Source organism: Magnolia sinica, chromosome 5, assembly GCF_029962835.1.
Source record: "Magnolia sinica isolate HGM2019 chromosome 5, MsV1, whole genome shotgun sequence".
Lineage (NCBI taxonomy): Eukaryota > Viridiplantae > Streptophyta > Magnoliopsida > Magnoliales > Magnoliaceae > Magnolia > Magnolia sinica.
In genome coordinates this window covers 93,368,079-93,512,257 of record NC_080577.1, presented here as the reverse complement: position 1 = coordinate 93,512,257, position 144,179 = coordinate 93,368,079, and the positions used below count along the sequence as shown (strand labels likewise).

The following is a 144,179-nucleotide window of genomic DNA, read 5'->3' as shown; positions in this document are numbered from 1 at the left end:
CAAATGGGCAAGGAGAGTAGCATTCCAATTGTACGGCGCGGGAAAAGTGATATCGGCCACAAGCGATAATAGACGGGAACTCACCAACTCGTTCCCGTGAAAGAAAATCATCGCTCCCATAATGTACAACATCAGGGCATGGGCCTTCACAACAGTCGTGGCCTCGGTTTCAGGAACGTGTCGAGTAAAATTTGAGGACAGCCAAAGCAGCCTGAACTAATGGCCAAAAAAATTCGAAAAGTCCGGCATCATCACTAACAGACTCATCCAATCATCATCAAAAGGCACTGGAAGATCCTCCTCAAAAGGAATGGATCCCCCATCATACCTAAGACCCAACTGCATATAGATGTCATATGGAGTAATCCCCCACTCCTCGAAGGGTAAATGGAAAGTATTAGTCTCGGTGTGCCACCACTCTGTCAAAGCAGACAAAAGGGACGTGTTCGTCTTGCTTAGATGAACTCGGAACAGGCTAGCGAATGGAGTTTGCTCCAATACATCTAAGAATAGATGTTGAGGATCATGAAACTAGTCCGGCCAATGAGTCCTAACTCCACGTCCCCTTAAGATCGCAGGAGCACCACCTTCCCGAGCCACATCAGACAGGTGTTGGCCCTCTCGGGGTACGTAATAGGGATCAACGGATTGGCGAGAAGGGTCAGCCTCATTCCTACCACAGCGAGGCATGCTGCACAAGCAAGGTTCATTGATAAGCCCATCAAGGCCCAAATGTTCAAAGCCCAGAGCCAAAAGTCAAAGCCCAAGGCCCAACAAGTCAAAGACCACAGCCCAAGTCAAAGCCTAGAGCTAAAAGTCAAAAGGCCCAAATGTTAAGAGCCCATCAAGGCCCAAAGATCCATGGCCCAAAAGCCCAAGCTCGATGTCCAGAGGTCCATGATCCAAAGTCCAAGTTCCAAAGCCCATTTCCCAAGTCCAAGGTTAAGCCCATTTTTCATGAGCCCATGTTTTCAAAGGTCCATCTTCTAGGCTCACATATCCAAATCAAAGTCCATTCAACTTGACCAAAACAGGACCATGATTTGATGCCCACTTGAGAAACCTCATCCATACATGGAACCAAAAATCAAGCTAAGGTGTACGATCCACTCCAAAAGGGGTGGCCCACCATCAAGATCCATACCATCAAAGTGCTCAAGTGGGTCCCAAATCACCCATCCTACGGTCCAGATCATCCAAAAAAAATTAAAAAAAAGAAAAAGAAAAAGAAAGACAAAAACCAAATAAAAGAGTGGGGCCCCCTTTCTTATCACACCCCACTCTAACAAAAAAAAACAAATAACAAACAAATAAAAAAATCTAGCCAACTCTTTGGCCCAAAACGAAAAATCCAGCAAGATCCAACGGTTTAGATCGGACCAAAATGATCAATGGTCCCGTTTATGGCCTCCCTAAGCCCAAAAGGGAGATCCAAGGCTACAAATGGCTCCTCCAAACATTTCACAAAGAAGATCTGCCCAAACTCTAAGCAGACACAAATAAGGATTCTTGATTATCCACCTGAGATTGAAGAAGGAACAAGGGAGAAGGAAACTTACAGAAATCAATAGTCAAGGATCCTCTAAGGAACTACAATGGCATCCCTGGACGTCCCTGGAAGGAGATCAAATAAGAAATGGAGGTACATTGTTCAGACCAACGTCCACACCGAACCAGTGGACAAAACGGGTGACCGACGGTAATCGGACTGTCGCCCTTACACCGAATCACTTAGGACAGTGGGCCTGTCTCCCTTGAGTTGATGGGACAACCAGACAACCATTGAAACCATTAAGTAAAACCCAAGAAAAGTATTTTTTTTAAAAAGGTCCTTCTCATGAAAAATCTCAAAATCTCGCAAGAAATTGGGAATCTTGATAAAGTGATACTATAAATTGCAAAAAAAATACAAGGAAAGAAAAAAAATCCCTAAAATACAATAAATCATGATTAAATGGCACATTATTTCGTTAGTGGAGACTATCTGACTATTTGATCTGAACTGTACAAATAAAAACCGGACGACGACGCCCTCTTGCGGGATCAGACGGATGTTACAAAAATCCAAAAATATTTCAAATAAAAACCGTTAGCCCCACCAACTCATTAGTGGAGGCAACGCGACTGTTTACTTAACTTGTGCAAATAAAAACCAAACGACGAAGCCCACCCATGAGATTGAACGAATATTTTCCAAAATTCAAAAATATATTTCAAATAAAATCTCCAAGGAGTCTAGTTCCAAAGAGATTAGTTTTCAAAACAAAAATTTTCAAAAAACTGCACGCGGTGCACAATACATTAAGGAATCTTCTATATTCTCCAGTTGTGGCTAGTGCAAACAGTTAAATAAGATTTAATCCCTTCCAGTTTCTCTAGAGGATGATCGAATCCGCACATAATACATGTACGATTGGCCCGATCTCTATATCTGGACAGTCGTACGAATGCTAGTAGATATGAGTGGATCTACCTCTGGAAAGAATAATCAACCTTGAAGTGACAACAATCCATTGTAACCAAAGTATCAGAATCAGCAAACTGTATAGCAAAATATTACTTGCACATACCTAGTCTGGGATATTTGAAAATTTTGATCGAGTTCAAGTCGGCGTAGTGAGTTCCTCGTAAGGTCGCATGAACGCGCAGGACAGCTAACCACTTTGACGATCAAATAGAACGAATACTCGTAGGGTGATTACGTAGTAAAGGAAACGACAGATCAAACAGTATCAGAATCCTCATAAAGCCACAACAAATACGCAGAGGCCCTACTTTCAGACTTACCCTCTAATGCTATTAACAATCTAACGTGAAAGAGTTGTGATTGGTGACCTGTAATGCCGCAGGAACGCGTAGGGACAATCATAACGTTTTTCTCAACCCTCATGATATGTGCAAGTCATCTCTTTTCCAAACAATCAACTGACAATGATACAATGGCAGGCAATAGATTCGAATCATTACCCTTTCTGAACAGAAGGTGGGGTGTCCACTCGCTTTAGCGCTCGGTTGCTCGCAACCTCAGCCAAAGAGGGGCATCTGTAGACAGCCCACCCAGGCTAATATCTTGAGAAGGCTAAGACAGTCCGAGAACCATGATCCTATCTGAACCTCAAAACCCTAATCCGAACCTTAAAACCCTAATCCGAACCCGAAACCTTGATCCAAACCCCTAAACCCTAATCCGAACCTCTAAATCTCAGCTTAACCTCAGCCTAGACCCTAAACCTAGCCTAACCCGGATTCCAATCCGAACCTAAACCCTATCAGAATTAGAATATATACGCAATTCAGCATGAAAACCCACCTATTCGAACCCAAAAGTTTGAAAGAAGACTATCAGACGAGCTAGCGCACTAAACGAGGCCTACCGACTAAAGCCCGGCCTGGACCAGGCCCGAGTGGTAGTTTGACTACTGCCGGCGGTACTTCGATTACCTCTACTCACGGGGCACATGTGTCCTCTGAGCAACAGCTGTCTCTGCGCCCGAAAGTCAACTTTCTCCTGAAATTACCCTTACAACCGATACTATTTAACTTTTTACCAACCCCAAAAGCCAATGGGAGTATGCCACGTGGCGTTTCTCTCTCCTCAACCACTCCTAAGCTGCCACGTCAACTTTCACCCTTCACATCCCCAAAACTTACCACAATACCATTAGAGAAGGCTATAAATAGCCCTCTCCTCTTCTCATTTTGACAACAACACAACACACCAACAACCAAGAGAGGGGGAGAGAGAGAGAGAGAGAGAGGAAGAGAGTGAAGGAGGGAAGGAGCTCTCAAGCCTTCAAGTTCTAATATTTTAACTACCCCCTAGCCCTTCCTCTTAACCTTTCCAACCCCTAAACTTAGTCCAGTTTGGTCATGGTTCGGTCCATATTTTATCCTATTCAATTTCAAGCCAAAGATCCATTTATCTCATACACCAGCATTCATCATGACATTTATTCCCTTCTCAAACCCTCTGCTCCTCTAGATTTTAGTGAATGTATGCTCTGTGACTTACCGTACATCGAATCTTGTCACATCAGAAATTTCTAGTAGTCTAGTCTATTTTTCTTTCCTCTTTACATAAGCATCATCACATCCGCCTTCTAGATATGCCGTTGGACGTATGCTCTGTGGCTTGCCGAAATCTCGAATCTTGCTACATCAGAAATCCGCATGTATGCCTAGTCCTATCTCGACCACATCATCTATCCCTTGAGATTGTTTTACCATACCAAGTAGAGACCATACATTTGTACAGGCAGAGAGGGTGCCTAACACCTTCCCTCTTTGTAACTAAGGTCCCTTACCCAGAATCCTGGATCGCAGACCAGGAGTCAATCTAAGGTAGGAGAGTCTTCGTATTTCTCCAACCTTACATATTCCGCGGATTCTAGCCAACTGTGAGATTTTGAGATTAATTGGCTAGTGGTGACTCCAATATCCACAAATCAACCTAGTCACCCCCACCATCAAAACAAAAGATACAAATCAGCGAGGGCGCTGATTTCCATCCTCCACAGGTAGATACCCATAAAGAGCCACTTCCCAATCTCTCAACCTCCTCCCAACAAGAGTGCCAATTTATTACAACATTTCTCACAAACAGGAACCCATTTACATTCCAGCATGCTCCCCCTCATGGGAGTCATAAGGTCATAGAAATTGACTACTGTGCTAAAGAAGCGGACCAAGCCTTGTCGCGAGGGTCCAAGACCCCTCGCCGTGACAAACAAATTCACAAAGAATCAGATGAAAGCTCACCTCCACTATTGGAAAAAATTCGATGAAAGACTTACATTCACGTTGCCTAACCTTATCCAAGCCATGGTATAAATGGGCAAGAAGGGTTGTGTTCCACTTGTAAGGTTCGAGAAACTGTTAGTGCAAATGTGCACCTATTTGTCAATCATATGGTTCCTTCTGTTAGTGAGTCGGTTGAGCCCTTAGAAGTTAAAAACTGAAGACACATGTGTACATGAAACATCAAAGAGTAAAAAATAGGTAAATTGAGGTGTCTTGATGATCGATCTAAAACAACTTAACCTCTAAATGATTCGTTCTCAAATAGGTAGACCCTTGATTGATCATCATTTAGCCTTAAGAACTCATTTGAAGCATGACAAATTGGCTAAAAGATATTTAGAGTTGTTGTAAAATAAATTGCTCAAGAAAGCAGACTCTCGATCATAGTTTGATCAATCGACGGTCGAGCTCGATCAATCAAAGATGGCCAAAACTGTCCAATGAGTTCTCTGGCATATTTCGATGAAGTTTGATTAATTGAAGGCCCTCAATCGATCGATCGAACTTGTCATTTTCTGTCCATTATATAGCCATTGCAAACCAATTTCTATATAAAAGGCATCGGGCTTTAGGCATTTGCATGGATTTTTTGTAACATAGAAGCCTATGTGTTTTTTCTTTGAATATCCCTCTTCTAAACTTCATACCAAAGATATCTAAGTCATCTTCATTGTGTTTCATCACTCGAATGATCTACTCCATGTTCTAGAGATTAAACACTAAACCTATAGACAAATCTTTGTTTAAATTCTTTAGAACATCAATCTAAGTGAATCCCTACTAGGAACTAACCATTACTTTTAATTGTAGGACATTCCAGGATGCTTCCATCACCTTGGTCACTTCATTGGTATATTACATGCAAGGTGTTTGATCATGGAGTTGAACCGTCTACATCAACTATTGTGTGACCAAGTAAGAAGCTGATTCAAGCAGGGAAAGCATTGAAGAAGCATCTCAAAAAGGCATGACAATAGAGCTGAATCTAATAAGTAAGTTGTCAATTGTAGAGTCCATTTCATATTATTTTCTTGTATAGGATTGGGTGTAGAATTTGTTAACCAAACTTGATAGGTTCTTGTGTAGGACCTAGGTTCTTTTGTAAGACGTAGGTTCTTGTATAAGACCGAATTCATCGGACATGGGTGCGTACATGTTAGTCTCTATAGGGAGCCTTTGATGAGAGTGTACATAGGGTGAGCACCACATGATAGATGACCTATATTAAGGTAGGCTCCTAATGATGAATGGTCCATATCCAAGATGGGTCTTGTATGATGAACAACCCACTTTGAAGGTTTGGCTCACACAATGGATTATTCACATCAAAAGGTGGGCTTCATATGATGGTTGATCCACATTTAATGTAAGACGTAATGGATAGTCCAAATGTCTTAAAATACGAAGATTGTAGTCATCCATTCTTTCGTCATTTGGGGCATGGTTCAATTATGGTGAGATCCACTAAAATAACCATTTGGATTACTCTTATAATAGAGTCGTTATAATATTTAAAAATAACTTCAGCTATCTTTAAAAGAAAAAAAAATTAAAAATAAATAAATAAATAAATAAAATTGTACCTAATGTGCTAATTTTACTTTAAAAAGTGATTTTATCAAACGGACTTATTTTAGCTGGGGGAAAAAAAAAAAACTTATTGAAGCAGCTGTTATTGAATTAGACTATTAGAGCAGAGAAGCCTAACTAGCCCTAGGTTAACTTAGAATCCAAACAGCCTCCTTACTTAAGGACCGTCCGTCCGCGTGCTTACGCAAATGATGCTCCCGCGGGCCTTCCACAACATCTCATGCTCCCACGAGACTTGAGCTTAATCTCGTCATTTCCAGTCTTTGTACCTGCTTCGCAGTAGTCCGTAATTTTCATACGCATCAGGGGTACTTTGGTCACTTATTCTGGATAACGGGGCATAAATTCCCTACATTTGTGGGGGTGTCGACGCGGTGAAACCTAGCTCTTTGCTACAAAAAGCATCATAATCTTCACACCAACCCTCCCAACACTTCCCATTCCACCTTTCCCTTTTCTTCTCCTTCTCTCCCCACATGCACTCATCTCATCGCCCCATGGGTCCGTCGGGTCTGACCCGATACGTCTCCGCCCCTGGCTCCCTCTTAAAGAGCATCGTCGATTCGGTCATCGAAGATGAAGGAGAATTCTCGACCGTCGGATCTGATGGCATGATGAGCAGATTCTTTTCGGGCGAATCTTCATGTCCGACGACGTCGGAATCGAGCTGCAAGCCTAACAACGACGGCTCTTCCGGTGTGGTCGAGGAAGCTGCTTATAGGAGCGAAATTGGGAAAACGGGTCTGGAGAGATCTTCTTCTTATGGTTTGAATGAGATGGCCGCTGGAGATTTCACAGCAACAGCTACTAATTTAAAAACCGGTGGGCCATCCTTGATCAGGCATAGCAGCTCGCCCGCCGGCTTCTTCTCCAACATCACGGTCGAGAACGGTCAGATCTCTCTCTCTCTCTCTCTCTCTCTCTCTCTCTCACTTAGGTTTTTTTCCTTTTTTTTTTTTTGGAAATCTGGCCTGTTGCTGCTCTCGAATTGGACACGTGTCTCAATTATCCCTTATCCAGCCGTTCGTACGTGGTTCCCGCCGTGGATGTATTGTGATGAGTGGACGGTCTTATGCTTCTGGTTTGTGGACCTTTTGGGCGGTTAAGATCTTCCATCATTGAGGTCTTTCTACCATGGCTAGTCTAGTGACAACGTGGCTGGTGGATGATGGTGGCATGTGCCCAATTTTGTAGGAGCTCGTGGTGAGGGACACCATTGCACAGTGCACCCGAGAGATAACTTGTTCTTTGGGGGTTTATATCTAACCACCCAAAAAATGATATTTCCATCCAATCAGAGGTATTGCTAGCTGGTGATCGTCCCACTTCCGTGTGTGGTCCCTGCAGAAAGTCGTTGGGTTTCGTGTTTCTCCGTAGTAACCGCTAGACGTCATGTGACATTTGGTAAACGGTAGACCCACAATACTAATTTTGGACGGTGGAAAAGATTTTAGAACAACGGTCCAGAAAAATGTTGAGTTGAACGGATGAGAGAAACGGGTAATTCTGTTTTTAAGCGCTAGCTGGTCCATGAAGTGACCTATTAATCGGACGGTTCTGATTAGTTTATCTGTTATTAGAACGCTTCCGTTCTCCTTTGAGATTTTTCCCCGTGCGGAACCGTCCATCTAGCGGGCCGCACTGCAGATGGGCCACAACACCGATTGGACAAACGTAGCTGCCTGCACCATTGTCCAGCAGGCATTCAAATCCAGAAGTTCCAACAAGCGCGTTGAACGAACGGTCCAAGTCGGAGCATGCCCTTGGCGGAAGCTGTGGGGCCACTGCGATGCCTGTGCGACGTCTACTCCGTCCATCAGTTTTGCCAGCTCATGTTAGGTCATGAGCCTGAAAATAACACAAATCCTCGTCCTTAAGTGGGGATTGAACGGTCACCATTGAAACCTTAGTGGGGCCCAAGAGGTTTTGGTTAAGTTGATATTTGTGTTTTCAGTTCACCCCTTGTGTACCGTTTCAATGGCATATAAACACCATGGTAGGTCCCGGCAAGGTTTCAATGGTGTGCGATTCCATGCCCACAGTTTCCTGTTGTGTGGGCCAATGGAGTCTTGTATCTACCTAATTTTTGGCGCCCGTCTACTAGCATGATATGGAGAAATGATGGACGGAATAGATTCATCACGGACATCTCAATGGGCCCCACATAGCTTCCGCACGGAGGGGCACAGGAAAATGCCGTCCGTCCAGGACATGTATACCATTTGAGGTCGACGAAAATTGGGCGTCGGGCTACGTAAAATTCCCGGAAGCGGATTTCTTACTCACTTTGTACTGAGTAAACTTTGTGGGGCCCACCAAGGTTTATGTGGCTTATCCATGCCGTCCATCCGTTTTACCAGCTTATTTTTAGTGCATGACCCCAAAATTGGAGCATTTCCAACGCTCAAGAGGACCACACCACAGGAAACAGCGGGGATCATGTTTTCCACCGTTGAAACCTTCCTAGGGGCACGGAGATGTTTATTTTTCATCCAACCTGTTCATAAGATCACGGAGACATGTATGAAATTAAAACAAAAATATCAGCTTGATCTAAAACTTCCATGGCCCCTGAGAAGTTTTCAACGTTAGGCGTTCAATACACACTGTTTCCTGTGGTGTGGCCCACTTTAGCTTTGGATATATTTCGATTTTGAACTCATATGCTAAAATGAGATGGTAAAACGGATGGACGGCGTGGATAAGACACGTACGTCCCAGTGGGTACCACGGAGTTTACTCAGTACACGGTGCGTGCACGTAACGCAATCCGCGTGCGAAGTTACCACGCGCGCCCACTGCAATGCCCGTGAGAAATCCTCTTTGTCCATCAGTTTTGAAAGCCCAAAATAGGATTTCAAATTTTAGGTAGACCCAAAAGCGAGGTGGGCCATCCAAAAAAACCAGTCAGAATGGAAACGTCCACCATTGAAACCTTCCAAGAGCTCACTATATGTTTATACGCCATCCAAACCGTTCACAAGATTGTTCTCCGTGAGATGAAGCCTTATCCAAAACTTTTGTGGCCCACAGTTGTTTCAACGGTGGGCGTTCAATCCCCGCTTTTCCTGCCGTGTGGCTTACTTAACAGTTTTCAATCTATTTCATTTTTACGTTCCTGCACGTGTGAGCTTGCGAAGCTTACGGATATAGAGAGTATCTCACGTGACATCGAAGGATGCTCCATATGGCTTCCGCTTGCAGTAATTTCATGTTGGCGGGGACGCGCGATTCGCGTCCATTGGCGACGGATGGAAAGGACATGTGTTGTATTCATCTTTTGAGACATCTGGATCTCTGTAGCGTTTCGTTCTTGGAGCGTAACAGGAATGCGCATTACCGGGGAACAAACCATCCGTTGTTTCACAAAACCACGCTGTAGAGTTGAAAACCGCTGCTGCCACTGGTTTTTTTTTTTTTTGCATTTCCAGATCTACGTTAAATTTTGGTGGTCCCCGCTAACTATAGTCTGTAGATCGCGTGCTCTTAAGGGCAAAGATGGGCGTGGGACCCACTTCACGAACCACTGGGAGCCGCATATAAATAAGGGCGTACTCGTACCTTACGATGGGTGGACCATCTTTCTGGGCGTGGATTTCTTTACTGCGGTGGGATACTTAGGTGGGGCCCACCGAGATGTTTGTGAGAAATTCACACCGTCCGTCCGTTTTGAGACCTCATTTTAGTCATGCGAGATACAAAACTCAAGTGTTCCACGTGAGAGAAAACAGTGGTGATTCAGTGACCACCGTTTGAAACATTCGTACGGCCACGAATTTTCAGGAAGCGGATTGGCTGGTGTACCGCACACCAGGTCTACAGCGGGTGTAGGTAACGCTCCTCGAGCTCCAAGTTGTACGAACGGTTCAAAGGAGATCAAAGTTATATGGGCCCACAGTGATGTATTTATTATATCCACACCGTTCATCCATTTTTCGAGATCATTTTAGATTACTATCTAAAACGTGAATCATATCCAAAGATCAAATAGAACACACCACAAATAAAGGCGGTGATAATGATCTTTACCGTTAAAATTTTCGTAGGGCCCACAATAACGTTTATTTTCCATCCAATCTGTTAATGAGCTCACAGAGACCTGGATGAAGAGGCAAAACAAATTTCATATTATCTAAAACTCTTAAAAACAAATTTCATATTGATCCAAAACTCCTGTGAACCCCACGGGGGTTTCAAGGGTAGACGTTCAATACCCCACTGCTTTTTTCAGTGTGGTACACTTGATCGTTAAATCTGTCTTATTTTTCGTATCAAGACTAGCTCGCAAAATGGATGGACGGTTGGGATATAACACATACCTCATGATGGGATCCACAGAACTTGTTGACGTCAATACACCAGCTATGTAGCTGGTGTGTGGTACACCAGCCAATCAGCTTCCGAATTTTCGTATCATGTTAAGTTTCGGTGTTTTCACTTCCATCCCGTGGGAATGACCTTATAAACGGATTGGTTGGCATATAAACATCAAGGTAGATCCCGGGAAGATTTCAACGGTAGGAAACAGTTTCCACGGTTGTCCCTCTCGTATGATCTGAAATAACGGATGAACGGTGTTGATTTCTAACAAACATTAATAAAACAAGTGGTTTTACCTGTTTTCATTAAGGACGAAAACGGAAACGAATGGAAACGGATTGGCTACTCCCCCTGCCACCAGCCAATGGCTGGTGGTCGGTGCTCCGTGGGCCCCATCATGGTGTATGTGTTTCATCCATTCCGTCCATTTATTTTTCTAGATCATTTTATTGGATGAGAGAAAAAATGAGGTATATCCCAATCTTAGACCACATTACAGGAAAGCGTGTTGAATGAATTTCGACCCTTAAAAGCTTTTTGGGCATAAAAGTTTTGTATCAAGCTCTTTGTTTTTTACCCTTCATCTGAGTCTGTGTGACCTAATCAACATATTGGATGTCAAATAAACAGCACACTGGGCCTTAGGAGGATTTTATTAGTGGATATCCGATCACCATTGTTTTCGTATAGCGTGGTTCACCTGAGATTTTTATTCTCATCACCTTTTTTGTATCAAGCCCTAAAATGATCTATAAAAATGAATGAACGGAATGGATGAAGCACATACATCATAGTGGGGCCCACAGAGCACCGACTACCAGCGGATTGGCTACGCCCCTGCCACGAGCCCCGTGGCTGGTGGTCGGTGCTCTATGGGCCCCCAGTCATCATTTTTACAGATTATTTTAAAGTTTTATACAAAAAAAAATAAAATGCGAGGAATATAAATCTCAGTGGGATTACACCACTGGAAAATAATGGCGATTGGATATCCACCGTTAAAATCCTCCTAAGGCCAACTGTACTTTTTATTTGACATCCAATCTGTTGATTAGGTCATACAGGACCCGATCAAGGGAAAAAATCAAAGATCAGATTGATCCAAAACTTTTGTGGCTTCCAAAAGGTTTTTAATGGTCCACGCTCATTGGACACTGTTTCCTGTAATGTGGTCCATTTGAGATTGGGATATACCTCATTTTTGGTCTTATATCATAAAATTATCTGGAAAAATAGATGGACGGCATGGATGAAACACGTACATCATGGTGGGGCCCACAGAGCACCGACCGCCAGCCATTGGCTGGTGCCAGGGGGAGTAGCCGAAAACACCCCCCTTGGAAAGCGGAGTGCGTCCAGCGAGGGCTATGTGGAGGGTTTCATCCACGCCGTCTATCCATTTCTCCATGTCATTTGAATGAGAAACATCCAACGCTCGAGTGGACCACACATCGGGGAATCTCTACCATTAAAAACTTGCTGGGAGCAGTAGAAGTCTTGGATAAAGCTGATATTTGTGTTTTCCCTTCGTTCTCGTCTATATGACCTTATAAAAAGGTAGGATGGCAAATAAACATCACATGAATATTTCAACGGTGGATGTCATTGTCACCGCTCCTTAAATGACGTCTAAAAATGTATGGACGGCGTGGTTAAAACCTATACGTTAGGGTGGGCCCACAGGGCCATTGACTGGACGGATTAACGTGTACGCGGTGCAGTACGCAAATCGCTTCCCTACCTTTAATGATGGAGGCGGATTGCGTCCTACCCCGGCCCGGACGGTAATCCGTCCAGGTAGGGCTCTGTGGGGCTCACCTTGATGTAAGTTTTTTATCCACGCCGTTCATTGTTTTTATCAAATTATTTAAAACTCTGATCCTAACAATGAGGCAGGTCCACAGCTCCAGTGGACCACACCAAAGGAAGCTGCAGTGATAATGACACCCACCGTTGAAACCTTTCTGACGGCCACCGTGATGTTTTTTTACCACGAACCTGTTCATAAGGTCATGTAGACGTGGATGAAGTGAAAACACAAATATCAGGTTGATCATAAACTTCTCCACCTCCCAATAAGTTTTTAACGGTGGACGTTCAATCCTCACTTTGTGGTTCACTTGAGCATTGTAACTTCCTCATTTTTTAGATAATATCTTAAAATGATACGAGGGAAACGATGAACGGCGTGGATAAAACACTTACATCATGGTGGGCCCCACAGAACCCTGCCCACCCGGATGGGGTAGGCCGTAGGCACAATCCGCGTTTGCGTCCTGCCCCGTCCCTCTCTGGCCACGAATGGGCAATTATGTGGTCAGGCCCACCGTGGTGTATCTATTTATCCATGCTGTCCATCCCTTCTCTCGTATCAGTTCAAGGCGTGTGCACAAAAATGAGGCAGATCCAACGCTCAAGTGGACCACACCAAATAATAAGCTTAAGTTGCATTAAATGTAATAGTAAATCTGTGGTGTGGTGTGGTCCACCTGAGCTAACTGATATAAGAAAAGAGATGGACGGCATGGATAAACAGATGCATCACCGTAGGCCCTCGCCCACAGAACTGCCCCTTCGTGGTTAGACACGTGCGGGGTAGGACGCAATCCGCGTCTCCTTTGAATGGTCTTTGCGACGCCCGCCGGCGCCTCTTCCCATGCAATGTCACGAGCTGTCGCACATGTCAGCACGTATCGAGCGCATGAGTTGTTGATGAAGAGAGCCCACCATGTAATGAACCGTCCCAAAATCAGGACGGTCAGCTCAATAAGTGGGCCGCACTGTACGAAGAGAATGAGCCTCATTTAAAAAATTAGCAGTTGTCCAGATTCGTTTAACACGAATGTCGCTCTCCATAGGTGTGTGAAATGAGGGCCATCGATTGGGTGGTCCCCATCCAGTATTCCTTCGCCAAAAATCAGACTGGTCCGTTTTGTCAGGTGGGCGTATGAGGAAATTGAGAGTTGATAGGGGAAAAAATGATAAACAATGGTTCATTTTCAACACACATGCGTCGGCGACGTGACGAGTGGGCCACCTTGATTTTTCCAATACGATATCCGCACCAAGGGCACCGTCCAATGAAAACGACATGGACGCTTAGATATGCGTGACACGTCGGCAGACGAGGTTTGCTTTCGCCAGACGTGCGTTCCGCGCATTGTGGAAGATCGAATGGTGTAGAACGTGGACCCACCGTAAATCAGGCAGGTCCACTTTTGAGCGTGCCACGTGTAACCGCGTGTGGAGTGATGAACTGTTTTTTAATAATACCGTCCAAAACTTTTGGCATGGGTGGCTGCTTCTCTGAAGAGTGGACCAGCTCTATTTCGCACTAAGTCATGTCCACCGTGGGGCCCACACACTTCCAGGCTAGCATGCGTGCATGTGGTCGATAGCCGTACACGCAGCGGACGCGGATCGCGCGGTGTTGGGACTCCGCGGGGCCCACCATGATGCATGTTTTTTCCACTCCATCCATCCGTTTTGACAGCTATTTTATGGGCATGAGCCCAAAAATTGAAGCATATCAGAAGTTCAAGTGGACCACACCATAGGAAACATTGGGATTGAACAAAACTTCTTGAGGCCACGGAAGTTTTCCATCAATATAATATTTATGTTTTCCCTTTGTCCACGTCTATGTAAGTCACTAGAGCTGTACATGTGCCGAGCTGAGCCGAGCCGAGTATTGCCCAGCTCATGCTCGGCTCGCACTGCCCGAGTCCTACTCATACTCGGCTTTACTTGGTCATCAAGCATGGATTCTCTGCTCATGCTCTACTCGTCCGAGTACGAGCAGAAATCGAGCCGAGTCGAGTTCGAGTCCAAGTCCGAATTCGAGCCCAATTCAAGCAGGGTTTTCGAGCAACGAGTTTTAGCTTTGAGCCCAGTTCAAGTTATAAATTTAGATTCATTTGAATTTTAATTCGATTGTCAATTGAAATTCGAAGTTGAACAAAGCAATAAAATATATAAAATGCACATAATTTATGATTAAAAAACTTTGATAATTACATCTTTACATTACATTGTTCAAAATGATAATTTATAACTAATAACCTTCATAAGAGGAGTGCCTTCCTGTATTGTCATCTGATCCATCGGAACTGCTATCTATTTTTTCATATACATATTGGTTCACTTCCTCTGAGTCAGAAGGCGAAGAGATATTTCCTTCGTGCTCTTTTACACTTTGAACTAGATTTTTCAAACTTTCTTTATGTGAAGAATTGTATGTAATACCCAATGCCTTATAAAATTCACTGAGACGGGTCAGGAATTTGAATTTGTTACTTTTTTTTTTTCTTCTTGTTTATCGTACTCGATCCTTCTTCAACATCGTGTTGTCTTTGACTCGAATATCATTGAAGTCTAGAAACTTCTTTCATACTGCGTTTCAAGGCGAGTTGGAATTATTCTTCATCCAAAGCTTTTAATCTGGCTTCTCCTCTGCATCTTTTGTAAATGTTATTCGTGTACTAGATCCAGTAGCAGAAGGTTTGGATGGAGTGGAAGGTTTTCTATTCGAATCTAACAGGGCTTGAAAAAGAATTTGGACATCCTTAGGGGCATTGGGGCATGGTTTTGCATCACCACCTCGACATGACAAGTGTAACCGAAACCGATTAGTCTTGTTCACAAACTTTGCGCCATACAGACCACACTTAATCTTTATTTTTCCAGACCTTAATGGTGATTTAACTAGGGAAGCGTAGTCCTAAATGTTTGTCAATGGGTCAGATGACGACATATCTATACTCAATTTTTAATAATAAAAAAATTAGAATATTGATAAATAATTTGAACTAGATATAGGAACAAAATAAATCAATATAAATGTATCAAAAATAAAGCAAATGAACAGGCATATGTAAATAAATATCAAAGATTCAAAGTCTTCCAAACCACATTCCAACACTTTCATGTTTGCAATTACAGTGAAATAATATTACAGATCATTGAACTTTCAACCAAAAAGAATTGAAAATCCGAAAATAATTACTGATCTGCAGGTAGCGACTCATCACGAATCTCGATCTTCTCTTTTTCATCATCATCATTCATATCTCCTCCCCATATTGGGCGTAACGCCCAACCAATCTCTTGTACAAATCAACGCTTCAACTGTATTTGGGGAAAGTGAGCTTCGATACTTGCTCACAACCCTGCTCCCTGTGTTGAATGTGGATTCTGATGCTACTGTTGAAATTGGTATTGATAATATGTCCCGTGCCATCACAAATAATGTAGGGAATTTTGATTCACTAACCCTCATCTTCCACCATTCCAACACATCAAATTCGAATCACAGTACAATTGGCTCATTGAGGTACATTTCTAGCTCCGATTCCTTAGTATCAACTCCCATTCGTGCTTGTGTCAAGTATGATATGTATTCATTTAGCACATCTGGATTACCAGGTACAGAAATATCCGCATCCCTACTTTCTTCAACACCCGCTGCAGGTAAAGTACTAACATACGATTTGTACAAATCTTCAAGGGCTTAACGAACCTTGGACATCTCTGTTGCCACTCTTTCGGTATGTTAAAGTTTCATGAAAATAAAGCTAACCAACCCCATATTACAACGAGGATCAAGAACAACTGTCAAGGATATCAACAGATGACATTCGTCCCAGTATTTATCGAACTTCGTCTTCATAACAATTGTCATCTGGCGTATGAAATTTGGACCCGCATTGGCATTTTTCTGTAGAGCATCCTTAATCTTCCAAAGAGACGGAAGAAACAGATTCGCGGTTGAATACTGATTCCCAGAAAAAATCATCGTGCAATCGTAGAAAACTTAGAGAAATGTGTGAACTTGTTTTGCTTTCGCCCAATCATCTGTGCTGGACAACCAAGAATACGTTTTGTCACGCGCCGCGTATTTAAGAAATGTAAGCTGTAATTCCATTGTCGTATCTAACATTTATTAGTCGAGTTCCATCGTGTACACACATCCAACTTCAATGTTTTTTTAGATGGCATATTCAAACGTTGAATGATGTCATTCCATACACTCAGTCTCGATGGCGACCCCTTTATATATTTCACATTTTCTCTTATGTTCTCTATAGTGTTGTCAATTTCTTTCAGCCCTTCTTGTACAATCAAATTTACAATATGGGTACAACATCTGACCTGGAATATTTTTCCTTCAAAAAATAAATTTCCTGTAGCCCTGAATTGGTTACGTAAGGATGAAATGACATTGTCATTTGCTGAAACATTGTCTAAAGTTATTGCTGAAATTTTCTTCTCAATGCCCCAGCCTTCTAGACAACTGTAAATGCAATCTGAAGTAAATAAACCAGTATGTGGAGGAGGAAGGTTGCGGAAGTTCAAAATTCTCTTGCAGAGTTTCCAATCCTTATCGACATAGTGAGCGGTTAATGAAATATACTCTTTTCTTTGATTGGACGTCATCCATAAATCAGACGTCAAAGCTATTCTGGACACCGAAAACAAAACTTCTTTCAATTTCATCTTCTGCTTTGCGTACATCTTCATGTACTCTCTCTGCACTATGACGCGGGAGACATTCTCGGCCTGAGGGTTAAGGAATTGACAGAAAGCCCTAAACCCTTTACTTTCTATCATTCTGAAAGGTTTTTCTTTCAAAATCACTAATCTAGCATACCACTCATTCAGCTTCTCTTTGTCAAACTTATGAGTGGACACTACGTCTTGTGTGTCGTCCCCTTTTGACTTCGTAAATGATAGCAACTGTTGGCTGGGAGGAGAGAGTCTTGGTCTATTAGGACACGTCTTCAAATGTCTATTTAGATGTGTCGTAGATTCTCCTGAAATTTTGCTATATAACCCTTTGCAGTGATTATACTTTATCTTCTATACACCGTTAACTGTCACATCTTCGAAATCATCCCACCCTGCTAATCTCTTCTTCTTCCATTTGCATGCAGTTGACGTCTATGTGTCTCCCTTTACGATTAGAGGAGATGTGGCTAATGCACCCATTCCAGGGGTATTTGGGCTTTCGTCTTGACTAGTTATCTATAAAATAAAGTTCTCGATATATTATACGACTATACCTAGACGGCTAGACCGTAGACGGGCATACTTAACTGTCTAAATCAGTCACCCATTTAAGGTTGGATAGATTATAATGCCCTCATTTTCCAATTTAAATGCTACGCCGAAATTTCAGCAGCATCTCCCTTTATCTCTCCAGAATATATTAATCTTGTATTTGATTCCCATGTCAATCATCAACACAAAGTGTGGACATTTGATGATGAAAATAAATACATGAAATATATCCAGAGAGAAAAATGAGAGACGAAACCAGAACAAGCATATGCATTTAAATTGGAATAAATGAAGACATTACAATCTATCTAACCCTGAACTGTCCAAAAAGGGGCAATTTGAGAATTTCTATGCATTCAAGAACACATTGAATCTATGTCTGGTAACATAGAAATCCTCAAATGGGCAACTAATTATCCTATACTACAACTAGAACGATACAAATAATTCATATCTATGCAAACAAAGGAGCAGACTGAAATTGACATTAATCATCTAGCTAACTAATAACAAAATGTAAAATAAAAAACCAAAGGCATCTTAAAGTGATAGCATTCAACACTAACAAAATAACACGTAAACTGTCATTTATAAAGTAAATTAAGAAACATGGAAAAAATAACTATTAGGTCATGGGACTTAAATAGCAGAGGACAATAATTAACATATTAACAATTTCTATATTAACAATTTTCAGATTAAGATATATTAGCTATATTAACATATATTAACAATTTTAACATATATTAACAATTTCTGACATGATATCAATTTTTGACATATATTAACAATTTATACAAAAATAATAATAATAATAAATCAACGCTACACAATATTCCCAAAAAAAATAATAAATCAATTTCTGACATATATTAACAATTTATACAAAAAATAATAATAAAAAATCAACACCACACATTACCGGGCAAGCTGCGGCAGGAACGACCGACACCGTGCGTGCAGGGCAGGGAGATGAGCGGCAAGGACGAGTGGCAGGGACGAGCTACGGCACTGGATAGGGGCACTGGGCAGGCCGCATAGATGAGCACTACCGGACGGGGGGGGGGGGGGGGGGGATGGGTTATTTCGAACGGGCGCTGGGAAGGAAGGAAAGGGGTTTTTTCGAACGGGCGGGCTACTGAAAACGACTGAAAGGAACAAGGGCGTAGGTTTTTTTTTTTTTTTTGGGGTGGGTATATATACCCTCGAGTACGAGTCGAGTATGAGTCGAGTATGGAGTCGAGTACCGAGTCGAGTATTGCCCAGCTCGTACTCTACTCGAAATCAAAACGAGTATAAAAAATCAGCTCGTGCTCAGCTCAAACTCATGACGAGTCGAGTCGAGTCGAGTAATTCCGAGTCGAGTCGAGCGAGTAACCGAGCTTACTCTACTCATGTACAGCTCTATGTGTGACCTTATGAACAGCATGGAACGAATAAACATCACTGTGGGCATAGGAGGTTTCAACGGTGGATGTCGTTACCCCCTCTGTTTCTGTGGTGTGATCTATTGGAGCTTTGGATTTGCCTCATTTTTGTGCTCATGCCCTGAAATTAGCTTGCAAAATAGATGAGCGACATGGATGGCCCCATAGAGTCTGTTGAGCTGGTCCCCAGGCAATCCGTGCCCTTGTCACTAGCATATTGATCTCATAAGGAGGCTCTTCAGCCCATAGATAACATCCACCAGATCTCATCCATCTATTCATAAGTTGGACCACATGTGAACATCCGGTGTGGACCGTCCGCATGTTCTTTTACCTACTGTTTTTGTACAAGCATCAAGCGTGGCTCGCCTCAAGAGTGGAGTGGCTTGATTTTTGTATTATTTAATCTCCATGGTGAACACAAGTTATGCAACGGTCAGATTTGCCACACATGTGCTAGATTGGGATGTGTTATGTGTGTGTCAAGTGCTTATAGAGCTGGACGATGGTCCAGATCCCAAGCCTTTTATTGAGGGGTTCTCTTGATTTGGTGCATGTGTGGCCCATTGTTCAATTATCCAAACCATTTATCCGATGGTTTGGACGTGGGATTCTCTATTCAATGTTTAACCATCTATGAATAGGCCACTAATAGATGGATTAGGAGTTTCCAATCTTAGAGGTTTTGGAGGAATCCATATCCACCACGGAAGCTCTATGAATAATGATATGGATAATTGAACCATGGCCCCCACATGTAAGGGAATGGGAGCATCACCAATTGCACATTTGCTATGACTAAAGACCCTAGCCAACATACAGTTTCAAGGATGCGGATTGCAAGATAGTTCCGTCGTGAGCTCATGGAAAAATAAAAGAGCACCATGTGCGCTGGTTAGATATGGAGCCTACAATGAAAAGTAAAAATTCTACTAGACGAATGATGTTTTTATCCTTCTTAACTATGGAGCGACATCTGATAGTTACACATAACACTTTTTCATTGGACCACATCAGGTTGTAGGAGATTTCCTACAACCCGGGTTCTTCGTGTCCCAATTTTAGTTGACCACAACATTCCGCGCATGTAGTGCATGTTCGGTGATTCAAGACCATCGATTTGATGATCATGATTGCCAAGGTAGGAGATGGATTACAAATCACTTGACCAGATGATCCTAACCATTGGGCCTTTTACCTTTTCTCCATTCAATGCCGATCAGACTGGTGCTGGTTTTCTTTCTTATCTCACCAATGAAATGGTTAGGATCCCCCAGTGGGCATTAATAGTTTGCATTGCCGAAAAATGGGCCCACATGCATACATTGATAAGGGTGTATTTAATGTATTCTGGAAATTTGATGGTCATTTGTGTTCAATCCATGACAGGTTTTTCAGTTACAAAGGGAGTTGGAAACTTCAGCTCCCAAGCATGCTATGATGGTGGCCAGGGAATGGCAAATACAAGGATGAAGTCCCAGCTGAGCTTCTCGAGGCAAGACTCTCTTTCCCAGATCTCTGAAATCAGCATCCCCGACGTTGGCGAGAGTGTAACTGGCCGCACTGGATCCGATGACGCAGGGAATGTTGGACAGTCATATATGTCGAGCAATTTTCCTATGGGTTCGTGGGACGATACCAATGCAATAGTATTCTCTCCACCTCAGAGCAAACTGATGAAAGATATCAATGGAAATGTAGTCACTGGTTTCCGAAATATAGAGTCTCAGGTAACTATTATCACCACCATCTTCATTGTCATTATCATCATCATTGTTGTTGTCATAGCCTTGTCAGCTGTTGCAACTAGTTAGTTCCCCTTTGCTTTACAAATCCTGAATCCCCAATCATCCTAAGGCCTTTTCTTCACTGAGTGGGCCCATTCTAGATGGAGCCTGGTCCAGAGCCACACCAGTCTGGATGATGTTAGCCATTGAACCAGTTGCTTTCAAATGGAGGGTTAGGAGGAAAATGGAATGGGGCCAAATTCAATGGAGAAATTGGACAGTTAGGAGCATCTGATTAATGTCATTTTTGGGTGATGGATTGTTATGCAGCTTGGAGTTGCAAACTCAAAACAAGTTTGCTAGAATATATCCTGACATATTGCAATAGGATATATTGGGGCCTTGGCAGATGGATTGGGGTGCTCTTCAATGATCCAAACCGTTTATAGGATGGGACACACCGTGAATGGGAAATATCCCAAAACAAAATTTCTCTAACTTTAATATTTCAACAGTTTTTTATTGTTCAAAAGATAAGAAGACGGTCCATGTTCGAAGGAAAAGTGTCAAATGATTATAGGGTTCAAAAGTTCCAATCTAAGAATTTATATCTCTCTATCCCTCATCCAAGGTGAGGCCCATCACATGAACAGTTTGGACCATGGAAAGATAACCCCAAATCCAAAGGCTAAAGTCCCAACGTATCCGATAGCAACTCAAAAAATGTCTCTTATCTTCAATCTCTTCAAAATTGATACTGCTCTTTGAAATTTTCTAGATCCTGAAGGTTAGTAACCCTAGTAAAAATTGAAGTGAATTTTTAAAATTTTAGGTGAAATAAAGGGATATTGTATAAGAGGGATAAAATTTTAATACTTTGGCATTGTGATTGATAATGCACAGGCACTTACGAATTACTTAAAAATTGCATATGTGGCAGACAAGTGGTTCAAATTAGACCATCCACATTATGGGTCCCAGTTTTGATGCATGCACCAAAAATTATGCTTATTTTGTTATCTGATTGTCAGATTGGAGGACATTAATTTGACATTTAAAAATGAAAAGTATCCAATGGTCCTATTTTAACAAGAAAGTGTCCATTGATTCTTCAACCATTCTGATTTTGGGGCTGCAGTGGTTTCCACATGTTATCCTGTTTAATTTGAGTTAATATATGCCACGTGTACAATTTCAAAGTGACTACATATCAGGACTCATACACACCCAGAATAGCAAAAAACTCTCCACTCTATAAAGGGTGAAGGGCTGGCATCGTCGCCCCTCTGATGTGAAATCATAGTCCAGTGTCTGGGCAACGAGGAACAGTTGAAGACTCACTTATGGAGGCAGGTCCCACTTTGGATTGATCATGGATAGTCCTTTCCTGTAAAGATGATCTTAAACATTCAACTAACAGCTAGGATCTTTGGTGGCATACCTTGCCCATGGCCTATTTATGGCGGGACATGGTCCAGTTGGACAGTTGCAATTATCCATATGCATAACCCAACTAGCAGACTACCGATTCACACGTTGCTGGTAGGCAAAAAAATAGGTGAATCAGAGACGTTCCATTTGTTCGAAAATGTGGCCCACACCTAGCAAATGACCACAGTGCTCTCATCTTGGTTTAAATTGTTCTTATTTGGCAAGTTAGTCTAGGCCATTGTAGTCATTTACACATACTCTTGCTTGCATGCCTATTGAACAAAAGACAATACCCACTAATAAGAGGGTTATAATTGTTCAATCAGAGGTCTGGACAGTGAGCTATATACAGTGTCCTGCAATTTGGACGGTTCAATTTGAGTTAACGTATGCCTTAGTGCCTTGGTATCGACCACCACACTCTGAGTATAAAATAACTCCCAAAAAAAAGGCCACTGCAAGGCTTTGGCAACACATCTTTCAGCAATTTGGTATTTACATTCAGAAGAAAAGAATCAGATTTGTACAGATTTACTGTAAATGACACCTTCATAGTTATTTCAGTACTTTGAGTGCTTTGGAGGGTTTTTTTTTTTTTCCATTATAATGTTTGAGCTAAATCCCAAAAGATTATAAGAAAATCATTGTGTGGGCACGGTGTGCGCCCAAACTCAGTGCACAAATCTCTGTCTAAAGACCATGGGGCAGGGAGCCTTGACATATTTCAAAATGGGATTTTTAAAATCCTACTTTGAACTGTTTCTTATGCCCATCCATCATATATGCCTGCCCGAATGTACGATTCTTGATGCACACCGTGTGCACTAAAGTGGTGCCTGAAATTTAACTTCCATTCTCTTTTTTCATGGTTGAAATTCAGTTTAGCCTGCCCCAAACATCGCTGGAGATGGCCACTGTGGAGAAGCTACTCCAAATCCAGCCAGACTCCACTCCTTGTAAAATACGTGCCAAGCGTGGCTGTGCGACCCACCCCCGGAGCATCGCCGAGAGGGTAAGTAAAACTACTAAATTGTAGTAGCATGTCTCCTTTCCTGCATATGTATGCACTCATTTGGATCGAAACATGTACATTCTCATGTGCATGCACCTACATGCAATGGAAATGAATCTGATTATATTTCTTGCATGCATGCTCTCACATATGTGTCCATGCATTTACAAACACGTGCATCTGTACATCCATGTATGCGTATATAACCATGCACCACATGCATGCATCTGCTTAAGTTTGGTGACCCGTTTAAAGAGGTTATCAGGGTTCAGTGATTTTTGTAAGGCTCTTAGGCCTCTAACTTCAGGTGGGAATAGAAAGAATGGGACAGGACCATAGGTTTCTGAGCAAGAAGCTTTTTCCTGCATCTCAATTTGGTATCTGGGAATCCCATTTCTAAATATGTTTTGGATTTTGACCCATTATGTTTAGATGATGGAAGCTCAAGGTGCAGTTGGAAGTTATCACAATTTTTGCTTTGAGTGGAATGGCCATTGGCTCAAATGACATGTGAGCTAATTTCTTCAGTTAGGGTTGGTTTGACAATCTTGATTCGGCATTGGTCGAATAGGGGACATTGTCATCTATGTTCTTTTCCAAATGGTGCGTTAAAGGTTATAGATTAACGTGGATGATGGCTTGAGCCCATTGGATCATTGTGGAAGGCCCAATTTAAGATGTGACATGAACCCTAGAGGATGGTAAAGAAAGTTCCATGGAAGGAGTTCATATAAAGAGTCGCTTGGCAAGGAAAGTGTCATCTATATCTTATTGATTGTAGATTGTAGACAACATTTCGAATGACACTAGGTTCCTCTTGAAGGCCCAAACCAAGAAGCGAGTCGTTTGGATGTTCGAAACTTAATTCCATGGAACTTTGGCATGGTCACTTGAAAGGAGGTAGATTCTTGCATGTTAAACCAGAGGAGACTACATTGTGGAAACTATAGCTTGTTTATTTCACTGAGAATGATAAAAATATAAAAAAGAGGAGGGAAGTCTGCAGAAATCTTAATAGACACACATCTTAACAAAAAAGGAAATGTCATAATCTAGTAAGATTATTCTAATCTATTCTTTCATCCCCCCTCAAACTCAAGATGCTCTGAAAGGAGGAACTTGAGTTTAAAAGGTATGAACATTTATTTAGAGGTAAAAGAAACATTCAATGATAATGTGACGACGAAAAGATGAGTAAAATGAGGTGAGCAGACACTTTTGATGACTTTTTGGGTTGTTAATCATTAGCATTTTCAATGACTGACAAATAATCTAGTGATGCTTCCAATGGCCGAGATTTCACCCATTGCTCTTCCAGTGACTTGGAGTTCAACTGTTGCTCTTCCAATGGCTCTAGACGTTTGACAACAAAAGAAAAGGGAGTCCAATCTAAAACACTTGACACAAAAATATCTCCGACCCAAACGCCGGGCACAAAAACAAGTATGATCCAAAGCGCCTGGCACAAAAATGAAAAAGCATATCTTGTCAAAAGGCCTGATACATGTAAGGTACATCGTCAAAATAGATATGCGGAGAAGATGTATGGAGAAGACAATGGAGGTGGTGACGAAGAACAGAGTCAAATCAGGGACAAGGGCTGCTTTAGCAGTGGGCCAAGAACACGGTGTGGTGGATGACAGGTTTGGGTGAATGAATGGATCGCCGGAAGTCCAATCTGAAGCAGCCCAAAATCTGCTATAGTTAGCAATAGATCTACAATGAATGACAATGGTAGTAACCAATTTTGAGATAAAGAGGGTGCTGAAGGCAGCTCTTGATCCTACCAAAAGAGTAACACTAGAGAATGGCAAGATCTTAATAAGATTTTGGATGGTGGGTTCAAATGGAATCTGGTTAGAGCGATGGAAGCGCCTAGGGAGGGAGTTGTGACTCCAGCAGTGGAGATGGTGGGTAAGCAGGTCTGTCTAATCATCAAATTTTGGCAAGGGATCTACGGCTACAACTAACAACAAATATGGGGAGTTGGGTGGCTAGGGTTGGAGGTGTGTCAGATCGGGGCTTTGATTGTGGTGATTGACAACAAGTGAGCTCTCAGCAGCAACAAACAGTGGTGCTGGTTGGCACAAAGAGGGCCTGAAAGAAGATGGGCTGTCATTTTTGAGTTGTTGGCATTGACGAGCCCCCACCCTCGAGCACGAGGCAACAGCTAGAGAAGAAAGGGTGAAGAAAGAGAGAAAGATGGAGCTAGATTTTTACCCTAGCATTAATACTATGTTAAACCATAAGAGACTACATTATGGAAACTATAACTTTTGTTTATTTCACTGAGAATAATAAGAATATATAGAAGAGGAGGAAGATCTGCAGAAATCTTAACAGATATACATCTTAACAAAAAATGTGAACTCCTAATCTAATAAGATTACCCTAATCTACTTGAACACTACCATAGTTCACAATTGTTTCTGAAATAAAGGTGGCTCATCCGCCTCACATGCACACTCATGTGCAGCTATTCAAACAATCCAAATTATGGGGCACACTGCCATGGAACCTATCTCTAGAGCCACGCTATCATAGCTCACAATTGTTTTTGAAATAGTGGTGGCTCATCCACGTCACATGCAACACTCGTGTATGGCTGTTCAAACAATCCAAGTTTTGGGGCAAACTGCCGTGGAACCTCTCTCTAAAGCCACACTGATCAAGCCATTCTAATCATTCGATTATCAATTGGAGAGTTAAGGGTAAAATAGTGGGCAGTCCAAATTTCATGGGAAAAATCAAATGGTTTGACTTTTGGGCTATGCTCCATCCAAAATTGGATCAGCAATTTGGACAGTCTTAATTGCCATACAACTATGGGGTGAGTACAATTGAAGAGTCATAACCATTCTTAAAATGATACTCAACTATCATAGGAGTCGAGCCCTTGAAACATCCACGTCTCATGGAACTGAATTCCACGAGGAAATGCCTGAATGAATTCTTTCAAAAAAGCAAAAAATTCTCTTCCATGGTACTTTCTTCCACAGATCCAATCAGCCAGTGACAAGGAAACGTGCTGAGAAAGAAATGAGAGAAGATTAAAAACTTGTTCATGTTAGATTAGAGATTTTTGAGCACATATATGGCTCTTTCATTAGGGGCCTGTTTGTTTCACCAATTACCACGATGATGTAAAATAAATGTGCAATGATTACAAATTACTCTACCTGTCTCTTATCGACATCTGCATTTGACTGCCGATTCTAATGTTTGGTTTATCAGCAATAAAATTGTAATGGTGGCATTTTTACATTATATTAATGTCAAGTCATCACCAAAATACACTCATGTACTGTTTGGATTTCATATTGTTACAGTAATGCCATGAAAAAATGTGATGACTACAAATTCATTTACTTGTCTCTTGAATGAGTCTGCATTTGACTGACAATTCCCGAGTTTGTTTTAGCTGTTGTAAAATTATAATGATGACACTTTTGCTTAACATTACCAGGATATTTGGCGAAACGAATGGGTCTAAGGAGATTTGATATTTCATTATCAGTTCTCAAGATTTCATATCTATTAAAAAAAATTGCTAGATTAGAGAGGTTTGACCTTGCATTTATAGTTCACAATTCACTTCTTCTTCTTCTTTTTTTCTTGAGATTTTTTATACCAGGTTTGTTAAGCCCACAAGCATTTGTTAGGCATTCCATCAACATGCCAAATGAGTGCAATATCCAAACCATCAATCAGGTGGTCCAACTGTGTGAAATGACCTAGCCTAATCGGGCTTGTTTGCTCATCAAAATGGCTACAATGCTAGAAACAAGTGGACAACTTAGAAAAACTTGGCCAAGTTTTGTTCTTCTTCTTTGTTTTTTCTATCAGTTGTCCATCTGTTTCATAAATTGTGGCCCACCTGATAAGTCAACCAGCAGAATGGTGGACTGCAGAATGGAATAGTTGCATATCATGTGGGCTTGGCAAAGTTCTTACTATCCATTTTTGCTCTCATTCATGCATGTTGCATAAGTTCGTCATTTTGAATGGAAAAGACTGCTTTCCCACTGCCACATTCGTGAAACTGTGCACCAAAAATCTCCCAGTCTGTTTATTGTGGGCACGAAACCCCATGCATATTCCTCCTTTTTCTCTTTTTCTTTTTTCAATGGCAGGTGGGGATCAGAATCTTGAACATGCATAGGTTTCCTATCCACAACCAATTTGGATGCTTGGATTTGTTGATACACATGAGATTATGTATCAAAGAGAACATGTAAGTTGTATCAACATTCACGAAATTATTGAATTTATTTTCAGGATAGGAGAACCAGGATTAGTGAAAAGCTGAAGAAATTACAAGATCTTGTACCAAACATGGACAAGGTATGATCCACCCTCTCCAATGCATTGCAAACACCCCCCCCCCCCCCCTTGCAGCATGTGCAGACGAAGCATATACATGAGAGATCTGAGCTGTTCCGTGGGCGGGTCCCACCTTGTATGTTACACTATGGAAAATCAGGTGGGTCCCATAATCATAAAGGGGGCTGCACCTAAGTAAAATGGACGTATAATAGTGACTGACTGATGATCTAATTGGGCACACATGTATTGCCCATCTGATGATCAGACAAGCCCTGAATTTTCAACCATGGCACATGCATGGAGTGCCTGATGAACAGCCTGGATCTCACACATGCCACATTGACACATTTGAGGAGAGTAGGCACGTGTGTTCTTGGTGGGGCTCCAAACAGGTTGATGACATTGTTTTTGCTTAGCCACACGCATGTGTGAGGCAGTACATCTACACACTGATACATGCTACAGTGGCTCACTGTTGAGATTGAGACACCTGTTATGTCGGTCCGAAAGTCTAGATACCCTGGCCCAAAAATCAGGCTTGTCCGCTTGACAGGTGAGGCACAATATTTGAAGCAAGTGGATGGATTAGATTCATTTCAGCAATCCATTTGATTCATAAACTGGGCCAGGGCCTACATGGTGCCCCCACGTGATGGACAGCTTGGATCTCGCATCCAAATTTCTTGCTTGTGACATCTAGATGGGCTGAGTTTAGAATACATTTATTACATATCCTGTGTTTACATTGTTTTACAGCAAACAAACACGGCAGAGATGTTGGATTTAGCAGTTCAGCACATCAAAACCCTGCAGAACCAGATTCAGGTCCCTTCAAGAAAATATCATATATCTCTCATATTTTAGTTAAATGACTAAGATGCCCCTGATGGAAATGCCGATCATTCTTTCCAAGAATGACCTAAATACCTCAATTTTTCAAGAGAAAAACTTCAATACTCCGGCAGTGTGATAGATAATACACGGTCACTTGCATATTATTTAGATATTGCATGCATGACATGTGAGTGAGTCAAATTAAAATCTCTAAATTATGGCTAATGTTAAATAGGTACGCTATGTAGCATGTAGTTTAGCCTTAGCACCAGTATGTAGCTCAGGAAAAGAGCTTAAGTTGCGCGTAACTTGTGCTATATGATAATTTGCATATGCTACATGCTACATAGACTATGCTACACACCACGTAGCTCACATCACAAGTTATTTTCGTTGCAAAATGTTTTCAATGATTTGTGATATTTTTCTATTTTCAATATAAAAAAATCAGTTAATCTTTTCAATGCTTTCAGTAAAATAATATAAGTAACAGCATTAAATTAGTTTTGTTGCTCTTTCTTTACTTTTATACTTAATCATTACCCTTATAAGTCTGTTATTAAGTTGTGTTTAGTTGCACGAAATATCATGAAATTTCATTATTAATTGATCTCAATGGTGTAAAATATCATGAAATTGCTGCAACCAAATGCATCCTTGATTAAAAATCTAGAAGTAGAGTGTAGCTTACACAACACACTGTATTTTACGCCTCACACTTCAGAGGGGTGAACGTTATGCTGCATGCTATTCACTATTTAAAACACTGATTATGGTTCCCAGTTTAATGTATCATAAACCAAAAATACACTTATTTGGTTATTTGACTATCAAATTGGTGGACATTTATCAGATGGTTAAAAATGAAAAATATCCAATGGTACCATTTTAACAAACAAGTGCACTAATCAGAAGTTAGGATTGTTAAAATCATACGATTTTGGGATTGTGATTTAGCCAGAGTTGGCTCCGCAATTTAGTTGATTTCATTTGAGTTAATGCATGCCATATGTACAATTTCCGAGTACCTTCATATCGAGTGCCATACACATATTACTCCCCATTTCAAATATTGTAGTGTTTCCACCATAGGGTGTGTTTGGATGCACCATCTAACTAGGTTACTTTTGCATTAGTACCAACAAAGTGCACTCCATATTGCAATTAGGTTGCCTTTGAGATGAAAATGAAAGCAATGTATTTTATTAAACTAATCAGTCATTTGGCTGTGTATAAAGGGTGACTGGGCATGTTTGATCAGCTGTATTTACCTGTATTTTGATTGAATTGGGCATTTATTAATTACAATGGTAATGTTGACATCTATACCTTTTTTCAGTCTTGACTCAAAAAACGATGTGGACTGTCTGGGCCCCACTGTGATGTATGCATTGTATCCACGCCGTTCATTCATTTTTCATATCATTTTAAGGCATAAGCCTAAAAATGGGGCAGATCCAAAGATCAAGTGGGCCACATCATAGGAAACAATGGAAATAATGATGCCAGCATTGAACCCACTGTTATCTTTGGTGTGGTCCAATTGAGCTTTGGATTTGCCCCATTTTTAGGTTCATGTGCTAAAATGATCAGAAAAAAATGAATGGACGGAATGAATTTAATGCATACATCATTGTGGGGCCCACAAAGTTTCAATAATGAAATAACCTTGACTTTTGCTCATGTATATAATTATTACGCTTTTACAATAGAAATACGGGTACTTACATTGAAACAAATCAGGCCCAAGGAAATTGATTCTGTAAGTGGCATTGGCTGCTTTTTGTAAAAAGTTTGTTGTTGTTTCTTCAGCGAGCCCTTTTTTCATTAAGGGACAATTTCAATTTTTTTAGATCTGGACCATTGATCATCTTTCTTCGTCTTCATTACAGTTCCATGAAATCACAATCCCATCACCTAAATATGCGAGAGATTCTATTTCAAGAAGGCTTTATTTCCATTACAATTCCATGCATCGAAACTCGTCGCAATTCAATTCACTTGTGCAGCCAAACATAACCATAAGGCATACATCAGGGGCACCGGAGTTACTTGTTGCAGGTGATCCTAGTGTAACTTGGTCTGTCTCTGCAGAAGCTGAAGCAAGAATGTGCGAATTGCACATGTGCAGGAAAGCAAGTGGCGTAGTATCTACAGTAGAAAATGATTTCTTTTGTGTTACTCATGCTCATCGAGCATGCATCACTCCACTAGGTGTACCACAACTGTCCATCTTCGGGATCCGAAGGTAAGATATGGTTGGAAAGATATTTTCGATTGGTCACAGTCGACTCCATTAATAAATGATTAGGATCATCCTGACCATGCCTCTCATCATCCACAATAGTCCCAAGAAGATGGACGGCTCTGGTCATTTGGCCATCTGGTGATCTAGACCTGCGAAGAACCAAATTCGAGGCAATGTAGGTTGTTCCAATGCAAGGATTGTGGTGTGGAAGAAGATTGAGATATGAGAAAGTAAGACTCTGATGAAGGACTATTTTTTGTGTATATTTAAGGAAGAATCTCTGATTGGTTTTTCTTCATATGGAAGGATGGATTGTGGGAGTTTTGCTGAGAGCAATGTAAAAGAGATTTTGAATTATTTTTGTTTGTTCTTCAATTTACTCAAGAGCAATTGCTTTGATGCTTTGGCTTTGAGAAGAAAAGGAGACAGGTTACTGTTGCTTACTTTTGTGGTACTCGCCACTTACACCTGTAGAAATGGCACACATTTGTGAGAACTGAGCCATTCATATGGTGGGGTCCACCACACGGGTACATTGGACCAAAGATGGGGCTGTTGTGTTGGTCAGGTGGGCCACATGTAAACAGCAGAATAGTGTGATTTTCACCCAGGGGATGTCCATGTGCGAACTGGTTCCCGCATGAATGGCTTGGATTTGCACACGTGTGCCACATTGGCACAAGCGAGCAAAAAAATATTGATGGCGATTCTTCACGTTGTAGATAATATTGCTGGGTAAGGATCTCCAAACAAAATGAGGTGATAGAACAGGCGTTAATGATATGAGTAGGTATTGCTTTGATTTTCCGGACGGAGTTTCCACTCCGTCCTCCACTTTCCCGTAGAGCAAGCTTCCTCCCAAAATGACTTGGTATCTCCTATTTTCATGGATGTGGGGGAAAAACATACTTACATGATCAATGTAGGGGAAGCCAAAGCGATGTAGAAAAGGTCCAAACAGAAAATAAAAGGTAAGAAGCATGGGGATTTATGTGCTTTGGTAGTATGTATACTCTATAGGCAACTATATAGAACTTTCTTCTTCACTAAAACAATATATATATATATATATATATATATATATATATATATAGACACACACACATACACACAATACTCACTTCTCTCTCACCTATACAAGAAATCATACACCACAATATGCCTACTCCTCAGGGCAACAATCTAGAACTTTCTTCTTCACTAAAAAAAAAAAAGGGAAATACAATACTTGCTTCTCTCTCACCCATACAAGAAACCATACACCACAATATATGTAAGACCCAACCCGAGTTTCTGCACGTGCGCGTGTGTGTGAGTAGGCATTTCATTTCTCTTGGTCCTGCGGTCCTACTGGTTGAATTCCGGCGACCCGCGACCCTCGGATAATGTTTGCGGTTATCCTTGAGTCTGGTCACGTTGACTCAACTCGGATCGACCCGAGACCTATGCCATCTTGTTCGCATCGTCGCCGCGGTTCCAACGCCGCATCTCGTGCGTTCATCCGAGTTTTAGATCATGAGATATGGAGCATACACCATGATGGACCATTTAATGAGATTGTGGGGCCCACCTAGGGAGGTGTGCGCGTTCCCCAAGGTGGCCCACCCTATTGCACGTTTTTCCATAAAGGCTACCTAGCCTACCTACCCTATAGCCCTAGACCCTAGGGCCTAGCCTAGCAATTATGGGTTTTCTTCCCTAGCAAGCCATCATTTCATTCTCTATCCCAAAAACCCATCATGACCTTTTTCTTCCCTAGGCCTTACAACCCATCATTACTTCTCTACAACTCTCCTTTCTCTTCTTTCTCTTTTATTTCATTCCTTCATTTTCCATTGTAAGAGGTTAGGACGTCCCACCATTTCCACCATTTTTCAGCCCATTTTCTCCCTCTTTACCCCTCCATCTCACCCTTGAAGCACCATCTTGACGTGTAACGTCCTGTCCAACCAGAACAGTGTCCTGAGGCGTCCACGTAGGATTTGCCGCAGGATCATTCGCTTAATCTACTCGTGGTGGGGTACCACAAGTAAATTAACCTAAGTTTAAGCCCATTGGAGTAAGTCAGTCTAGTTGTGATTGAACTAAGAGCGGGCCGTCAAGCCAGATAGCCTATTTACACTTAAAAACAGCCCGTGCGGGCCATTCAACAACCAAGGAAGGTCATAAAAATTTAAAAATTTAGGGAGCCGTAGATCTCACTGGGCTTGTGGTCCATTGCGGACCACGGACTCAGTGGACACCCAGAAACATGTTATCTGAGCCGTTGCAGCGGCACTTGCCAAATGCAACCCAGCCAAGGCCAGAATTGAAATCTGGCACTTGTGAATGAAACTGAGATTTCAGGATTTTCAGCCATCAGATCTCTTATACATTTACGGTGAAGGTCTAATGTATTTTTCTATGCCCGTCCACAAACTCTGGGATCCGATCGTGGAACAGTGACCGTTGATTGTAAATTGAACCCGTACGATCAAACTCCATATTCGATCATTTTAAAATTTTGCATGGCCCTTCATCGGGCCATGGAGCACCTATCCTATAAGTTTCATGGCCAAAGGGCCACCAGAACCCCCCCAACTACCAGAATGGACCCCACAGGGCCACTTAAAGGTCGGAAGCGTATGATCAAACCCCATATCCGTTCATCTGTTTGTTTCTAAATTTTGCATGGCCCCTCATCGGGTCATGAGACACCTACACACCAAATTTGGTGGCCAATGGGGTATTAGGGCCGCCTCAAAGCCAATATAGAGTCCTAGAGGGCCATTGAGGGCATTTGAGGAAACTTAAGGCCAAAGGGCCCAAGTCTAGGAAATAAACCCTAGCTCTCTCATAACTTCCTCCTTTACCACAACCACCAAGGAGCAAAGTGAGAGCAAGAGAGTAAAGAGAGAAGAAAGAGAGAGAGAAGAAGAGCAAGGTGGACCTTAGATCGAGGTGAGGCCCAAGGAAATCAAATCTTGTGACTCCCTACCTCTCCTTCAAGAAGAAACCTCCACCACGACCGCCCATTCGTTCCGTTGATCATCTGGGTAAAAGCCCTCATCCCTTTTCTTGAAACCCTTGAGTTGAGAAAGGATTTGCATGGGATTCTAACATACAAATGGTTACTTTAGGGATTCCAGCCGTTTAACCCCAAAAATCCACATTCCTAGGTCGGCTTCCAAGCCTTCAACGATCCGAAGGTGCGGACTATTATCCTTAGGTGGCCTAACACTAATTATAATATGATTCTAATGATTTTATTTGTTTGGATGATGATTAGGAGAATCTAGAGAAAAAAAAAACTAGGAATTGCTGGGTTGTTTGGAATTGTATGAAATTGTATTGCGTGTTGATTTCCTCATATGATGTTGTTCTTGCCTCTCACATGATTTGGTATAAATTGATGATCTCATGCTTATGTCTTGTTTGATTTTCTTCACATGATGTTGCCCTATAAAATGTATGCCTTATTAATCCTTGTGCAAATTGGCTCTATGAAATGTAGGAAGTGCTTAACTTCATCACCAACCCACACAACGCACATGCACCTTTATTTATGATATTATTAGCCTCTCTTGCTAGGAGATTCTGAATTGTATGTTGAGAAGTATGAGAATATGATGTTGATTATGCTCGTTGATAACCCTGTTAGTTGGCATGTTATGAATCACCACCCAAACCCTTAGGTTGGTCAGGAATACGAGGAGAGCGTAGGCGGCCCCGTTGGTAAGACCGTCTTGAGGCTAAACCCATTGATTTGGGTGAGTGCGTGTAGGCGACAGTAGTTAGATTACATGGGTCGGTCGTACCCGATGTCGTTCCGCCATGTACTTGCCTGAACTCATGAGATCTAGTTTACTGGCTGACCAACCTTGTTTGTTAACCCTGTTTGCTCGTACATGTATGGAACCTGACACACCCTACAACCGTTGTAGCCCATCGATAACCACCTAAAGCCGATCCACCAACTTGTGAGTCGAACATGGTGGAATGGGACACTGTGGCCGAGCTGTCAGCCTACGCTGGGGTGACGCGCCTCCACGTAGTGACCGCGAGCGATCCCTTTCTTAGCACTCCCCATGTGCTTGATATCGAAGATGGGGAACCCGACGAGATCAAGGATCGCGATGCCCTGGCCTCCCACGTTGAGGGACCTTAGCATCGCAACCAGTTAAGGGCATTAATACGTAGGGTGTATCAAATTTTCCAACCTACTGGATGAATGGACTTAATTAAGAACTCGGCTAACACGATCACATTGCATTGCACTAGTTAGGGTGGTGACTCGGCAGTCGAGGTCGCTCTGAGGGAGTGTTGGTCATACGCGATCATTAGATGGAGTCGTTCGAGGGAGTGTTGTGGCGAGGGCATGCATCATATCACCTATCATACATATGCATTAATAAGATTAGTTAGGTATTTATGCATGATTGCTTTTCATTAAGTTCATAATGTAATTGATGTCTGTTACAACTTAAGATTAATAGCACCCACTGAGTTGATCGCTCACTCTCACTCTGGGACGGTGTTTTAAAACACCAACCAGACTCACCCGTAGATGCAGGGATGCAGAGTATGAGGAGCCCAGTGTCACGAGCCTCGAGAAGGAAGACGAGTTCTCCTACTTCAAGTTGATGAGCGGGTCTTCGTCGGTTCAGTAGATGAGACGTTGGATCACTGAGTAGTAGACTCAGCTTTATTCTTTTGGACATACTATTCTTTTGTGATTTTGTTGGGCAATGCCTGGTGCGACCCTTATGTATTTTTGGACCTGTATATATATACTTGATCTCTTCATTTCAGTAGACATGTATGGTTGTGCTTCATGTTCTAAGAAATTACAAGCTGCGCATTTAAACCTGATTAAACGCATATTAATGAAAATCGGTTATAAGTGATACTCGGGAACTCAGAGTCGAGTGTATGCATGACCTCCGATTTCCAAAGCGTTACATGACCATTGATCTTTGGCCCTTGAAGCTTGAGGAGCATAGTGCTTGTAGAAGTTTGATGATCCAAGAGGTGGGTGCTTCTATAGGATGTAAATCTGATTTCTATAGTGTAGATCTTTTCTTTTCTTCATGAGGGAGGTGTAGGACCCACCAATCAATGGTGGACATCCCATAAGTTCCCATAAGTATGGCCTTATGGTCCACCTTATGCATGCATGTCTTATGCATGGGGTCTTCCTCTATGAATCTCCATCATGGTGATTGTCTTTGATTTCATGGCATGATAGTTCATCTAGACCCTAGATTCATGGTGGAAATGGTATCTCAACCATCCATTTTGATTATAGGTCATGCATGTGCTAGATCCATGTTGTAATGGTAATCAATGTATGATGTGTAGTGTGATTGATCTTGGGATGGCTCAATAGTAGCGGAGCCCTTTTCCCTATGGCCAGATCGTCTTACTCTCTCTTCTTTCTTTTATTTTTCTGATGTTAGCATTCTGATCATGTATGTGTGGCCCACCTTATAGACCAACAAAAATCCAGACCATCCATGGAGGTTGGACGTCCATGGTATTTCATCCTTAGACATGTGGCCCCAAATCCACCTAAATAAGACACATGCAAGGGGTTTTTAGTGATGTGTAAGGTCTGGATATTTATGGAGCCCACTGGCGTGGTCCACAATATGATTTTTGGAGGTTAAATCCCTTCTTAAATGATGTCTATATTTAATTTCTTTCAAGTACATTTTGCTGTCCAAATCTGTCTGAACAGATTTTGGGCCAACTTGAGGCCAGAATTTGGGGCTTTTGGTCAGAAATTTTATACCAAATGAAATATAATTTTTGAAGATGTGTTTCCCACCTATAAGCATGCCAAATTTCAGCCTCAATTGACCTCATTTGGGTCTCCAAAAGGGTCGGCCAATAAAGGTACTTGCTGAGTTTTCTGCTGAAATTCCAGCAAGGTTGTAATTTGGAAATTTAAAATTTTAAAATAGTTCCTGATCAGGTGGGCCACTTTGGTGAACCCCACCTTATACTATATATATGATGAAAGGTTTAAATTCACTTTTCCCAATTTTTGGACATCCAGGGCCTACCCCATTGGGTGCTCAATCATGGTCTATCCAGAATTCTGCACTGAGCAGAATTTTTGGACAGATTGTATTCCTAAATTTAATTAAAATAATTTTACTTATCTAAAAATTATGAAATTTTGTGGAGTTGTGGCCCACCTATGGTAGGACCCACATACCAATTTTTGGGGCCAATAAACCCCTTTGCACACTGTGGCAAGGGCTGGACCAGCCCACTATGCTGGGACGCATAGGTCAAACAGATTTTCTTAATAGTCTGTTTTCTTTAAATTCATTAAAATACTTTTGCTATTTCAAAAATTCTGAAAATTTGGAGAGAGGTGGCTCACCCATGATAGTACCCACCTACCAATTTTTAGGGTCAACGGACCCCTGTGCAAGTCTTGGCGCTAGCTGGACTGACCCACCAGGCTGGGATGCCCAGGCTGGGACGTCCAGCCATGGTTGGCCGTCCATCCTCCCTGTGGGCCCACCTTGATGTGTTGTGTATCCTCACCTTGTGATTTTGTGCAAATTTCTTTTTGGGTAAGACCATTTGTATCATGTATGGGTCACCCTAGGATATTTATTTCATCCAGAAAGCCCATTTGCTGGACCCCAGAAGGCCTTGGAAGTTGGGTGGGCTGAAATTCTAGCAAGGCCCAATTTTTACTATACATTGTTAGGTGGTCTTGAATTGTAATTTTCCACTAGTTTGGGAGTACCATGTGTACACCCTATGTATGAATTTTCCTAAGATATTGGGCCCCCATTTATGCCTTTAGTCTCTTAAAAATTTGGGCTTAATAAATGCACTTTTGACGCCCACCACAGTTAGAATTTTATTGGGTTCATGAACATGGCTAATTGTTGGATTCTCTAGGCTCAGTTTGGGTGGAACTTTTAGATAGACCCATTAGACCTTTGGGCCCATATTTATCATGCTATTGTGATAGGTTTTATGGGCCAAAATACTCAAGTAGTTGGGCCTTTGGCTGCCCACTAAATTAACCCCATACTTGGGCCAAGAAGTGAGGCCCAACTCACTTGTTTTAAACATAAGAATTTGCCCATATTGTTGGAATACCGGGCTGCCCATTAGGCCCACCACAATGTATGGGTTTGTGATCTTATGTTTGGGCCTGACCCTTGCTCAGGAGCCCACTATGTTGCCTATTAAATTGGGCCATGTACATAGCCCACTAGACCATGGATTGTTTAGGCCTTAGGCCTACTTTATATGCGTGGGCTACCTTTTGGGACCCAGTTGAGGTTGGATTTCCTTCTTGGTGGCCCTAAGGTAGGCCCATAGGGTCCTTATAGGTGGTTGAAGGCCTACCTTGGACTTTGTTAGGACCGTTACCTCCTTGAGTCTTTATGACTCTCTTAGTATGTGGGCTATCCCAAAGTGTTGGGCCCCCACTAGAAGATTTCTCTTTTCCTTAGAGTATATGTCTATGTATCTAGTACTTTTCCCTCCTTGGGAAGGAGAAATATATATATATATATATATATATATATGTATATGTATGTATATGTATATATATTCTACGGATAGCGCACTTACATCATTACGACCCATATGCATCATCTGTGTGAATTCATTGCATTATGTGGTAGTCATTGAGGGATGAAGTTTCTCTACCGCCCTTGCTTCATTAGGGCCTTACCTCCACAAGGATATTCGTGAATGGCCGTATGTGTGAACACCGAAAATGATACTTGAGCATACCGGACGCATAAGATGCCCATGGGTGAAATTTTCAAAACTTCCATGGTACCAAGGATCTGCCCCAACGCCGTGACCGAGTGGAAACTATGAGCGCACGAGGGCCTTATACCGTTAGGCCGCGACTCCCACTGTCGTGTAGTCGGTTGGGTAGGGGTGTGGCCTTACCTGCCTGGTGTGAGGAGGCATTTCTAGGCTGAGTCTGACCAGCTCATAAATGGGTTCGCTGCTGTCGAGCCTTGTTGGTGATTGGCTGTCCACAGGTGAGTAGTGAGGTCTCTTACGCTCGTTTGACTGTGCGGGTCTAAAGAGCTGCAGTCATTCAGCAGTGTACTAGACCCCGGTAATTTTCTTATGATTGAAAATGTACTGATATGTGGATTGGATATGAGCACTGGCATCATTTTGCATCGCATTTACATTGGTTGTATAAGCCCCTTTATGCATCGCCTTGGTATGACGCCTAGTACTCATTACATTGTCTTTATGATAAGCCTTGGTCATTGATTTTGTTTCCCTGCATCTCTTACTATTCTTCTGTGCACCATTATCACACACCTTCACCACCATCTAAGCTTTTATAAGCTTATGCACGATTGATATGTGCAGGTGATCCTAGACAGGTATCGTAACGGTAAAGCTTGGATTAGAGTTGAGCCGAGGACCACCCCAGTGTTGCAGATCTTCTTCCTCCTTCTTCTGCTATCAGAGGTACTTCCTTTTGCTATGTAGTTGTAAAAGTTCAAATTTATAGTTAAGATTTTACTTATTGTGATCTTGGGTATGCTCATATCGAAAATGGTTATTCGGTTATGAAAATCCTCCTTGTGGGATCCCAGGATCGGAACCTGCCTCAAGAGTCGAAAATGGGGTACTGCGGAGGCTATTGTAGTCAGAACCGGCTATCGAGTTCCTTGTAAGTCCGGTTACTGAGTCTGGGGCATGACAGGAGTTAGTATCAAATCATAGCAAGTAATTCTGGAATAACTCGGGATAACGTCGCATGTCTGCTGAGAGCATAAGACAAGTAGTGTCTCGAGATCCTTCCTTTCGCTCTATATTAAGCCTGTAAATGTCCTGATTCCTTCCACTGTCGTTGTTTTGTAGACGATGCTACCTAGACGTGGCACCCGTGGACGTGGCGCTCGTGGCCGTAGTGCCCGTGGTAGAGGCACTCATGATACCCGTTCTACTCGAACGCATCCCGCTCCCGTTGTAGAGGATCCGATCCAGCACCCTGATGAGCTTGTTCCTCTAGTTGCTTCAATTACCCCACCGATTCTCCCTTCTCAGCCTGTTGTTCTGGTTGCAGAGGCTTCTGTTCCATCAACCGCACCCGTGCCTCCACCCGAGGCGAGTGCCACTCCTGTTTTTCCAATTGTGCCGGTTAGTGCCAAGCACTTTCAGCAGTTGATGCAGCTTATTGCTACCGCGTTGTAAACTCGTCAGACTGCAGCCACTCCAGTTTCTGAGCAGAGTGATTTGCCGCGCGTTAGCGCTATCTTTAGAGAGTTTAGATAGCACGACCCTCCAAGATTCCGGGGTGAGCCAGACCCTTCTGCCGCCGAGGCATGGCGCATTGAGATTGCAAGGATTTTTGACACTGTGTAATGTCCTGCTGATCAGAGGGTTTTCCTTGCGACCTTTCTTCTTCAGAGTGAGGCCCGTCATTGGTGGTCGTCCGTATCCAGGATGGCTAGGCCACCAAATCAACATCGACTGTTTCTTCTTCAGGGACTTCCTTTTCCTCTCTTACACACCTCCAAGCTTTCCAAACCCCTTAAATCTTCATCTTTCTCTCTCAAATCCCCCTCCATTCCACCATCTTCTTCATTTTCTCCACCACCAACCCTCTTTCCCTCATCCTCCTCAAAACCCTATCTTCCACTATTTCCATTTCCCTCATTCCTTGCTATTTGGGCACAAGGTCCATAGCTTTGTGTATCACCTTTCAAAAAAATGCCCCCAAATCCACCTCCATTATAAGGCTATTTGGTTTCCATGGCTCTTTTTGGGTTGGTGGCTATCATTTTCTCTCTCCACAATTCTTTCCCTCATGGGAAAGAAGAGAGCTCCTACGGATGAAGCTGGGCCTAGCCACCCTACCCGTCCAAGGAAGAAGGCGGGCACCTAAGCTAGCATAAGCCCCGCCCGAGAGCGAAGGTCGAAGCGGGATCTTGATCCCCAAATCCCAGTCGAAAGAGTTCTATTGACGGGCTTCGAACACGGTCATTTTCGTGGCCGTAGGGTTGTACTTAAAGCTCATGTAGACAAAAGGCTATTTGGGCTATATCCAATGATGGAATACCTGGCAGACACCGGTTGGGGTCCCATTTTCAAGGACAAGTCTCACGCATGTAAGAACACTGTTCAAGCCTTCTACGCCCATATACGGGACCCATCGCTGGAGCCTCTGCAGTTCAAGATTTCTGTAGGAAGGCGAGAAGCAACAGTCGATGTTGATTTGGTGGCTCGGATCATGGGAATCCCACGTGGTGAGGTACACGCTAGCGAAGAGAATCTCAAGAATGCGCGAGAAAGAGATCGCCGCATGCATTACCTTTGCGGCCGACTAGCACACTGGAAGAAAGGCAGAAGCCTCCCGTCAATGGATTTGACAGACGATTTCTGCCTGCTTCACCACATATTCACCTATAATGTGTATCCTAGGTGGGGCAACCATACCAAATGCACTCACTTGATGGTGGATTTCCTGTATAGCGCTGGCGGGGAGACAAGCTGTGTCTGCCTACGTTCGCCCTGCTACAGATCGTCTAGACTGCGCGCTCCGTCAGGAATGATGTCTCACTTCCATTTGGCCGACTGGTATATAAGATTGCTCGAGAGTTCGCCTATAAACTTAACATGGATAACCTTGTGCCGATCCATTTCATTAACAATACTACGCTTAACAACATGGGGATTGGCCCTTGGCAACGTCAAGCCCGACTTAACAAGTATGGGGATGAGACGAAAAGTGAAGAGGAAGAAAGTAATGAGATAGAAGAAGAAGAAGATGAGTCAAAGGAAGGAGGTGAAGAAGGAGAGAATGAGGAAAAAGAAGAGGAGGCCCAAGACTCTGATGAGGGCTCTCCGTCTGCTACACATGAGCCCCGTCGTGATCGGGCTGCTATAGAAGCCCGCTTGGCTCAACTTGAGGAGGGCTAGGTTGCCCTGCGACAGGAGGTCACAGTGACCCAAGCCAAGCTTGAAGAGAATGAAGCCTTCATGAAGTGAAAATTCAATAAAGTATCTCGCACCTTGAGGGCTATCCTGTGTTGTCTACAGGATAAGGGTGCACCTCCACCATCGCCAGATTCGGACGACTAGTCAAACATGTAGTCATCTTTGGGTTTGCTTTGTTGCTTGTTTTCTTATTTCTATGTATAGCCTTGATAGGCTTAGTAATGTGGTAGAGTGGGTTGTAGGTTTTAGTGTGTGGAACCCTGCTTAGATTAGCTCACATGCATCTTCTATCATGATCCATGTAATACTGCATCTCATGTATTGTGACAATTTTGGTAAATGAAATGCATGAAGCTTCTTTGGATTTAAAATGCGAATGATGTATGGATGCGTGTATAATCTTATGTTAAATCTCACGGGTTGCACCCTATGTTGTATATAGGGAATGCCACCTAAGAGCACGAAGAGTACGGCACGTCTCACACTTGGCGACTCGATTGATGGGGCTCCTCCCCTAAGCGATAGCCACATGGACCCCAGTTCAGGCCCGACTCACGAGACTATGCCGGATTCTCAGCCGGCCGCTGGCCCCACTAATGGGCCGACACCTGTTGCACCACTAATTCCTGAGTAGAACCGCACGTCTACCTCGACGCCGCACGTGCCTCAGTCGGCTCCTCTTACTGATAAGTTGGGGCAGATAATGCTCTTGATGCAGCAGCAGCAGTTTTTGGCCATCATCATAAGGGCCCTCGCCCAGAGCATGAGTGTGGTTCCACCTGCACCACCCATGCACCCTGCTGGAAATGTGGGTGCTGGCAGCTTATTTGAGCGATTCCAGCACTTCCGGCCTCCCACTTTTGCGGGTACTCACAAACCCGAGGAGGCCGAGTATTCGCTTGACCGCATCTCCAAGATGCTAAAGCCATTGTACTGCACTGAGGCAGAACAGGTGGAGCTGGTCACTTATATGTTCAAGAAGGAGGCCAGCCTTTGGTGGGACAGTGTCCTTTAGACTATTGTTGTTGGATACGTATGGACGTGGGAGGCCTTTGAGACAAGCTTCCATGAGAAATATTTCCCTCTCACGTATCGTCATGACAAGGAGAGTGATTTCTTCGCCTCCGTCAGGGAGGGATGACAATGACAGAGTACGAGAACAGATTCACGGAGCTGGCTAGGTATGCTCCGTTGATATTTGCTGATCAGCCGATGGGAATGCAATGGTTTTCTGAGGGCCTACAGCCTGAGATACGCTCTAAGATGTGTTGCGCTAGCATATCTACCTATGCTGAGCTAGTGGGCATATCTCTACGAGCAGAGCAGGATGGGGATAGGCTATCCCGCACACACGTACCTATGGTCCCCAGGCCGCAACCAGATTTGCCGAGCAGGCCGTTCCTTGGCAAGAGGCTGCGTACAGATTCTCCCCCTAGGCTTGCGGCTCCACTAACTCAGTTGAGGCGAGCAGACTTGTGGTGCACCTACTGTAAGAGGTCGGGCCACTCAGACACATTGTTTCACCAAGATGAGGGATATCGACTTCTCGCCACCTCAGAGGATCAACCGCCAGCTTCCTCAAGCTATTACTACTCCACCTCAATACTCAGCACCCACACACCCATCATTTCAGCTGCCTGCACCTCGATTTAGGCCACCTTAGCGACCTATGGCACCGTAGCCGAACCGTTCACAATAGGCTCGTGTGCACTCACTTGCAGCTGAGGCATCCGAGACAGCAGTTACAGCACCGATGGCTTTTGAAGTCACCGCGCACTTCAAGGTACACCAGTCTTCTTATTAGTGGACACCGAGTCCACTATCTCTATAGTATCATGCGCAGCAGTCAAGAGACTGGGGTTGAAAACTAGTCCTATGGTTGGGTTGAGACTCCTTACCGCCACAGGGACTTTCTCAGACTATACCAAGATGTGTAAGCGTTGTTCAATAGACCCAGGGAGCAAAATAGTACTTGTTAACATGATTGTCGCTCCATTGTGTCACTACGACGTCATTCTCGGTATGGATTGGCTCACGAAGATGAGGGCAGAGATCGATTGTGATGCTAGGGTGGTGACAGCCCATGGACCTGAGGGCACGACCTTTACATTCCTAGTGCAGGTCAGTTGGTACTACCGCATCAGTTGCTACGTTACATTGCTAGAGCATGTTGATGGTCCGACTTTAGGGAACACGCCAGTAGTTCAAGATTTCTCGGATATGTTCAGGACGATACCTGGATTACCTCCTCAGAGCGAGATCGATTTTACCATTGATCTTATGCTTGGTATGATGCCCATTTCACTACCCACGTATCACATGCCTCCGTATAAAATGGAGGAACTGAGGAAATAGATCGATGATCTATTGGATGCAGGCTTTATACGGTCTAGTGTGTCTCCTTGGGGAGCACCCGTGTTGTTCATGAAGAAGAATGATGGATCTTTGCGATTGTGTATTGACTATCGTAAGTTAAACCAAGTGACAATGAGGAACAAGTATCATTTGCCCAAGATAGATGATCTGTTCGATCAGTTGAAGGCGGCACGGTATTTTTCGAAGATCGACTTACAATTAGGGTATCATCAGTTACGCGTCAGGGATGAGGACGTACAAAAGATAGCTTTCAGGACCAGTTTTGAGCGCTACGAGTTCCTTATGATGTCGTTTAGACTCACAAACGCACCAGCCGTGTTCATGGACCTGATGAATCGGGTGTTTCGGCCGTATCTGTTCTGATTCATCATTGTTTTTATAAATGACATCCTGATATACTTCAAAAATCGGGAAGGTCACGAGGAGCACCTGCGAGCAGTCTTCGATACGCTCAGAAAGAACCAGTTGTTTACGCAGTACAAGAAATACGACTTCTGGAAGGAAGAAGTGAAGTTCCTGTGACATGTGATATCCAAAGAAGGGATAGCTGTGGACCTTGCTAAGGTAGCCACAGTTCAGGACTGGGAGCAGCCCGATTCGGTTACTGAGGTAAGGAGTTTTCTTGGCCTAGCAGGTTACTATCGATGGTTCATTCGGGACTTTTCCAAGATAGCCAGACCATTGTCACAGCTGACTCAGAAAGATCTCAAGTTTGCCTGGAATGAGAAGACATAAGCAGCTTTTCAGGAGCTAAAGGATAAGCTGATGTCCGCCCCTGTGCTAGTATTGCCAGAGCAAGGGGTCAAGTATACGATATATACCGACGCCTCTCATGTGGGTTTAGGTTGTGTTCTGATGCAGAAGGACAGGGTCATTGCCTATGCATCGCGACAGTTGAGGAAACATAAGGAAAACTACCCTACGCATGATCTGGAGTTAGCGGCCGTCATCTTTGCATTGAAGCTCTAGAGACATTACCTCTACGGAGAGGAGTTCGAGCTCTTTTGCGACCACAAGAGCCTCAGGTACATATTCACGCAAAGGGACCTGAATATGAGGCAGCAACGATGGATGGAAACCTTGAAGGACTTCAAGTTCGAGGTCTCCTACTATCCTGGCAAGGCCAACCTTGTGGCAGACGCGTTGAGCCACAAGAAGACAATATCATTTGTGGCTCCTCCGATGATAGCAGAGTGGGATATGGTAATGTTTGTGCAAGACTTTGAGCAGAAACTTATGGTAGAGGAACCGTTCAAAAGCATCACACATATTCTGATTCAGCCACTCATTGATGATAGGATTATTGCGGCTCAGGGGGGACAATGAGCTATTGGCGAAGATGAGAGAGCAGGTTAGTGACGATGTAGACTTGGAATGGAAAGTTGGTACGGATGGGGGTTTACGTTATCGTGGCCGCCTACGTGTCCCAAATCTTCATGACTTGAGGAAGGAAGTTCTTGAGGCTGCTCACAATTCGAGGAGGGTAATGCACCCTGGCAGTACGAAGATGTACCGAGACATGAAGCGCTCGTACTGGTGGGACAACATGAAGGCTCATATAGCAGATTATGTGTCCGGTTGTCTCACGTGCCAGAAGGTCAAGGTAGAGCATCGCCGACCTCCTGGATTACCGCAGCCCATGCCCATAGCTGAATAGAAATGAGATTTCACTTCCATGGATTTTATCTCAGAGTTACCGAAGACAAGGAAGGGACATGACTTCATTCAGGTGATTGTGGACCGATTGACAAAATCGGCTCACTTCCTCCCGATCAGAGTCTCAAACTCCGTAGACTAGTTGGCCAGGTTGTACATCAAGAAGATTATGCGTCTGCATGGAGTTCCTATGGAGATCGTGTCAGACTGAGATACGTGATTCACATCTATCTTCTGGACTCGTATCCAAGAAGTAATGAGTGTGAAACTGAAGTTCAGTACCGCGTTCTACCCACAGATTGACGGGCAGACGGAACGGGTAAATCAGGTGTTGGAAGATATGCTGCGAGCTTGTGTGCTGGATTTCAAGGACAGTTGGGATGACTGTCTTCCTTATACAGAGTTCACTTATAACAACAGTTTTCAGGCGAGTATTGGCATGGCTCCCTATGAGGCCTTGTATGGGCGTCCCTGTCGAGCACCGCATTGCTGGGCAGAGGTTGGCGAGAAGAGTTTGATTGGCCCGGAGTTAGTATAGGCGACTTCAAAGAAGATCGACATTATCAGGCGTCGACTTCTGGCAGCACAGGGCAGACAGAAGAGCTACCCCGATACGAGGTGGCAATAGCTAGAGTTTGAGGTTGGGGATCATGTATTCCTGAAAGTTTTCTCAATGAAGGGAGTCCTCCGGTTTGGAAAGAAAGGGAAGCTCACGCCGAGATTCATTGGCCCATTCCAGATACTAGATCGAGTGGGTGTGGTAGCGTATCGCCTGGCTTTGTCCACACCACATAGGCGTGCACAACGTATTTCATGTGTCGATGTTGAAGAAATACGTTCCTGACCCTTCCCACATTATCAGATGGGAGCATGTACAGTTACGTGAAGATGCTACTTATGTACTGCGACTGACGCATATTCTAGATAGGAAGGAGCAGGTGTTGCGCAGTAAAGTGATTCCACTTGTGAAGGTTCTGTGGACACACCACACTGAGGAAGAGGCTACTGGGGAAACAGAAGCTGAGGTCCGAAAGAACTACCCTTAGATTCTCGAGGAGTACGAAAAGGTACTAATTTCGAGGATAAAATTTTTTCTTAAGGGGGGTAGATTGTAACGTCTCGAAAAAATCCGTATAAAGACCCGAGGACCACCTTAGGCAGAAATCACTAAGGACCAAATTCTTTAGAAATTAGACAAAAATTAATTAAGTGTTAAACTGAATTAAAAGCTAAATTAGCTTGAACAGCTTTTCTATACGATCTATAAGACCCAAAACTAGTAGGATCGCTAACGTTACATTGCCTAGAAACCTAGGATCAATCTCAAAACCCAGTTGCTCTCGGGAGCAACTTGAAACTCCGTTTCGAACCTGGACCACGCGTCGAAAGTCCGATTAATGCGAAACTATACGCTTATGACCGCCTTACTGGGCTTGACAATCATCTCAGAAATCAAGTCCTAATAGTATCCAGAAACGCACAACTTGAGCCTGGAGCAAAGTGTGTGAGAAACGCGAATATCTTTAAGAAGTGAACTGAAACTTAAGTGAATTGAGCCGTTCGCTTGCAGGACAAATCTAAGTATTCAGACCGTTAAATTCTGACCCAACTACACCCTCGGATCAGAAAAAATTTTCAACACATGTTAGTGTACTTGTGGCCCTGATCGAGTAACGGTGACCGTTGAACTGAAACTAATCCTCCGCGGTCGATCTGTAAATCCGGTCGAACCAAAAACTTAACTTGACCTAGATCCAATATCAGGGAACTTTTCCCAGATCGTACGCAGAAAAGAGGCCTCCAGATGTGCTCCGTTGGACCGAAACTGCCAACTTTTGGCTATAACCTAAGTATACCATGGCCCTGGGGCCATTTACATTAGTCCTGGGCCTATATAAGGGCCTTAAACCCTCTCTCTCCCTTGCCATACGAATTTTAAAACCCTAGGAGAGAGAAGAGAGAAAAGAGAAGAAGAAAGTGAGGAGAAGAGAGAGATAGAGAGAGTTAGGATTTGTTCCTAAGATTCGATCCCACCAAAGAAAGTGAGGAGAAGAGAGAGATAGAGAGAGTTAGGATTTGTTCCTAGGATTCGATCCCACCACTCCACGTACTTAGCTACCGCTTCCGTGTCACTATACCAGCGATTCCGATTCCATTTTCAGGTAAGAAATCCTAACCCTAATCTGTTTTAGGGATTCAAATAGAGTAAATGGTGAAGTAGCTAACCTATTTCATGTTATAGGTTGTCGTTGTGCCGTAGGCGAGGACTTAGTGTTTAAACTGAGTTCGTTACGAGTTTACCGGCGAAATGTGCGGACTATAAATGTTTAGGTTAGGATTTTCAAGGCTTTCAATGTCAGCAATGATTTATGTCTGACTTGATTGTTATCACATATGCTTAGATACAATGTTTTCCAGATATTACACATATATATGAACTATGTTGAAATACATGCATTCCATGTGTTTGTTGAAATGTTTGTATGAGTATGGAATTATGATTTGTGCTTCCCATGATTTATGTTTGAGGGTACATGATTGTTGTACGTGTGGCAATTTGCTTATGAAAGGCTTTACTATAATGCCTATTATAACTACTATATTACATGTATGTTAATATGTGTAGCCTAAGTGTTTGAAAAATGCCTAAATGAGAAAATGCTTGATGTAATGTACTTAATGAGGGTGTTGAGATAGGATTCTCAATCTATCACGACCCAAACCCGGATATCGGATTCATAGGAATCCTGATCCCCGAATCTGGTGCCGACAGCCTCCGTAGTACCTCATTCTCGGCTTCCAGCGTGCATACGCAAGATTCCGATCCTGGGATCCAACAACGAGGGTTTTCTAATGTACATTTGTCTCATAAGAAGCATAACTACAAGTATACCCAAATCACAAAGGCAACATCATCATCACATATCCACTAATATAATCATTGGAATATAATGATGAAAGGGAAATACATATATCAAAAATCAAAGCTCCAGAGGTTCGCTGCACGCTCCAAGCTCAATGCTGCTGCAACCTAACGCCACCTGCACGCATCTATCGTGCATTAACTTATAAAAAGCTTAGAGGGTGGTGAAAGTGTGTGCACAAGGTAAGTGTCAAGTAAGCAATAACAGAGTAATCAGAGTAATCAGAGTAAGCGGAAATACTGTCAAGCCCATAAATCATACAATATCAGAATAATGCGAAAACATGCTGATAGGCCCATAAATACCATCAGCCATATCCAGGCTATACAATGCAAAAATATAATAAACCAATATCATATACTGAGGATGCAATGTAATATGTGATGCGAATGAAATGACTAAGCTGGAGTGCGAAGTCGGGATGATAGTACATAGTATCGCAGGCTACGGGGTTCATCACAAGGGACTTCTATCCAAACTAGTCTCATACCTAAATTTGGATAGTCAAACTCAATATGGTAAACTCCTGATCTCAGGTTAGTCGTGCACCCAACCGAAATCCTAGCCATGCGAAGGTACACAATAATTAGTTACGCACCACCAACCCGAGTGGATAGTGAATGAAATGAATGCATGAGCATGCAACTCCTACTCAATAAGTCCACATATTAGTACGGTTCCTCTCTGAAAAATCATCGGGGTCTATTACACTCCAAACCAGATTGCCGCCCCATCGCCCGCAACAAGGTGAGTGAAAGAGACCTCACTGTCCACCTACCAATATCGGGCCCAGCTCGTCGATAGCAGACCCATTCCTCAAGTTGGTCAGACTCAGCCTAGCATTACCCCCTCCTCTCGAGCAGGTAAGGCCGTACCCCCTTCCAACCGACCACAACACAGTGGGAGATGCGGCCCAACGGTATGCGGCCCTCATGCGCTCATGTATCCACTCAGTATAAACGTTGGAGCAACCTCTGAAACCAAGAGAGTTTAGGAACTTTCACCCAGAGATATCTATAGCACCCCATGTAGAACAGATTTTTAGTGTCCCATCTGGCCATCCACAAAATACCTATGGAGGCTACGACGTTCTAGCATACGATCCAATCGACAATCAAGAGCATAAGTATACAATTAACATGCAAATTGCCATAAGTGTACTCATTGGCAATCCCGCATGAGAGCCTTAACATATATGCCCATGACATCACGCAATGGTCAACCACATACCATAACATAGCCTCAGAATACGTATGGCCGACGTATACTATCACATACTCAATATCGGTATCAATGACATCACATAGGCTCGATAATCGGACATTTAACGCAAATCGACCAATCGGCCTCGACAATGGACTCTAACATACTTGGCCCATGACTCAACAAGTGGCCCAATACAATCGGCCTCGACAACTAGAATTGGCCACGACAATCAGAATCGATCGATTATCAAAATCGGCAAATCGGTCACGTCAATCAGAATCGGCAATCGGTCATGATAATCGAAATCGATCGATAATCAGAATCGGCAAATCGGTCACGGCAATCGGAATCAGCAATCGGTCATAATAATCGAAATCGGCAATCAGTCATGATAATCGGAATCGGCAATCAGTCATGATAATCGGCCTTGATCGCTAATCAGCAATCGGCCACGACAATCAAAATCGATCGATAATCAGAATCGACAAATTGGTCACGTCAATCGGAATTGGTAATCGGTCATGATAATCGGAATCGATCAATAATCAGAATCGACAAATCGGTTATGTCAATCAGAATCGGCAATCAGTCATGATAGTGGAAATCGATCATCAGAATCGACAAATTGGTCACGCCAATCGGAATCAACAATCGGTCATAATAATCGAAATCGGTAATCAGTCATGATAATCGAAATCGGCAATCGGTCATGATAATCGGCCTCGATCGCTAATCAGCAATCGGCCACGACAATCGGAATCGATCGATAATCAGCAATCGGCCACGACAATCGGAATCGATCGATAATCAAAATCGGCAAATCGTTCACGTCAATCATAATTGGCAATCGATCATGATAATCGGAATTGATAGATAATCAGAATCGGTAAATCGGTCACGTCAATCAAAATTGGCAATCGGTCATGATAATCGGAATCGATCGATAATCAGAATCAATAAATCGGTCACGTCAATCAGAATCGACAATTGGTCATGATAATCGAAATCAATCGATAATCAGAATCAACAAATCGGTCACGTCAATCGAAATCGGTCGATGATCAGAATCGGTAAATCGGTCATGTCAATCGAAATCAGCAATCGGTCATATCAATCGGAATCAGTAATCGGTAATCGGCCAAACAAGGCCTAAAGGAAGGTCACAATGTGGACATTAAACCATCATTGCCCAACAATGTGGACATTTAAACATCATTGCTCTCAAGGAGTGATCCTCATAGGGCCAAACATATAGTGGGCCCATGGTCTCACATAAGGGCCTCATACACAACATAGTGGGCTACATACAATTTCAATGAGCCACATACATGGGCCTCATATACAACACATCGAGCCACGACCCATGGGCCTTGAATACAACAAGTGGGCCGCATCAATGGGCCGCACCAATGGGCTTCATACACATCAAGTAAGCCTCTCAAGGTAATGAGGTCTACGGCCCAAAATAAATGGACAGTGTGTGTAATACACATTCATCATGGTGGGGTCCACGTCCTAGCTGGACTGTACGACGTGGCTAAAACACGTGCCTCAAGGTGGACCATATGTCCATCAAAATGGACAGACGGCGTGGCTATAGAATACGTACAATCAAGGTGAACTAGTCCTTAAAATGATATGGAAAACCGGATGGACGACATAGATGTACAATACATAAATCACGACGGATCTCGCAGATGGCCGGCATGGATGCAAAAAAGGTGGATGACATTGATGAATTTAAAAATCATGGTGGGTCCCACTGATCTGGATAGATGGACGGAGTGGACATAGAGTAAATACATCAAGGTGGGACCCACCTGCTGCCAAAACAGATGAACGGCTTGGATCAAAACACAACTCAGGGTGGGTATCCATGCTGGTAAAATAAATGGACGGCTTGTATAGGACACATACATCCGAGGTGAGTCCCACCATCCTAATCTAGCGGACGGTGTGGATGAAGTGAATACATCAAGGTGGGCCCTGCACGTTTTAGGTGAACGGCCTGCATACAACAATGCATCACGGTGACCCTCATAACAGGTAAATTGCTGCTGGGCTGCTGCCCAGCAGTCCAACAGATGGACGAAGCTAATAAAATACATAAATCATGGTGGCCCACTAGCTGTACAGCCTCCACAGATGGACGGAGCTGATAAAATACATAAATCATGGTGGCCCACTAGCTGTACAGCCTCCACAGATGGATGGTGAATGAAACACATACATTAAAGTGGGCCCCATCATCCAGATGAATGGACGGTGGATAGTACACCTGCATCAGTGGGCCCCACCGTCATTGATGGACGGTTTACAGATAATACATACCTCATGGGGACCATAGAACTTGGTGACGTCAATTGCGGTGGGACCCACGGAGCTTGCTGTGTCAAAGCAGCAGCTGCAGCTGCTGGCACACAGCCAAGTGGATGGACGGGATGTGACATATACGTCATATAGGTCCCACACACGTGTGGCCTACACCATGGTGATAAAACACCTACATCACTATGCGTCCCTCACATATGGACGGTGTGGATTCTACACACGTGCATGATGGTGGGCCTTGTAGATGGAGGGCGTGGATGAAATATAAACATCATGTGGACCACGTCCACAGAACTTGCTGTTGTAGTACAGCATCTTTGCTGCTGGGATCCACCGTCCCTCCAACGGACAGCGTGGATACAGAATGCATATATCGATGTGGGCCCCACCACCACATGTGCAACACACGTGTGGAGTGGGTCCCATGGCTGTAAAAAAAATGGACGGATGGTATAGATATAACATATGCATCATGGTAAGGTCCACACACGAGGACAGGACGACACTGGCTAAACACATATATCATGGTGAGGCTCCACACACGTGGCCACACCTGATATCATATATGTAAGTATATATATTATAATATATATTTATATTTTATTTTATTATCTTACTTTTCTTGGTAAAAACAACATCCAGCGTCCTTCCAGGTCTGGACGCTGGATGCACACATACATCATGGCGGGGTCCACCATCCTCAAACGGTTGGACGGTAGGATACAAGGTGGGCCCCATACGTACGGAATACATACAACTGAGGTGAGTCTACTCGTGTGGACCCACAAGCTTTGAAGGAAGCTGATGTTTGAGTTTTACTCATCCACACATCCAATGGGTCCTGTCCAATGGATGGACGGTGATGGATGATACACCCATCGAGGTGGGCCATTATTCATAGGGAAAGAGAGGGAGAAGGAAAGAGAGAACTAGAGAGATCGTGATGACAGAGAAGCCCCGCCACTATGGGCCCCTCTTTAATACAAAGCATATATCAAGGTGGGTCTCACTACATGTGGGCCCTTAAATCACAAAACTAAAATAGAATAAAATGACAAAGATGTAGATTCAAGATCACCCACCTTTGATCTCCTCTTCCTTCTTTCGCCAACACGATCTAGAGCTCCAAAGGGTGTTATTCAACGGTCAAGATGGACTTTGGATGGTGGAGATGAGAGGTAGGAAGGTGGGCCACACCAAGCTTCTCTCATGGAGCTTAGAAGCTCATACGTTGGAGCTTGGTTTGCTTAAAAAAAGGAGAAAAAGATGAGAGAGACAGGTGTAAGAGAGAGAGGGATGGGTGAGTGATGGGGTGTGATGGGTGAGAGATGGGTGATGGGTGATGGATGTGTACTTGTGTAAGAGAGAGTGTTGACTTTTGGGGAGGGTGGTTATACTTGGGATGGGATGGAGTGATGTGTTACACTTTTATTGATTAATGTGACATGTCGTAGAGATTCTCTCGAAATTACAACGCGCGGTATTTTTCTCAAACTGAACGCGGGCCCACATCTCCAGGACCGGGTATCACATTGACATGCGAGACATGGTGTCGGAACCGCGACGACGGCGCAGTCGCAAGGGTATAGGTTTCGAGTCGACTCGACTCTGATATGTGGGACTCAGCTTAGGATCAGTGCAAATGTCAGATACAAGTCGAGGGTTGCCGGAATTCGACCGGAAGGGCCGTGGAAGCCTACGGAACAGTAAAGGCTAGGACACGGGTCTTACACAATACCCTATACATAGTTACAGTTTCCTTTATGTAACCTACCTTACTACTATGTGATTTACAGATGAGATACCTATGTATGATGACATGTGTAGTATGTGTTTGTTGAAATGCTCGAATGAGATTTATGTTTAGATTTGGTTGTCACATGCTGTCTTGGATTATCATATGCGAATGCTATTGTTTGGAGTGTGATTAGGGTTACGATGTAGTCCAGGCAATTGGTAATAAATTCTCGAATTAGTGGTCGACGTCATTATGCCATATAAGACACGTTCGATGAATTCGAGTCGTACGCCGATTGTCGACAGTGGTTAGGCCACGCGGAATGCTTACGCACTTCATGTTGATCAATTCAACGTATGCTCATACCAGTCGAGCTCGCCAAGTAACCCGATTGACTTAATGTATGTTCACTATGTATGGACACTACTGCTTGAATCTAAGGTACCAACTTACTAGTGAAAAGCCTGTTTAACCTTGGTACCTCGATCCGCTAAGACTCATGAGCCGGGCATGGTGGTATGGGATACCGTGGTCGAGCTGTCGGCCTACGCTGGGGTGACGAGTCTCCCCGTAGTGACCAATGAGTAACCCAAACTCGTGAGCTAAATATGGTGGTATCGGACACTGTATTCGAGCTGTCGGCCTACGCTAAGGTGACGAGCCTTTCTTGTAATGACCTCGAGTATATACTAGGACTATGTTAAGGTGACGAGCTTTTCTGTAGCGACCTTGTATATAAACCAGGCCTGCACTGAGGTGACGAGCCTCTCCGTAGTGACCTGGAACATGCACATCATATGTGATTGACTAGGATTGACGACCCTAGATGGATCCTTGTTTGGATAATGACATAAGGGAGGTACCTTAACTTTCCAAATATGCTGTTTGAATAAGCCTAAATAAGAACTTGGCTAACACGATCATGCATTCACATTGCATGGTGCTTTGGCGAGGAAGTACACATGTCTGGAGTGGTGCATGTCGTGATCATGAGATGATATTGCTGAGGGAGTGTAGGCGAGGGCATACATCATTATCGCATACCATTTCTATATTAACAAGAGTACTTAGGCTATGATTGTTGTCCTAGTTTATCATTACTGTTTGATTGAGTTGATAACATGTTAACCTTTACCTTATAGTACCACTGAGTTGATCACTCACTCTCACTCTACGATGGTATTTTAAAACACCAACCAGACTCTGTTTTAGTTGCAGATGATGGTGATGCTTACGAGGCAGAGCCTGATTTTTATGGCAACGAGGAGTTCTCCTACATGCAGTTATCAGGCGGGTCTATGTAGACCATGTTCTAATCAACAGGGACTACTGGGATGCTGACTAGATGACATTACACATTTTGTATATTTTAGAATTTTACATGTAATTAATTGACCTAGTAACATGATCATACTTAGGAGACTTACAATCACTTATATGTTCTATATACTTATCACAGTCTTCCGCTTGCGTAATCTAACTGTCTCTGGAGTATGATATGTCGATTTGGTATAATCTCACTCATGTTTAATGCACTAATACAGACAACATTTAATCATTATTATCTATGTTGCATAAGTGATGTGTTAAAACTCGGGAATTGGGCTCCTGCTTGACCCCCGATTTTCAGGGCGTTATAACTCAGGGCCAATTTTATTCCGCGCAGCAAGCATCGAGCCAAGACCACCCGCAGTTATCGACTGGCGGAGTTATCAAGGGTATTCTTCTTATTTCTGTTTGCGTTGCTCAAGTTTTGTTGGATTCTGGTGCCTCCCATTCTTTCATGGCAGAGCAGTTTTGTCGATCGACCGGTATTTCGTCGAAGTCCATGTCTGAGGCCTTGGTTGTTTCGACTCCCATGGGGAGGTCGGTTGTATTGACCCATTGTTACCCTTCTTACCCGGTCATAGGGCAACAATATAGAACTTTCTTCTTCACTAAAACAAGAAAAACATAAATATAAGACTTGTTTTTCTCTCACTTGTATAAGGAATCTGACTCTAAGGAATACTCAGAAAATAATCTAATGGAATTTAGTGTCTATCTCTACCTATGGTCCTCCTTATATAGACCACATCAAAGAAGCGAGAGCATCCCAAAACATAGGGGAACTAGGATTCACCTATAACTGCACGTACATATGGAGGTATGTAAGGGGAGTGGAGAGACATTGTCTCCCAACACGAGACTCTTCTCCATCACCTCAGTATGGTGGGTTATCTCCACTGGCACAACATTCTTCCACTTAAAGAGTAATTTCTCTAATGGTATGAAAAACATTCTCAATAACAACTCTCCAAAACATCACAAAATACTAGGTAACAACAAGCTCAAGAGAAGTCCTACACCAAACAAACTTATCCCTTTCAATAGGCTTAGTCAGCATATTTGCTACATTATTGTTGGTGCAAATATTTTGTAATAAGATATGACCATCTTCTACCACATCACAAATAAAGTGATACTGAACATCGATGTGCTTAGTCTGAGCATGAAATACCAAATTCTTAGCCAAGTATAATGTACTCTGATTATCACAGTGAATCATTACCACTTTCTGTGTGAATTTCAATTCTTCTAACAACTTCTTCAACCAAATATCTTCTTTATATACTTGTTTAACTAACAAGTACTATTCTTTTATAGTAGACAAAGCCACCACTTACTGCAATCTTCACATTCAAATAGACAATTTGAACCAAAGTTACGTATATTATAAATCCCATCTCAAACAGATAGTCCAAACCAGCATATGTATATTATAGATCCTAAGTGCAAGAGAGAGTTAAAAGATCAGTAAGTGTCTAGTGAAATCTTTAAACAATAATAATAACAATAAGATAAAATAAAATAAACATCATGTGTACCTAGGAAGCTCACACTTGGATATTGTTTCAACCCCTCCAAAAGCACGCCACTTCCTCTTCTTTGAACAGATTTGTTGGAAAAAATTCTCCACCCGTGTTCAGCAACATCAAGTGTGATGGTACGAAAGCTAGAAACTGGAAGAAGCTCCGGAACCTCTCTAATGTCTCAAGGAGAAAACAATCCCTAGACTCCTTGCGTTGCAAGGAGAGCAGGATACGCAACTGTTGCACATAAGTGAAGCACACATTTAAATATTTCGAGTGGAGTTCTTTGTTATAAAAGCAACACGGTTGTTGTTTTGTGGGTATGAGATCTAGTGAGAGACCGGCTAGTGAGCTTAGAAGGAGTGAGAAGGAGAATAGCCAACGTGTATGCATGGTGCAGTGGTGCAAATCAGATGAGACCTAGCATGTGCACGCTAAACACGTCAAGCATATGTTGGGTGCGAGTATGGATTACATAAAGTTGAGTCCAACACTCTAAACTGGTGGGTGATCGTACCTTTGTTTGAAAATTTTAAATTATTATTATTATTTCACTTTCTATATTTTAAGAAATTTTTATTTAACTTTTTATTTTAATACACGTGATAGAATTAAACTAATTTAGTTTAATTATAATTTTAAATTCAAAAGTTTAATTATTAAACTTAAATTGAATTGAATTATTTCTAGAACTATCAGTTAAAAGAAATAAATAATATTTTTGCATTATTATAAAATTTTATCCAAAATATAGAATTAATCTCATTACGAGGCTTCCACCTAATTGACTTTAAATTTCTTCCACTTTTAATTCAAAAGATTAATTTATTTTTATTGATGAAATTAGGATTTATGTAAATTACTTGTTTAATTATAACTATTATTAATTTAATAATTTTCATCGATTATTGATCTTTATAAGGAATTTTGAATAAGTTTTTAAGAATATAAAAGATTATTGACAATGCCCTATGTAGTTTATAATTTGACCTATTACACATTTTATAACTAGAGTTTATGATTACTCATTGCATACATACATCTTAAGTTATTTATAGAATTATGGTTATTATGTGGGTGCTCTACTTTAGATTATTCCTAAAATATCATGGGTACTCTACCTTGAATTATTCATAAAAGATCACATGTACTCCCCCATGGGTTGTACCTAAAAGATAACGGGTGATCTACCATGAGTTGTCCCTAAAAAATCATAGGTGATTTGCCTTAAGTTGTCCCTAAAAGATCACGAGCATACTACCCTGGACTATTGCTAAAATATCTCTAATGCGATGCCCTAAAAATGTCCTTAAAAGACTTAAGCAAGTAGAGTGTTAATGTAACGTCACATCCATAGTGTACGATATTGTAAGAGATCATATTTGTTTAATTTATTATTCATGAAAAGCATTACATTCATAGTATTTCATGATTCTGATATTTTTATTCATGTTCCTTTATTCTCTATACTTTACTTCCAATATATACCTTTATTTACGTTTTTTGTCATAATTTGAAAATTTTTAAATTTAAGCAAGGAAGTGATCCTACTGAGTATGTGTAAATTCACCCCATTTTGAGAAATATTTCATGTACAGAATTTGAGTATTATGAGCAGGCAGGTCTCCATTATTAGATTTTTTTTCATTATTATTTAGTTGAAAAGTTCAAAGTTTATAATGTAATTAGACAATTATTTAAGAATTGGTGACTATGAATTGAATAATTATTGGGTTTGATTTAATTTAATAACGATTTTTCATTTAGGTACTGAATGAGCATATGTAATGTGATGAAAGTGAATAAAATAAATCATGTTCCTGAAATTTGGGTGTTTAATAGCCTTATCCAAGTAACCGAATTTTATGACGTAACACACAGAGATAGAGAAAGAAGTGATAGAGGGAGAGGGAGTGAGCCCATCTCACCAATAGCTTAAAACTCAAATCTAGCCTCCACCAAGATCCATACTGAAAGCTCCCCATCTCTTCCACTTGGATTAAATTTAGGAGATTAACAACGACATTCAATTAACGGCTCATTGTCAAGTATATCTAATTAAATTAGATTTTTTTTAAAAATATATATTGTTTGATATAAATGGAGATCCTATTAAATAATTAATTTAATTAAAATTTTAAAATATTTTATTCTATTATGGTTCTAAAATTCAACTATTAGATTGGTACCAAAGCAACCACATTTTTAAATCTGTGTCTATTTTTGCATTTCTGATCATGCTGTTGGGTGTACCCGTTTGTAGTGTTAATCGGCTAGATTATTCTACTTGCAATGAGGAATAATTGTTTAAAATTTTATCATGATCAGGCATAAGAAGTGAATTTGGGAGATTAATAACGACATTCAATTGACGACTCATCGTCATGTATATCTAATTAAATTAGATTTCCTTTTTAAAAAAACATTACTAGATCTAAATGGAGATCTTATTAATTGGTACAAAAGCAGCCTCATTATCAAATTTGCGTCTATTTTTGCATTTCTGATCGTGCCAATAGGTGTGCCCGTTTGTAGTGCTAATCGGCTACATTGTTCTACCTGCGATGAGAAACAGTGCGATCAGGCGTATGGAGTAGGAGATCTATTTGTTTTAGTTTTACTATACTAGCGATGGTGTAAATTGAAGTCTTTATCGTTTTGGACACATGGGGCTAATATAATCCATGACATATATGTGGATATGTGTGGCATGTTTGACTATATTGATTGATGGGCTTGATGTATGACAGATGGCTTGAATTTGTGTCATTTTAAAATTTCATCTTTATGTAGTATATTAAAGGCCGGTTGTTTAAAAATCATTCTTGATTTGTATCATACGAATTTCATTTTTTCTGATAGATTTGATAATGTCTGGAGTCTTAAAAAATCCAAAATAGTTGGGATCATGTTGTACATGTGTAGATCTAACCACTCAAATTTCAAGCCTCTATGAAGGCTCACGATAGAAGTCGTTGAAAGCATGTCAAAGTGGGGTTTATCGCGTAGAGCTCAAGGAGAGGAATCTAATGGAGTATTCAGATCATGAGGAGGTGGGGCAATTGGACCCATGCATGACGTAAGCCCATGACTTTTTTGTTATAACTCTCATGTACCGTGGGGTGGAGAGAGAAGGGGGTGATGACATAACCCTCCTTTTATTCTCCCCCTCTCTTTTTAAGTAGTTTTCCTTCTTAATTATCTCTCTCTCTCTCTTTCTCTCTCTCTCAACTCTCTTTCTCTTAATGAGCAAGTAACCTCTTAATTAGAAATTTTTCAAAATTCTTTTGCAATTAAATTACTTAAATTTGGAATTTTCATATTGAGAGTAATTAATTAAATTAATTAGCCCAAGTGTTCATTAGGGGATCATGACCATTCATCTTGATGTTGTTGATGGCCCACTTGTGTGGGTAGTATTGTTAGACATCCATGCATAGTGCGGTGGGTGGGCTCCACCCATAGTTCGTGGGTGATAGTGCCACATGTCTGGCTCCTTGTGACAATGTATGGTCCCCACTTTGTGGGCGTGCATGATCACGCAATCTAAACTGTTTATCATTGGATTACTGTTGATCATGTGGTTACTGGCTTGACCAGAGCTATGTGATTAATGGATGGATGATACAACATTGGATATCATGATGTGTGAATGCCCAATTAGTGTGTTGGATGGATATTTTACAATTCGATGATTGTGATTTGTCAGAACTTGATTGGGTCATATCTTACACGTTAAAGGTCCGATTAACTTTAAATTTCATCTGGTACCTTAAATCTACTTAATAAAGAGTTGGGGTGGAGTGAATCTAACCTTAGAGTTTTGGATCAATCATAGATTAAATATGGACCTGTTGATCATATGTATTGGATGGATCTCATATGTTTGAGATCAAATTGGCTTGAAATTAAGTTGATGTGTAACCTATAGTAATGTGATCATAGCATCCAATAGTTTAGATCGCGTAGTGGGAAGCCCAATCTAAGGTTTTTGATAGGTTAGCCCCTTATTATGCATACGACGGTGTCCATTGAGTCAATTCAACCCTTGCATGTTAAATCACATGAATGTAGTTCAAGTTGCACTCTACAACCTTACAAACGTCAGTAAGTGTCCTGGTCACATTTCTTAGATGTAAGACTCAATACAGGAAGAAGGATAAGACAGTCTAAACAAGTGCTTTATGGTCAAGCATATGATTTTTGCTTTATGTGAACTTGTTATCATTTATCTGTTTTCAGAGTGTATGCCTTAGTGTGCACTGTGGACCCCAAAACTTATGAGTATGCATAGACACAACAATTAGTGCACACTCCCGATAGTTGCATCAAAGCAATGGGAGGTGATAGATCAATAGGAACTAACCATCTAACTCAATTATTGTATTGCTTAAATATACATATTTTCCTGGCATGCTGTGCGCTATGTTCCTATAAATTAATAGGCATTCATGCATATGGGGATCCCTTAAAGCTTGCTTGTCAACCCTAACTAGTATTATGAGTTGTTAAGATCACCTTGTGACCTTGTTTTCTCGCAGAAATTTGACTTGAAAAGTGATGAGCTTATACATATGCATATATTGGTCATTAAACCCATGGTAATGATCTACTGGAATATAAGACAAACTATGTCTCCACAGTTTATGACTCCTAATGCATTAACATGGGAACAACCATACAGGTGTGCAATTATCTTGAATACTTGAGCAAAGTCAAAGTGTCATGCGAGGATGAGCAATATATATACATGGGATCTAATAATAGAATTCGCACTAAGGTTGTAGGCAAAGTAGTTCTAAGTTTGGCGGTAAAAATACGAGTCCTGTATGGTCACTCATATAATCCAACTATATAGAGAAACTTGATCTCAATATCTAAGCTATTCGAGCAAGGGTACACTTTCACTTCTTTGTCAACCATCTAAGTATCCAATGAAGAAAAGGTGGTAGCATCTGGTACATTAAAAGATGGACTATACATCATATCTTCTCACCCAACCATTACTATTCAGCCTGAGGTGTTACAAATCTTGACTAAAGGAAATAGTAAAATATCAAGAGATAAGAATGCCTCTCATATACGTGACATCTTTGACTTGGCCATCTTAATTAGGATAGGCTAAAGCGGTTATCAATGAATAGGATTATTCCCGATGTCCAAAATAAGCCTCTACCTACCTTGAGGCATGTCTACGTAGAACGATAATCAAGATGTCATTTTCGAAAGGGAACAAGGATCGAACTACTCAACTCTTTGAGATTGTGTACACTAATGTATGCAACTCATTCAATGTGAAAGCTAGAGAAAGGTATGAGTATTTCGGGACATTTATTGACAACTGCTCTTGGTTCGGTTACCGACTTTTATATAACAAAAATCGGATGTCTTCGAGGCATTCAACATGTATAACGTCATTGGTTGAGAAACAATTGGAAATGAGTATTAATGTATTAAGGTCTAACCGAGGTGGAAAGTACCATTCTAATGAATTCGAAAAGTATTTATAAAGAGAGGGCATTGTCGCTCAATGGACCATACCCTACACTCCTTAACAAAATGGGGTTGTTGAAAGGATAAACCATACATTGTTAAATATGGTGAGGTCTATGATGAGCTATGCCTCACTTCCTGCTTCCATATGGGGGTATGCAATGGTGACAACGATGTACCTGTTAAACAATATTTTGACTAAGGTGATGCCTAAAACATCATTTGAACTGTGGAATGGCTACAAGCTAGCTCTTAGCACATCTTCATCTACAGTGCCTTGCAATCGCAAATAATAATAAGCTAGTAAATTGAAACTAATGAGTACTAAGTGTCTCTTTATTATATATCCGTGGAAAACTAAGGGATATAAAGTTTATGATCTTATATATTAAAGAACATTGATCAACAAAGCCGAAGTCTTCTTAAAAGAAGACTTTATATGAGATAATAAGGATGACTGCATAGTTAATCTTTATATGAGATCCAAGGAGGCACTTTCAAGTGCCCTTGAGATACATGTCCCTAATCCTCAGCTGGCACCCGTATTGTACTGGAGCTCGAGACCCTGCTTGGAGCCCAATAGATTCATCTATCTCAGATAGGTTTTCGTAGTGATGTCAAACAGTCTTCAACCAGACACACCTTCCTACTAGGAAGCCATACTGGATGTAGATGTGAGACACTAGTTAGTAGCCATGGATGCCAAGATAGAGTCTATGTATTCTAACCACTTGTGGACATACCTGAGAGGGTCAAGCCAATCAAATGTAAATTGATCCATAAGAGAAAACGAAACATGGATGGGAATGTGAAAACATACAAAGCTAGGCTCATAGCCAAAGGATTCACCTAAAAAGAATGGATATATTATGAGAAAATGGCTGCTCCTATTGCAATGATGGAGTCCATTTTGCATTGTACTAGTTATAGCTGCCAAGTTAGATTAAGGAATTTGACAAATAAATGTGAATACAACCTTCCTCAATGGTTTTCTTAGAGGAAGAAATATACGTAAAGCAACCCGAGAGATATCGATATCCTAAATAAGAGTCAAATGTATGCAAGCTCCAAAGATCAATATGTGGCCTCAAGTAAGTATCTAAAAGTTATAATTGTCGCTTTGATGAAACAACTCATTTTTACATATTCGAAAAGAATCCTGAAGAACCATGTGTAAGATCCACTAAAGTGAAGTTATGCTCTTTTTTTTTTTTAATCCTCTATGCTGATTCTCTTGATAGGAAATAATGTAGGATTTATGACGAAGGCTAAGGTATGGCTCTCCACCACCTTTAGTATGAAGGATTTGGGGGAAGTATTGTATATTCTCATTATTAAACTTTAGAACCGAGCTTCACACTTTTGGGCCACTACCAGGTGACATTAAGTATGTAAGTGAGTCATAAATTGTCCCTGAGATTGAGCCTTTGGTTACTTACATTAGCATTGATCACTTACAAGCATCAAAACTGAGAGACCCATCACGTCTATACTTGAATTGGTTGTGGTTGCACTAGCTCCGTCAAAACCCTATAACCGGAGGATGTGCGGATAGAGAATTCCTAATTGATCATGCATTAGTTTTCTTTACGAGACTACATAGCCGCCGAAAGTGGGTGTGGTTGGGTTTTTTCCTTAGGGTCCTCGAAGCTTGCACAATCCAACAAGAGATTCACTATGTATTCATGGGACATGAATAACACATGAATAGGTGAGTGATCTTATGGTTTGGATGGTCCATTGAGTGATTAAAAGGGCAATTGATATATATGAGATTTTCAATTAGTTAACCTAAAATTTTCAACCATTGATTTATTTTATATCACATTCAATGGACATCTAATGGCTAAGATCTAAAGTGATCCATATCCTGAGTGACATGGGCATTGTCCATGGGTAGTGACAACTAATAATGGAGGGATTTAGATGGTTGTGGTGCATGTATTAGGCAGGTATATGGATATCCTTCATAGCATGGTACAGAGATGTTTTGTATTGTGGTGGAGCACCATATGTAATGCATCCTCCTATAAACCTGACTATCTTATTTAAGATCATATTTCAAAGAAGGAAGAGAGTCCTCCTATAAACCTGACTATCTTATATAAGATCATATTTCAAAGAAGGAAGAGAGAGAGAGAGAGAGAGAGAGAGAGCTTGGACGTCAGCACCTCCCCCAGGGATATCCTAAGCAAGAGCCAATATAGTGCAAGAAAAAAGTAAGAAATGGAGAAAGAGTTGGCTATGTCGAGGCTCCCATCACTACACGTCCACATTTTGTGTAGCCCATCTCACCAACAGCTCAAGAGTTAGATCCAGCCCTTACCAAGGCCTAGGCTGAAACATCTTCATCTCTTCCACTTACAATAGATTTTGGAAAGATTCCCTTGCTTGGCAGATCGACAGTGGCGTTCAAACGACAGCTCATTGTCAGATATATATATATATATATATAATTAAAATTTAAATTAGATTTTTTTTATATTTTCGAGTAACATGTCCAAATCTAATCGGGGATTCTATTAATTAATTAATTAAATTGAATTTTTAAAACTTTTTATTTTGCTTCATTTCTAGAATTCGACCATCAATCTCATGATCATAATCCAAGCGAATGAGCGCCAAGACTATTGACTTAAACTTCGATCTTTTAATGTAAGCATCCCAAATTCCAATATCATTATCTTATATCCATGGCACACTTACACTCTCATATAGGGTAAGGGCAAAGGCCTAACCAATACAAAGTCAGCTCACGTTGACACCTATATTTTAATACTTGCCCAAAACGGGTCCTTACATATCCAATAGCATATTTGCACCACCTCAACTCAACTATAGTTGCTCTTTGTTGAATGATGACGTAATCACCTAATGATAAGAAATTAGAAAGCCAAGATAAGGCTTCTATACCACTCATAAATACCCCTGTGTCACATAGACTATAAAGGCAAACGTTGAGATTCTCGCCTCAAGGCGTAAAAAAAATAAGCCCATTAACCTATGAATACCCCAAGACTCATTTAGAGATAGAAACACACCAAACAAATATTGAGAAAAGGATTTTGGATGCTTCGAAGACCGGAAAAAAAAACTTCAGGCACAAACGCTCCTAAGGTGAGCCTCCCTTGCCTAAACATTCCACCCCCTCACCAAAAGGACCCTGCACCATATACTAGGGACCCCAGTGAAAGAGAGGGGCTAGAGCTCTGTGGCTAAGACCTATCATAACATTCATGCTTAGGTGTAGAGTTTTCCTTTTACCTACTAAATGGCTATGGGCGCATATAGCCAACAATAGAGCTCTCATACAACCAAGTCCCTGAATCGGGCATAAGCCTCCTTATAGCCAGTGTTCAGTACAGAGGGTCACATTACCCATTGATGGAAGCTAAAGAACCACCATTAATCTACTAATCTTTAACATGTGACCCTCCAAGAAATTGTCAAGATGACCACTTTGACATGCCATGGCTATTGCGGGTCACTTGATTTCGAACATTGCGAAGATGAAGAACCAATTACTAATAAACATTTCATGCCATATAGAAGAACACTCTGATTTGATCTTCTAGTCAAGTTTTTTTTTTTTTAATTATTATTTTAAAGATGTAATTAAAAACATATGCCAAAGCATAACCTAAAATGTAATTGCTCACAAACACTAATGAAAGCCACTCGGCATGACTTTCCTTAGGTGCACAACATGTAGGCATTAGATAGTTCGTGAATAAAGTCTAAATGTTCAACAACTCCTTAGTGGAAACAACACTTCCCTAATGTGTTTGAAGCATTGTGACTCCTCTCCATCGAATATTGACTTTCTCACGCCTCACTGGCTAATTGATTATCTGATGTAATCACCTCTCATGGTCAAATACATGACACTAACCTCAGATATATGAAACACTAAATGCCCAATGGCTACCAGAAACATTAAAAAATTATTCTCAAACCCTAAACTAAATTTATTTTGTCTCAAACAACTCTTGATGTTGGAAACCTTCTATCCTTATCCAAGTTAGTCCTCTCACATAGGATGGTCGTATGCTATGGCTCAACAAGATACTAAGATCCAGACTACAACCTTCCTCAGTCAATGACTACCATATCCAATCTCATGTCTCCAAAGATCAGATGTATCACTCCTCACATAACCCATTTTGTATAGTTTAATATAGCATTGAGTATAAGTCAAGTCATATCATATTGTCCAGTATAACCTATGGTTATCAACGTCAATGGCTAAGATCGACCTTATCGCATTCACATTACCAATGGATCAAGGAGCAATTGATTGTTTTAGGACACAACTCCAATAATTCGTCCACAGTATCTCTCTATAAAACATCTGATCCCCAACTCTAGCTTGCTTCTCTTTTCACACTAAGCTTCCCATTTGGCCATGTACATGGGCAAGGAGAAGGGAGACATGGAAATACAATTACTACTTCATCTTCTCCCTCAAGCTACAAAAATGGTGGAATTAGGTGTGTATATTTTCATCTAAAACCCCATGGGCAAATGCATAAGTGTTGTGAATCGGAGTGCATAAAGTTTACACTATTGGGTGAATGGTATCATATAAAGTATGTGTGCACCACATTTGGCATGTGTAGAGTGCCCGCCCAAAGCCCATAGTGATAGATCCATAAATGGGTTAAGCTATTTAATAATCGAGTTAGAATTTTGGCCCTACACTCAGCTCATTAAAATTTGGGTTGAGTTTAGGTATAGGTCTAATCCAACTAAATAGAAAAACAGGAGAAGAAAAAATGGCATATTAAATAGTTGGGTATAAAAGGATCTAGACCCCACCAATTTAACTCATGGGTTAGGTTTTGGAGTCCAGATAAGGCATGATGAGTTGAAACAAATAATGTTCTAATAAATATGCTACTGGTCTCAGGATCTAAATCATATGAGATCAAAGAGCACATGTTAGCCCAAAGCAAGGCTCCATTGCAATCTCTTTCAAGTTCCAACATTTAAAACATCTAATTAAATTTCAAACTTAGAAATGTTTTAGTATTGGCGGTTAGATATCAATGAAGGATTGCTAATTTTTCATTTGACTTGAGTAGTATTAATTAATGAAACAAACATTATTGAATTACCTGAACTTGATATTAATTAATCACTTTTCTTAAGTTTGTGGGTCTCTTTCTTAGGTTTGGGTGTGGGGTGGGTTCCTTTTAAGACAACCAACTAAAACCCATGCGAAATATGAGTCCGGTGTGATTGGGTCAAGGTGATTTTAAGATGTCATAGATGACCTCATTTAGTAATTTAGGTAAAACTGTATGACCTAAACAAAATTATGATTGAGGCGGGTCCAATGAACCATTGGTTGATTCGACCTATTTGCATGCGACTCAATAGCATTAATCTTTAGGAGTTATTTCCCACTCAGGCAGGCTACATATGACACTTGAAGGTACGTATACACTTAGGGCATATTTCATTTAGAATAAATATAGGTAAATTGCAGTAAAAGCATAATAATGATGAAAAGTTAGTAGTTCTAAATATAAGCTAAATTTTAACCAGAATTTTGAACAAAACCTATAAAAGCAAAATCTCTATGGGCCCACCATAATGTATGTGTACTGTCCATTTATTTTCTTAAATCATGTTAAGGCATAAACCCAACAATGAGGCAGATCTAAAACTCAAGTGGACCACACTGTTGGAAATGGTGGGTTCAATAGTGCAGGTTATTACTCCCACCACTTCCTTAGGTGTGGTCTACTTGAGCTTTGGATCTGTTTCATTTTTTAGCTCATGTCATAAAATGATATGCCAAAATGAGTATGCAGAACGGATGAAACACAAATATCACAAAACGGCTTCTATAGTTTTGCCACAAAGACAATCAAATAACCTTTGAGAGGCAGACGTGTCCCATCTCACTCTAAGAAATATTAAAGTAAATAATTATTACTTATTTTCATTAAAAATTATTGATAATTACATATAATCAAACAAGCTCTTATAAATGGCAAATTTAGAACACATTAACTAAATTAGAAGTTACGTTTCAAAAATCAGATTGGTTGGTCCGTACTTAATTTTTTAAATGAGATCATTGGACACAGTCCAATAACTGCCCAGAAATCTAATACATAGATATCCAAACACGAGTATTTCGGTTCATGATACATCAAAAAATAATTTGGGCTGCTTAGTTTAAATTAATTATATTCCATGTTTGCAATTTCTCAGTAATATCAAATTGCCTGCGTATCATCCATCACACTTTGCCAGAGTATCAAACATCTCTCTTCAGACTCGCTGAAATAACCTTAAAAGGTACGGTTTACTACGATTGGGCCACTGCTTCCTACCCAAGCAAGCAACCGGCAAAGCAGTCTTCTTCTCTTTCTTCGCTCGAAAAACCGATTCTCAGGTAAAGCCTCCCTTCCTTTTTCCGCATTTCTCCTCATTCATCTCCAATTCTCTTGCATTTTCCTTTGGATTTGCCATTTCAAAGGCTACAATATCTCTTTCCCATCCGATTGCACTCTACATTGCAGATTGTAGGGCTTTCAGACCGATCTCAAGATGTTTCTTACCAGGTGGGAAGTATTTCCAATCCCCGGATCTAGGGTTTCTTCTCAGAAATCATTCTTTTCTTGATTTTTGTTTTCTTTTGTAATTGAAGGACCGAGTACGATAGAGGCGTCAACACCTTCTCTCCAGAAGGTCGATTGTTTCAGGTCGAGTACGCCATCGAAGCTATCAAGGTCGATTCCGTTCTCAATTTACTGTCGATTCCGTTCTCAAATTACTTACTTTGAGTGTATGAAATGTAAAGGATGTTTGGCATGAACTATCCGGATCGTTCATCTTGTGTCCCACACCAGTCTGATGTTTGGGGACAATATAGCTGATGGATCATATGTGGTGAGAAAACTCAACCAATTGGACCGCTGGGATTTTTGGTAGAAGTGAACTTCCATCCGTGTCCCGTTCAGGGTGGGGCCCACCAGAAGAATGATCTGGAAATTTCTGGATGCTGGCACCACCTGTGGGTGATGCTGGCCCCCAGTGTTATGGGAGCCAGCAGTTCCGGCAATTTCTGTCCATCTCCCATCCATTGCCTGATACAAGAGAACTTCCTGCCATTTCCATCCATCTCCCATTCATCATTTGGTCCCCACCATGTGATGGGCAATGCTGTGGAAGCTACTCCCCCATTGGACACTTCTAGCAGTCTGGTTGATGGGAACAAAATATAGATGATGGCCGATGTGCAGTGAGAAAACTTAACCAATTGGACTGCTGGGATTATTGGGTAGGATAGAACTTTCGTCTATCTTCCATCCAGGGTGGAGCCTGCCAGAAGAATGGTTTGGAATTTGCTGGATGCTGGCACCACCTGTATGTTATGCTGACCCAATTGAGAATTTCGTTAATTTGGGCTGTGCATCCCACTCTACCCCATATTCATTATTATCTTGTAGTTTCTTGATTTATTGAGAAAAAAATTCTGATGGTCATTTACTTATTTTGTTGTTGCAGTTGGGTTCGACTGCGATTGGGTTGAAGACAAAGGAGGGCGTTGTTCTTGCAGTTGAGAAGCGGATTACTTCGCCATTGCTGGTTTGTTTATATCATATCTTCCTTCATTGGTTTATGAGTTTCATGCAGCTCTAGGCCTCTCAACTTCCATCAATGGCCATCTACTTTAGTAATGGTGTAGTGTTGTCATTTGCATTTCTTTGTTGAGTGAAAGAGTTGGTGATACCATTGTCATTTGCATTTCTTTAGAGAATATGCTATCCAACAGCCCAGTAAGGCAACCTAGACGTAGACATCTGATTGTGTTAGACATGGACACGGTGTTTCAACACAGGAACTGGACATGGGGGTCCATAGGTGATACAATTTTATGAGAATGTTTGTGTAAAAGTATAGAAAAAGAGAGAAAAGAAGATGAGAGAAGGTTGGGAGAAGAAAGGGACCCAAATTAGGGTTAACGTCCCCACTCTCCCTCTTTTATATTAATAATTTTTCATAATGACAAAAATGCTCTTAATAGGTAATAACCAAAGTAAGAATCCCCATCATGTCCTAAACTATTGTTAACAAGCATGGAAATAAATCTAAGTGAGCCTAGGTGGGTTGTATGGTGGTATGACCCACATCTCCATTAACACTTTCCCTCAAGCTAGAGAATAGATGTTGTCAATGCCAAGCTTGGAGTATATTCGTGTAGCCTAATTGTGACGAAGGGCATTGGTGAACACATCAACAAGTTGATCCTAAGATCGGACATATGGCATAGATATTTCACTCCCAGAGACCTTATATATGAAGTGACACTCGATCTCAATGCGTTTGGTTCTTTCATAATAGACCAGATTGTTAATGGTGTGGGATGCTGCCTGATTATCACAAATTAACAATATAGGTAGAGTCACTATAAACCCCACTTCATACAACATTGTTACGTTGTGGGGTGTGTGCACAGGATGTTTCATGTAGGATACTTGTTTTTGTTTTTTGTTTTTTGTTTTTTGTTTTTTTTAATACCGACTAAAAGCTTGAGACATATTCCTTGGCATTATCATAATGAAACACGAACATTTTTAAAATTAAACTGATTATGTACTTCCATGTGAAATATCTTAAAAATCGAGAATAATTCAGATCTGTCTTTCATTAAATAAATCCACACCATTCTTGAGAAATCATCAACAAATATAACAAAATACTTATATCTTAACCTATTGGATATTTTAACTGGTTCTCAAACATTTATTCTTTTCCACATGTGGTGGCAAAGTAACACGATGATGTTTGCTCAACTCACACACATCATACTCTGGACATGACATCGATGACAAAGAATGAATGGCGCCATGAAGAATCTTCGAGGATGGATGATCGAGATGGCATTGCCACTGATAAGGGAAAATGCTTTTTCTATGCTGCTACACTAACAACGTCACAATCAAGATAGTACATCCCATCATATTAATGTCCTTCACCAATCTTTTTCTTCGTCTTTAGATCCTAGAAAACATAATGTGAATGATAGAAAGTGACGAAGCAGTTAAGAGATTTACTAAGTTTGTTAATAGACGAAAGGCTTAATAAAGAAAATTTTGGAACAAATAGGACAAATGATAATGAAGAGAAATGATTTGTATGAACAATACTCATTCCACATACTTTGGATTGTGTACCATCTACCAGAGTGATAGATGAACCTATTAACAATGTATCAATGGAGGAAATTATATTGGACTCACTTGTCATATGATTAGATGCTCTAGAGTCAATGACCCATGGAGTAGGGGACGTGGATCCTAAACATGTCACACCTGAGGTCACAAACATGTTGTAGGGGTGGAAGTAGTTGCATAAGTAGTGGGAACAAGTTGATTATGCAGATTTTTTATTAACTTGGAGTACTCTTGAGTTAGTGTGATTGTTTTGCCAGTCATGTGGCTTGGGGTTGTAAACATAGAAGTAGCTAGATGAGGCCTACCACACTTTCCAATGTAAGATGCTTCATTAGCTCATGCCGCCTTTCCATGGAAATCCTAACATTTTTCAGCAGAGTGATTGAAGAGCCCACAATGCGTGCACTTTTTGGGTTTGTGACCTCTACCACGACCTTCTCCCATTTCACTATGACCACCTTAATTACCTCTTTCACCATGGCCACCACTGTGGCCTTGACCAGTAAAATATGTTGAACCTGAACTGTCATTGGCTGCACTCGTAGAACCTAGACATACATGTTGAAGGCAAGCATATATCTCGTTTAGAGATGATATATCCTTACAACCCAAAATCTATGCACAAACCAGTTTATACTCATGTTTCTACTCTGATAAGAACTTGGCCACACAGAACTTTTCATGTTGCTAGCATAGCTTTTCCAAATTAGTCATAAAGAGGCGGATACACATTCAACTCCTACCACATTTCTTTAAGTTTGCAATAGTATTCACTCAGAGATTTATCACCTTGTTAAAGCTCAAATATTTCTTCATATAAACATGCGAGAGATGTTTTTGTCAGATGAATACATCTCTCGCAATGTATCCCACACTTCCTTTGCAGTGTCCAGAAACACTAAATTAGCACTGATGGATGGTTCCATGGTATTTCACAACCATGTCATAATTTGGGCATTGTCTTGGATCCTTTGATCATAAGTACTAGAACTCTTATTAGGATTCTCCATGGTCAAATATCTTAATTTTCCCTTCGCTATTAGAAACACTCGGATTAGGCCACTGGAGATACTTCGTTCCATTTAATTTAATAGAGGTTATCTGGACCCTCGAAAAATTCAGATGGATTTATGAATCTAGATTTTGGATAACTTTTCATCTCCATCAGAACAAGTGAAAAAGAGACTATCACAAATCTTGTATAAAAATGGGTTGACCTAGCACGATCGAAGAACACCCCACTTATTCACTTCATACAATGCACACACCACCTTGGAGAGAGAAATCAGCTCACACGACTTTTGAATTGGCTATGGATGAAGATGATCACGAACATGTCATCCAACACAAACCAACCCACATGCTTCTAATATCACACTAGAGGCGATATTGCATGGGTTTCATGTAGCTACTCATGCACGGACTATTATAAAAGGCCCGACACAAAAAGGAAAAAGAAGCCCTAGGTTTCTAAATTTGTTTTCAGCACAAGAAGGATGAGAAGTACTAAAATATAAAAGAGGGAGAAGAGGAGAGAATAGGTGTGACGCCCCGTCACTGTTGCACATGTGGGCGGGTGCACGTGGGCAGACGCTGATGTGGGCGGGGCTTAAGGGCTTGGGTGAGCCACCAGTGGTTGGCAGGCTACTGTGCTAGCAGGATATTGTGTACACAATAGGGCAGAACGTTGTCCCACATCAGAAGTGCTGTCCGAAGTTGTGGTGGTTATATATGGAGTTGAAACCTTCATAGTATGAGGCCTTTTGGGGGAAAACCCTGAGACCAAAACCGTGCGGGCGCGAGCCCAGAGCGGACAATATCATACTGTGTTGGTCGGGTTGTTACAATAGGAGAAAGAAAAAAATGTTAAATCATAAACAAGGATGCATGCAGGTTCTTTAATGCATATCAGCTGCCTCTCGACAAGTGTTCGTATGGGTCAAGGACACCTGGAAAGGTAGACATCGACATTAAAGAAGGGTCATCTTCGTCAGGGGGCGTCTCGATGAAGGGAGAGACGAAGCTATTCGACCTCTTCTTTCATCACGTGGCGTGGGTGATGTAAGCAATTGCAGAGGGAGAGTATATGTTGGTGACACTTTTCATATTGACGTTTGGGTTTTCTTTTCGGATTCGGGTCTCAGTTCGACTCGTGGATTTGAAATTTTAGACCCTACATGTATTCATTGTATTCAACATAAGGATTTTATGTTTATTTCTATACGTGTATGGGATTTTAAGATATGCCATATGTGGGAAAGACTCGTCTCTTTTCACAAAGCATTTGGTTTGCAATTTGCGAGGGTCAAAAAGACGAAAGGGCAAACGGGCTTAAGGGAGGCTTGTTCATGGGAGCCTCAAGAAGAGAAATACTTCAGCATCAGAAGCTGCTATCGTGGTAGGAAGCAACGGTCTATGAAGATGTACAACGAGTCTTCTGTACAAGCAATATCGGTTCCATAAGACATAAACCAAATACAGATGGACGTGGTGGTTATGGAGCAGAGACCAATGTCAGTTTGGATGTGGGTTAGGGACATTGTTTCGAACCAGTTTACCGAGGGGGTTGGTTATGAAGCCAGAGATAATACATCAAGATATGGCTGCAAAGGATAATGGTCACACATTGAATTCATCTTCTGATTTTTTAGAGGTGATAGAAGTAGTTCCTCTAGCTATTCAGAATCAACATGCTTCAGAGCAGTGTTTGAGTTATCGGCAAGAAATCGATAATATTGCCGATATTATCGGTGTCGCCAGACCTGCGATACTGAAACCCCAATATTTCGTTTCTCTCCTGGATGTCGCCGATATTTTCGATATTATCGGCGAGATTTTCGGATCACTGGCCAAATCAGCCAACTACCCTGTAGATTTCGATAAAATAGGCAAAAACAAATGTCGTGTTTTCGGAAACATTAGGCGACGACCCTCTTATTTGGAAAAAAAAATATAGAAAAGAAGAAGAAGAAGAAGCTCTCTTACCTTTTTACTCAAGATCTACCTCAAGGAGTGGCCTTCAGCTGGATTTGGTTGGCCAATCGCAGTCAACAACGCCGGATCTTTCACAAGAACGAAAAACCTAAAACCCCCTTTTTCCTTCTAATAGAATTGCTTTGAAAGGAAACTAGATTTGTACCTAGGCTTACGGGGATTTGATTTGGGATTTGAAAAAAAATCTGAATTTGGGGAGAGATTTTTGGGAGTTTTAACGGAAAAATCATCGAAATGTCCATTGTCGTTGCCGGTTTACCAAAAAAGGGAAGTGGATTGGCTGGTGTACCACACACTAGCTATATAGCTGATGTAGGTACGTGTTGTGTGCAGACGAGCACTGACGCTCGTTGAGCTCCGAGTTGTACGAACGGTTCAAAGGAGATTAAAGTTACATGGGCCCCACAGTGATGTATTTATTATATCTACACCGTTCATCTATTTTTAGAGATTATTTTAGAGCATTATTCAAAAAATGAATCATATCCAAAGATCATCTGGACCACACCACAAATAGCAACGGAGATAATGATTTTCACCGTTAAACAATTCGTGGGGCCCACCATAATGTTTATTTTATCCAATCTGTTCATAAGGTCACAAAGACCTCAAGGTAGGCCCAAATGAGTGGTCAATTATGTTTAAACGGTGGTCACTGAATCTCCACTCTTTCCTCTCGTGCGGCCGTCTTGAGTTTTGGATCCACATGATTTTTTGTCTAATGTCCTAAAATGATCTAAAAAAACGGATGGATGGGGTGGATTTTTTAGAAACATTATGGTGGGCCCCACGTAGCATCCCAGTGCATGAGAGAAATTCCCTTCCAGACGCGGATTAGCTACTGACAAGTTTAGTAGGGAGACTCGCTACCGAGGTGACGTCACCAAGTTTTGTAGGCCCCACCATGATGTATGTGTTGTATCCTCACCGTCCATCTATTTTTCTAGATCATTTTAGAGTATGAGACCAAAAATGAGGTATATCCCAATCTCAAGTGGACCACATTACAGGAAACAGTGTTGAATGAACGTAGACCATTAAAAACTTTTTGGGGCCTGTAAAAGTATTAGATCAAGCTAATATTTGATTTTTCCCCTCATCTAGGTCTGTATGACCTAATCATACAGATTGGATATCAAATAAACAGTACAGTGGGCCTTATGAGGATTTTAACAGTGGATATCCAATCATTATTGTTTTCATGTGGTGTGGTTCATTAGAGATTTGGATCCGACTCATTCTTTATCTCGTACACTAAATGATATCTTCAAATGGTTGGACGGTGTGGATACGAAACATAAACCATGGTGGGGCCGCATAACTGCTCGACGTCACTTCGGTGGCAAGTCTCGCTGCTCAACCCGTCATAGCTAATCTGTGTCCCTACGGACTGGGGTATGTATGTGTCGCGTACTGAGTAAATTATGTGGGGTCCACCGTGATTTACATATTTTATCCACTCCGTCCATCCATTTTAACAGATAATTTGAGGGCTTTAGCCCAAAAACTAAGTATATCCAAATCTCAAGTGGACCTCACCACGAGAAATAGTGTGAATTGAAATTATACCGTCTAAAATTCCAGGAGGCCAAAGAAATTCTGGATCAATCTGTTATTTGTGTTTTTCCTTCATCCATGTCTTTGTGATCTTATGAACGGGTTGGATGACTAATAAACATCACTGTAGGCCCTACCAAGGTTTCAACTATGGAAATCATTATTACCATTGTTTCATGTGGTGTGGTCCACTTGAGCTTTGGACATGCTTCAAATTTCGAAACAACCATTAAAATGAGCTGAAAAAACGGATGGACGGCGTGGATAACCCACGCACATTCATGGTGGGCCCAACATGTTGGGCAACAGTACTACTCTCAACTGCCACGGGATTCAGACAATGATTACGAGCCACCTCGTCATTCTATGTGGGGATGAAATATGGTTAGAAATGTGTATTTTTTTTTAAATTCATTTACTTTGCATGACTTAGTTGTTATAAGCTTGTATTTGTATTATATAAACTCATTTTGGTTACTATTTGAGTGATTTCTTATGACAACACATGCCTTTTGGCCCCCATTAAATGGAAACTTCTTATTTAATGCATTCTTTTTGCAATTTTTTCATTCCTAAATATGTAAATATGTGTATTTAGGCATGTCTTGAAGTTTCACTGAAAAATTCCACCATTTTCTCTATGTTTCCCCCTTTTTCCCTGCATTTCCGGTTATCTGCAATAACGATATTATATCTTTATCTCTGGCCAGCGAAACTTGTAGCGATACCGACAACTCGAACATTGCTTCAGAGGAGCATCAAATGATAGTGGGTCACTTTTTAAGATTTGATCTAACAATTCCTTCTTCAACTCAGAATCATATTCGAAGGGTATCAAAGGCGCATGGGATAAAGCAAATTAAAGTTGTAACACTCTAGATTGCAAAATTGGTGGGAGTCTCCTTTGGGGATAGGCTAGACGACTATGCAGAGTTGTTTGATTTTGTAGAAAAGAGGGGGAAGGAGGCTATTGAACCACCAAGTTTTGTGTCACCAAGGACCGGAGGAGGACAGTGATGAGAGGCAAATAGGAAGGCAGGGAATTTTAATAGTTTCTACGACTTGGACTTCTCCTAGATTTGTAGCACGGGCCAATAAGGGTAGGACAAGTTCTCAATGAAGATAATTTGATGGAATGTGAGAAGATTAGGCTATCCACACATAAGAGAGGTCAAGCTAGGGATTTATTAAAAAGTATAAGGCTAAAATGATGGCTTTCTAGGAGACTAAGTTGCAGGTTGTAGATGTTTACTTATGGAGCAGGAGAGCTAAAGAATGGGTAGCTCATGAAGCGAAAGGTTCAGTGGGAGAAATTCTAGTAGTTCGGGACACTAATAGTTGGGCGAAAGAGGATAGTTGGATTGGCAAGTTCTCAGAATTAGTGGTGCTTCAAGATCTAGCTTCAAATTATCGCTGGGTGTTTACCTTTGTCTATGATTTGTCGACCTCGAGGAATAGAACACATTTATGGAATGAATTAAATATTTGTTGGAATTAGTGGGGTTTGTCGTGGTGCGTGGGATAGTAAGATTCTCGTATGAAGAATCTAATCAGGGTCAAATCACTTGCAATATGAAAGATTTCTTAGAATGGATAACTAGGAATGCAATGGTGGATTTACCGATGGGAGATGTGAAGTTTACATGGTCTAATGGTCCGACTAACGCCACTAAATCAAAATTGGATAGATTTCTTGTCTCTTCGGATTGGATTAAAAAATATCCTCTATTCGACCAAAGAGGTCAGCCAAAACCCATTTTTGATCATTGCCCGATTATTTTAGAAGTGGACAAGGAGGATTGATGCTCCTCGTCCTTTCCAATTTGAGCTCGCATGGCTATCAGCGGAAGGTTTTTCAGATAAAATTAGAGAATTGTGGTTCCCCTTTTAGGTGGAAGGTTATGCAAGTTTTTGGCTACCCCAAAAGTTAAAAATGCTCAAAAAGAAGTTGTTGGTCTGGTAAAAGAAGGTTTGTAAGATTCACGAAGAGGAATCGATGAAATTGATTCAAGATATTCAAGTATTTGATATTAAGGAAGAGAGTGGAGAGCTATTGGAGGAGGAGAGGGGCTAGAGGGAAGTGTTTAGAGAAAAATATAATGCAAGGCTGAGAGAGAAGGAGATCAAATGGAGGCAACAATCTCGGGTGGTTTGGTTGAAAGAGGGAGATAAGAATGCGAAGTTTTTCCATGTTCCTATGGCTAGTGCACGGACACATTAATAAAATAACAAGTTTAGTAGTGGAAGGGGAAAGAATTGAAGGCAAGGATAAAGTATGTTCAACAATTGTAAAGTTATACAAAGAGTTGCTCTGAAGGGAAGACTGGTCGAGACCTCTTCTTAATAACCTCTCTTTTGCCTCTTAACCCTCGGCGTCGGCAGATTGGTTAGAGAGACCAGTTTCAGAGGAGGAAATAGAAAAAGGTAGTATCAGAGTTTAGGGAAGGACAATGCTCCCAGTCCGGATGGTTTCCCTCTCACTTTTTTTTTTTTTACCAAAATTTTTGGAACACGATTAAATATGACTTGGTTAGCTTCATCCAAGAGTTCTTTGATTTGGGTAATTTAGCTATAGAATTTGGGGTAAAATCACATTAATTCCTTAAAAAAGGGGCAGGAAGCTTAAGGGATTATAGGCCAACCAATCTTCTAGGGGTCCGTACAAGATTTTGACTTCTAGATTCAAAATGGTTCTTAGCAAGGTGATTTCTAAAACTCAAGGGTCATTTGTGAAAGGTAGACAAATAGCATATATTGTCCTTATAGCTCCTAAATGCATCGACTCTTGCAAAAGGAGAGGAATGAAGGGTATTGTTTGCAAGCTAGATATTGAAAAGGCATATGATCACGTGGACTAGAACTTCCTCGATTATATGTTGAAGCATTTGGGGTGTAGGAAGAATTGGAGGAATTGGGTACAACCGTAATAATGTGTATTCGCTTGGCAAAATATTTGGTCCTGGTAAATGGAGCTTCGAAAGGATATTTTACATCCTCTAGAGGATTGAGACAAGGTGACCCATTCTCTCCTTATTTATTTGTAGCAGTAATGGAGGCTTTTGGGAGGATGATAGATCAAGAAGTGTTAGCAGGCTTAGTGGAGGGCTTCAGAGTGAATAATTCAAAATTTCAAATTCTACGTCTTCATTCTGTGGATGACATGCTACTGTTATGCGAGGCAGATGGCATTGATAGTCTATAATCTTCAGATAATTATAACTTGTTTTGAGGTTGTTTCAGGGCAAAAATCAATATTGGTAAAATTGAATTTTGGCAAGGTATTCCGTATCGGTAACGATGGCCGTAACAATCACCACCGTTACTGATATGGTTATCGGTAGTAATGGTCGATACGGGGTCTTAATGGCCTTTATGGCCCTCATAACGGTTCTTTTTTCTTTTTCTTTTTTCACCCAAAAAAATTGAAAAAAAAATTTCTAGAAAATCTAAGATAATGTAAATATTCCAAATATGTATTTTTTTTTTCCAACATGTTTATGGTAGCGTAATCCACTCTTTGGTGAGAGTGTTGTACTGGGTTGTCTGACGAATTTATGAACATGACTATGTGTCTCTAATGTTTATACATTATAATTAAGCATTAGTATTAGAAATTGGAAAAAAAAAATGCATTATACCACTTTTTTCGATTTTTTTAAAAAAAATGGCCCTTGAAGCTTCTATTCGTCCAAATTGCTTCAATCTACTATTTTAATCTTAAAAACTATACTATGAGTGGTCGAAATATGTTATAAAACAATGTATGAAAGTTTTTGGAATGAAAAAAGTGAAAAAAATGAGGATTTTATTTTATTTTATTTTTTACATAGAAAAAAAGTAGCTATTTTTTACTGTTACGGGGGTAACCCCAAGTAACAACCGATACAGTCCCAAAAAGCCAACTTCCCTGTTTTACCCCCTTATTGCGTAACAGTTACGGCCGTTACCTATACGTGTCGGCCTTTACGACCGTATCATAACGGATACGGAACACCTTGATTGTTGGGGGTTCTTTCTAAGGAGGAAATCGAAGCTTCTGCGGCTCGTTTCGGATGTAGGGCAGGCTCTTTCCCATCCCCATACCTAAGGCTTCCTTTATGCATTGTGAAATCAGCTAAGCATTTATGGGATAAAGTGATTGAAAGATTTGAAAGAAAACTTTCATCTTGGAGGGGATGGCATCTATCCTTAAGAGGGAGGTTGACTTTAATTAAATCGACAATGTTAAAATTTTCAATTTATTATCTATCTTCATTTAAATATCCAACGTCAGTTGTGGTCAAGTTAGAAAACATCAAGCGGGATTTTCTGTGGTGAGATTCGGAAGATGATCATAAATTTTATCTATTAAAATGGGAAGAAGTGTTTAAACCGATGGCTCATGGGGGTGCGGGATTGCATGATTTGGTGGTAATAATAAAGCACTATTGGGAAAATGGGTGTGGAGATTTGGGGTAGAGAAGGATAGTTTGTGGAGAGAGGTATTGGGTAGAAAATATGGTGTTGAAGTAGGAGTTAGGTGGATAAAACTATCTTCATTGTACTGGGCATCCTCATTATGTAAGTCGGTGAATTCTTTAAGGGCTTGTTTGATTTTTCATCTCAACTGTAATTACCATGTAAATGGGTAATAATTATTTACCTAGGTAATTACCACATCTTTCCCAATGTAGATATGATAACTTACTTTTTTAATACTTAAATCGAGAAGTTTACAAAATCAATATGGGGCCCATCGTGATGTATGTTAATTATCCACACCGTTCATTTGTTATGCCAGCTGAATTTAGGGCATGAGCAAAAAAATGAGGCAAATCCAAAGCTCAAGTGGACCACACCACAAGAAACAGTGGGAATCAAATGCCTACCCTTAAAATTTTCTTGGAGCCCTTAAAAGTTTTGGATCAAGCTGATATTTGTGTTTTCCCTTTATCCATGTCTGTGTGACCCTATGAACGGGTTAGATGAAGGAAAAACCTCAATGTGGGCCCAGTGAAGGAAATAACTTTCAACGGTGGATGAATTAAGGCCACTGTTTCCTTTCGTGTAGGCCATTTGAGTGTTGGATCTGCCTCATTTTTTGGCTCACGCTAATAAAATAGATGGACGGTGCGGATATATCATATACATTATGGTGGGGTCCACAAATTTAAGTCAACACTTTTATATCAATTTTCGAGGTGGAATTACTCTCACATTTTCAAACCTTATGAAAAAGTAATAATTAATTACTTACCAGGATTTACATGTTTCGTTGAAAATCAAACAGACCCTAAAAGAGAAGGTCTGGAAAAATGTAGGATTCTCACTCGGGAGCGGCAAGAAGATTCTCTTTCGGGAAGATGTGTGAGTTGGGAATAAAAAAATTGAGTGTCTTATTTCCTCGATTGGCAAGCATTGCCATAGAGCTACATATTCTGGTAGAGGGGTGCATTACCATTCAGGGTGAGGCAATTATATGGGTTCCTCCTTGCAGAAAAAATCTTAATGATGATGAGATGGGGGAATTGTTGAGGCTTCTAGAGCTCCGGTCAAGTCGGCATCCCTTATCCTTAGGGGAAGATACTTTGGTATGGCTTATCGAAAAATCAGGAAAGTTATTAGTAAAGTCTTTTTATAACAAACTAGCCGGAGGGTATGATGAGTAGGTAGAATGTTCCACAGCTTATATTTGGCATTATGGAGCTCCATCCGTGGTAGTTGCATTTGTTTGGTTGGTGGGCAGAAAGAAGGTTCTTACAACTGACAATCTTCGAACGGGTGGCATGATAATCCCAAATGTGTCCTTATTATGCTATAACAACGAGGAGTGGATGGATCACTTATTTATCTATTGTTCTTTTGCAGCAAAGTTCTGGATTAGTTTTCTCACTCTGTTTGGAGTCTCATAGGTTAATCCAAGTTCGGTGGATCACTTCCTTTTAGCATGACATGGGTGGGGGGGTAAAAGTAAAATCGGGAGATGTATTTGGCATCTATGTTTATTAGCAGGTGTTTGGGATATATGGATGGGGAGAAACAGACATTGTTTTAAAATTGTAGGGGTTGTCCGATGGAAGTTTTCAATCCAGCAGGACAAAATGTTCAAGATTGGGCTCACGCAACTAATATTATGGGTTTTGATCAGTTTCCAATTAGTCTGTTAGAGTGGTAAAGCTTCTCGTTTTCTTTTCTTTTCTTTCTTTGTATTCTTTTGCTCTTGCCCTTTTCTTTTAATAAAATTCATTACATTATCGCTTCAAAAAAAAAAGGATGTTGTGATACCATGTAAGAGTATAAAGGAGAGAAAAGAAGAGAAGAAAGAGAGAAAGAAGAGAAGAGAAGGTTGGGAGAAGAAAGGGACCCAAATTAGGGTTGACGCCCCAACTCTCCCTATTTTATATTAATGAATTTTTATAATGATAAAGGTGCAAAAGCAAGAATCCCCATCATGTCCTAAATCACTATTAACCAAAGAGCAAGCATACAATAAAAATCTCCATGAGCCTAGGTGGGATGTATAGTGGTACGGCCCGCATCCACATCCATTAACGGTTGGAACATAAATTGTGTTTATAATATATATGAGTTCATGTAAATAATGCATTTAGAAATGAGTCCATGGAAACATTAGAACCATATAAAGGTTGTCCATGGAGTGCGTTATGTTGATCTCCAAGTATGATAAATGATGTCAGCATGAGTCTGGCGGTTAATGTGAACTTGCATTTGTTTTCTCATAACCATTCGATAGACCTGCTATTGGTGGGTAGGCATGGTATGTGCTGAACACGATCATTTTTTGATCCATTTAGCATTTCAGTGTTTTTTCCCCGGAGTACTATCCATTCCATTGGAACATTTGCATATGCATGGTTGCAGGTACATTTTTGGAGTTGTTCATTGGTTTGTTTATGCAAAAGGTGTAAATCTTCTCTCACATGGTCTATAACTTGGTCCTATGAGTTCCTTAATGATATGTATAAGAGATTTTAGTGATGGAGATTGTTCTCTTTTGATGTGGTTTCGTTTGGGATTTTCTTGGAAAAGGACGTCAACTGTCAATTTTTTTCGAATATATGCTGCGTGTGCAACAAAGCGGGGGGTTACTTCAAGCATTTGGAACCATATTCTCCTCTTCAACCAACATCCAGTGTGTAGTAAGAGAGGCAATTAGTGAATTTGTGGGCAGTCAAGGTGATGGTCCTTTATTTTATGGAGGCAAAATTATGTGGAAAACAAGGTTTTAAAAATCGTACGAAACCAGTACGTATCACTCAACGCATCATGATGTCAGTACCTAGCAATACGGTACATCCCACCTATACCTTGTATTAGGGGGTGACTTGGCCTGATTAGCCTCTGAATTTGTTGCATCAGGCTGTCTCAAGCGAGTTGGGGTGAGTCGGACCAAGTCAACCCCATTTGACTTGCCGAGTGCTTATTTCATCTTAGTTGTGTGGGGTCCACAGTTATGCCTAAGTAAAATCCACCACCCATTAGATGCGCTCCATATTCGGTCATAATCGTGAGCCCAGAAATCAGGTCAATTCATTACTCCAGTGGGCCACAAAGCAAGTAACGAGGGGGAGAAGGCCCATGATAGAGAAGAAATTTGTTGTGTGATGCTCTGTGTGGTGTGTGTGTATGAAATCCAACTTGTCCCATAATGCATGCCTAACCAGGATTACGGTACTCCCCAAAAATCAATATGATCCTATGCACAGGTGGGCTGCGGCACTTGAAATTGAAGGTTTGGGCACATTATTACATTTTTTCTTATGGTAATTCCCACATAAGTTTTGGATCAGCCTGGTTTTTGGATAGTCCTTTTTTCATGGTGGGACCCACTTGATGATGGTTTGGAGTGCATACATGGATGCAGATTCAGTGGATCTGGGGAATCACTGAGGACCGATATTCCCTGATGTGTTGGGATTTGACTGGGCACGTGCTGCTGTCAGAGACAGCATCAGCAAAGCATGTTTGAAAGTTGTTCGCTTGAGTACATACTCCCATGGGCCCCATCTCTTACAGCAACACATGGTCCAATAAATCTTGCCATGTTAGAGAACCATGGTGCTCAGTGGTTCCCCAGATCCGCTGGATCCACGTCTTGCATACAGACATCACTGTGGCCAAAAACTACTCATCGCATAGTTACTGTTACAATACATTCGTGGCAGCACGGGTGCTGCTAATCAATAAAGGAGCCCTTCTTTATTTTTAACAAGGGGAGGTTATTGATACTCTGAGAGTATGGAGCTTAATACACAAGCACCCAGAAATTGTAGGTGGCATGCATTAGTTCAAATTAAACCAGCTAGACTGCGGAATCCACTGATGCTATGTCACGGTCCCAAAAAAGATCGGTTGAACAATTGTAATATCTGATTCATGGACACTTGTTGAAATAGCACATTTTTTTCTCACAGTGTTGCCCAAATAAGTTTTGGATCAGCCTGAGTTTTGGATCGTACCTTACTCATGGTGGGGCCCATTTGATGACAGTTTGGATTGCACACAGACATCATCATGAGCCAAAAACTACCGCATCGTGTGGTTACCAATACCATACAAGTGCATTAGCTGGAACAAGCCCTCTTTCGTTTTAATTGAAGGGGAGGTATTTGATAGTATGCTAGAGTATGCCACTTGATACACAATCACTCAAACATTGTATACACGGTGCGCGCATCTACTCAAAATAAACCGGCTAAATTGTGGAACCCACTGTTGCTAACTCACATCCCAAAATCTGATTGGTTGAACAATCCTAACCTCTGATTCATGGACACTTGTTTATTGAAATAGGACCTTTGCATATTATTCACTTTGAAAAACGTCCAATAAATGCCCACTAGTCTAACAATCAGATTATCAAATAAGCATCTTTTTTTTTTCAAGATACATGCATAATTAGAGTGGTTTAATTTGGATCCTTATATATTTTTTTTGAGATTTAATGAAATCGTCAATTTTCAGGGGAAAAAAAATATTTATTCTTATATGCCATACATGCAATTTCAAAGTTTTTGTATATCATCATACTCTACCAAAGTATCAAAGCTTTTTCACTAAAGTTGCCTTTATCAGCCTGATAGGCCGATGCGGCCATCACCTGGGTTTCAGTGGTGACTGATACCATGCATTGAAGCTGGTTTTTAATCCTTGGTGCAAAATGTTTCTTTCTGCAACTATGTGGGAATTCGGAAGAAGAAATTTAACTATTTACAAAATATTATTTGAAATTCGGGATTTCATTATTTTCCTCTTTGCTCAATGAGCATCAGTGATGAAAGAGTTTGATGCATTTTTTGAGGTGGACTTTTTAAGGCAACCTTGTGTCTAAATACTATCTTTAAGACAACTTTAATAGGAAAAATAGAAATAGGTGTTTTTTTTTTTAATGGGAGGCAAAAGATTTTATTCAGAACAGAAAAAAGGAACAAGGGTGAACAGATGGACAATGCGCAGAGAAAGAGTAAGAGTAAATACCAAAACAAAACAATTTGAAGAAATTCACTGGCTCTTGTCAATGACCACAAGAATTCAACGGGCCACACCGATTTCCCGGTGGCTAGGCGAGTATCCGTGATCGTACTGAAGACCCTATCTGCATGTGCAAGCATCTGGAAGACCCCACACTGGGAAGATGCACATGGGCTGTTTTATGGAGTGATCCAGGCCAATGGGTCGGAGGGACGTGGCGATCAAACCGTTGGATCACATGATCGGGCCATTGATCGCGGATCATCCACATTAGTTTTGCTCAACTTTTATCAGTTTATAGGATTTAGTTTTGTTTGTGTTATGTTTGGACACCATTATGAGTGTTTTTAGTTAGTTAGACTAGGTCTATTTTCGTCAAAATTCACAAAAGATAGTGTTTATTGTAATTTTCGAACTTTCTTGGATCTATAAAAGATGGTGGCCGTATGACCTTCTCCCTCATTGGCTTTGGTGATTTTTTTTGAAGAGAGAGAGAGAGAGAGAGAAGCTTTTGCTTTCTTCTTCCATCTTCATGCAATTTGAAGATACTTCCATACGATTTGGAAGGAAGATTGGTGCGAGACTAATCTTCATCAACGGAACTGCGAGGTCTCCATCTATCCCTACGCCATCCTCTCTCTTCTCCTCCATCAAGGTATTTTCTTCGAATTCTTTGATTCTCCCACCCTAAGCCCTCATCATTTCATAAACCCATCTTTCATTTACGTGTACACAATCCCAAACCCTAACCGACCTAACCCGTCCATCCCATGCCACACGTATGACCGTATGGTTACACGTATGAATCCTTCGAGTTGGCTATACAGCCATCCCTTGCCTCTTTTGGCTTTCCGTCATTCTTATATCAAAACTCATTTCTTCCATTCCCAAAACCCTAACCATAAACCTAAAATCTCTAATTTTCTCACTTTCCCAAATTACTCAAACCCTAATTTTTACCCTAGGTTGTATTAGGTTTTCTACTTTGAAAGAGACTATACCCTATGCTAATTGGATGTCCCTACATCCATTAGATCCTAGTTTTGTTTTATTTAATGATATTATATGATGATGTTGGTAACTTAGGCTAGGATCATGCATGACGTTCTTTTGGTTTTCACGGAATTCATGATGATTACGGCAATGCTTGCGTTTTTTTTTTAAATTAATTATCTTAATTCTACTACTTGATCTCACATGTTATTTGGTTCATGCATCGGTCTTGCATCAGTCGGCTTTAGCATTATTTGAATCCCTAACACCCAGTACATCAAAGACCTCCCAGTGAGGTGGTGGAAGCTCAATTGTTGGAAATCATTATTTTGGCTGTTTGAGGGACTAGGAATTCCAGTGAGGTGGAAGTCAAACCTTCGAGGGATGGACTTCAAATCTGCTTAGCATTGTTTGGTAATTCTATCAATGAAGGTGACTCGAAGAATGTGATTAGATAGGCAAGACTAGCTGGTTTGGATCCTTGTAATCTTGTGTTTGTCTTGATGAAAAAATTGACTCTTCTCAGTTAAGATTTTCATTTAATCATGAATGTAGGGAGGGGTTTGGATCCTTGTAATCTTGTGTTTGTCTTGATGAAAAAATTGACTCTTCTCAGTTAAGATTTTCATTTAATAAAAATTTACCATTACCCTATTTAATAAAACTCCACTCCTAGCATACTGTTTTTATTTGTTGACACCATGTCATTTATTATCATGGGATTTTTGAGCTCTTTGCAGTCTGAATATAACCAATTCTGTAGCTCCTGAGTTGTTCCATCTTTGTTGCAGGAGCCAAGCAGTGTGGAGAAAATTATGGAGATCGATGAACATATAGGATGTGCTATGAGTGGACTCATTGCTGATGCACGTACTCTTGTTGAGCATGCACGCGTTGAAACTCAGGTGCTTTTTTTATTTACTCACTGCTTCTAGCTACAAAGTAGTATGTTATCGGTTAACTTATTCTGTGAACATTTTTTTTTTGGTCAGAATCACAGGTTCTCATATGGTGAACCAATGACCGTTGAGTCCACGACACAAGCGCTATGTGATCTTGCTCTCCGATTTGGTGAAGGCGATGAAGAATCAATGGTTATAATTCAATCCTTTTGAAACAGACGATAGTCTTATGTTTACCAGGCACATAGTGTCTTCAGTATGAAAATTCTGCCGCCGCCTTATCTCTAGTTGCATTCTTGGGTATATGATTTTGAGTTTAGATAATCCTTGCACCGATATCCCTAAACATGTCAAAATGGATACTGGTGATTTTTGGATGAGAGAAATGCTTACATACAACCTACTATGTGAACTACAGCACCTTTCATTCCGGACATGGTATATTTGTAGGACACCAAATGTGTGCAAAAAAGATGGGACCCACCATGAAGATCACCTGGCAAGAAAATCAGGCCAGTCCCTCATCAGGTGGGCCACACCCTGAAATCGACAGATAGCTGACTGTCTGACTCTAATGAGAGGATTGGCCTGATTTATGCACCAAGTGATCTTCATAGCCGGGCCCATGTTTTGCGTGGGCTCGGATGTTTTACTCATGGGACATGTTGGTAGGAGAGATGGGGCTGTATATAAAATTCACTTGAAGTTGGCTGTATCCTGTATGTCATTGTTTCTTGCTTTGATTTCTTTCTTTATCTCAACACTTGGTCGAATTTATGTATTTACACATTCTATGATGTTTAGTTTGTCTACCAAGTTTTGGTTGGTTTAGAATGCAAATTTATTGGTTGAATGCCAAGGCTTGTTCTGATATTTTGATGTGCTTTTGAATAGTGTTGAAAGAAAGGATTCCTGTGGGCTGTAGCTGTGTGAACGAAGATTTTTAGAGATATTTCTTTTTTCTTGTTTCTTCCGCATCTGTCTATTATTATTTCTTTTCTCCTGATTTTGCACTTGTGTAGCAAGTCCCTTGTTCTAGAATGTCAAAGAACATGGCATGTATTTTGCTGCTTTCTAATGGGATGATATTTTCTAATATTACAGTCCCGACCTTTTGGTGTATCGCTTTTGATTGCAGGCCACGATGAGCATGGGCCTAGCTTGTAAGTACCTGAACTTTTCATTTCTTTCTTTTTTTTACTCTTGGTCTCTGGTAAGTAATGTTCATCTTTTATTTGGAAATATAATGCCTATAGTTGGAGGTTATTCTATAGCATAACACTGATCTCCCTATCTCTACTAAGATATCAGACAAGCAATGACCCTCATAAAATTTATGACGGCCAGTTTCAATGCTTGGTGCAGTTTTAAGACTAGGAACTTGTCATGTGCAGATACTACACAGACCCGTCTGGTACATTTTGGCAATGCAATGCAAAGGCAATAGGTTCAGGTTCTGAAGGAGCCGACAGCTCATTGCAGGAGCAATACAACAAGGTATCTGGTCATCTAGGTCAAACTTTGTATTTTTTTCCCTTCTGAATCTTGGATGCTTTAGCTGTTCTTTATTATTATTATTATATTATTATTATTATTTTGGGATCTGGACACCCCTTACTGATGTAGGGTATATGAATCGAAGCAACACACTTTGATTTGAGGCTTCAAGTTTCGAGTCACATTAAACCTGGAACTTCTAGTCAACTCACCTACTGATCTCAAAGTACTCCAATTTCAGGCAGGCTTACGAAAGTCGTTTCTGTTTGATTCACTACTCATCATTCAACCAAATGTTAATTTTCATTATATAAAAAACCATATGGCATCTACAAATTGTGTATATATGGGGAACCAAAACTTCAGTATAATCCTCCCCATCCATAAACCATCTATTTCAATAAAATTGTAGTGTTAGGTATCTCTTATCCTGTCAGTTAACTATCATCCTTAAAAGGGGGGAAAAAAACTCCTATACCATCGCAATCATGCAGCCTATTCTTAAATTGGTCATAACTACTGCAATTCATGTCAGAATTGCATGATTTTGGGATTGCTTGGAGGCTAACAAATGCAAATTTCGACACTGTTTGACACCTGTAATGTGGATCACAAAAACATGACGAAAACATATAAAGGGAAACTTGCTCAGCAAGTAACTGACTAACTATAACAATTACATAATGTAACTTAAGGACCAGAAGTGCCAAACTCTATGAATTTGTGGACCCATGTTTTCGAATGCATCAAACGTATGGAGTAAACTAACTGATCAGGATTCAGGACCACCTTATATGCCCATAGATTTATCAGGCCATCTTCATGGGCCTAGAAAGCTGCCCATTAGGTTTTGGGGCCCATCTCACTGATTGATCAGATTGTGAGGTCCAGTTCTCTAATTGGACAGCCTTGGGGTGCACTCCTAGGCTTTTGTGGGACCCTTTCTTAAGCCACGTCATTTCATCCTAACTTCCCCTCGAGTTAGAACTGCCATTGACATCTATTTGCATTGCCCACCCCCATGTTGTATTACCACTCGAACACGAGACCTCCTGCTCTGATACCAACTTGATTCATGGCAATTAATTCGTCATGCTCTAACAGTTCAAGCTTTTAGAGCAAGTGGGTAATTGTCCTGCATCAGACTCCTGTTCATCTTGATGGTGAGGGTCTTTCATGTGTCCTGCGGAAAGCTGTGGGTCTGGGGCTCATAGAGAGCATGAGGGTGGGTATATCTAACATCAGGATCTCCTACACCCAATTCACAGATGATACCAAGCTGCTTGGGAACTGCTTGATGAAAAAAGCAATTACGTTGTCAGATATCTTGATCTATTTTTCGGAGTGGTTTCTAGCCTGTGAGTAAAGTTGTCCAAAAGCTCAATAGCTGGGAATTAACTGTATCCTGACCTTCTCACGGACATTGCCAGAACAATTGGATGCTAGCTGGAAGGTCCCAACGTGAGACAGCTTGGAATTCCTATTGTTTGCAAAAGAGCCAGTGGCTGGGATGCTGTGATTGAAAGAACCCAGAAGAAACTTGTAGCTTAGAAGGGAGTGCTTCTATTGATGGGAGGCAAAATCACTTTGGTGAAGGCCGTTCTTCGATCCATCCCATCTTGTATGCTCTCCATGATCAGATGCCTTCTCTTTGCTGTGGCTAAACCTTAATCCATCCAGAAGAAAATTTCTGTGGAACAACAGAAGAGGATCATCACCACTTCGATCTTGTTGCCTGGAAGGATGTTTGCAAACCAAAGGAATCAGGAGGCCTAGATATCCAATCTATCAGGGGTGCTAATCAAGCTCTCTTAGGTAAGTGATGGTGGTGTATAGGGAAAGGAGAGAGTAAGACCTCCCTTAATGGTTGGGACATTCAAGAAGGCTCCGTGCAAGGGCTACGTGGTGTGGAGGGGAGTATCTTGGGTAGGGTATTCCATAATGGTAATGATGGCCGTAATGGCCACCACCATTACTGATGCAGGACATGAAATTCAAGTATGATGTATAAGATTTTCAGGCTTTAGATCACACTAGTTCAGAAACAATTATACAAAATTTCACATCCCACACAAAAGTTCAAACACTCAATCAAGGGGAATCTTATGCGGATCCAGGCCTACACATGCTAGGGCCGGATCAATCAAAATTATAGACCAAACAAGAATCAAATGAGGGTAAATTCATCCACACATGCACAAAAATAATTCTCCCAATCCAAGGGATTCAGAAATTTCAATTCAGGGAACCTTAAGGTTGAAGAAAGGACATAAAATTGGGGATTTAAATAATTTAGGATTAAGTTTAGGGATTTTGGGTGAAAGAGGAGTGAAAGAGGAGAAACGAACCAGAGAAGTAACGCACGTGTGGACAGCAGTAATGGCCCAGATGCACGTGCGTGTGATCCTGGCTGCACGTGTGTGGCGCCCCATATTTAGAAAAATTTCATCTTGGCCTTGGTCGGCCAGGGGTGGACTCCAAAACCCCCAAATTTTAGCTCGATCCGATGCACGGTTTGTGCGTGGTGCTCCGCCGAAGTTTCAGCCCTCCTGCAGGGCCAGATTCTGGAAATATGCTGTAGAGAGAAAAACGGCTACAATAGAGGATGTATTTCAAGCGTAGATGCTTATACGAGGAGAGATATGGATGAAAGAAGGTGGGGGCGAATTAAGATAGATGTGGCTTCGCACCACAGTAGTCAGCCCTTCGAGAAAGGGAGAGTTTCACACCAATTGAATCTCAACAACTCAGAAATTTAGAGGAGTAAAAAAATGAAGAAATTTTATTAATCTTCAATGAGAAAAAAAAAAAAAAAAGGACTACAGGGGGTGCCTATTTATAATAAAACCCTATACCCCAAAACTCGCGTCATGTGCGCAGCCTATTACTTGGAAACGAAGTAATAAAAAATAACAACTAATCAAAGCAATCTAAACCGTCCATGATATTCCTAATAACAATAATAAGCAAAACTCAAAGTACTAGATTAATTAGAATAGTGGGTCACGATCATGAGAACCCATGGTGGGGTTCACATGACTATCGGGTCCACTCCAACGAACCAAAACGCAGTCCTCTAACTAAGAGGCCCTCTCTGGACGTCATCATCGATCCAGATCGATGGTGGGGCCTCCTCATCTTTGGGTACATGCGTAGGGGGGTGTGCGTGTGCGCGTTACGTCCCCATCAACTCTCCCCGACTACGAAGATTTCCCCACTAGCGAAATAAAACTCCTGAACCGCTTCAAGATGCCAGGATCAAGTCTTTGAAGCTCCTCCTCAGTGAGTCACGTACTGTCTGAAGCTGGGCATGACTTCCACTTAACCAGGTACTTCTGAAACTCGTCGTCCGACGTTGATACTATCTGAAGGTCCAGAATATCCTCTATTTCCTCTCTGGGTGTGGGAAGGGTATGTATGGGAGGTAGAGGCTGAGAAGAAGGGTTGGGAAGAGGCCATGGATCAAGGGACAGGTTTGGGGAATCAGGATGGTTGGGCGAAGAGCTGGACAAAGTATTAGTGGTCCCCTGAGAAGTAACTAGATCCTCCACATTGAATGTGAAACTAATTCGCATGGAAGGTGGAAGATCTACCACATATGCACTGAGACCGTTTTGTTTTATAATTTTGAAGGGTCCAGCGCTACACGCGTGTAATTTGCGAACGCCCCCCGAAGATACTGCTCGGGCCTAATGCGAACCATCACAGAGTCCCCTATATTGAATTCCTTGAAACGTTTATGCTGGTCTGCAGAAAATTTGTAATATTCGTTACTGGTAATGATCTTTCGCCTGATTTCTCGATGCAATGAATGGATGTGATGCACAAAGGACTCTGCAAACTCTGATGACCTATAGGACAATGACATAGGGACAAGGTCAATAGGCTTCCTAGGCTTATAACCAGTAACGACTTCAAAAGAACTTAGACCTGTGGACCTATTGACAGAATTATTGAACGCAAACTCGGTTATAAGTAATATGGTGTCTCACGTCCTGGTTTGCTCCCCTACTAAACATCTGAGCAAACTCCTTAGGCTCCTATTGATCACCTCAGTCTAACCATCGATCTGAGGGTGGTAGGCAGAAGAAAATTGGAGCCTAGTATTCATCATCAAGATGAGGCCCCACCATCGATCTGGATCGATGATGACGTCCAGGGAGGGCCTCCTAGTTAGAGGACTGCGTGGGGCGTGCGTGTGCGCGTGATGTCCTCATCAACTCTCCCCGACTGCGAAGATTTCGCCACTGGCGAAATAAAACTCCTGAACCGCTTCAAGATGTCAGGATGAAGTCTCTGAAGCTCCTCCTCAGTGAGCCACGCATTGTCTGAAGTTGGGCATGACTTCCACTTAACCAGGTACTTTTGAAACTCGTTGTCCGATGTTGATACTATCTGATGGTCCAAAATATCCTCTATTTCCTCTCCGGGTATGGGAGGGGTATGTATGAGAGGTAGAAGCTGAGAAGAAGGGTTGGGAAGAGGTCATGGATCAAGGGACAGGTCTGAGAAATCAGGATGGTTGGGCGAAGAGCCGGACAAAGTATCAGTGGTCCCCTGAAAAGTAACTAGATCCTCCACATTGAATGTGAAACTAATTCGCATGGAAGGTGGAAGATCTACCACATATGCACTGAGACTATTTCGTTTTATAATTTTGAAGGGTCCAGCGCTACACGCGTGTAATTTACGAACGGCCCCCTAAGGAAACCACTCGGGCCTAATGCGGACCATCACAGAATCCCTTATATTGAATTCCTTGAAACGTTTATGCTGGTTTGCAGAAAATTTGTAATGTTCATTACTAGTAATGATCTTTCACCTGATTTTTTAATGCAATGAATGGATGTGATGCACAAAGGACTCTGCAAACTCTGATGGCCTATGGGACAATGACATAGGGACAAGGTCAATAGGCTTCCTAGGCTTATAACCAGTAACGACTTCAAAAGGACTTAGACCTGTGGACCTATTGACAGAACTATTGAACGCAAACTCGGCTATAGGTAATATGGTGTCCCACGTCCTGGTATGCTCCCCCACTAAACATCTGAGCAAACTCCCTAGGCTCCTATTGATCACCTCAGTCTGACCATCGGTCTGAGGGTGGTAGGCAGAAGAAAATTGGAGCCTAGTATTCATCATCAAGATGAGGAGGCCCCACCATCGATATGGATCGATGATGACATCCAGGGAAGGCTTCCTAGTTAGAGGACTGCGTGGGGTGTGCGTGTGCGTGTGATGTCCCCATCAACTCTCCCCGACTGCAAAGATTTCGCCACTGGCGAAATAAAACTCCTGAACCGCTCCAAGATATCAGGATCAAGTCTCTGAAGCTCCTCCTCAGTGAGCCACGTACTGTCTGAAGTTGGGCATGACTTCCACTTAACCAGGTACTTTTGAAACTTGTCGTCCGATGTTGATACTATCTGATGGTCCAAAATATCCTCTATTTCTTCTCTGGGTATGGGAAGGGTATGTATGGGAGGTAGAGGCTGAGAAGAAGGGTTGGGAAGAGGCCATGAATCAAGGGACAGGTCTGGGAAATCAGGATGGTTGGGCGAAGAGCCGGACAAAGTATCAATGGTCCCCTGAAAAGTAACTAAATCCTCCACATTGAATGTGAAACTAAGTTGCATGGAAGGTGGAAGATCTACCACATATGCACTGAGACCATTTCGTTTTATAATTTTGAAGGGTCCAGCGCTACACGCGTGTAATTTGCGAACGGCCTCCCGAGGATACCGCTCAGGCCTACTGCGGACCATCACAGAGTCCCCTATATTGAATTCCTTAAAACGTTTATGCTGGTCTGCAGAAAATTTGTAATGTTTGTTACTGGTAATGATCTTTCACCTGATTTCTTGATGCAATAAATGGATGTGATGCACAAAGGACTCTTCAAACTCTGATGGCCTATGGGACAATGACATAGGGACAAGGTCAATAGGTTTCCTAGGCTTATAACCAGTAAAGACTTCAAAAGGACTTAGACCTGTGGACCTATTGACAGAACTATTGAACGCAAAGTCAGCTATAGGTAATATGGTGTCCCACGTCCTGGTATGCTCCCCCACTAAACATCTAAGCAAACTCCCTAGGCTCCTATTGATCACCTCAGTCTGACCATCGGTCTGAGGGTGGTAGGCAGAAGAAAATTGGAGCCTAGTATTCATCATGTGTCATAGTATCTTCCAAAAGTAACTCATGAATCGCACGTCATGGTCAGACACTATGGTTTTTGGTAACCCATACAGTTTGATGACCTCACTAAAGAAGAGCTTGACAACATGGGATGCGTCGGAGGTCTTCGAAGAAGGGATGAAGTGGGCCATTTTAGAAATATGGTCCATGACAACAAATATGGAATCGTGTTGCCGAATAGTCTTGGGGAGTTCAAGCACGAAGTCCATATTGATGTCCTGCCAAGGGATTAATGGAACTTGCAAAGGTGTGCATAATCCTGTATTTTGCTTTTTCTACTTTGTCGGTTGAGAAGTACGACATTGCCCTATAATTTTGGGCACGTCTCATTTGAGGCTTAGCCAATGAAACCTTTTCTCCACTAGGGCAATGATCTTGTTTCGATCAAAATGACTCGCGACCCTCCTGAATGTAACTCTCAAATAAGAAAATCACGGAGGGAGGTGCGAGGTATACACAAGCAGTCACTCCTAAACAAATATCCGTCTAAAACCAAGTACTCACGGCTAGCTCCTGACATACTCTAACAACGATGCGTACACAACTCCTAAATCTAGACACTCAAAATAATCTTCTTTGATGCGCTCGAAGCCCGTGACTTCGACACTCATGGAATTGAGTAACACGACTTGACGACTCAACGCGTCGGCAGGCTTATTCTCTACACCGGCCTTGTGCTTAAGCACAAAAGTGTACTCTTGAAAGAATTGAACCCACTTGGCGTGCCTAAGGTTTAATTTCTTCTGAGAGTTCAGATATCTCAAGGCCTCGTGATCTGAGAATAGGACGAATTCTTGCGACAATCGGTAATGACGCCAATGGTGCAGTGATTGCACTACCTTATGGAACTCTTTGTCATAGGTGGAATACTTTTGTTTCGCCTCTTTCAGTTTCTCAGTAAACCAGGCAACAGGGTGCCCATCCTGACTAAGTACTGCTATGTCGACTCCTGACGCGTCACATGCGACTTCAAAAGCTTTTAAAAAATCCGGAAGTCGCATGACTGGAGCTTCGGTCATCTTGACCTTTATCTCGTTGAAGGCCTTCGAAGCTGCCTTTGTCCATTGAAACTTTTCCTTTTTTTATGCAATCCGTAATGGGAGCCATAATGGAACTGAAACCTCGAATGAACTACCTATAAAAGGTGGCTAAGCCATGAAAGCTGCGTACCTCATGAATATTGCGGGGTTCAGGCCAATTAACGATGTCCTTGACCTGCTTAGGATCCGCCGATATGCCCTCAACAGACACAATAAAACCTAAGAAGATAACACTACTAGACAAAAACGCACACTTCTTTAAGTTAGCGTACAATTTCTCGGCTTTAAGGATCCTACAAACCTGCCTCAAATGGTTGAGGTGTTGTTCCTTGGTCATGCTATAAATCAAGATATCATCAAAGTATACGACCAAGAACTTCCCCATGAAGGGCCTCAACACTTGGGTCATCACACGCATAAAAGTGCTTGAGGCGCTAGTTAACCCAAAAGGCATAACTAGCCACTCGTATAGCCCATCCGTCATCTTGAAGGCCATCTTCCACTCATCACCAGGGCGTACACGGATTTGGTGATAACCACTTTTGAGGTCAATTTTTGAGAAGATAGTAGCATTGGCCATCATATCCAACATGTCATCAAGACGCGATATGGGAAACCGATACTCGACTATGATTTTGTTGATGGCCCTACTATCAACACACATCCTCCATGTGCCATCCTTCTTAGGTGTAAGAAGGGCGGGCATGGCACACGGGCTCATGCTCTCTCGAATGAAACCCTTTTCTAGGAGCTCATCAATCTGTCTCTTCAACTCTGCATGCTCTTTTGGGTTCATTCTGTAATGAGGGAGGTTTGGTAGAGTCGCCCTAGGGACTAAATCAATGGCATGTTGTATATCCCTCATAGGGGGAAGCTCATTCGGTAGATCATCAGGAAAGACATCACGAAACTCATGCACTACCTGAATGGCCTCAGTGGGTAACTCTACACTAGCCTCTGGTATACTTTCCCTAGGCACAAGGGTGTATACCATCGAGTCCGCCTCAGTTTCTCGCTCAAAGCCTTTGGCATTCAGAATATGGAGAGACTTGAACTTAGACTTCAACTCCTTCAATTCTTTTGAACCGCTCACACCACTCTGTGTGGTGGACTCCTTTCCAGTAGTGTTCTTAGGTGAAAGTGGATTTAACTTGACTTTCTTGCCCTCAAACCAGAATGTACACACATTCGAACGACCAAATATGGTGACATCCCTGTCATATAGCCAAGATATACCTAAAATGATATGGCCCACATCCATGGGAACAACATCACACCAAAGTGTGTCTTTATAAGATCTAAACTAAATAGGAACAAGACGACGGTGCGAGACTGGAATGGAAGTTTCATCAACCCAGGACACTCTATGGGGTTGAGGATGGGCTTCAAGCCCAAATGGTTCACAGTGCTAGTTGATGCCACGTTGGCACAAATACCACTATCAACAATCATTTTACAACTCTTTTCCCCACATTTTGCTAAGTATAGAAGATCGCGTTGCGGCGCCAATCGTCAGTGTTCTTGGCTTAAGCAAGGGCACAACGCACAACTACGAGGGTCGCAGACTCCTACGCTCTCTCCCTCATCACTAGAGGTTTTGACTGTCTCATATTTTTCCTCTTAACCGTCACTCTCTGGGGGCAATACTTCTATTTGCCCATCAATAAGGAGCACGTTGGTGCCCTCTCTCGTGTCGCACTGGTGGGCAAAGTGACCAAACCCTTGGCACCTAAAACACCTAGTTGCTCCACTCTTACGTGAGCTAGACCCAATAACTTCTTTACCCTTATCATCCTTGGGCCTGGGTTGAAAATTACTGGAAGGTTTACTTTGGTACCCAGCGTTAGGCTTAGCCCCAGAAGGGTTGGCCTTAGCGCCAAAATCGCGAAACTCAAATTGCTTTCCCACGGATGCTTTGAGGTATTGCTCAACCTCCAACACTACTTGATACAACTGTTTAATAGTGTTTATGTCTTTGGCGAGCAATTCTCTCATAATGTCAGTACGGATGCCCGTTTTAAATCGAGCAAGGGTGAGTACGTGATCCTCATCAACTTCACACCTGGTTAAGTACTCTTCAAACTTCTCAATGTATTCCGCCACACTCATGAAACATTGTCGAAGAGACTGTCATTCCTCAATCAACCGTAAGCGATAAGAGAAAGGGAGGTACTTCTCCTTAAGTGTTTCTTTCATTTCTCCCCAATGGACTATTGGGAGCTCCCTCGCTCTTTCTTTCTTTCACTCTACAGTAGCCCAAGATTTCTTTGCTTGACCCATAAGCTTTATCTTGACGAATCAGACTCGACGAGCATTCGACATATCATACCACTCAAAATAGTGGTCCATATCCGCTAGCCAGTCTAAAAAGGCTTTAGGGTCCAAGTGGCCATCAAACGTAGGGGCATCTACTCTAACTCCCTTGAGGAGTTGCGTATCTGGGTCATATTGTTCATGATGTCCCTCGCGGGGTGGGTGCACGGGTGCGCCCCCATGACCAATTCCTTGGCCATCTTCATTCCTTGGTCTAACCTCCTGACCACCTGCTTGACATTGGGCATCTTCCCCAATGGTCGGGTTTGCCCCGGCGGAGGTCTCTAGTCGGATAACGCGCACATTAAATTGCTCAAAGCGTTGGTCCATACGTTATTCTAAGCGCTTACCCAAAGACTCAAACTGTTGGGTCAGTTTATTCATTGACTCTTGCAATTGCTCTATGTTTAGTGTAGGGTGCAAGCCAAAACCATGACCCGTGCATGTGGGCATACAACTACTAACTCAATCTAAGGACCTTCTACTACGAATATATGCGCCTAGATAGGACTAAATGCTCCTATAGGACTCTATTTAGAGAAAACGACACAATACTACTTAATTTCCAGCAACCTATTTATCCAAAAAATCTGTCAACAGAAAATCCAGCAAAGAGATATGCGGATTTTCTGATAGCAGAAAATTCAGCTGCTTATATCAGAAATTATAGGCCTCTAAACAACTCTATATAATGATACTTAATGCATAATGGACACAAATAAACTAAACCATAAACATGTAATGCATTCCCCTATAAAAACCTTGTGCTCTGGTACCAAATTTGATGCAGGACATGAAATTCAAGTACGATGTGCAAGATTTTCAGGCTTTAGATCACACTAGTTCAGAAATAATTACACAAAATTCCACATCCTACACAAAAGTTCAAACACTCAATCAAGGAGAATCTTATGCGGATCCAGGCCTACACATGCTAGGGCCGGATCAATTAAAACTATAGACTAAACAAGAATCAAAGGACGGTAAATTCATCTACACATGCACATAAATAATTCCCCCAATCCAAGGGATTCAGAAATTTCAATTTGGGGAACCCTAAGGTTGAAGAAATGGCATAAAATTGGGAATTTGAATAATTTAGGGTTAGGTTTAGGGATTTTGGGCGAAAGAGGAATGAAAGAGAGGAGAGAGACGAACCAGAGAAGTACCACATATGTGACAGCAATAATGGCCCAGACACACGTGCGTGTGATTACGGCTGCACGTGTGTAGGGCCCACTATTCAGAAAAAGACCAGCTTGGCCCTGGTTGGCCAGGGGTGGACTCCAAAACCCCCAAATTTTAGCTTGATCCGATGCACAGTTTGTGCATAGTGCTCCACCGAAGTTTCAGCCCTCCGCAGGGACAGATTCTAGAAATCTGTTGTAGAGAGAAAAACAACTGCAATAGAAGATGGATTTAAAGCGTAGATGATTGTAGGAGAAGAGAAATATAAATGGAAGAAGGTGGGGGCGAATCAGGATAGGCGTGGCTTCGCACCACGGTCGTCGGCCCTTCGAGGAAGGGAGAGTTTCACACCCAATTGAATCTTCACAATTTAGAAATTTAGAGGAGCAAAAAAACGCAGAAATTTTATTAATCTTTAATGAGCCAAAAAAAAAACTACAAGGGGTGCTTATTTATAATAAAACCATATACCCCAAAACTCGCGCCATGTGCACAAAAGCAATCTAAACCGTCCATGATATTCATAATAACAATAATAAGCAAAACTCAAAGTACTAGATTAATTAGAATAGTGGGTCACGATCATGAGAACCCATAGTGGGGTTCACATGACTATCGGGTCCACTTCAACGAACCAAAACGCAGTCTTCTAACTAGGAGGCCCTCCCTGGACGTCGTCATCAATCCAGATTGATGGTGGGGCCCTCCTCCTCCTTGCATACGTGCTTAGGGGGGGCGTGCATGTGCGAGTGATATCCTCATCAATTACCATTACGATACGGCCTGTAGTGGCTGTTACGGCCTTTCTTTTTCTTTTTCTTTTTCTTTTTCTTTTTTTTCTTTTTTTTTTTTTTTTTTTTTTTGAGAAAAATCGTTTTGGTTTTGCAGGACATAACTCTTCAAGAAGCTGAAACCATAGCTCTTTCCATCTTGAAGCAAGTGATGGAAGAAAAAGTAAGGATTTGCAGACGGTCATTTACAACAAAACCTAAAAACAAAAGGCAGATTTTTTATTTTTTTATTTTTTCTCTCACAACCATTATTTTTCTTCAGGCTAATCTAAAATTGAGCCTGGGTTGATGTATCAGGTGACCCCAAATAACGTTGATATTGCAAAGGTGGCTCCAACCTACCATCTCTATTCCCCGGCTGAGGTGGAGGCTGTCATCACTCGCCTATGAGAGAATAACCCAGATTTCCCTCTTTTTTTCACCCTATACATACACTTTCACTAGGATTTTGTTTATAGGGTTTTGCTTAGATGTGGGTGGGACCTACATGGTGGATGACTCGGATCTCATGCCTGTGTGCCATGTTGGTGTCTTCCCTTTTCAACTTTGTTTCTCCTTTATGAGTGAAACCCCTTGTGTTTCATGCCCTGTTAGAAGACGGTCATCTTGGATCCTAGCCATACAACTGAAAATACTTTGTCAAAACATCTGTTGCTGGTGTAATGAATTGAATCCTACACTGGTCTTACACAATTGAATCCTACACTGATCTTACACAGAATGCAGTCCATATAAATCATAAATGTTGTCATGTGTTAGCAATGCGGTATTTCCAGCATTTGGTAAGGGCAAAAATATTTCTCACTCAGAAAGCACAAAATTTCTAGTGGCTAGAGACGCATCTTCTCTCTTAGTTCACCTTTTCCTAATCAGAAGCCATCCAAATCCCAGGCTCATTCACTTCGAATTTGTGTTCTGGTTTTTGTCACATCAACGAGGAAGGCTATATTCATATGACACTGCTTGCATCTTTCATAGTATTTGCAGGTTTTCAACAGTAGCAAATGGGGCCTTCTTTTTTTTTTTTTTACACGCACACACACTCACGCCGTAGTGGGATTTCACCACCTATAGATACTCGAACCCTTGACCGGGTATTGAAACTCCTGAGAGTCTACCACCGGAGCAAGAGTAAGGATCCAGTAGCAAATGGGGCCTGTGCTCCTGTAATCCAGACCGCCAGTCGTTGTTGTAATTCAGTGTGGGACAATCTCAACTGTTTGTTTTGTGGCATACCCATCGAACTGTTGAAAAGAGAACAGTTGTCCACATTCAACTGAAAAACAGGCCTAATATTGTTCAATAGATCATTCAACTGGGACAATTTTGAGGGCCACAGGAATGATATTCATCCATGCAGTTGGAAATGGTTAAGTGTTGGATACATGTATCTGAAATAAACTGTCTAGATTTGCTCCTATTTGAGTGGGCCATCAACTAAAATTTAAGTACACTAGCATCCAATCACATCAACATCATATCCTTGTCCCAACTATTTTAGGGTTAGCCTTCGAATGCTGTTTGGCCAATCATTCTTAAGAGCATTTAATAAGCTTTTATATTCCTTTTAACCACCTTAAACGGAGTCCTTTTAGGTATTCTTCTCCTGGCCCTTGAACTCTACTCACTGTTTGTTTCCTTGTAATGCGAGCCATCTTTGGTCTTCATTGCACATGATTGAAACATTTCAATTTGCTCTTCTTCAATTTATTTCTTATTGGATCTAATCTTTTGGTTGGTTTGGATGATTTTATTCATGATTCTCTCCTTTCTAGTCTTCCCAAAAATCAAGTGGCCACAACACCCCCATAGGCACATATCCATTTAATCCTTCTAGTTCTAGCTTTATCAGAAACATCCCCAAGAGTCTGTCCTATCCTTTCAAATAAAATAGAGTTAAGGTAATGAAACACATCACATTGGGCAATTAGTTGTCATTGATTTAGCTAAAATGTCTCCTTTATAATTGTTCTTACTAAAGTTGCATTTAGATATTGGAGCTTGTTTGGTAGGTGCTTAAAAATGAGTTCATCCAATTTTATTTAATCATAATTATGCATTAGATGTTATGATTGCTGGTTTCAAAGATTGTCATTAATCGTTATTTGAAAGAAATATGATCTCTAATACATAATTGCAATCAACTAAAATGAGATGAACTCATTTTCACATCTGCCAAGCAAGCCATATATTTTCTCTCTGCTAATTTGTAAGCCTCTAGACTCTACGACCTTCAAATCTCAAATTGAGCATTTACATTCTCTTTAGGGTTGCCAATGAGCCAGGTCCAGGCCCAACAAATTCAAAATTTTGAATTGGACCCGTACTAAAAAGGGGCCCGACCCAAGCTAATATGACTTAGAAGACAACCTTCCACCCGGTCTGTGGACAGCCCTACTCTTAAACCACGTCAAGCAACGTCTCATCCTCCACAAACAACATATTACTAAGGGACCTTATATTGTACATTAGTTTCTATTTTTGGTTTTTGCTAACCTCTCCACTTTCATAGGGAGTTAGCAACGTCCCGAAACTTTTGAAATAGCACACAGGATAACCTATTGTCAATCCGAACCGTTCATTCACTCATACAACTAGGAGTGAGTCATGATGCAAAAATCATGCCAATTGGGTGATCACAAGCTTCCAATCAGTGTTCGGAGGTCAATATCATTACATGTATCGCTGGTTAGAGATATAAAAATATGAATTGATATTGCCGATATTATTACCGATATCCCAAAATGAATCTTCGACTAAGGGAAATATGGGGAAAATAGTGGAATTTCTCAATGAAATTCCAAGATATGCTAAAATACATATTTACATATTTAGAAATAAAATAATTATAAAATAGATGTACATAACAAGTTTCCCTTTAATGGAGCCTACAATCATGACTCAAGGAAGCATGGAAAAATTTTTGAATTTTTTAATGATATTTAAGGAGATGCTAAGATACATATATTTGTATATTTGAAAATCATATAATAAAATTTCCTTTAACAGAGGCATAAAAGCATATATCTTTGATTAAAGAAAGCATGGGGAAAATGTTGGATCCATCCAACCATTCATTCATGCATACATATGTATAAAAACCTATGTATGATCCAACCATCCGTCCAACCATCCATGCATACATACATACATACAAGGACATATACGTATATATGGATATGCATGATTCACCCATCCATCTATGCATGCATACATATACATGCACATACTTACATCCACCCATCCTTCCGACCATCCAGTTGGCCATCTATCCATCCATGCATGCATCCATACATACACACACACACGACATGCACCAATAAAAAATTTAAATGATTTTTTTAAATGAATAAATTTTTAGCGATATCCATACAAGCAAAATATTGTAGATATTACCAAAATATTGTGGATACAAGCAACAACAGGAATTTATACAATAAAAAACATTGATGTTACATTGGCGATATATTGTAATATATTGTCTATATCTGAAATTTCTGATACGACGTCAGTTTTGCTGAGCCGATGATACTGATGATATCAGCCGATACTTACAACAATACTTCCAATCTATAGCAAGAAAATCGACAGTCAATCTTAACCAAATAAACAAAATAGGTCCAATCATCATCTTAAAATGTCTAATAGATGAATCCCTTTTTTTTAATTTAATGATTCTAGAGAAATTTCCTACTGTACGACCCATTTATGGCCCATTCCCAAAAATAAGCCCACTTATTTTGCTCCCAAGAATAAGCCCCAGCTGTACGGCCCCATTTCTCAGGTCGAAAATGCCCCTGCTTTTTCAGCATTTTTCACCAAAGTTGGGCACCTTTTAGCTACGGATTATAACCGTAGACATAGCCGTAGCTATAACCATAACCAAAACATGCCAATTGCAAAAGGGTGGACAACAAGATGGGGTCAACCGGGTTTGGACCCGGTCGACCCGAGGCACTATCCCACTAACCTGGTTGACACAAACTCATTGTTCCACCTATGTACTTTAAAAAAATAATAATAATAAATTTACAAGTAGAACTTTTTCTCTCCTACATTTTTCTCTAATACATATTTATATAAATATGTATATATAAGCATATAAAAAAAAAAATTTCTCTCTTTTTATTCATTTCTTTCTTTATTTATTTAATAAACATATCTCTTAAACCAGAATGAGTTACTTGACGTACCATATACGATTTTGGGGTAGGAGATGCTACTTTAGCTAACCAACCTACTTATTTTCCAAGATTCCATCAGGTCGATGGTCGAAAATTCATTTCATTTACTTCGCGGTCAATTTCAATTAGTTCGCGGTCAATTTCATTCATTTCATTTCACGGTCAATTCCATGCATTACACGGTCAATTCCCTTCACTTTCACGGTCAATTCGCTTTACTTCACAGTCAATTCCATGCATTTCACGGTCAATTCCCTTCACTTCATGGTCAATTCGCTTCACTTCATGGTCATTTCCATGCATTTCACGGTCATTTTCATGCATTTCACGGTCAATTCGCATCACTTCACGGTCATTTTCATGCATTTCATGGTCATTCCCCGCAATTTCGTGTTGATTCACGGTCATTTCCATGCATTTCACGGCCATTCCCGGTGATTCCGTGTTGCTTCATGGTCATTTGCACTCATTTCACGGTCAATTCCCTTCACATCACGGTCATTTCCACGCATTTCACGGTCAATTCGCTTCACTTCAAGGTCATTTCCATGCATTTCACGGTCATTCCTGGCGATTTCGTGTTGATTCACGGTCATTTCCATGCATTTCATGGTCAATTCCCTTCACTTCACAGTCAATTCGCTTCACTTCAAAGTCATTTCCATGCATTTCACGGTCATTCCCAGCGATTTCGTGTTGATTCACGGTCATTTCCATGCATTTCACAGTCAATTCCCTTCACTTCACGGTCATTTTCACTCATTTCACGGTCAATTCGCTTCACTTCACGGTCATTTCCATGCATTTCATGGTCATTCTCGGCGATTCCGTGTTGATTCACGGCCATTTCTATGCACTTCACGGTCAATTCCCTTCACTTCATGGTCAATTCGCTTCACTTCACGGTCATTTCCATGCATTTCACGGCCATTCCCAGCGATTCCGTGTTGATTCATGGTCATTTCCACTCATTTCATGGTCAATTCCCTTCACTTCATGTTCATTTCCATGAATTTCACGGTCATTCTCGGCAATTCCATGTTGATTCACGGTCATTTCCACGCATTTCACGGTTAATTCGCTTCACTTCACGGTCATTTCCATGCATTTCACGGTCATTCCCAGCAATTCCGTGTTGATTCACGGTCATTTCCGTGAAATACATGGAAATGACCGTGAAGTGAGGGAAATTGACCGTGAAATGCGTGGAAATGACCATGAAGTGAAGGAAATTGACTGTGATATGCGTGGAAATGACCGTGAATCAACACGGAATTGTCGAGAATGACTATGAAATGCATGGAAATGACCGTGAAGTGATGCGAATTGACCGTGAAACGGGTGGAAATGACCGTGAAGTGAAGAAAATTGACCGTGAAATGCGTGGAAATGACCATGAATCAACACGGAATCGCCAGGAATGACCGTGAAATGCATGGAAATGACTGTGAAGTGAAGCGAATTGACCATGAAATGCATTGAATTGACCGTGAAGTAAAGAAAACTGACCGTGAAATGCATGGAATTGACCGTGAAGTGAAGGGGAATCGCCAGAATTGACCGTAAAGTGAAGCGAATTGACCCTGAATGTGAAAGGAATTGACCGTGAAATGAAATGAATGAAATTCATTGCGAACTGATTGAAATTGACTGCAAAGCAAATGAAATTGATCGCGAACTGATTGAAATTGATCACGAAGTGAATGAAATGGATTTTCAACCATCGACCTGGTGGAATCTTGAAAATTAAGTAAGTTGGTTAGCTAAAGTGTCATCTCCTACCCCAAAATCCTTTATGGTACATCAAGGAACACATTCTGGTTTAAGAGATATGTTTATTAACGAATAAAGAAAGAAATGAATAAAAAGAGAGATTTTTTTTTATATGCTTATATATACATATTTATATAAATATGTATTAGAAAAAAATGTAGAAGAGAAAAAGTTCTCCTTGTAAAAATAAAAAAATAAAAAATAAATAAAAGAGTACACAGGTGGGACAGCGAGTCGGGGACCACCAGGTCAGGCTGGTTTTTTTTTTCCCTGTTGTAATCCTACTGCTTTTCATGGGTCCCATTATGATGTATCTGATATATCCAAACCGTCCATCTATTTGGCGAACTCGTATTAAGGCTTGAGACAAAAAATAAGACAGATCTAGCTATCAAGTGGACCACACCGTAAAAGGCAGTGGAGGATTGAACGTCTACCATTGAAATCCTTTCGGGGGTCACAGAAGTTTCAGATTAATATGAAATTTGTTTTTCCTCTTCATCCAGGTCTTTGTGACCTTATGAATAGATTGGATGGAAAATATATGTTATGGTGGGCCCTATGAAATTTTTAACAGTGAAAATCAAGTTTCCCGCTGCTATTTGTGGTGTGGTCCAGTTGGTCTGTGGATATGATTTTTTTTTTTTTTCCGATAATGCTCTGAAATGATCTCGAAATATGGATGAACGGTGTGGATATAATAAATACATCATTGTGGGGCCCATGTCGAGGAGCGTCAGCGCTCGTCTTCGCACACCAGCCAATCGGCTTCCGGAAGGAATGAATGACGGGGGTATTTTGGTCCCTTGAAAAGTCGGCCGTACACAGGGGAGTATTCTTGGAAGCATAAAAAGAGGTGGGCTTCAAATAGCTGGTGGGCCATAAATGGGTCGTCCAGTAGGAAATTTCTCATGATTCTAACTATGTGATTTGTGGCTTGTAAACAATGGATAGTCGTAACAATTCAGCCCCATTCAAAGGATTAGAACCATTTGATCGGTGTGATTCTTGCACAATGACTTGCTCCTACTTCTATGAACAAATGATTAGTTCCGATCAACAATAAGTCACCTTGAGTGCCATTTAGAACTGGAGAGGACATTAACATAAACCTTCAATTTCATTACAAGCGCAAAAGAGAATGGGCTTAATGCCAGCTCTGAAAATTGACACTGGAGCTCGCTACTCTTAGGGCGTGTTTGGGCAGTGGGATTAGAAGGGATCAGGTGGGATGGGATTCCATGTTTGGGAAGAAAGGAAAAGCTTGGAATTAAATTGGATGGAATTGCATTCGGTCCCGTGCCTACTCGAGTGAGTTTGATGCGACTGATCTGAGTCAACTCAGCTTCAGTGACTACTCGAGCGAGTTGCGACTCAGAGTCAAACTTGTCAGGTCGAGTCGCCAGAGTCCTTAAACCATGCTCGTGACTGCTTCCTCATGCATTCCTTTGATGAGATCCATATCTGTCTCGAACCATTGCAGAAGTAAATGTTAGCACTGTAGCTTCTAAGCGTATCTAGTAACCCATTAAGAAAAGCAGCCCAATGAAGTGGGTTCGCGCACCGGCAGCACTAGTGCACTAGCCTCCTTCATGAGGCACCCAAGTACGAGATCTGGATTTCACGTTGCACCTTTCCTGGCCGTAAATTAGCCCAATCTCTACAGAAAGTGGACCACTTGTGTTGGTTAAAGTGGACCGTTTATCCAATTTTTTCCATCCTTCCATTTTCATGAGTGCCCATGCGACACTCACTGTACACGAACCGAGTTAGCTCGGTTAACTCGCTCGACTCGACTCGAAAATTTGGATTCGACTCGGTTTGAAACTGAGTTCGATCCGAGTCAAGCTGATTTTTGGAGCTCGAAAATATTTCGAGCAGAGTTCGAGCTTAAATCGACTTAGAGCGAACCTCAATTTGAATCAAACTCGGATCAAATCAGTTTGGTGACACGATTATTTTGATATTGACGTTGCTCACCAAGTGTTTGATTAAATGACTCAACGAAGTGTTGTTTGGGGTGCATACATTCTCTACGGAATTGGCTGGTGACGAGAAAGGTATGAATATGAAACAAATCACTAAAAAAAAAAAAACAAATCACTAAAAAAAAAAAAACCTTTACATGATAAAACTATCATCGTATCTTAATTTTGATGTTGCCTACTTTTTTCTTCTTTTTTATTATTACGCACGCACACACACACCCCACACACAGTCACACCATAGTGGAATTTCACTACCTATGGGTACTCGAACCCTTGACCCGGTGTTGAAACTCCTGAGAGTCAACCACTGGAGCAAGAGTAAGGACCCATGTTGTCTACTAAATATTTGATGAAATACCTATAAACTGTTGTTGTTGTTTTGCATATTGTAAGAAATTGAAGATGCACTTTATGTATTTGACAAAATGTCGTATAGGCTTGAACTGGCCCAAGCTGCTGACTGAATTGAGCTGAGCTGGCCAAGCAGGCTCGAGGACTAAGCCAAGCCGAGTTCAAACTAGGGTAAGCTACCGGCCGAGCCGAGTCGAGCTGTGCCAAGCTCGGCTCGGTTCGACTCGTGTACAGCTCGTGATTACCCTGTTGGCTGGTGGCCTGATTCTTGTGGCAGGGCGACAAGCTGTCCTGACTTGTTCATTGACACGTGTAAGTTGTAACCGAACTTTATGTATGCATGTAAAAAACTAGGACCTTGATCGCTTGAATGTAACACGTGGACACAGATCAGATGGCTAGGACCATTGAATTAATGGAAAGATTGATTGGCCATGGCCCATTTATGGTGGGCTCTGTTAGAAAAGCGGTTTGGATTCAGCAGAGTCTTGCCACGCGTTCCCATTGGGGATGAGAGATACATGCATGAAACATTTACGTGGAAAAGAGAAACAAAAAAGCATGCAAAAGCGTCCGAAAAACGGAAAAAGAAAGGAGGACACTTGTCCAAATCATTGGAAAAGAGACATTAAATCAGGTAACCATCCTCACATCGTCCAGATCACCACACCCTATTTATAGCAAAAACGACTCTGTAAGTCTGTTCTTGGGAGAAATTCGTTCTACCATCCTTCCCTTTTTAAGAGAGGGAGAGAGGGGAAGGGAGATGGAGAGAGAGAGAGAGAGATAGAGTGATTTTCTTTCGCTTGGTTTTTTCTGTTTGGGATTGATTTTCTTTGAGAGAGAGGTTTGGTGTTTGGGATTGATTTTCTTTGAGAGAGAGAGAGAGAGAGAGAGAGAGAGAGGGTAGAGTTCTCTTTTGGAATTTTCATTTTCATTACAAGTTTGTCTAATTTTCATGTTTGGGTCATATAAGATTGTACGAGAATCAATGGAAGTTGCAGAAGACTCTCATCGGCCTTTTCCACTTATGGTATGTTTTCCAAATATCTTGTTTGTTAATTATTTTAATTGACATGAATCGTTTCCTTTTTCTATTTGGCTCTTGCATCTTCGTTTCCTTGCATGTTCATAAAGACGTCTTTCTATGAAAAACGAAAAACATGTTTAAAATTTTTCCAAAGATGTCTCATGCCCATAGAAAAATTAATAATATATATTAGTTCATTGTGCTCAATCATTCCATCTCTTATGTTTATTATAATAATTGAAGACATTATCTTAGTTTTGCAAATATTATTTAGCAAATAGTTAACAATAAAATGCGGTTGGTGGGGTAAAGGAGTGAAATTCAATTTCTAATCTGTAAGATTAGTGTTTTTCATATTTTAGGTGCTACCCTCAGCACCTTAAGATTACCATATTGCACCTTTTTTTTCCTAAGTGTCACATGTTTATGACACTCATGCCAGGAAAATGATTGTCCCCATAATGAAAATCATGAAGATCACCTAGCGTGAAAATTTAGGTCGATCAAAGGTCAGATGGCTCTGGACTTGACCTAGACTATGGTTTGATGGTTGCTTCATATTGGATAATTGCTCATTTTAATGCTCCTTTTTTTCTATCCTTACCCACCCATAGGCATGCACCCACTTAATACACATGCAAATCTAATCTTGTTCAAACTTGAGGGCTACTTTTCATTCTTTTTCCTACAATAATATTAGAAAATTTTTTCGTTCTTTTTCCTACAATAATCTTAAACAAATAATGTTTTTAAGTTATGAAATGTTCAAGTTTATCCCCTCTGGTGTTAGAAAGGCCCACATATTCTCCATTTTGAGCGTGGTGTGGTGTGGTGCATGCTTAGTGGGCCAAAGGGATGCTTGGGAACCTTTGAACACTTCGTTGTTTGCACGTACACATCGTCATGATAAGCCTTAAGCTTTTCCAACAAGGTGGGTCTGGGCTTCCTGACCTCCCTTCCAACATCCGCAGCTCGATTAGAGAAAGGTAGTTCGGCTGTGGGTGTTCTTCTCAGCGCGTTGTTTTGGCGCTTCCTGGTTTGTATTTTCTTTTCCTTTCTCTTATAATAAGTCTCCTTTGGTCCTTTTTTCCAGGGGAGACCCGAATCGGTCTCCATAATTTTCCTCTGCTTTAATGAATTTTGGCAGATTTAAAATTTATAATTAAAAAAAAAAAAAAAAAAAAACCTTAAGCTTTTCCTAGCCTGGCATCAGCCTATGGTTGAGCCATGGTGTGAACCATGGGTTAAACCCGTGGCTCGGACTAACTTGGAGAGTGAGGACGCCTTGGTCAATTGTCGACTCTTATCTTGATCATCACATGACGTGGCGAGGTGTTGACCACTGTGGTTCAGGTTGACTGATGAGGATAATTATGAAAATGCCCCTGATTCAAATGCAGAGACAGAATTCTGCTGCCAACGAATAGGTGCCTCTTCAGGCATCCTCTTAGGTCCCTCTTAGCACCCATCCAAGTTCTACATATGAGAATCCTTAGGAAAGCCATATTGCATCCAAAAACAATCTCTCCTAGCCTCCTATACTCTCTCTATTTTGCAACCATTTATAATGATTTCTAGGTTGGTTCTATAAGTAATGTAACAGGTGCATGAATAAAAGAAAAGAGATCATTGTCTTCTTCTCAACAACAACCCTTTAATCCGCAAGGAGAGATAAATCTCTAAAAATGAGGAATAAAGATTGGCGTAATTGATGAAAAAATCTGTTTACTAAGCTCTTTCATATGATTTGTGTTGGGGAAAAATATGACAAGTCCGGAGGCCCGGTTATGGAATGGACCAACTCTACTGACACTGCCCGGGATTCCGAGGCAACAAGCCCGACCGAGGCAACGATTACTCTAAATGCCTAAGGGAGAGACTTAGCTCGGGTTCCGAGGAATGAATCCCGACCAAAGCTTATAAAGTCATAAGCCACAAGGCAAAGCATGTAAGATGTATAGAGTTGACTCAGTAAGCGAGACAGCAACATCTAAAGAGGCCGATCAAGGCCCAAAACTTAGAAGCCACTCGACCGACCATAAAACCAACTCAAATTAGGTCGGTTACGTAGTCGGCCATCAGATTAAGAAAGGACATTGATCATGGATCAGTTTCATTTCATCCGACAGATGGCAAAAAAGTTTATCCTTGTAGCCAGCCAAGGCCCACTCGTCACTAGAGTAGGTTAGGGCCGAGCCGAGCAAGGAAAAGATGGTGTAAATGGAAATACTGTCCCAAGAATCTAGTAGAAGGATCTTCGATCCCAAAGATCTCAGGATCGGATGGAGTCTAAAAACATATCAAAATTAAATCTCCTAGAAATCAGGAGGAGAATCCCTGTACGTCGGGGCCCTCCCATTGACCTCCAAGATGAAAGGTACGCAGAAAACTCTCCCAAAAACCTTTGTCTACGACCCTATCACTGACTTAAGCATCGGAGAGTCCCCGGCTCTAGCCAGGGTCTTCTTTGTTTCCTTCTTGTTGCAGGAGGTAGGGCGAAGGAGGACCCAATCAGTTTTTTGCACCAACAGATTGGCGCCGTCTGTGGGAAGCGATACGAAAAGTCATTTTCCAAGCGCTATCGAAAAGCTTCAAACAAGTTTTAATGGTGAGAACCAGAAAAACTGTTTAAAACGAGCCTACTAAGGTCGTTGTTACTGGACCACTGGCACCTGATGGTCCGCCGAGTATGAACGGAGCCCAAGGGGCCCAGAACCAACCCAATAACCAACAAGGTTCTGCCCCCCATCCAGCAATCTCCGTTTCGACTCGGCATAATCAACGGAACCGAGGAAACGATCAGTTAGATAAAGAAGTCCAAGAGCTCAGGACCGATCTAAACTATATGAAGCAAATGCTAGAGTAGATCCATCGCCAGCATGTTCCGCCTCAATATGATAGTGGTCGGGCGAATGCTCCGCAACAATTCGCCGACCCTCAACCGGCCGCTCCGTGATCTGTCCCTCAGCCGAGTCAGCACTAGGGTCCAGCTGAGCCTACGCCCACTCATTCTATGACCGCCCCGCTGCGAGCCTCCGATATACGATACGAAATAGATCGAAAGAGGTGCAGCAGGCCTCCGGTTGAAGGTACAGCTGATAGTGATGAACCCTGGAAAGCCGACCTCCAGGACTTCAGGAGGGAAGTGCAAGAAGAGATCGCTGACATGAAGCAAGGTCACGATGCACATCCAACAAGGCCCGAGGCAAAAGCATCTCTGTTCATACAGGAGATAATGCAGGCTCAGTTACCAGAATGATTCCGTCTTCCACAGATCACGCCCTTCACCGGCAAGACTGATCCTACCGAGCACATTGAATCCTTTCAGACATATATGGAGTTGCACGATGCCTCAGACGCTGTAATGTGCCGAGCTTTCTCCCTCATGTTAACCGACGTAGCTCGACTTTGGTTCAAACAGTTGAAACCAAAATCCATCAGCTCGTTTACAGAGCTCAGCAATGCCTTCCTTACCAATTTCATTAGTGGGAAGAAAAAGTTAAAGTCACCCGCACACTTGAACAGCATAGTTCAAAAAGAATGAGAGCTGCTGAAAGATTATATCAAACGTTTCAATTCCGAGTCGCTCCAAGTCCGGAAACATTCAGACGAAACAACACTCAACTCGATCATGCAAGGTGTCAGAGATAAGCCGTTTCTGACTTCCTTGGACAAAAACCCGCCGACTACTTTGGCAGAGTTCATGGCTCAGTTGGATAAATATGCAGATGCCAAGGAAACCCGGATCATGCGCGAAGCTGCCCAAAACGCAAAAGTTCTAGCCAAAGAGTCAGCAAAGAAAGAAGTTGACTCGGCCAATGGGAAGAAGCGTAAAGATGATCGGACATGTGATGAGCATAAGTCAGGTAAACGGCCAGACCACAAGTTTTCAATGTATGCCCCGCTCAATAAGCCACAAGAGCAGGTTTTAATGGAAATCAAGGGCGAAGGATTCGTCAACTGGCCAGATAGGCTCCGAAGCAACCCGAACCGACGGAGCAAAAACAAGTACTGTCATTACCATCGCAATCATGGGCATAATACGAGTGACTGCTACCATTTGAAAGAAGAAATCGAACGACTCATCTAAGAAGGCCGTCTCAGAGAGCACGTCGAAAACAACGGAAGAACGTTCAGGTGAAAACCGACCCACGGAGGAAATTCGAACCATCATCGATGGTCCCCAAGGCGGAGGCGACTCAAACAGTGCTCGGAAAAATCATGCCAGGAGCATCAGTCGACCCGAGTCCGAAATTCTAATACTGGCTCGACCTTCGAAAGAAAAGAAAAGGGAGAAATATTGTATTACGTTCACTGATGAAGACGCTCGGGGCATCCATCACCCGCATGATGACGCATTAGTCGTCACCCTCACGATAGCAAACCGCAAGGTATTCCGCATTCTCGTGGACATAGGATCGTCTGCAGACGTGCTTTTCACTCAAGCGTTCGACAAAATGGGTGTCGAACGATTAGCGTTACGGCCAGTTCACACCCCATTAATCGGTTTCTCTGATGGACGAACACTCCCCGAAGGATTCATTTCATTACCACTCACTGTCAGTAACTCTCCGCACCATGCGACAATAATGGTCGACTTCCTGATAGTCAACCAACCATCGGTCTACAACGCTATACTCGGTCGACCTTCTCTGTGCCTTCTCCAAGCTGTGGTATCGACGTACCATCTTTCTATAAAATTCCCGATCGAGTCGGGAGTAGGTATCATAAAAGGTGATCAACAGGACTCGCGGCGCTGCTATGCGACGGCCGTAAAGGTGCCAGCTGAGGTAACCACGATTGAATCATTGGACCCTTGGGCCGAGACACATGAGCGAGGACAACCGGTAGAAGACCTTATCCCAGTACCTTTAGTCAAGGCAGACGAGTCCAAAACAGTATAGATTGGCTCATCTCTATTGTCGCCCCTGAAAGACAAACTGATATCCCTACTCCGACGATGCGCTGATGTATTTGTGTGGAGCCATGAAGATATGCCTGGGATCGATCCCTCGGTGATGACTCATCGCCTCAACATCGATCCGACCTACCAACCGATCCTATAGAAGCGACGACCACTCAGCCCTGAAAGGTACGCCATCATTGAAGAAGTCGGCAAGCTCCTCAAGGCTAAATTCATCAAGGAGATATACTATCCGGAATGGGTAGCTAATGTCGTACTCGTTAAGAAAATCAACGGGAAGTGGCGAGTCTGTATTAATTATACCGACTTAAACAAAGCCTGCTCAAAGGACAGCTTCCCTCTTTCGAGGATCGATCAGTTGGTGGATAATACGGCCGGACATGAACTTCTTAGTTTTATGGATGCTTATTCTGGATATAATCAAATTGTAATGCATCAATCAGATAAATCTAAGACTACCTTTGTCACCGACAAAGGACTTTATTGTTACCGTGTGATGTCATTTGGTCTAAAGAATGCAGGAGCGACGTACCAACAGTTAGTAAATAAGATGTTCACTCGGCAGATCGGCCGAACCATGGAAGTATACATTAATGACATGCTCGTCAAAAGTGTACACGCGGCCGATCATATTGCCGACTTAGAGGAGATGTTTCTCACCCTTCGCAAATACCAGATGAAGTTGAACCCGAGCAAGTGCGCCTTCGGGGTAAGCTCGGGTAAGTTTCTTGGATTCCTTGTCAGTCAGCGTGGGATTAAAGCAAATCCAAAAAAAATCAAAGCGTTGCTCGACATGGAATCCCCGAAAATGATCAAAGACATACAAAGGCTGACTGGACGAGTAGCCGCACTCAACCGCTTCCTTTCCTGAGCTACCGATAAGTGCCTCCCGTTCTTCAAACAACTAAAGAGTCGGCAAACGGTAGAGTGGACGGAAGAGTGTGAAGCAGCGTTCCAGCAGTTAAAGTCATACCTCGGATCTCCACCTGTCTTATTGAAGCCCGAACCTGAGGAAGCTTTGCTATTGTACTTGGCAGTTTCCGATGCAGCCGTAAGCTCGGCCTTGATACGTGAACATGAAGGAAAGCAATTGCTGGTTTATTACATCAGTAAAGCATTATTACCGGCAAAAATAAGATATCTGCCTCTAGAGAAAGTAGCCCTAGTCCTAGTTGTCTCTTCACGATGACTTCGGCCATACTTTCAAGCTCACACTATCGTCGTCATGACCAACCTTCCACTGCGTCAGATTCTTCAGAAACCAGAAGCTTCCAGTCGACTAACGAAGTGGGCAATAAAGCTCAGTGAATTCGACATTCAATACAAACCCAGGGTGTCAATTAAAGGACAGGTTGTGGCCGACTTCATAGCCGAAGTTACACTGCACATCCACTATGTTACCGAGCTTACAATGAACCAGCCAAACAACTGACTACTACTCCTGAGTCATCACCCAGCCCAACCCCCTGGAAGCTTTATGTCGATGGTTCATCCAACTCTAAGGCAAGCGGGGCAGGAGTCGTCTTGGAAACTCCCGATCGAACCTACATGCAATATGCCTTAAGACTTGGATTTCAAGCCTCGAACAATATAACAAAATACGAAGCCTTATTGCTCAGTCTCCGACTAGCAGCCAGTCTGGGTGTTACTCATCTCAACGTATTCAGCGACTCGCAGTTGGTCGTCAACCAGGTCACCAGCGTGTATCAAACACAAAAAGAGCAACTGAAAGCATATATGAAGAAAGCCAAAGAATTGATCGATGGTTTTCAACTATGTATTGTGACTCAGATCCCTCGAGCAGAAAATGCTAAGGCCGATCTACTGGCAAAACTTGCCTCTGCCGACGAAGACGTCAGACCTAAGTCCGTTCCAATCGAGTACGTTGCTAAGCCGAGTATCGATGACCCGGTTAGCTCGACCGTACATTCAATTGATTTAGAACCTGCTTGGCTAGACCCGATCGTCCAATACCTCAGCAGTGGAAAGTTGCCCAAGGATCACGCTAAGGCCCAACGATTAAAGATCTGAGCCTCTCGTTATACCATACTTAACAGGGTGTTGTATAAGAAAGGATTCTTCGCTCCTCTGCTACGATGCCTAAATCCTGACGAAACCGATTATGTGCTACGAGAGATCCACGAAGGGATTTGCAGAAATCACTTGGAAGACGATCACTCACGCATAAGGTCTTATGACAAAGATACTACTGGTCGACTGCTCAGCACGACGCTCGTAAGCTCGTCCAAAGATGCGACAAATGCTAACGATTCACGGCCGTTCCGAGACAACCTCCTGAGGAACTAACTCCTATGGCTGGTCCTTGGCCATTCGCACAATCGGGAATCAAGATCATCGGACCACTCCCTTTAGGGAAGGGACAGACCAAGTTCGCTGTTGTTGCAGTATACTTCACAAAGTGGGCCGAAGCCGAGCACTGGCTAGCATAACAGAGCAAAAGATCACTGATTTCATTTGGAAAAGCATCGTCTGTCGATTTGGGATACCTCGGACCATAGTTACCGATAACGGGAAGCAGTTCGACAATAACCAGTACTGGGAGATGTGCGATAATCTCGGAATCAGAAATGTCTACTCGTGTCCTCATCACCCTGAGACAAACGGACAGGTTGAGGAAGTCAACAAGATCATCAAACAACATTTCCAAACTAAATTCGACCGAGCTAAAGGAGCATGGGCAGAAGAGCTTCCTAAAATACTATGGGCGTACCGAACCACCGCTCGCACTGCCAAAGGAGAAACTTTATTCTCCCTAGCATATGGATCGAAAGTCGTTACTCCAGTCAAAATCGGATTACCTTCAGCTCGGGTCAGTTCGTTCAATGAGCGAGACAACGAAGAACTATTGTCCCTCGGACTCGACCTTTTGGAAGAATAAAGGGAAAGAGCTCGACTGCGTATAATGGCTCGGCAACGACAAGTAGTTTGATTCTACAATGCCCAAGTCAAGGTTAGACGCTTTCGAGTAGGAGACATAGTCCTCTGAAAAACGTTCCCGAACACTAAGGAAGATGGTGCAGGCACACTAGGACCCAATTGGGAGGGACCCTATGTAGTCTCGAGCACCATCCGACCCGAAACATATTGGTTGGAAGATCTAACCGGGCAATTACTCCCCCATCCTTGGAATGCGGAGCATCTAAAGATCTATTATCCCTAAGTCGGCTGTTGAGTAATTGAAAAGATCTAATCAAGCAAAGGATGAAAAACATGTAAACTGAGTCAAATGAACAAGAAAGCCGAGTATATTCATTAGTTTCTACTTAAAAATTATGTTAATGGAATAACAAAGAAAAAGGCATAAAGAGTCGGCCATAATACGCTATGTCCCCTCTCGGTTGCAGATGCTCTCGAGCCCGCCTGGTGTGCTTGAAGTGCTTGAAGTTTGGTGTGCTTAAAGTACTTGACATCTTCAAACCAGCTCCAAGGTTCATCAGGATCTAATACAAGAGGTGGCTCGGACTCGGCTACTGCCGCCACTCGAAGCAACCTCGAGCGCCGCCTCAGGAGTAGCCTCAGAAGTGACCTCGGGATCAGCCGCAGCAGCGGTAGACCTACCTGCCTCGGCCTCTGAACCTTCAAAGCCAGAGGCACCTTTATCAAATCCTGAAAGATCAAGATTATTGAAGGATTCCTTCATCAGTTCAACACATTTGGTGTAACCGCCCTAATACAAGCGATCCCGCTCCTCTAGATACTCTCGGGACTCAAGAAAATCTTTTAAGGCTTGGGCTTTAGCCTGCTCAATGGCAGTCTTAGTGTCGGTCCTTAGCCGAGACAACTTCTCTTCCGAGGAAGCCAGAGCCTAACGACTCGGCCTGCTCTCCTCCCAGACCTCTTCCAATTGCAAATCCAAATGAACACTCTCGGCCCTGGAGTCGTCGACGGCCTTCCTGAAAAGCCCTAAGTCACCGACCATTATGTTGAGCCGAGTCATGGCAGCTTCATGTTGTGCTTCCGCCTCCACTGCCCGTTTCTGAGCTGCTTCAACCTCCGCTACCCGACTCTAAGCTTCGGCTAGATCCACGCTAGCCCTAAACAAACAAGGAGTGAACTGCAAAAGAAAAATGTAAAGTCAGATTAAACTCGAAGGAATAGGCAAGATAAGTGAGAAGTTCAAGTCTTACCTCAAGGAGAATCTTTGCAGCATGAGAGAGAGTCTGCCTCTAAGGAGCTTCGAAGAGGGCAGCGAACTCTTTCTCACTCCCGTGAGAAATCGCCTAGGGGACCATGTCCGACACAGCCCGCTGGAAGAACGATGTCTCCTGTTAAGTCATCTCCCCTCTTGAAGGCTCCACTCTCCTCTCCTCCCTCATTTATCCCAGAACCTGCTCCGTGACAGGTCCTGACTCAGAAGCCACCTGAGGCTCGGGAGCTACCTGAGCCTTGGAAGCGACCGCATCTGCCACTTCCGCCCCTTCCCAGTCAGGGATTATCACGGTCGGAATGGCCGAGGCAATTTGCCCCTTAGCCTTCAAAACCGTCTTTGGCTTATTCGGAGGTGAAGGTTGAGCTTCTAACCTTAGAGGGGCCTTCATTTTAAAAGGCGGACAAAGAATGGACCTTGCCTCAGCCATCTCTACATCAGAAGTAAGACAAGTTAAACAAAACTCAAAGGGAATACGACAAGAAAACCAAAAAGTACTTGTCACAGCCGAGTCCAAACCCGATTTAAAAAGACGCTCCGACTAGAGAAGTCTCTTCCAAGACCGCTGCTCCGGACTCAGCGCCTTCAGATCCTTGATCCAAGCTAAAGCACCTGCTCCGAGCTTCGGCCTTCTCTCGAGAATATCTGCAAAACGTATCCTATCAGACTCAAAGACACTAGTATGAGAAGATAGACGAGAAGCGTGTGCCGAGTCACCTGCTTGAGAAAACGTCCGAGGAACATGAGATTCGATAAGTCCTAGCTCGGCAGTCTCCCAGCGCCCACATGCCCAGAACCATCTATCTCTCCAGTGTTTGTTGGAGGTAGGTGGGTCGGTTATCAAAGGTCAGCCCTTGTTCCGTCAAGCACACAAAAAGTACCAGCCAGGCTATTGCGGATTCGGCCGTACTTGAAACAGATAGGAAAACTCGTCGATAGTCAGTGGGAGCTACTCTGTCTCAGCCCACAACACCGAACATAACAAGTTCCTTCACCCATTCGGGACTATCTGCCCGGGCGCTATCTGAAGTTGGGAAAGCAGATCCCGAGCTATCCCTTGAAGGGGCAAACGTAATCCGCATTGCAAAGCGACTTGGAAGATAGCAACCATCCCAACAGGGGGACGGTCGGGTAATTCACTCAGCAGAGGGAGATGGATAATAACCGAGTCCGGGACATGATACCTTGCCCTAATTCTATCCAAATCCGCCTCAGTTAAAACCGAGGGAACCGGACCCCTCTGCTCATCTCCAGCCTCCCCTCCCTTGGCCACCGATTCAGCAGCTTTCGTCGATCTCCGGGTAGAGACCGACTCACTGGCTCCTTCGGCTTCCTCATCCTCTTCCTTTGGTTCCACCTCAGGAGGATTGGGTCTGCCTGGGGCGGTCGCCAGAGACGCCCTTCCATGAGAGGGACCCGTGGAAATAAGGCGCTCCGCTGAGGATCCACCCACCCTTACAAAGTGCTGGAAAGCCTCATTGGCACCAATCGCCATCTCCGCTAGCAATGAATGTGATTCCGAGACATCCCAGAGACGCCTTGCTTCACCCTCTTCACCGGAAACTCCCTCCCGGGGGCTTGAGGAGCTGTGCATTGCCATCAAAACCAAAAATAAAAGAGAGGGAGAGAGTGTGAAACTCACCGGAGATAGCAGGGAGGGCTGAAAAGGAGGCGAACGTGGGAGTGAAAGTCGAAAGCCCAAGGGGAAAAATGATAGAAAATGGCGGAAAATGGGAAGGCAGTGGAAACGAGAAGGCGGTGAAAATAAGAGGGAAAGGAAGACGTGCGAGAATGGGAGAAGCGCGTCCCTCTCCCCCTTATATAGCCGTGCCACGTGGCTAGAGCATTTAAGGAGGAGTCAAATCGACGGCCGCTTCGACTCCCCCGCCCGACACATGGCGCATTCCGAATGATGCAACAGCCGCCATCGCCATGTGTCCAGCGCTTATAAGCGAGAAGAAACGTTCCGATGATTGCCCGCTCGTGCGAGATTGCCCGCTCGTGCGACCTCCATTGAGGAACCGTCGCGTGCTCCGGACGACGTAAGACTCCTGCGAGCATTAAATGGCCCATCATAAAGTCAATCCCAGCTTAAGCCGACTCAACGATTACTCTACTCTATAGCACGAACAACGTTGACACAAGGAGTAAGGGGGCTTACTATTGGGGAAAAATATGACAAGTTCGGAGGCCCGATTATGGAATGGACCAACTCTACTGACATTGTCCAGGATTCCGAGGCAACAAGCCCAACCGAGGCAACGATTACTCTAAATGCCTAAGGGAGAGACTTAGCTCGGGTTCCGAGGAATGAATCCCAACCGAAGCTTATAAAGTCATAAGGCACAAGGCAAAGCATGTAAGATGTATAGAGTTGACTCGGTAAACGAGACAGCAACATCTAAAGAGGCCGATCAGGGCCCAAAACTCAGAAGCCACTATACGACCATAAAACTGACTCAAATTAGGTCAGTTACATAGTCAGCTATCGGATTAAGAAAGGACATCGATCATGGATCAGTTTCATTTCATCCGACAGATGGCGAATAAGTTTATCCTTGTAGCCAGCCGAGGCCCACTCGTCACCAGAGTCGGTTAGGGCCGAGCCGAGCAAGGAAAAGACGGTGTAAATGGAAATACTATCCCGAGAATCCAGTAGAAGGATCTTTGATCCTGAAGATCTCGGGATCGGATGGAGTCCAAAAACAGATCAAAATTAAATCTCCTAGAAATCAGGAGGAGAATCCCTGTACGTCGGGGCCCTCCCATTCCTATAAATACAAGGGACCTCCAAGATGAAAGGTACGCAGAAAACTCTCCCAAAAACCTCTGTCTATGACCCTATCACTAACTTAAGCATCGGAGGGTCCCCGGCTCTAGCCAGGGTCTTCTTTGTTTCCTTCTTGTTGCAGGAGGTAGGGCGGAGGAGGACACAATCAGTTTTTTGCACCAACAACTTGTATAAGCCCTAACCTAAATTTGTAACTTTAATTCATAAGGATAGCATGATTTGTGATTCAAGCAAGGCATTTCTGTCTCCACCACCTGAATTTACTAACGAACACAAAATCCCTATGGGTTGCATCATTCTCTCTCAAGTCTCAGCTAGTAAGAACTATCCATTTAGTTCAAATCTTCTTGCATGTCCATTGGTACAACCTGCTTTTATATCTTGACACTGCTGGCGCTAACTTCGAATTGATGATGAAGGCCCAACGTCGAGTTGGCACAATTACATATGGATCCCAAATTAGGTGTATCATCATGTTTAGTTTCTTGTGGCCTGAGACCACTATGTATCCTTGAACAACTTGTCCCGGTCTTTACAGCCATCAAACGGATTGATACAATTTGAGACCTTCTTTGTTGCATTTTACCAATTGTGGCATCTCCATCAACAATGCATCTTGTTGGCCTTTTGTAAATCTTGGTCCGTAAGATTTCCCGCTATGAGTATGCATCTCTAAAGGTAGCAGATGTGGACTGATATGGGTGAGTGTATAGACACAAGTTGGCATGGATGGAAAACTTGCTCTGTTGCCAAATTGATGTAGGACAGATTGTGGAACTGTAATTCTAGAGAGTATTGCGCTTCTTATGCTCGGAAACTGAAAACTCGTATGTGAATGTGAAAACCTAGCAAACCAATGGAAAGAGTCTTAGTCTTACTTAATATAACTAGGAATCTATCCAGATGATAAACAAGTGAAATCACCATATTGATTGAAGATCCAGTAATTGAGTCTCAGCAATACTGTTTCTTCTGTGTGGAGTCCCACCGCAGGATAAGAATCTCTCTTCAAACAATTCTAGTATGAATAGGAAGATGAAGAGAAGTTCTATTCATTCCTTCGTGATAGCCATAGACATATCAAATATGTAAAAGCACAACCCACCGTAAATCTCAACCCTCAATATTGACTAAATTGGTCTCTCCCTTGAAAAGCAAAGTATGGAGTGCTATTGTAGCAATGCTACAATAACTCACTAAGTTGTTTGATAGCTCCCAACTGTGGATGTAGGATGATTCGAAAAACTCTAGATATGTAGATTTCAGCCCTTGGTCAATGGCATGTAATTCAACAGTAGATAAGAAAATACAATATTGGTTCAGATTAAATGGGTAAAATCCACAGATCGAAGGGTTGGAATCTTCTAATCTAGATGATTTTTTTAGTTTTTTATTTTTTTATCATTATTATTATTATTATTATTATTTTTTTTTTTTTTGCGGGGGGGGGGGGGTGAGAGGCCCATCTAATCAATGGCCTTGATCTCCGAACAGTGGCCCACATACAAAAAAAACTTGTGAGTCAGTAAACATACCATTTGGTGATGACCAGGACCCAAAATCCTTCTCAATAGAAATACTCTGAAGACTTATAAACCCTAAAAGGTATAAATAATCCTCTATAGGATTTTATACATGGGCATTGCATGTGGTCCACACAAAGCCCCTCTCAAAATCAAATCCTAAAACATAGTGTGACTTTTTTCTTAGCTTTTCATTCTTCTTGGATACATGGGGTCCACCAGATGGACCTGATAACGCCCAATCTAGTTACAACCCCCTATGGGTTGCATCACCAATGACCTGGATCATTGAACTGTGGGACCCAATTCAACAAACCGTGAACTTGAATATTCTAGGATCATATAATTCCATTAAATTTCTTACTACTGATCTTCTATCTCACCTTCAATAGCCTAACTCATGATGTGCCAAAGGTGTTGGCATTTGAAATCAACACCTTAAGAGCAACAATGCTTTACATAACCCTTACCTCTGCGGAAGTAACTTTCAAGCATCTATTTCATAGGATCATAGCTCATGGTTTCTCTAAAGATAGAAAGGATATATGAGTGCCCTATGTATCAACTCCAATCCTGCATTTCTTGAGCGGACGAAGCACATTAAAGTTGATTGTTATTTCATCCGTGAGAGATACATGGTAGGTGAGATTGCTTTTCCCCATGTTGCTACTGAACATCAGCTTGCAAATATCTTTACTGTGGCAATTATTCGTGTCCTAAATGAGTATCTTATTGATAAACGAAAATTGTTTACTCAAACTCATTTTGAGAGAGAATCTAGAGATAGAAATGATATAGTGGGCCCCATGTAATCTGGGCCCCCATCTAATTTTCTTGTAACATATACAGGATATTGCTATTGAACAGACTGTATAGCTCATCATGTGTGTAGGAGTTGTTTATGTAGGGAATCTGGATTATGAACAATATAGGAATTATTTCACAAGAGAGATGATCTAGTGGACTGTGTACGGCAATCCTTCCATGCACCTAGTTGTACCTGGACTTGTTGGAATCAACATCATCTATTGGGACCATCCATTAGATCCATTCTACTCTTCTTCCACTTCTATGAAAAAATCACGACAATGAAATGGTTGTAAGAATTCATGACTGGACCCATCTTCTATGAATGATCTTGTCCCTCTATTTCTCCATGGCACTGAATGGATGGGTTGGGTCATCCGATCAGAACGATTTTTCCAACGTGTCAGAAGAAGAGTAGTGCTGGACCTAATGGATGGTCCAGATATATCATATGGATGCCAAAAAGTCTAAAACCAACTAGTTGCATCTAAAGGTTTACATACACTTAGACTACAAGATCATTTCTCATCCACAATACCATATTCTTTGATAGTTTCAATTTCTATCAGCAAGAAATTGGCCTAATTTCATTTGTCTTTGTGCACTACATATTTGAACTTCGACGAAGTTGAACAAATGACGAATGACTTTAATAACCTGAGATCGAATGGCCAGTGCATGTCCAATGTCCATGGTGGAATTGTAATCTCCCATGAGTAGTTATGCTCAAAACCTTAATCTCCCATTATCAGTATAAGTACCAACAGGATTCTGTTCTTCAATGTACAGACCTTGATTTCTGGAACCACCACTCTATCTAGCTTGAAATTTTTCTTCAATAAACAAATGAATTCAGGCTATTTTCTATTACCAAATCTGTTTCTTCAAAAAAAAAAAAAAAAAACAAACATTGTAATGAAGCATGCTTAGATATTCAGAACTTTCATTCAGCTTACTTGGTCAGTTCTCTATTCACATTCCACAAACCAATATGAAAGTGAACAATGTTTTATATTTTAACAATGGAAAAAGAAAATGATAATGCCTGTTATAACATCCATTACAATGAAAATGGTTACTCTGTATGGTGATCGGTAACCAAACTTCCATAACGAAGGGTAAATGTCCGTCAGGAGCAATACAGTCATTACACATCTTTTTAACCAAAATAATAATAATAATAACTGTTATAACAGCCACGATAATGACAATGGCCACTCAAAGTCACTTTCGTGGCATAGCGGGTGCGTGGATAAAGGAAGAAAGATCACCATCTTCTTCTAGTTGATAATCCTTGAATCCACAAGGGAGAGAATCTCCAAAACAAGAATAAAATTGATATTATTGAGTGGAAAAGGTGGTCTTAAACGTACTTTATGGTCTTATATAAGCGAAAGAGGCACTAGACTCCCAATCCCGACTCAAACTAGGAAACTTCCCAAAGTAGTAAAAATTACTAGTTAAAGACATCTATCTATACTGCCCAAACTTGTAAACAACCCGTAGATGGCAAAAACAAAACTCTAGACCAAAACTTGAATCTTAAAACCCTAAAATAGGGGGAAAAAAAAAAAAAAAACAGAACTTACTAAGAATAATAAGTTTTGAACTAAAATGTGAATTTGACTTAGAAAACGGGCTTGTTTTGAGAATTCCTCGGGGCCAGCCGACTCTTTTTGTTTCCATATTGTAGGGCTCATAGATAGCTTTCCAATGACATTCTAGGTGCATATCTGATAAGCGGTAGCAACATTATGGCTGTTGGAAGCATGTTTAGGCTGTTTTCGCCCTAACCGAGCTTTTCAGCCTGATTTCTTTCGATCCTGGGCCTTCCATGAAGTTATCTGCAACCTGTTCTACATCATTCTGTTAGTCACTGTAGGTCGTCTTTTAACTTTTTTGTGTTTCTTTAGTCCTTTGCATGTTCTTCTCTAACTCTTTACATGTTCCTGAAAATTCCCCAGGAATCTCATTCAAAATCAAGAACCGGTAGACACAGTCTCCTCTATGCATGGGGAGTTTCCCTCTTAGCCATAGCCCACAAAGCTTACATAATGGTAGAAGAGCTACATGGCCCCTTTGGCTCCCTAGCACAGCGACTGGCTTCACTTGCCAGCCCGATTGTCCACACCATGCAATATCAATGGCTAGAAATCCTTTCCTTCGTAGATGACCAAATCCTAGCCATTGAAGACATGCTCAAGAGCCTCTTCCCACCTTCAGCCTACGTTTTTGACAGGATCGATATGATCACCGACATCTGCTGGATCCTTGCAGGAAAACTTGATCACATCATGGACGATTATCAGATGGTGACGATTGACCAAGTGACATTCCTCAATTGGGTTGCAACCCATTTGAACATAGGACTGAATTTCTTGATCTCCACAATGATGGAATGGGATGATGGCCGGATGGAGGAGGAAAGAGATATCTTCATGGACATCAATTGCGATGAGCATTCTAGTGAAACACCACGGGAGGATCCAAAAGGAGCCAAACAAGTCCTAACACATAATTCAATGGAGAAGACACCCATTTTCGACAAACCTCAACATCCAGAACCCAAAGTGGAAACCACAGAGAAACCATGCAATGATGACAACATAGAGAAACCGTCCATCATCGATGATATTAAACATAATGAAAACAAGGCGGTGATGATGAAGAAACCGGGCATCAATGATTATGATTACATGGAGAAGCCACCTAACTTCAATTATACTAAATATGACGTGGCAAAGAAGGTGACCATTTTCGACGATACTAAGCATGCTAAGACCAATGTGGGGATGCCTAATAAGGCCCACATTTTCAACGGCATTGCTAGAGGTCATGTAGATAGGGCGCGTAGGGAGATCTTGGGTGCTCTGGAGAAGATTGCGACAAAGGAGAGTAGCATTAGGAGCCAAGCCATTCGCACGGTTCCCATACACAAAGCTCCCCTACAAGTGCAGACACAGCAAGCGGCCATGGTTCCCATACATGAAGCACCCCTACAAGTGCAGACACAGCAAGCGGCCATGGTTCCCATACATGAAGCACCCCTACAAGTGCAGACACAGCAAGCGGCCATGGTTCCCATACATGAAGCACCCCTACAAGTGCAGACACAGCAAGCGGCCACAGTTCCCATACATGAAGCACCCCCACAAGTGCAGACACAGCAGGCGGCCATAAATGACGACATGATTCTGGAGCTTTTTGATGCTGGGTGGCACTCACAAAGGGGAAGTAAAAGAGGTGCATAGACCCAGTTCTAGAGGTTGGTACAAGAAAAGAACAACAGGCAGATGGAGCCCATTGTGATGTGGAGCCTGTGAAGGGTAAGCATGCTTTGTTTATGTATGACCTCTGAAAATCTGTTTATACATGTTGTATTGGTCACCCCAGAACTGAGCTGCATCAGGCTGATATGGGCTGTATGGTTTATGAACATTGACGGAACCATGTCAAACAGGGCTATACATATAATCTCCCAGACTCGGATGGGTTCGGCCTCGACTCAGGACCCAAATCGGAATGAACGAGTCGAGGTATGAAAGTGATTATAGTTTGACATCTTTTTCTTTTCCTTTTAAAAAGAAGTTGGGAAGGTCTTTGTTTATAAAAAAAAACAGCAGAACTCTGAGCATTAACTCTGTTAGGATATGCAGAATTCACAAGGAAAAAAAAAAATCAGTATTCCTTGATTAGACATTTATGGCTCTTTAGATTTGCAAAGAAAATAGTGGATTTCTCATTATAATTATTATACTTATCCATGACTGGCATAAGATATAAGGTTAGACTAAGATACAAGGTGACTATTTCCTGGAATAAGATCGTAATGAGAAATGGGATTTTCACTTGCTATCTAAAGGGTCCATCTTTTCCAAATCCCGAGAGGGACAAAAAGGCACTGTTTGGATGCACGAATGGATTGATTTGTGAAATTTAGTTTAACCAAGCAGAAATGATTTTTTTTTTTTAACTGAGTTTTACTATGAAAAGGAAGCAGCATCAAATTGTCAATTGTGTTTCCTTGGAGTCCTACTTTAAAATAAGGTAATTGCAGATCAAATGATGAGACTAGAAACTACTTGGCCTTTGCCATTTCATTTACTTGGTTAATAGATTGCAATTCAATTTGATAGTGCAGCCAAATGCACCCTTGGCTGGTATGCAAATTACCACTGTTTAGTTAGACCATTGTTACTGATGGGACCCACCACCTACTTAAAGTTAGTGGGCCACTTTTCATAATGGGATGGGTCGCTCTCATCATTAACATCCATTTGAGAAATGCTCTCATCATCATTAACATCCAGTTGAGAAATGGTTTTGGCTTTCACTCATGTTAGCTCTTATACCAATTGTTAAGAAGCTAACCGCTTTTACTTTATATTGGCTCTGATACCATTTGTTAAGAAGCTAATCAATACACCAAAAGCTTCAAGATAGGCTTTAGGGCAGAAGGAACTTGTCAAATTAAGCTATTAAACCCTTCTAATCATAACATCAGTAGTAAGTGTAATTGGGAATCATCACAAACTCTTGTAAGTCAAAACCATGTGAGTTCATATGTTTGAGCTTCTGTGGGGACCACCCTGATGTGTGTGTGGAATCCAAACCGTGAATCAGGTGTGATGCTTCATCTTTAACGTGCATCCCAAAACTCAGGCAAACCAACTGTTGGGGAAAAATATGACAAGTCCGGAGACCTGGTTATGGAATGGACCAACTCTACTGACACAACCCGAGGATCCGAGGTAACGGGTCCAACGGAGGCAAGACAGTAAAGCCTAAAGAAAAGACTTAACTCGGATTGCAGAAAATAAATTCCGACCGAGAGATAAAGAGTCAAGAGCCATAGGCCGAATACATAAGACACATAAAGTTGTCTCGGATAACGAGCCAGCAACGTCTAAATGGGATCAACTAAGGTCCAAAGGCTAGAAGTCGCCCGATCGATCAAAAAACCGACTCATATTAAGTCGGTTGTAGTGTCAATTATCGGAATAAGAAGGAGTATTGGTTATGAGCCGACTTTGTTTCATCCGATAGAAGATAAGAAGCCCTGTCCTTGCAGCCAACCAAGACTCATCTATTACAAGAGTCGGTCAAGGCCGAGCCGAGTAAGGAAGAGATGGTATAAGCATGAATACCGTCCCGGAAATCTTGTGAAAGGATTCCCGACCCCGATAATCTCTGGATTGGGAAGCATCCGTAAGTAGATTGCAATCAAATCAAATCTCCTAAGATTGGGGAGAGAATCCCTGCACGGCAGGACCTCTCACTCCTATAAAAGAAGGACGTCTCTAAGATCAAAGGTATGCAGAAAACCCTTCTAAAAATCCTTCCTACACTATCCAGTCACTGACTTAGGCATCGGAGGGTCCCCGGCTCTAGTCAGGGTCTCCTTTGTTTCATCCTTGTGCAGATGGTAGATCAGAAGGAAGGCCCACTAGTTTTGTGCATCAACAACATCCATTTTCCTATCCAGGGTCTCCTTTGTTTCATCCTTGTGCTGGCGGTAGATCAGAAGGAAGGCCCACCAGTTTTTTGCATCAACAGATTGGCGCCGTCTGTGGGAAACGGTACAAAACTTCATTTTCCATGCTCTATCCAGAAGCTGTAAACGCGCTCTAATGGTGATAACTAGAAGAACGGTTCAGGAAGAGCCAAATGAAGCTGTTGTTACTGGACCACCAGGTGCAACCGAAGCCCACGGAGCTCAAAATCAACCCGACAACCGCCAGGATCCCGATGCTCATCCAGCAGCCTTTGTCGTGACAAGAAATACCTAGCGAAACCGAGGCAATGGGCGGCTGGATAAAGAGGTCCAGGAGCTTAGATCCGACATAAATGTCATTAAACAAATGTTGAAATAGATACATCGCAACAAGTTCAGCCCTATGCTCAGACGACCAACGTCCCACAACAAGTCGCCGACCCTGAGCCTATTGCTCCGTGATCGGCAATCCCTCAGCAAAGTCAGCCCCACAGTCCGTCCGAGCTAGCACCCGCTCATTCCGCGACTACCGTGCTACCCCCCACTAATCTCCGACATGAGATCGATCGACGGAGGCGCAGTCGGCCTCCGGTTGAGGGAATGGCAAAAAGTGACGAACCCTGAAAAGTCGACCTCCAGGACTTCAGGAAAGAAGTACGGGAAGAAATTGTGGACATGAAGCAGAGTCGGAATGCACATCAAAATAGGCCCGAAACAAAGGCATCCCCGTTTGTGGAGGAAGTAATGCAGGCTCGGCTACCGGAACGGTTTCGTCTTCCACAAATTACACCTTTCACCGGTAAAACCGACCCAACTGAACACATCGAATGCTTTCGAACATACATGGAATTGCATGATACCTTGGCGCCGTGATGTGCCAAGCTTTTTCCCTCACCTTAGCCAACGTAGCTCGACTTTAGTTCAAACAGCTAAAACCAAAGTCCATTAGCTCGCTTGCGGAGCTCGATGATGCATTCATCACCAACTTCAATGGGGGGAAGAAGTTGAAGCCCCCTGCGCATCTGAACAACATAGTTCAGAAGGAGGGAGAACTACTGAAAGACTATATCAAGCGTTTCAATTTTGAGTCGCTCCAAGTTCGGAAACATTCAAAGGAGACAGCACTCAATTCCATCATGCAAGGGGTTAGGGACAAGCCGTTTCTGGCATCTCTAGACAAGAATCTGCCTATGACTCTGGCTAAGTTTATGACTTGGTCGGATAAGTAGGCGAATGCCGAGGAAACACAAAATTTGCATGAGGCTGCCCAGAGTGCGAAAACCTTAGCCAAAGAGTCAGCCAAAAAGGAAGTTGACTCGGCCGGAGGGAAGAAGCGCAAGGAAGACCGAACGCGCGATGAACGTAAGTCGGAAAAACAACCCGACCGAAAGTTTTCAACCTATACCTCACTCAACAAGCCTCAAGAGCAGATTTTGTCAGTTGGCCAAATAAGCTTCGAAGTAATCCGAACAGGCGGAATGAGGATAAATATTGTCACTACCATCGCGATCATGGCCACAATACAAGTGATTGTTATCACTTGAAGGAAGAGATCGAAAGGCTTATCCAAGAAGGCCGACTCAGAGAACACATTGAAAGAACCGGGATAGTGGAAGAACGCCCGGGTGACAACTGATCCAAGGAGGAAATCCGGACTATTGTCGGTGGTCCCCGAGGCGAAGGCGACTCAAATAATGCTCGAAAAAATCACGCTAGGAGCATCAGTCGACCTGAGTCCGAGATCCTGATCATAGCTCGGCCTTCGAAAGAAAAGAAGAGAGAAAAGTACTGTATCTCGTTCACCGATGAAGATACTCGAGGCATTCACCATCCCCATGATGATGCATTAGTCATCACTCTCACCATCGCAAACCGTAAGGTATTTCGCATACTCGTCAACACAGGATCGTCTGCTGACGTGTTGTTCACTCAGGCATTCGACAAAATGGGTACTGAACGATCGGCATTGTAACCTGTTCGTACCCCACTGGTCGGATTCTCAGGAGGACAGATACTCTCAGAAGGAATCATCTCACTGCCACTTACTGCTGGAAACCCTCCTCATCAAGAGACAGTTATGGTCGACTTTTTGATAGTCGATCAGTTATCAGTTTATAATGCTATACTCAGCCGACCTTCTCTAAGTCTCCTCCAAGCCGTAGTATCTACATACCACCTCTCCATGAAATTTTCAACTGACTCGGGAATAGGAGTCGTCAAAGGAGATCAACACGATGCACTGCGTTGCTACGCAACAGCCGTAAAAGTCCCGGCCGAGGTATCAATGATCGAGTCACTGGATCCCCGAGTTGAAACTCACGAACGAGGACAACCGGTGGAAGACCTTGTTTCGGTACCTTTGGTCGAGACCGATGAATCCAAAACGGTGCGGATTGGCTCGTCTCTGCAGTCACCCCTAAAAGATAATCTGATAGCCCTGCTCCGACGATATGCTGATGTATTCGCATAGAGCCATGAAGACATGCTAGGGATCAACCCTTCGGTGATGACTCACCGACTCAACAGCGATCCGACCTACCGGCCGATCCAATAGAAGCGACGCCCGCTCGGTCCTGAAAGGTATACTATCATTGAAGAAGAGGTCTTCAAGGCCAAATTCATAGAAGAGATATACTATCCGGAATAGGTAGCTAATGTCGTACTTGTTAAGAAAGCCAATGGGAAGTAGCAAGTCTGTATTGACTATACCGACCTAAACAAAGCCTGCCTAAAGGACAGCTTTCCTCTTCTGGGGATTGATCAGTTGGTGGATAGCACTGTGGAGCACGAACTTCTGAGTTTTATAGATGCTTATTCAGGGTATAATCAAATTATAATGCATCAATCTAATAAATCTAAAACTACCTTTGTCACTAACAAAGGTCTTTATTGTTACTGGGTAATGTCGTTTGGTTTGAAAAACACTGGGGCAACTTATCAAAGATTAGTAAACAAAATATTCGCTCGGCAAATCGGCCAAACCATGAACTTATACATTGACGACATGCTTCTCAAAAGTATACATGCGGCCGACCTAGAAGAAATATTCCTGATCTTACGCAAGTTCCAAATGAAGTTGAATCCGAGCAAATGCGCCTTTGGCGTAAGCGCGGAAAAGTTCCTCAGATTCCTGGTCAGCCAACAAGGGATTGAGGTAAATCCGGAAAAGATTAAGGCATTGCTCGACATGGAGTCTCTAAAGACGATCAAAGACATACAAAGGCTGACCGGACGAGTAGCCGCACTCAATCGCTTCCTCTCCCAAGCTACCGATAAATGCCTCCCATTCTTTAAACAACTGAAGGGACAGTAAACTGTGGATTGGATGAAAGAGTGTGAAGCAACGTTCCAGCAATTTAAGTCTTATCTCAGATCTCCACCTCTCTTGTCGAAACTCGAACTAGGGGAAGCTCTGCTGTTATATCTCGCAGTGTCCGACGCAGCGGTTAGCTCGGTTCTAATACGGGAGCACGAAGAAAAGCAGCTGTCAGTCTATTACGTTACAAGGCACTGTTATCGGCAGAGACAAGATATCCACTCCTGGAAAAAGTGGCATTAGTCCTGGTAGTCTCCTTGCAACAACTTTGGCCATATTTCCAAGCTCATACCATTGTCGTTATGACCGACCTCCCACTGCGTCAGATCCTTCAAAAACCAGAAGCATCCGGCTGACTTACGAAGTGGGCAATCGAACTCAGCGAATTCGACATCCAATACAAGCCAAGAGTAGTAATCAAGGGACAAGCCGTGGCCGACTTCATTGATGAAGTGACACCACAAACCGATCCAATGACTACGCATGGTACCGAGCCTATTGAGGCTACGACAGCTTCTCCTGAGTCAGCACCCGACCCAATCTCTTGGAAGCTGTATGTCGACGGCTCCTCCAACTCGAAGGTAAGCAGGGCAGGAGTCATCCTAGAAACTTCCAATCAAACCTACATACAATATGCCTTACGACTTGGATTTCAAGCCTCGAACAATACAGCAGAATATTAAGCTTTATTGCTCGGCCTCCGACTTGCAGTCAGTTTGGGTGTTATTCATCTCAACGTCTTTAGTGATTCGCAATTAGTCGTCAATCAAGTCACCGGTGTATATCAGACACATAAAGAGCAATTGAAAGCATACATGGAGAAAGCCAAAGAGTTAATCAATGGATTTCAACAATGTGTGATTACTTGGATCCCTCGGACAGAAAACGCTAAAGCCGATCTACAAGCGAAACTTGCCTCTGCCGACGAAGACAACATACTCAGGTCCATTCCAATCGAATACTTCGTTAAGCCGAGTATCAATGAACCGGTCAGCTCGACCATACACACAATTGATTCAGAGCCTACTTGGCTCGACCCAATCGTCAAATATCTCGATAATGGAGTTGCCCATGCTGAGGCTCGATGATTGAAGATCCGAGCTTCCCGTTACACTATACTCAACGGGGTGCTGTACAAGAAAGGCCACTATGCTCCGTTATTACGATGCCTAAACCCCAATGAAGCTGACTACGTACTCCGAGAGATCCACGAGGGGATTTGCGGAAACCATTCAGGAGGACGATCACTCGCACACAAGGTTTTACGTCAGGGATACTATTGGCCTACCATCCAGAAGATGCTCGTAACCTCGTTCAAAGATGCGACAAATGCCAACGGTTTGCGGCCATTCCGAGGCAACCCCCGGAAGAACTGACTCCTATGATCGGTCCTTGGCCCTTTACGTAATGGGGAATGACATCCTTGGACCACTCCCCATGGGGAAAGGCCAGACCAAGTTTGCTGTTGTAGCAGTGGACTACTTCACAAAGTGGGCTGAGGCAGAGCTATTGGCAAGGATAACCGAACAGAAGATCACAGACTTTGTATGGAAAAACATTATCTGTCGGTTCGGGTTACCCCGAACTATTATTACCAACAATGGGAAGCAGTTCGATAATAGGAGCTATCGAGAGATGTGCGATAATCTCAGGATCAGAAATGTATATTCATCGCCCCATCATCCTCAGATGAACGGACAAGTTGAAGCAGTCAACAAGATTATCAAACAGCATCTCCGAACCAAGCTCGACCGAGTTAAAGGAGCGTGGACTGAAGAACTCCCGAAGATACTGTGGGCATATCGAACAACGACTCGAATCGCTACGGGAGAAACTCCCTTCTCCCTTGCTTATGGCTCGGAAGCCGTCACTCCAGTTGAGATCGGGCTACCTTCGGCCCGAGTCAGTTCATTCAATGAAGAGGATAATGAAAAACTCTTAGCTCTCTGACTCGATCTTTTGGACGAACAAAGGGAAAAAGCTCAGCTACGAATGATGGCTCGGCAACGAGAAGTATCTCGATTCTACAATGCCCAAGTCAAGATCAGACGATTCCGAGTTGGAGATATGGTCTTCTGAAAAACGTTCCTAAATACCAAGGAAGTTGGTGCAGGCACACTGGGACCCAATTGGGAAGGACCCTATGTCGTTTCAAGCACCATCCGACCTAGAACGTATCAGCTAGAAAACCTAAATGGGCAGTTACTGCCTCATCTCTGGAACGCCAAGCATCTCAAAATCTACTACCCTTAGATCGGCTAGTCAAGTGTTAGGAAAAGTTCAAAAGAGTAAATAATGGAAAAACATGTAAACTGAGTCAATTGAATAAAACTAAGTATATTCATTTATCACTCCAAGTGTTTTACATCGGGTTATATCAGGCTCTACTACAGCATTACATTGAGGAAGTGACAAAAATAAAGGTAGAGACTGTCGGCTTCAACATAAGAAATCCTCTCATAGTTGCAGATGCCCTCGGGTCAGCCCTGAAGATTGGTGTGCTTGAAGCACTGGTGTGAGTGCCAAAACCAAGTGCTGGTGTGAGTGCCAAAAATGGAGCTAACTCGGCAGGTGGCAGATATTCAGCTACTGCCATCACTTGGAGCAACCTCTGGAGCCGCCTCGAACTCGACCTCAGTACCAGCCGCAGCCTCAGCCTCCGACCCCTCGGATCCAGAGGCACCTTCATCAAATCCTGAACAATCAAGGTCGGGAAAAGACCGCTTCATCAGGTGAATACAAGCTGTATACCCACTCTAATACAAGTGATCCCTCTCTTCCTCAAACTCTTGGGATTCGAGAAAGATCTGTACGGCCCGATCCTTGGCCTCCTTGGCCTCGTCGATGGCTCTCTGAATAGCTGCCTCAGCCTCAGCCTTGGTCCGAGCCAACTTATCCGCACAAGAGGCATGAGCCTGACGGATTCACCGACTCTCTTCTTGAGCCTCTGTCAGTAGCGAGGCCACGCGAGCACATTCGGCTCTGGCATCATCGGCGGCCTTCCTAACGAGTCCCAAGTCACCCAACAGAACGCCAGCCCGAATCAAGGAAGCCTCGACTTTTGCTCCCGCCTCAGCTGGCTACTTTTGAGCTGCAGTCGGATTTGAGCAGGCCTTAACCAAACAAGTGGTCAACTACAAAAGAAGAACGTGAAGCCAGATTGAGTCACCAATACAAGAAATCACAAACAAAAAGAGAGATCACAAACATTACCTCAAGGAGTATCTTCGCCGCATGACCAAGAGTTTGTAACGAAGGAGCATTGTAGAGACTAGCAAAGTCTCTCCTGCTCCCATGAATGATGGCCCAAGGGATCATCCCCGACATGACCCGCTGAAAAGGCGAAGGCTCCTGTTGAGTCATCCCCCCTCTTGAAGCCTCCCCTCTCTTATCCTCTCTCGGCTCCAGACCCTACTCCACAACAGGTCCTGACTCGGGAGCCACTTGGGACTTGGCAGCCACCGCATCCACCACTTTCGCCCTGTCTTCTAGATCGAAAAGATCAACCACGGTCGAGGTAGCCGAAGTCGTCGGCTCTTTGGCTCTCAGAGCTGCCTTTTACTTCTTTGAAGGCCGAGACTCTGATAGTAGAATCGATCTCGGAGGAGCCTTCATCTTGGAAGCAGGCTTAAGAAGGGGCCGAGCCTCAGCCATATCTGCATCAGGAGAAGTACAGAATTGGATAAAAAATCAAAAGAAGTGTGTCAAAATAGCTAGAGAGTACCTGTCACAGATGAGTCTAAGCCCAAGAGAAGAAGACGCTCTGGTTGAAGAAGAGTCTTCCAAGACCGATCCTCTGAACTTAGCGCCTTCAGATCCTTAATTCGAGTTAGAGCACCGACTTCTAGCTTCAACCTTTTCTTGGGAATATCTGCAGAACACACTCAGTCAAACTTAGAAATAGCACAGCAAGAAAATACAGAAAAAGGACATGCCGAGTCACCTGCTTCAGAGAACGCCCGAGGAACACGAGGTTCGAAGAGCCCAGACTCGGCAATCTCCCAGCGACCGCACGCCCAGAACCACCTCTCTCTCCAGTGCTTGTTAGACGTAGAAGGGTCGGTTATCAAAGGACCGCCTTTATTCCGTCAAGCGCACAAGAAGTACCAGCCGGGCTGTTGAGGGTTTGGCCGTACTTGGTACAGATAGAGGAACTCGTCGATAGTCAGTGAGGGTTGTTCTGTCTCAGCCCACAATACCGAACACCCGAACAAGTTCCTCCACCCGTTCAGAACTATCTACCCGGGAGCGATCTGGAGTCAGGAAAGGAAATCCCAAGCAATGGGTTGAAGGGGCAGATGTAAGCCGCATTGCATAACGACTTGAAAAATTGCGACCATCCCAGCAGGGGGACGGTCGGGTAATTCACTCGGGAGGGGAAGACGTAGAATAACTGAGTTAGGGACACAGTACTTGACTCGAATTCCATCCAAGTTTGCCTCAGTTAAGACCGAAGGGAACAGACCCCTCCACTCATCTCTAGCCTCCCCTCCCTCGGCAGCCTCCCCTTCCTCGTCTGCCGACTCAGCTACCCGAGCTGATCTCCTAAGAGGAACCAACTCAGTGGTTTCCTTAAATTCCTCATCCTCTTCCTCCAAGTCATCCCCAGGAGGATTGGGTCTCCTAGGGGCAGTCGACAGTGACACGCCACCGCCAGAAGGACCTGCTGAAGCAAGACGTTCTGCTGAAGTTCTAGAGACTTTCAGAAAATTGGAAAGCTTCATTGGCACCAATCGCCATCTCCGTCAGCAATGAGGGCGATTCCAAGACATTCTAGAGATGTCTCGCTTCATCCTCATCACCGGAAATCCCCTCCCGGGGACTTGAAGGACCACGCATTGCCATTAAGATTGAAAAGGAAAGGGAGAGAGAGAGTTAAAACTCACCAGAGAGGCGAAAAGCACACAGACGAGGAAGCAAAGAGAAAAAGGGAGATGGAAACAACGGGGAAAATGGCAACAACGAAGAAGAGAAAACGGGAGAAGAAGGAGCAGACGAGCAAAAATGGGGAAAAGGCATCCCGCTCCTCCTTTTATAGCTCTGCCACGTAGCAGAGGCATTTAAGGAGGAGTCGAATCGACACCTGTTTCGACTCCCCCGCCCGACACGTGGCGCACGTCAACTGACGCAAGTAACACCCTCGCCACGCGTTCGATGCTCATAAGCAGACGAAATGTTCTGACGGTTGTCTGCTCGTGCGACCTCAAGCATCCAACTAATGCCTGTTAGGGATGACATAAGAAGCATTAAATGTTCCATCATAACCTCGGTCTTCGATGTAAACCGACTCAGAAACTCATTACTCCTTAGTGTCAACACGACTGACACAAGAAGTAAGGGGGCTTACTGTTGGGGAAAAATACAACATGTCCGAAGACCCGGTTATGGAATGGACCAACTCTACTGACACAGTCCGAGGATCCGAGGTAACGGGTCCAACCGAAGCAAGACAGTAAGGCCTAAATGAGAGACTTAACTCGGATTGTAGAAAATAAATTTTAACCAAGAGATAAAGAGTCAAGAGCCATAGGCCGAATACATAAGACACCTAAAGTTGTCTCGGATAACGAGCTAGCAACGTCTAAAGGGGAACAACTAAGGTCCAAAGGCTAGAAGTCGCCCGATCGATCAGAAAACCGACTCATATTAAGTCGGTTGTAGTGTCGATTATCGGAATAAGGAGTATCGGTTATGAGCCGACTCTGTTTCATCCGATAGAAGATAAGAAGCCCTGTCCTTGCAGCCAGCCAAGACTCATCTATTACTAGAGTCGGTCAAGGCCGAGCCGAGTAAGGAAGAGACGGTATAAGCATGAATACCGTCCCGGAAATCTTGTGAAAGGATTCCCGACCCCAATAATCTCGGGATCGGGAAGCATCTGTAAGCAGATTGCAATCAAATCAAATCTCCTAAGATTGGGGAGAGAATCCCTGCACGGCAGGACCTCTCACTCCTATAAAAGAAGGACGTCTCTAAGATCAAAGGTACGCAGAAAACCCTTCTAAAAACCCTTCCTACACTGTCCAGTCACTGACTTAGGCATCGGAGGGTCCCCGGCTCTAGCCAGGGTCTCCTTTGTTTCATCCTTGTGTAGGCGGTAGATCAGAAGGAAGGCCCACCAGTTTTTTGCATCAACAACATCCATTTTCCTATCCAGGGTCTCCTTTGTTTCATCCTTGTGCAGGCGGTAGATCAGAAGGAAGGCCCACCAGTTTTTTGCATCAACACCAACAACTCGGTGGGCCACACTACAGGGAATAATGTAGAAATGCATAAAACATCTAAAGTGACATTGGCTGGTCCATCTGATCTATGAAATGGCCTAATTTTGGGGGTGTACCTACATAGTGATAGCGTATATACAGCACCTTGGGCCAATCTGGAAGTTTCTACTGTAGGCATTCCTTCTTCTGTGGGGTGTGGCTCACCTAAATCTTGGATTAGGCTTATTTTTAGTCCCTGGTCCTAAAATGAGGCGACATCTAATGAATGGTTTGGATGGGATGTATTTACACTTATTTTCGGCACCCTAACGTGGACCAATCAAAGGTTGCCACGTGCTCAAGCCACGAGACACAGCTGGCATGAAACCAACTCTAATATGAGAGGATTGTCATTTGCGCTTTCTTCCGCGAAATATATTTTGTTATAAATGCAAAGGCTTGAATCTTTACGCTCACCTTTTGTAAAGCAAATCAGCGCATGCCACGTGGCCATGTTTGTTGTGCCCATTAATGTGGCAATGTGCCAAGCATGCTTATAAAAGACCTGCCGATAAAACAGATCTAATACAAATCTGGCTATAATATTCTCAGTGAGGTCGTCTCTCGCAGTCCTTCTAAAATAGGAAATTTCCTCAGAGACGTTTAGAGATGGTGTAGCGTTTCGAGAAGATTTTGAAGATTCGAGGATGTGAAGATCTAACCTATGCCCAAGCAAACTTAGCCCATGTCAGGAGAAACAGACACATTAGCTTGGTTGGGTTTGGAGTTGCGCCCCGACAAGATAGGGAAAATGCAAAGGGGTTTGATGAATGATATGATCTAACCAATAATGGATTAGCATCTGACAGATTTGGGCCACTCATCAAGGAAATAGGAAGATGCAAAGAGATCGCCTAGATGCCCTACTAGGTGATCTGATCCAATGACTATGGTTCCATTGGGATTTAAAGAATGGGAGATCTTGATGTGACGGATCTAGTCCATCTCCGATAATAAATCAGTATTAAGTGTCAAATTCCACTCCTACGGTCAAGAACTGAGTGATTTATACCAGACCACTCAGGTGAATGGTCGTGTTGGATCTAAGGACAAATGCTCCCTTGACTAACAAGGATCCTATGAGGGAGCATCTACGTATGAGAGTGGAAATTTAAGATTCAATAGGTTCAGACTTTTCAGAAACCTTCCTAGTTCGAAGGTTCTGAATCTGCCAAGGAGATTTTCTTATCCAAAAAGCCCGAAACGTAAGAGTGAAGGATCGAGGATTAGCAAGGAAACTCCAGTAAAGGTTTCATCGCCTTGACAATCTATAAAATGAGCAATCGAATAAAAACTCGATGTCCTACGCTAAATACATCAACTTATCTTTTAAGTTATCTTTTTTAGCATAGCTTAGCCTAATTTTACATATCTGCTGCCTAGCGACTCTTGCTACAGTACCTTAGGAGTAAAGTAAATTTCTACAATTTTAAGTTGTGAGATTGTAATCATCTAAGTTTTGATTTAGTTGATCACACCCGCTCCGATCATCTTTTCCGATATGCACATCAAATGTTTATCCTTTATCTTTTATTTATTCATTTGGTTGACTTGCAGTTTGTCGATTGCAATGAACACCATTTCAAATATTAATGAAATCGTCAATAGTTTGCTTTCTTTAATTTGTACATGTATTCTTTTTTTTTATATAAATATATTAAACTTAAAAGTGTTGGTAAAAGAAAAAGTCTGTAAACTTACGTTTATTGTCACAAGGTAAAAAGAACTCATTCAAAAGGGCTAACCTCCACCCTTTCCCAAATCCCCTTAACACTAGCAGTTCAATCAAACTTTCGGTTGAGTAGTCTCTTGCATGCCTCACATCTTACAGACATCCAAAAATCCAATCTAAACCCTCAATCACACTAATGGTCCAGTTTAATTGAATTGACAGCAACATGATGAAAACATCATGGAGGGCCCTGAACAGATATTCTCCGGTTTTAGTCGTATCAAGACGTCAATATATGACTATGGCATTCTAGACAGGGTCCGCTATACGCGTGGTCCATATCATGTGCCATCCCACGGTCGTCCATGTCTTGTTCTCAAAATGTCACTTACGTAAACTTTCACGGGCATGGTTGTATCAGGGCGTCACCATTTGACAGTGGCACTCTACGTAGGGGCCACTAGATGAATGACCCCGATCATGTGGATGTGGGGCCCATTAGATGAATGGTGCAGATCATGTTAAGTTTGGATGGCTAGAATCATTCTCTAATAAAGAATAAATAAATAAAACTAGGTAGGGGCCTCTAGGTGAATGATCCCGATCATGTTAAGTTCGGATGGCTATGATCATTCTCTAACAAAGAAAAAACTAAAAAGTTTGGATGGCTAGGATCATTCTCCGAGAAAGAAAGAACTACAAAAATGCAACCGCCCACCGTGGGGCTCGAACCCACGACCACAAGGTTAAGAGCCTTGCGCTCTACCAACTGAGGTAGACGGGCTTGTTGATGAATACTTTCTAATATCTTAATTTCAAATGATATTTCCCTGTATAGTACTCCCAATGGTTTAATCAGAAACATCCGGTGCATGCGATACAATACATCAAGACTTCGTAGATGTGAGTCGGATATTGCAATATCTGTAGTTAATATATCTTACTTGAATATGGTGTGGATCCCTATGTTGTCTAAATAAGTTGTTTAGGTGTTATCCAACGAAATTAAGATAGTCAAGTAATAGGATATTCAATTAATATCTAATTAAAGATTAAAAATAAATTAAATATTTAAATAAAATTAATAAAAATACTTAAAGAGAAAAAAAAAATTATAACATATTTAACTAATCTCAAGCTAAAGCATTTAAACAAAAACTTATAAACTTTGACAAAAAATAAAGTCAATTAACAACAACAGTCAGTCACTGTATCAATTTATTATCCAATGTTAATGTCACTCAACACTGTAAAATTTAATATATCATATATTATTATTCAAGGGTTTTGCTAACTTCCCCACCTTCATGAGAATGTTACTATTCTTCCTTAAAAGTTTTTGGAGTGCTTAATCATTAATCTAAACCGTCCTCTCTTTCGTGCAACTAGAGACAAATTATAGGGCAAAGATCATGTCAATTGGATGATCCTAAACAACTGATCCGATCAACAGTATGAAAAATGGATAGTGAAGATCAAGCGAAGAAATAGAATAAGTCCAATTATCATTCTGAAATATATATTTGATAGATCCTACCTTTTATTGTTTATGATTCCAAAGTAGCACTTTGGTTTGATGATTTTAACTATGTAAGTTATGACTCCTGAACAACGGATGGTTCTAACAAGTTGGCCGTTGAAAGGGTTAGGATCATCCAATTGGTTTGATTGTGCCTAACTCCCAATAATACTATTAAATGAACCTGCCCGATTGATGATTGAGTGTCCCACGTGGCGTCCGATAGATCAGTTAACATGCCCACGAAGGTGGGGACCTTAGCAAAACCCATTATTTAATATTTTATTCAAATATATCATTAGTTGAGTAATTTGTGAAAATGTCATGGATAGTTGGGTGAGTGGACATGTACATATAATGTCGATTTCCAACCCACTTCAAAGTTGAAAAATCAGGTAGATTTCCAACCTACTTCAATAAGCAGGCAATCAGGTAAGATATTTTGAATCAGGTAGATCCCATTTTATCAATTCATATATGTAAAGTAATTGAGTAAATGAAAATCAACTGCTAGCCCTAGTAAGGGCTTCTAGCCTTTAGATCTGGACTATATTCCAATAATCCAATCTGTTTATATGAAGTCTCATTTTGTATTTGAAAATTCAACAGATAAAAGCTCTTAATTAAATTATTTCAATCCCTTTGATAATTTGGCTCGTGCTTTGGGTATTAAAGATCACCATAAAACTTAGTATAACGAAAGAATTAAAATACCCAAAAATCTTTTTGGGAAGCTTCCATCCAAGAGGAACCCTATCAAATAAATGGTTTGGATTATTGGAAATATCCTAAATACATCAAATAAGAGCGTCGATGTCTCTTATTGCAATAGGTCCAACATCATGGGCACATTTGCCAGATGCAAGTATCATTAGGGACCCATTCCATGCGCGACCACACATAAATAAATCATGAGACAATATAAAGAGTTGGTGTAGGACCGAAGTCATTCAATAAGTAACCACTTTAAGTTGTCCCACCTTGAAGATGGAAAGGTAGCCATTATGTCAATGGTTTCAATCAAAGAGACATGGGTTGGTTCCGCTTAATTCAATTGGATGTGGTTGGACGGTTAACTCAATCACGCTTAGGTTTTATAATGGCTTTTGAGTTTTTTAGAATCTCTTCTTCTTGGTGGGACTTATCAAATGAAAGGATTTGATGACATATATGTAAGACTTCTATAAGGTTAGCCTACTTGATCAATGATTTGGGTCTCTCTAAATGATGGATAACCTGATCAAGCATATAGGTGAACCCCACTAAATTTGTGGTCATATTAAAAACATGTAAGGGTGATACGTTTCTTTATATCATATTTGTTAGACTTAGAAACATTTAGCATGGAGTTATAAATGAGTTTTAATGAATTTTTTAGATAAATAAGTAAAATTGCCTCCATCCCGCCTCAAATAAATATTGATTGGGTCCCACACCTACAAACGATTGTGGAAGAAATTACCTTCCATCTCCTAACTTCCTCTAAAGGTGTAAGGTACAAAAGATTTGGCTTATCCAATTCAATGATTTTCTCCTGAGGCTTCTTACTTGGGTATGTAATTTCAATTTAGTTATTTTAATTCCCATAATTGATGCATAGATTAATCCCTCATTTCACAATTGAGGATATAATATACATATAATAGTGAGGCCTACATATAACTTAAGGGTTGTGTGTGTAGGCATGAGGTTTAGATAGGAGTTAAAAAGGCAAAGTCTGGGAGGCTTAGGTGAAACACAAATTGAGAAAACGTATTTATATGAAAACATTGTTATTCTTGTTTGTTTTGCGAGTTTTTTAGATACTTAAATTTTGGCCCATAAAGAAAATTGCTTTTTACATATTCTTACTTACAAAATAACGTTGTGAAAGAATTGGAGATTAAAGTCATGCTTAAATAGATGTATTGCACTTTATTGAAGTTGTAGAAGTGCAATGATTAC

At 42.0% G+C, this 144,179-nt stretch overlaps 3 protein-coding genes, 1 long non-coding RNA gene and 1 other non-coding gene across 7 annotated transcripts; 3 read left to right on the top strand and 2 right to left on the bottom strand.

Moving 5' to 3' along the window:
• Positions 1-6,684: 6,684 nt before the first annotated feature.
• On the top strand, positions 6,685-31,131 carry LOC131246319 (transcription factor bHLH128-like). Of its 3 annotated transcripts, none has more exons than XM_058246298.1 (6): positions 6,691-7,281; positions 20,586-20,926; positions 23,235-23,366; positions 27,645-27,710; positions 28,449-28,517; positions 30,419-31,131. In XM_058246298.1, exons 1-6 carry the CDS (start codon positions 6,867-6,869, stop codon positions 30,776-30,778), a joined length of 1,383 nt encoding a protein of 460 aa, XP_058102281.1. In that variant the 5' UTR covers positions 6,691-6,866; the 3' UTR covers positions 30,779-31,131. The 3 variants fall into 3 exon arrangements, with proteins under 3 accessions (XP_058102282.1, XP_058102281.1, XP_058102283.1); XM_058246300.1 differs by having other exon boundaries at positions 6,738-7,281; positions 30,621-30,764; XM_058246299.1 differs by lacking the exon at positions 28,449-28,517 and having other exon boundaries at positions 6,685-7,281.
• LOC131246320 (uncharacterized) lies at positions 29,892-30,174 on the bottom strand. Its single transcript, XR_009171313.1, has 2 exons — positions 30,044-30,174; positions 29,892-29,966 (listed from the first exon to the last, which is right to left on the bottom strand). It is a non-coding gene; the product is annotated as an uncharacterized LOC131246320 (long non-coding RNA).
• Positions 31,132-68,506: 37,375 nt separating the features above from the next.
• On the top strand, positions 68,507-101,153 carry LOC131246318 (proteasome subunit alpha type-5-like). The gene is made up of 10 exons (XM_058246297.1): positions 68,507-68,697; positions 68,825-68,866; positions 68,953-69,034; positions 69,813-69,893; positions 87,289-87,402; positions 87,490-87,591; positions 88,504-88,562; positions 88,794-88,896; positions 100,530-100,595; positions 100,730-101,153. Exons 2-10 carry the CDS (start codon positions 68,853-68,855, stop codon positions 100,820-100,822), a joined length of 714 nt encoding a protein of 237 aa, XP_058102280.1. The 5' UTR covers positions 68,507-68,697; positions 68,825-68,852; the 3' UTR covers positions 100,823-101,153.
• An 8,273-nt stretch (positions 101,154-109,426) lies between these two features.
• On the top strand, positions 109,427-127,532 carry LOC131246317 (uncharacterized). Its single transcript, XM_058246296.1, has 3 exons — positions 109,427-109,575; positions 109,624-109,761; positions 125,936-127,532. The coding sequence occupies exons 2-3, from the start codon at positions 109,687-109,689 to the stop codon at positions 127,220-127,222; spliced, it is 1,362 nt and encodes a 453-aa protein (XP_058102279.1). The 5' UTR covers positions 109,427-109,575; positions 109,624-109,686; the 3' UTR covers positions 127,223-127,532.
• A 13,895-nt stretch (positions 127,533-141,427) lies between these two features.
• On the bottom strand, positions 141,428-141,500 carry TRNAK-CUU (transfer RNA lysine (anticodon CUU)). Its single transcript has one exon. It is a non-coding gene; the product is annotated as a tRNA-Lys (tRNA).
• Positions 141,501-144,179: the final 2,679 nt, after the last annotated feature.

Bases quoted from the DNA above. Each gene is read 5' to 3' on its own strand.
- LOC131246318 (XM_058246297.1), top strand. The intron at 88,897-100,529 runs GTATCTGGTCAT...TTGGTTTTGCAG, and splicing joins TGCAGGAGCAATACAACAAG to GACATAACTCTTCAAGAAGC. The intron at 100,596-100,729 runs GTAAGGATTTGC...TTGATGTATCAG, and splicing joins AGCAAGTGATGGAAGAAAAA to GTGACCCCAAATAACGTTGA.
- LOC131246317 (XM_058246296.1), top strand. From the start codon at position 109,687: ATGTTTGGGTCATATAAGATTGTACGAGAATCAATGGAAGTTGCAGAA. The intron at 109,762-125,935 runs GTATGTTTTCCA...AAAATTCCCCAG, and splicing joins ATCGGCCTTTTCCACTTATG to GAATCTCATTCAAAATCAAG.
- LOC131246319 (XM_058246298.1), top strand. From the start codon at position 6,867: ATGCACTCATCTCATCGCCCCATGGGTCCGTCGGGTCTGACCCGATAC. The intron at 27,711-28,448 runs GTATGATCCACC...ATTGTTTTACAG, and splicing joins TTGTACCAAACATGGACAAG to CAAACAAACACGGCAGAGAT. The intron at 28,518-30,418 runs GTCCCTTCAAGA...TCTTCATTACAG, and splicing joins CCCTGCAGAACCAGATTCAG to TTCCATGAAATCACAATCCC.